Genomic DNA, 144,179 nt, shown 5'->3' on the forward strand with positions numbered 1-144,179 from the left:
GAAAGTGTGTCCAAACTTTGACTGGTACTGTATATCCATTGATTCTTGAAGAATATAACTTGTAAATGCCTCATTAGCTTAGTTCAACTGTCAGACTCAATGAGAACCCAAAATATAAACTTGTGTTTCTCCAATGATTGTAAACATTGCAAATGTAAACAAACACTGTATAGCCTCATAGCATGGTTAAAACAAGCGTCAGTCCTTGCATTAATATCTCTGTCTATTAATCTGAGAGTGGTTATATTTCTCCATGCCCATCCGGGGCGGGGTGGCCATTTTGTTATTGTTTCATCTGTGGATTTGCCCTTTAAACAGCTACATATAATCAAGATATCAAAGTGTCACCAACAAAAAGGTGAACAATAGGCCTTTAACAAATGCTGCATATTGCATTCATTTTCACATGTAAATAGCACTTTTCAGTCGTGCTCAAAGCATGCCATTCCATGAGTGTAGCTTTTATTTTTCAACGCGAATCAATGAGCTCAATCAGTCTTCCATAACAACAAAATCATAAACAACAGAGTAGGGCTGGCTAATAAATCCTCAGTTTTGGGGTTATGCTCAGGTAAAACAATTTGGCTGATCTGTACTTCCATATTTCTAATTTGGCTAATCTATACTTCCAAGTCCTATTCTTGAAGATCCAAGGGTATAACATTTATTGGAATGACTGGAATTCTGATAGACTTTGGTTTTTAATGTAAATATATCATTTAAACATATTATTATATATAGTAGAAAGCGACGGGTTAGAAGAAGCCTACATAACCAACCCATAACGTAAAATGTAACATCCATATATGGCCAGGTATGTAAACTTTAACATTGATTTATCCTGCAATAGATGTTGTTCAATTGGTAACATACATTTTTGTCTTATTCTAATGCGTCTGAAGGGGAAAGTCATCTAAAAGTAACAGAATGTAATCAGATTACGTTACTGAGTTTGGGTGTTCCAAAAGTTACGTTACTGATTACAATTTGGACAGATAACTAATAACTGTAACAGATTACATTTGTAAAGTAACCTACCCAACCCTGGTTATCACAATCACTCCATGAGTGGTTTATCATGAAACATACACCCCTGCCTTTCTTCTTCCCGGAGAGTTCTTTATTCCTGTCTGCACAATGTACTGAGAACCCAGATGGCTGAACGGACGAGGACAGTATATCCTGAGAGAGCCATGCTTCCGTGAAACAGAGTATTTTACAATCCCTGATATTTCTCTGGAAGGAGATCCTCGCCCTGAGCTTGTCTACTTTATTATCCAGAGACTGAACATTAGAAAGTAATTTACTCGGAAGCGGTGGATGGTGTGCACGCCACCTGAGTCAGACTAGAAGTCCACTCCGAATACCCTTTCTTCGCCGGCGGTGTTTTGGAGCAGCCTCTGGAATGAGTTAAATTGCCCTGGGGGGTACGAACAAAGGATCCAATTCGGGAAAGTCGTATTCCTGGTCGTAATGCTAGTGAGTTACCGCCGCTGTCACGCCCTGGCCTTAGTATTCTTTGTTTTCTTAATTATTTTAGTTAGGTCAGGGTGTGACATGGGGAATGTATGTGTTTTTGTAGTGTCTAGGGTGGTTGTAAAGTTTAGGGGGTTTATTAGAGTAGTTGGGTTTATGTTTAGTATAGAAGTCTAGCTGTGTCTATGGTTGAGTGTAGGTATCTAGGAAAGTCTATGGTTGCCTGAATTGGGTCTCAATTAGAGACAGCTGGTTATTGTTGTCTCTGATTGGGTTGGGCATGGGCTTCAGGGCTTCTGTTTGTTTCCACCACAGCCGTTATGCTTTTTTTTATATACAGTATTACTGTACTCGCATAAAAACAGTGATGAAAAATGTGGTTTCTGTTAGGTTTCTTCCCCAGTATTTCTTATTTGGCAGCCTTTGCCTCCCAGTTAGTCTCTCTCCCCACTTACCCTGAGTAGACCTCAGTAGAGAGATACTCCCTCAGTAAACACAAGGAATGAACCAAATTCATAATTCTACCCAACCTATTTCACATTGCTCACTTACCCTTCACTGTTGTGTCAGATTTTGACTTCTTAACGGTGTCTGTTTCGCAATGGATTACCTTACTTTTCTATTATGTGACGTAACAAGGTGACTAACTTCACTTCGGATGAAAGGGCGTCTCAATAGCTAACAAGTTCAAACGTTCTCTCATCATTGTAGTCCTGACAGAGCACTTGGTGCCTCTTACTGTGCTATTGTACTACCTTATACAGACAGTTAGTATATCAAATCCACTGTGAATACTGCTATATAACTGCTATGTAAGCCAAAACCTATATGCACATGTGAATACTGCTATCTAACCTAAAGCCTGTGAGCAGGGTTACCGCTGAACCAATCGTCTCAGTCTCTGCTGCACTGTCTGAGCCTTAGCCTCTTCCTTCCTTACCCCACCCTCCCTCCTTTCCTCCCTCCCTCATCCCTACCCATGTTATTTATAACTATGTGGTGATGCAACACATGGTACAACTGGAATTCTGATAGTCTTTGGTTTTTAATGTAAATATATAATTTAAACGTATTAATCATGCAGTGTGTTTTAATAATATCCAGTAATATCCAGTAATTAACACAATAATATCCAGTGAGCAGCAGGGCCAGCCAGGGCCACGTCATTGAGGGGACCCTGGGCAGCTGGGAACCATGTGGTTGGGTGGGGTGGTGGGGGGAATGCACAGGAGATTACTACTCTAGTGTGTTAGCAGTGCTGAGACAATCTGACAGCATTGCCATGCACGGGTGTCCATCCCCTCTGTCTCTCTCTATCCATTTCTCCCTGACTCTCTATTAATTTTTCTCAAACTGTCAATCTCTGTCTCTCTCTCTCTCTCCCTCGCCCTCTCTCTCAATTCAATTCAGTTCAAGGGGCTTTATTGGCATGGGAAACATATGTTAACATTGCCAAAGCAAGTGAAGTAGATAATATAATAAAAGTGAAATAAACAATCAAATGAACAGTAAACATTACACTCACAAAAGTTCCAAAAGGATAAAGACATTACAAATGTCATAAACTCAGCAAAAAAAGAAATGTCCCTTTTTCAGGACCCTGTCTTTCAAAGATAATTCGTAAAAATCCAAATGACTTCACAGATCTTCATTGTAAAGGGTTTAAACACGGTTTCCCATGCTTGTTCAATGAGCCATAAACAATTAATGAACATGCACCTGTGGAACGGTCATTAAGACACTAACAGCTTATAGACGGTAGGCAAAACTTAAAACACTAAAGAGGCCTTTCTACTGACGCTCGAAAACACCAAAAGAAAGATGCCCAGGGTCCCTGCTCATCTGCGTGAACATGCCTTAGGCATGGTGAAGGAGGCATGAGGACTGCAGATGTGACCAGGGCAATAAATTGCAATGTAAGTACTGTGAGATGCCGAAGACAGCGCTATAGGGAGACAGGACGGACAGCTGATCATCCTCGCAGTGGTAGACCATGTGTAACAACAGCTCCACAGGATCGGTACATCCAAACATCACACCTGCGGGACAGGTACAGGACAGACAGGACTTGCAAAAAGTGCCCCATTCACTGACAAGTCGTGGTTTTGTGTCACCAGGGGTGATGGTCGGATTTGCGTTTATCGTAGAAGGAATGAGCGTTACACCGAGGCCTGTACTCTGGAGTGGGATCGATTTGGAGGTGGAGGGTCCGTCATGGTCTGGGGCGGTGTGTCACAGCATCATCGGACGGAGTTTGTTGTCATTGCAGGCAATCTCAATGCTGTGCGTTACAGGGAAAACATCCTCCCTCATGTGGTACCCTTCCTGCAGGCTCAACCTGACATGACCCTCCAGCATGACAATGCCACCAGCCATACTGCTCGTTCTGTACGTGATTTCCTGCAAGACAGGAATGTCAGTGTTCTGCCATGGCCAGCGAAGAGCCCCGATCTCAATCCCATTGAGCACGTCTGGGACCTATTGGATTGGAGGGTGAGGGCTAGGGCCATTCCCCCCAGAATTCTGGTGCAGTCCAAGGAGGAGATGCACTGCAGTACGTAATCCAGCTGGTATATATCACAGCCATATATGTTCCCCCCCAAGCAAACACATCGATGGCCCTGAACGAACTTTATCTGACTTTATGTAAACTGGAAACCACACACCCTGAGGCTGCATTCATCGTAGCTGGGGGTTTTAACAAGGCTAATCTGAAAACAAAACTCCCTAAATTCTATTAGCATATCGATTGTGCTACCAGGGCTGGTAAAACCTTGGATCATTGTTATACTAACTTCCGCGACACATATAAGGCCCTCCCCCGCCCTCCTTTCGGAAAAGCTGACCACGACTCCATTTTGTTGCTTCCAGCCTACAAACAGAAACTAAAACAGCAAGCTCCCGCGCTCAGGTCTGTTCAACGCTGGTCCGACCAATCTGATTCCACGCTTCAAGACTGCTTCGATCACGTGGATTGGGATATGTTCCGCATTGCGTCCAACAACAACATTGACGAATACGCTGATTCGGTGAGCGAGTTCATTAGAAAGTGCATTGACGATGTCGTACCCACAGCAACGATTAAAACATTCCCAAACCAGAAACCGTGGATTGATGGCAGCATTCGCGTGAAACTGAAAGCGCGAACCACTGCTTTTAACCAGGGCAAGGTGACCGGAAACATGACCGAATATAAAACAGTGTAGCTATTCCCTCCGCAAGGCAATCAAACAAGCTAAGTGCCAGTATTGAGACGAAGTAGAGTCGCAATTCAACAGCTCAGACACAAGAGGTATGTGGCAGGGTCTACAGTCAATCACGGATTACAAAAAGAAAACCAGCCCCGTCGCGGACCAGGATGTCTTGCTCCCAGACAGACTAAATAACTTTTTTGCTTGCTTTGAGGACAATACAGTGCCACTGACACGGCCCGCTACCAAAACCTGTGGGCTCTCCTTCACTGCAGCCGAGGTGAGTAAAACATTTAAACGTGTTAACCCTCGCAAGGCTGCAGGCCCAGACGGCATTCCCAGCCGCGTCCTCAGAGCATGCGCAGACCAGCTGGCTGGTGTGTTTAAGGACATATTCAATCAATCCTTATCCCAGTCTGTTGTTCCCACATGCTTCAAGAGGGCCACCATTGTTCCTGTTCGCAAGAAAGCTAAGGTAACTGGGCTAAACGACTACCGCCCCGTAGCACTCACTTCCGTCATCATGAAGTGCTTTGAGAGACTAGTCAAGGATCATACCACCTCCACCCTACCTGACACCCTAGAACCACTCCAATTTGCGTACCGCCCCAATAGGTCCACAGACGACGCAATCACAATCACACTGCACACTGCCCTAACCCATCTGGACAAGAGGAATACCTATGTGAGAATGCTGTTCATCGACTACAGCTCAGCATTTAACACCATAGTACCCTCCAAACTCGTCATCAAGCTCGAGACCCTGGGTCTCGACCCCGCCCTGTGCAATTGGGTCCTGGACTTCCTGACGGGCCGCCCCCAGGTGGTGAGGGTAGGTAACAACATCTCCACCCCGCTGATCCTCAACACTGGGGCCCCACAAGGGTGCGTTCTGAGCCCTCTCCTGTATTCCCTGTTCACCCACGACTGCGTGGCCATGCACGCCTCCAACTCAATCATCAAGTTTGCGGACGACACTACAGTGGTAGGTTTGATTACCAACAATGACGAGACGGCCTACAGGGAGGAGGTGAGGGCCCTCGGAGTGTGGTGTCAGGAAAATAACCTCACACTCAACGTCAACAAAACAAAGGAGATGATTGTGGACTTCAGGAAACAGCAGAGGGAGCACCCCCCTATCCACATCGACGGGACAGTAGTGGAGAAGGTGGAAAGTTTTAAGTTCCTCAGTGTACACATCACGGACAAACTGAATTGGTCCACCCACACAGACAGCCTTGAGAAGAAGGCGCAGCAGCGCCTCTACAACCTCAGGAGGCTGAAGAAATTTGGCTTGTCACCAAAAGCACTCACAAACTTCTACAGATGCACAATCGAGAGCATCCTGTCGGGCTGTATCACCGCCTGGTACGGCAACTGCTCCGCCCACAAACGTAAGTCTCTCCAGAGGGTACTGAGGTCTGCACAACGCATCACCGGGGGCAAACTACCTGCCCTCCAGGACACCTACACCACCCGATGTCACAGGAAGGCCATAAAGATCATCAAGGACAACAACCACCCGAGCCACTGCCTGTTCACCCCGCTATCATCCAGAAGGCGAGGTCAGTACAGGTGCATCAAAGCAGGGACCGAGAGACTGAAAAACAGCTTCTATCTCAAGGCCATCAGACTGTTAAACAGCCACCACTAACATTTAGTGGCCACTGCCAACATACTGACTCAACTCCAGCCACTTTAATAATGAAATTATGTAAAAATGTATCACTAGCCACTTTAAACAATGCCACTAATATAATGTTTACATACCCTACATTACTCATCTCATATGTATATGTATATACTGTACTCTATATCATCTACTGCATCTTGCCATCTTTATGTAATACATGTATCACTAGCCACTTTAAACTATGCCACTTTATGTTTATATACCCTACATTACTCATCTCATATGTATAGACTGTACTCTATACCATCTACTGCATCTTGCCTATGCCGTTCTGTACCATCACTCATTCATATATCTTTATGTACATATTCTTTATCCCTTTACACTTGTGTGTATAATGTAGTAGTTGTGGAATTGTTAGGTTAGATTACTTGTTGGTTATTACTGCATTGTCGGAACTAGAAGCACAAGCATTTCGCTAGACTCGCATTAACATCTGCTAACCATGTGTATGTGACAAATAACATTTGATTTGATTTGATTTGGTGGCCACACCAGATACTGACTATTACTTTTGATTTTGACTCCCCCTTTGTTCAGGGACACATTATTCCATTTCTGTTAGTCACATGTCTGTGGAACTTGTTCAGTTTATGTCTCAGTTGTTGAATCCTGTTATGTTCATACAAATATTTACACATGTTAAGTTTGCTGAAAATAAACACAGTTGACAGTGAGAGGATGTTTCTTTTTTTGCTGAGTTTATTATGTATATATATACAGTGTTGTAACGATGTTCAAGTGGTTAAAGTACAAAAGGGTAAATAAATAAACCTAAATATGGGTCTGTACATAGTCAAAGCTTTCCTTAAGTTTGGGTCAGTCACAGTGGTTAGGTATTCTGCCACTGTGTACTCTCTGTTTAGGGCCAAATAGAATTCTAGTTTGCTCTGTTTTTTGTTCATTGTTTCCAATGTGTCAAGTAATTATCTTTTAGTTTTCTCATGATTTGGTTGGGTCTAATTGTGCTGCTGTTGCTCTCTCTCTCTCTCTCTCTCTACCCATTTCTCTCTGACTGACTGTCAAGCTCTCACTCGCTTGTGCCTTTTTCCATCTGTCTTTCCTTCACTCTCGCTCTTACTGGTGGGTTTAAAGGATGTACAGAGGTCGTGTCAACGCGGCTGTAAGGAGATAAGTCAGTCTCAGTGAGTTTCGTACAGAAGTATTATTTTACTCATTAAGTGCATTTTTGGAGACAGGGATGGCTAAATAAACTGATATCCTTTTGGTCCTTCATAGGAATCATAGAACAAACAGTCTTTGATTCATATTATCCAAAAAAATATGAAATTACCAATGATGTCAGTAGGCAAAGATGGGTTTTGAATAGTTCAAATAAATCAAACACATTGCATAAAAACCCTGCAAATTTGGTAAAACACGTATGTTAAAGTAAAAGCTGTGATGTGCTTCTCTCTGGTGGTGAAGAGGCACAATAACATGCTGGTACAGTACAGTATTGTCAATCATTTTTTACAGTATCTTTCGTCACTTATACATCAGCAGCAGTGGGTTTGACTTGAGGTTAACAGGCAGGGCACAAGCCCAGGGTTGGGTATAACTTGTGGTTGGACTCGGGTCAGCTTACAATAGTATATGACCAGCCACATCAATAAAATAATACTGTAATGACCCGGCTGGGTCATTAAAGAGAAAAGAGACGGACTCTAGGTGCACAGGTTAGAACACAGGTTTATTCCTAAACTGGGCTATTGTTCAGGCCACAGCCCACGCCGCTAAATGCCGAACGTACACAATTATACATGTCGAGTTAAGGTCACTCTCATAGGAACAGATCAAGGCCCGAACAGAATTTTTTTTTTTTTTTTTTATTTTACCGTTATTTTACCAGGTAAGTTGACTGAGAACACGTTCTCATTTGCAGCAACGACCTGGGGAATAGTTACAGGGGAGAGGAGGGGGATGAATGAGCCAATTGTAAACTGGGGATTATTAGGTGACCATGATGGTTTGAGGGACCGATTGGGAATTTAGCCAGGACACCGGGGTTAACACCCCTACTCTTACGATAAGTGCCATGGGATCTTTAATGACCTTAGAGAGTCAGGACACCCGTTTAACGTCCCATCCGAAAGACGGCACCCTACACAGGACAGTGTCCCCAATCACTGCCCTGGGGCATTGGGATATTTTTTAGACCAGAGGAAAGAGTGCCTCCTACTGGCCCTCCAACACCACTTCCAGCAGCATCTGGTCTCCCATCCAGGGCCTGACCGGGACCAACCCTGCTTAGCTTCAGAAGCAAGCCAGTAGTGGTATGCAGGGTGGTATGCTGCTGGCATAGAGAGAGATATGAGACACTCATCCCTCTTAATGCATTTCCAAATCCCGCGGGATTACCCATCATACCCCCCCCAACCTTTCCATCTGTCCTGACATATTTAACCCCTGCTAGTAGCCATGAGAACCATAACACACCCACAAACACAGAACACAATACCGGGTCGTTACAATACATATGATTTCTTGTTTTATATGTGTATGCAATAGTCATATAAATCAGAAACATCTCCATTTACATTTGGCGCCGGTAACTGCAAAGCGCTTTGATTAACAGTGAAAAGTGGACACACTGTTTATAAAACACAATGGGTCATTCCATGTTATTTCAGCAAGCCCATGACACACACCATCTCAGATTGTCCTGAAATCATTTCTGGAGTTCGAAACAGGTCAGATTAGCAATTCCTCAAGCATCATTTTGTGGAAATGTAATTTGATCTCTGAGAAATTAAGCTAATTGGTTGCACCCACATTGTCCCTTTTAATTGATATAGGGTTCACATAATATTCAACAAAATAGTGCCAAACATCCAATTTGCTCCAAAAAATCTCCCGATCATTGAGTAAGACATGAGGATTCCAATAAAATTGTAAAAAGCCACCCACAGACACCCCACACCACACCACACGCCTATCCCACCCCAACAACCAGTATACAGTATCAGTTCTCTTTGTTTGACAAGTAGTATGGAGCTAACCCCTAAAAAAAAGAAAGTAGTAATGGAGTTGCTGTTGGAGTAGTGCTTCATCACCCTTTGTAATGTCTTCCCTGTGAATCTGGAGATGTTTTTTCCCCGCTGTTCAGAGAAGTTACCCATTTAAGTGACTTTATTTACTATACATTACTGTGAAAGTACCAGGTTTTGCCCACTAGATGCCGCTGTTTCTGCTACTGCCACCACACCATTTGGACGCCGCTATTCCTGCTACAGCCAAGAGACCAGCAACATGGATAAAAGGGTGTGGTGGCAGTAGCAGGAACAGTGGCATCTAGTGGGCAAAATGTGGTACTTTCACATTAATTTATGGTGAATCAAATCAAATTTGATTGGTCATATGCACATGGTTAGCAGACGTTATTGCGAGTGTAGCGAAATGAAATGCTTGTGCTTCTAGCTCCGACAGTGCAGCAATATCTAATAAGTAATCTAACAATTCCACAAAACAACTACCCAATACACACAAATCTAAGTAAAGGGATGGAATATATGTACATATAAATATATGGATGGGCCATGACCGACATGCATAGACGAGATGAGGTTGATGGTATAAAATACAGTATATACATCTGGGATGAGTAGTGCAAGATATGTAAACATCATTATTAAAGTGGCATTAACAAAGTGACTAGTGATCCATTTGTTCGAATGGCTAATGATTTCAATTCTGTATGTAGGCAGCAGCCTCACTGTGTTTGTGATGGCGGTTTAACAGTCTGATGGCCTTGAGATAGAAGCAATTTTTCAGTCTCTCAGTCCCAGCTTTGATGCACCTGTACTGACCTCGCCTTCTGGATGATAGCGGGGTGAACAGGCAGTGGCTCGGGTGGTTGTTGTCCATGATGATCTTTATGGCCTTCCTGTGACATCAGGTGCTGTAGGTGTCCTGGTGGGCAGGTAGTTTGCACCCGGTGATGCGTTGTGCAGACCGCACCACCCTCTGGAGAGCCCTGCAGTTGTGTGCTGTGCAGTAAATAATGCAAGCTACTTCAATGGCTAATTTCTCTGAACAGGGGGAAAAAACATCACCAGACTGTCAAACTGGACAGTTTTATCTCAATCTCTTCATTCAAAGACTCAATCATGGACACTCTTACTGACAGTTGTGGCTGCTTTGTATGATGTATTGTTGTCTCTACCTTCTTGACCTTTGTGCTGTTGACTTTGCCCAATAATGTTTATACCATGTTTTTGTGTTGCTACCATGTTGTTGTCATGTTGTGTTGCTACCATGCTGTGTGGTCATGTGTTGCTGCCTTGTTATGTTGTTGTCTTAGGTCTCTCTTTATGTAGTGTTGTGTCTCTCTTGTTGTGACGTGTGTTTTGTCCTATGTTTATATTGTATTTATTTCTTTATTTTTTTAAATCCCAGGCCCCCGTCCCCGCAGGAGGCTTTTGGTAGGCCGTCATTGTAAATGAGAATTTGTTCTTAACTGACTTGCTTAGTTAAATAAAGGTTAAATAAAATAAAATAAAAATAAGAAAAAATATTCCAAGCAGCAGCTCCATACTACTTGTCAGACATTGAGAACAGATACTGTATACTGGTTGTTAGGGTGGGAAAGGCGTGGGGTGTCCGTGGGTGGCTTTTGATATTTTATTCTTTTGATTGTGTCTTACTCATTGTTAGGAAGAATTATCGTCCAAATCAGATGTTAGGTACTATATTTATTGAATATGATATGAATCCTATAAATTAAATGGCCAATTTGGGTGCAAACAATTAGCTTAATTTCTAATAGATCAAAAAACATTGCAACAAAGTATTGTTTCAGGAATGCTAATCTCATCTGTTTCTAACTACAGAAATAATTTCAGAACAATTTGAGATGGTGGCTGTCAAAATCCTCTTGTGCTTTTTGAGGTAAAATGACTCCAGTGGCAAATGCAGCAGCTACTAGAACACATTAAATATGTCTTGGCCAAGTGTGGCAGAAAAAAACCAGGGCAGTGTTCCAGTTCTCTAAATTACTGCCCACTAACGACGCTGACAGCCTAATTTAATAGATTTTATTAAGTGAAAGATTAGCTAGCTGAAGTAATTAGGTGTTCAGATGAATGCGAACAATTTGGGACCCGAACCACCTCCAGGGGCTGCTGCTGAGACTCATTCACCCCCTCCTCTTCCCTCCTTCTCCCTCTCCTCTTCCCCCCTTTTCCCTCTCCTCTTCCTTCCTTCTCCCTCTCCTCTTCCCTCCTTCTCCCTCTCATCTTCCCTCCTTTTCCCTCTCCTCTTCCCTCCTTTTCCCTCTCCCCTTCCCTCCTTTTCCCTCTCCTCTTCCCTCCTTCTCCCTCTCCTCTTCCTTCCTTCTCCCTCTCCTCTTCCCTCCTTCTCCCTCTCCTCTTCCCTCCTTCTCCCTCTCCTCTTCCTTCCTTCTCCCTCCTTCTCCCTCTCCTCTTCCCTCCTTCTCCCTCTCCTATTCCCTCCTTCTCCCTCTCCTCTTCCCTCCTTATTCCTCTCCTATTCCCTCCTTTTCCCTCTCCTCTTCCCTCCTTCTCCCTCTCCCCCAGTGTTACATTGTGGCCGGGGCATTCTAGGGCCTTCCACAAAACAACATGTTTGTCCCCATGTAAAATATCCCCAAGGCATTTTGTAGTTGGTTGTTGCTTCTCATTGGAGTCATTTAGCAGATGCTCTTATACAGCGTGACTTACAGGAGCAATTAGGGTTAAGTACCTTGCTGAAGGGCACATCGACAGATTTTTCTGGAAGGCCTGATGAATATGTAGCCTTGTTCTTTGTTTTTTTCTGCCTGAATGCTAGCAGGACTTTATAGCTGTAAAAACACCCCAGAGGAAAACACACACACAGACACAAAATATACTCACACACATCAAACACCAGCACACCTGATCTAAACAGAGCAAAACATCAGTAGTACTCAGTTAAACAGAGAAGCTATCATGCTTATACATTATGCGTGGTTTATTGTAGGGTACACAAGAGTTATTGGGAATATGCCATCACCAGTTATTACTACACTCTGATGAGATGGATATACAGATGGAGGGGCTGTGTTCATTGATCCTCACCATCTTATGTTAGCCAGAACTCTGAAGCAAGACATTATTTGACCTGAATTTCACATTTGAGAGCTAACTCCCAGAATGATCAAGTCTGGCAGATGTAATTGTTTTAATTAGTTTCAACAGTTTTAATTATGTAATACCCAAGATGTTACCGGGAGCTATCTCATCACAGTGAGGGAAAGTTGGAGCCCTACAAGTTTATAGTCACAGCTCAGTATACTGCGTAAAACATTAGGGAGCCTCAAGACTCTGGCTGTAACGCAAGATCCCGCCACAGAGCTAGCAGCAAAGAACGCAGAATGGATTTTCATTCACATTGCCCTTGTTTACATGAACCAGATGTTTGAAAACCAGATGTTTCTGTATGATTTGATTTGTGGACTAGATTACTTGTCCTAACTCACAGCACATATTTTCAAGGAGAAGAAATAGTGTTAGTTTTGGTCTGGATGCCACTTTTTTTTCTTCCTCCAAATACGAGTTCTGTTCAGCTAATCACTCATCTTTCCTACTTAAAATGTATCTGCTCTTCTCCTTTTGGTTCAATAGATTTGTGTGTGCGCGTACGAGCAGGGTGCATGCATGCGTGGCCGTGCATAACCACAAAAACACAACAATTTCACTGGCTCATCTTTTGTGTTTGGATGTGGTGTATATATCCATGGTTAGGATATCAGAAAGGTCACCATAGACTGCCCCAGTGTTATCAGATGCCTCCAGCTGCCATTGTTGAATTCAGGCCTGCCAAGTATTGGCTCATTTGTATACTGTGGCTCCCAAAGGGAGCAGAATAGCAGCTGAAGCATTTCCTGGTTTCACAGCCATAATCCCTATGAGGAAATATCCTGTGAATATGAGACTTGAATTTGTTGCCGGAGGGGTGCCAGCTATGATAAAATATGAATTACCCAGTTAATGTAATGTGCGGATGTGTGTGTTCCCCATTAATTGTCTGGCAGCTAACCTCATAAAAAGTGTTGCCCCAATAGCTCAACATGCCAGAGTGCTGAACAGTCAACAAATCTAATAGTGTTTTCCCCGGTCCAGCCAGGGCAGACCTATACATCACTGCTGAGCAGCTACAGGGCACTGCCAACATAATAGCAATTTCATTCCCTGCCACCTGCCCTGCCACCCCCATCTCGGAAGGCACGGACTCGACTTCAATCCACTAAAACAGGCACGGGATTATGCTCAAAAGGATTTTGTAATGATGTTGGCTATCATGATCTTGCGAAAGGCATTTTACCTCTACAATGTATGCCATGCACCTCAATGGATTGGGAAACAATGTACCACTGTTTAGATATGAAGGGCGAATCATGGTAGGCTTTGTCATATCAGCTGGTGGCTGGTGTCAGGTGCTTACAGCATTGGTATTCCCTGCTTCTTGAACGAGAATTCGTGTGATGTCTGGTTCCGCAAGACTAGTACATAAGTGAGTAATGAATCCACCCAGCCAGGCTCAGATCTGCTTCAGAGCCATGACCCATATTGAAAAGGCAGTGTTCTAAAGAGGGATTGGTGTGTTTGTTTAGTGCAACGTGAGGGTGAGCCGTGACTGACAGGATGAGTTACTCAGGGAGGCAGTTGGCAGAGCTGATTAGATAGAGGGGGAAGATGTGTGAGAGAAGGAGGGTGAGAGAGAAAGAAGGAGACAGAGAGGAAGAGAGAGAGAGATGGAGACAATAAAGAGGAAGAGAGAGAGAGGGAGAGGAGGGAGGGAGTTATCATACCACGGGGTCTGATGATATGTCATCACGGCATAATGAAGACTTTTGATGTAGGCTACTGTATCAGTGAGGTGACAGTTGTGTCAGCAGTTACTCAAGTGAACTGGTAACACTTTACTTGACACCCCCAGCATCATATCACGTTATGACACAGTCATAATATGTCATAAAAGCCAACATAACGTGTCATAACCTGTTAATGTGTCATAACACTGTCATGACACATGTATTTAGACCTGTTATGTTACCTACCACACAAGACAAAACATTCCATTACACCATAGCCTACGTGGCAACAGTATGTTTATGTTGTATTTTTTATTTACCATATTAAATTATCATTGTAATTGCACACACATTGATGTCAGACATGCACCTACCCCAATGCTCTGTTGCTGATGACTGGGATGAACGCAGGAGCAGATTTCAGGAGCAGGAGAAGACACCCTCTTTTTGACTGATAACTGATATAAGGGCATGTTTGTGATAAGCCTATCTGGCTTATATGATTATGATGGTCTTAATGCTTCTTGAAAGTGTCATAAAAGCTATTTTCTTAGTCCGAGTAAAGGGACACAGGATGGTCATAATGTTTTATGACAGTGTCATAAAGGGTGTGTTCGTAAATTCACTCTGGCTAATTACTCTGATTTCTGAGCAATCTTGTCAGAGTGTGCCAGAGCGCAGAATAACTGATGCATTTACGAACCCGCAAGAGCGATTGAATATGGCCGTGTCAGTGAACATCAGCAAAAAACGTAATTAAATTGTGGCCTGCAACACAGTTACCATCACCAACACTCTAGATAACATGAAAACAGCCTAACCAGCTCTGCTAGGGCGAGTAAAATGGTCAGAGTGAGGTGTTCTCGCATGTGTGTCTGGAAGTAGCTAGAAAGCTAGCCAACTTTAGCCAGTTAGTTTGGGTGCTTGACAACCGTTGATGCTCTGAACGCTCCCAGAATGAAACACTCTGAATTTCCCAACGGACAATCTGACAAAGCTCTGAATTTACAACGACCAGGGCGCACACCAAGGACACTCTGGCACTACAGAGTGAATTTACGAACACACCCAAAGTGTATTTTCTACAAGCTTTTAGAAATATGTTTTTTTTTAAACCTGACTGTAAACAATTCATTAAAACAACAAAGGATTTAAGAAACAAACGTTCAAACAAAGGAAACTTCTTGGCAGGGAAACATTTTTGTTGAATAAATGTGGGTTTTGACACTTACAGTTGAAGTCGGAAGTTTACATACACCTTAGCCAAATACATTTAAACTCAGTTTTTCACAATTCCTGACATTTAGTCCAAGTCAAAGTTCCCTGTCTTAGGTCAGTTAGGATCACCACTTTATTTTAAGAATGTGAAATGGCAGAATAATAGTAGAGATAGTTGAGAGAATTATTTATTTCATTTCAGCTTTTATTTCTTTCATCGCATTCCTAGTGGATCAGAAGTTCACCTACACTCAATTAGTATTTGGTAGCATGGCCTTTAAATTGTTTAACTTGGGTCAAACGTTTCGGGTAGCCTTCCACAAGCTTCCCACAATAAGTCGGGTGAATTTTGGCCCATTCCTCCTGACAGAGCTGGTGTAACTGAGTCAGGTTTGTAAGGTATCCTTGCTCTCACACGCTTTTTCAGTTATGCCCACAAATCTTCTATAGGATTGAGGTCAGGGCTTTGTGATGGCCACTCCAATACCCCAATACAAATTTAGAAGTATGCTTGGGGTCATTGTCCATTTGGAAGACCCATTTGCGACCAAGCTTTAACTTTCTGACTGATGTCTTGAGATGTTGCTTCAATATGTCCACCTGCCTCATGATGCCATCTATTTTGCCATCTATTTTGTGAAGTACACCAGTCCCTCCTGCAGCGAAGCACCCCCACAACATGATGCTGCCACCCCCGTGCTTCACGGTTGGGATGGTGTTCTTCGGCTTGCAAGCTTCCCCCTTTTTCCTCCAAACACAACAATGGTCATTATGGCCAAACAGGTCTATTTTTGTTTAATCAGACCAGAGGACATTTCTCCAAAAAGTACAATCTTTGTCCCCATGTGCAGTTGCAAACCGTAGTCTGGCTTTTTTATGGTGGTTTTGGAGCAGTGGCTTCTTCCTTGCTGAGCAGCCTTTCAGGTTATGTCGATATAGGACTCGTTTTACTGTGGATATAGATACTTTGTACCTGTTTCCTAAAGCATCTTCACACGGTCCTTTGCTGTTGTTCTGGGATTGGTTTGCACGTTTCGCACCAAAATACGTTAATCTCTAGGAGACAGAATGCGTATCCTTCCTGAGCAGTATAAAGGCTGCGTGGCCCCATTGTCAGAGTCGTGTGTAGAGGTGGCAGGGAAGTCAGGCGCTGGAGAATCAACTTAGTGGAATGGAGTTGTTTAAAACTTCTTATGGCTGCAATCCCATTAACGGGATCGATATGAGAACAGCCAGTGAAAGTGCAGGGCGCCAAATTCAAACAACAAAAATCTCATAATGAAAATTCCTCAAACATACATGTATCTTATACCATTTTAAAGGTAATCTTGTTGTTAATCCCACCAAAGTGTCCGATTTCAAATAGCCTTTTCAGCGCAAGCACCACAAACAATTATGTTAGGTCACCACCAACTCACAGAAAAATTCAGCCATTTTTCCAGCCAAAGAGAGGAGTCACAAAAAGCACAAATAGAGATAAAATTAATCACTAACCTTTGATGATCTTCATCAGATGACACTTATAGGACTTCATGTTACACAATACATATATGTCTTGTTCGATAAAGTTCATATTTATATCCAAAAACCTCAGTTTACATTGGCGCCATGTTCAGAAATGCCTCCAAAATATCCGGAGAAATTGCAGAAAGCCACTTCAAATAACAGAAATACTCATTATAAACTTTGATGAAAGACACATGTTTTACATAGAATTAAAGATACACTTATTCTTAACCTGTCTAGGATGAGGGTGCCGCTAGCGGCACTCCCCCCCCACCCCCACTGAAAAGGCAGAGCCGCGAAATTAAAAAAAAATATTTTTTTTTAATATTTAACTTTCACACATTAAAGTCCAATACAGCTAATGAAAGACACAGATCTTGTGAATCCAGCCAACATGTCCGATTTTTAAAATGTTTTACAGGGAAGACACAATATGTAAAGATGTAAATCTATTACCTAAAAACACATTAGCATAATCCACCATCTTTTATTTGTCCACCAACACCAGTAGCTATCACCAATTCTGCTAAACTAAGATATTTATAGCCCCTAACCAAGAAAAAAACTCATCAGATGACAGTCTGATAACATATTTATGGTATGGGATAGGTTTTGTTAGAAAAATGTGCATATTTCAGGTAGATGGCATAGGTTACAATTGCACCCACCGTCACAAATGGACTAGAATAACTACATAGAGCAACGTGTTTACCTACTTACTAATCATCAAACATTTCGTAAAAATACACAGCATACACTAATCGAAAGACACAGATCCTGTGAATACAGACAATATTTCAGATTTTCTAAGTGTCTTACAGCGAAAACACAATAAATCGTTATATTAGCATAGCACATAGCACATAGCAGCCCAGCATTGATTCTAGCCAAAGAGAGCGATAACGTCAACATCGCCAAAATATATTATTTTTTTCACTAACCTTCTCAGAATTCTTCAGATGACACCCCTGTAACATCACATTACAACATGCATATACAGTTTGTTCGAAAATGTGCATATTTAGCCACCAAAATCATGGTTAGACAATGTGAAATGTAGCCCAGCTGGTGAGAAAATGTCCGTGCGCCATATTAGACAGTGATCTACTCTTATACATAAATACTCATAAACGTGACTAAAAAATATAGGGTGGACAGGGATTGATAGACAATTTAATTCTTAATACAATCGCGGAATTACATTTTTTTAATTATCCTTACTTTTCATACAGTTTGCGCCAAGCGAAGCTACGTCAAAAAACATGGCGTCCTAAGCCACTAACATTTTTCGACAGAAACACGATTTATCATAATAAAAATGTCCTACTTTGAGCTGTTCTTCCATCAGTATCTTGGGCAAAGGATCCTTTCTTGGGTCTAATCGTCTTTTGGTGGAAAGCTGTCCTCTTGCCATGTGGAAATGCCAACTGCGTTCAGCATGAACTGGAAGCGTGCCCAGCAATTCACAGCGTTTCAGAAATAAATGTCCCAAAATCGCACTAAACGGATATAAATTGCTATAAAACGCTTTAAATTAACTACCTTATGATGTTTTTAACTCCTATAACGAGTCTTAACATGACCGGAGAAAGGTTACTCCCAACACTAATGCTTGGAACAGGTGCGGGTCGGTGTCTTCCACGCGCATAACGCAGCTCCAAAAGACTTACTAGCTACAGGGTTTTTTAATTTATAGTGCCTGTGAACGCGCAATCGACCCCATTCAAATCGTCATCACGTAAAGGCATCCAGGGGAAGACGTAAGCAGTGTCCGTATACTCATAGCAATAACTGTGGCCTTTTAACTGACTCCAGATCAGGGGCCAACATTTCTGAAATCTGACTCCATGTCAGGGAAATTGCTGTAGAATGGGTTCTGTTCCACTTAGAGACAAAATTTCAACTCCTATAGAAACTATAGACTGTTTTCTATCCAATAATAATAATAATATGCATATTGTACGATCAAGAATTTTGTGGGAAGCCGTTTCAAAAATTACACGATTAGCATAAATAGTGACAACAGCGCCCCCAGCCTCAACAGGTTAATGCAACCACTGTGTCAGATTTCAAAAATCTTTACGGCAAAACACAATATTCAATAATCTGAAAACAGCGTTCAGCCATAAAAGCAAGCCATACAGTTACCCTCCAAATTGTGCAGTCAACAAAACTCATAAAAAGCATTATAAATCATCACTTACCTTTGCTGATCTTCGTCGGAATGCACTCCCAGGACTCCCACTTCCACAAGAAATGATCGTTTGGTTCGGTAAAGTCCATAATTTATGTCCAAATAGCTATTTTCGTTAGCGTGTTTGGTTAACAAATCCAACGTCAGGAAGCGCGTTCACTAAAAGCTGACGAAATGTCCAAAAGTTCCGTAACAGTCCGTAGAAACATGTCAAACGATGTATTGAATCAATCTTTAACATAAATCTTGAATAACGTTCCAACCGGAGAATTACATTGACTTCAGATGAGCGATGGAACAGAGCTCCCTCTCATGTGAATGCGCACGGTGAAAGCATGGTCAGGTCATGGCAGACCTGACTAATTCCCCTCTCCTTCGGCCCAACTTCACAGTAGAGGCATCAGACAAGGTTCTACAGACTGTTGACATCTAGTGGAAGCCGTGGGAAGTGCAAACTCATCCATATCTCGCTGTGATTTCAATAGGATCTTGGTTGAAAATCGTCCAGCCTCAGAATTTCCACTTCCTGTTTGGATTTTTTCTCAGGTTTTTGCCTGCCCCATGAGTTTTGTTATACTCACAGACATAATTCAAACAGTTTTAGAAACTTCAGAGTGTTTTCTATCCAATAATAATAATATGCAACTATGACTGAGGAGCAGGCCGTTTACTCTGGGAACCTCTGTGCACCTTTCATCCAAGCTACTCAATACTGCCCCTGCAGCCATAAGAAGTTAATGACTTAAAACAAAACATAACTCCAAAACTATAAAAACAAAGGGGGTACGAGGACCCCTCGCGCACCAATACGAACAATACGAAATCTGAACAACAAACAATCTCTGACAAAGACATGAGGGGAAACAGAGGGTTAAATACATAACAGGTAATGAATGGGATTGAAACCAGGTGTGTAGGAGGACAAGACAAAACCAATGGAAAATTAAAAATGGATCAATGATGGCTAGAAGACTGTTGACGTCGACCGCCGAGCACCGCCCGAACAAGGAGAGGCATCGACTTCGGCAGAAGTCGTGACACCCATGGTGTTTATACTTGCGTATTATTGTTTGTACAGATGAACGTGGTACCTTCAGGTGTTTGGAAATTGCTCCCAAGGATGAACCAGACTTGTGGAGGTCTATTGGCCTAGAAGGCTAGTATCCCGGAGTCGCCTCTTCACTGTTGACGTTGAGACTGGTGTTTTGTGGGTACTATTTAATGAAGCTGCCAGTTGAGGACTTGTGAGGCGTCTATTTCTCAAACTAGACACTCTAATGTACTTGTCCTCTTGCTCAGTTGTGCACCGGGGCCTCCCACTCCTCTTTCTATTCTGGTTCGAGCCAGTTTCCGCTGTTCTGTGAAGGGATTAGTACACAGCGTTGTACAAGATCTTCAGTTTCTTGGCAATTTCTCGCATGGAATAGCCTTCATTTCTCAGAACAAGAGTAGACTGACGAGTTTCAGAAGAAAGTTCTTTGTTTCTGGCAATTTTGAGCCTGTAATCGAACCCACAAATGCTGATGCTCCAGATACTCAATTAGTCTAAAGAAGGACAGTTTTATTGCGTCTTTAACCTTTCACGAGTACCTACCCCGGGTCCGGGAGCACCCCCCACCCCCCCCCACACTGAGTAGCATCGCTAGCATAGCGACACAATGAAATAGTAGCATCTAAATATCATTCAATCACAAGTCCAAGACACCTAATGAAAGATACAGATCTTGTGAATAAAGGCACCATTTCAGATTTTTTAAATGTTTTACAGGGAAGACAAAATATGTAAATCTATTAGCTAACCACGTTAGCAAAATACACCTTTTTTCTTTGTCCACCATTTTCTCTCAACACCAGTAGCTATCACCAATTCGGCTAAACTAAGATATTGATAGCCACTAACCAAGAAAAAACCTCATCAGATGACAGTCTGATAACATATTTATGGTATAGGATAGGTTTTGTTAGAAAAATGTGCATATTTCAGGTAGATATCATAGTTTACAATTGCACCCACGTCACAAATCGACTAGAATAAATACATAGAGCAACGTGTATTACCTAATTACTAATCATCAAACATTTCGTAAAAATACACAGCATACACTAATCGAAAGACACAGATCCTGTGAATACAGACAATATTTCAGATTTTCTAAGTGTCTTACAGCGAAAACACAATAAATCGTTATATTAGCATACCACATGTGCAAACATTACCAGAGCATTGATTCTAGCCAAAGAGAGCGATAACGTCAACATTGCCAAAATATATACATTTTTTCACTAACCTTCTCAGAATTCTTCCGATGACACTCCTGTAACATCATATTACACAATCCATATAGAGTTTGATCGAAAATGTGCATATTTAGCGGCACAAATCGTGCTTACACAATGGAAATACTGTCCAACTACTCAAGCAATCTGCCCGGCGCCATAATGATAATACAACTATTTTTATCGAAAACTATTCATAAACTTGACTAAAAAAATACAGGTTGGCCATGAAATGAAAGATGCATTAGTTATTAATGCAACCGCAGAGTTAGATTTTTAAAATTAACGTTACTAGACATACAGTGTGCGTTACAGCCAGACTAGTGCCGCAATAACGGCGTCACTATTCACCATTATTGAGTTTACATTTTTCCACATAAAAATGGAATAACATCATAAATAGCTCTTACTTTTCGACGAGTATCCATCGGAATCTTGGCCAAGTGGTACTTTGTCCAAAAGAATTGTTGCGTGGTTGTAAAACGTTGCATTCAACTTCTGATATAGCAGCTAACTATAGCTAACAATTGCTAACATTAGCTATTTTGTCCCAACGTGTCCAAATCCTCAATACGCAATACTGAGGAAATTCCGAAAAATAGCAATATACTCGCATAATCTGATATAACTCGGTTTAAAATAGCTTCGTTATGATGTTTCTAACACCTATATCAAATTAAATTACAGACTGATATATCTAAAGTTCATTACTGAGCGTTCGAAAATGGCAGCCCGAGGTCTCTCTCTGCGTAATGTTCAGCATCGAAAAGAACGCGTACCTCACTCCTTGGTCTTTTATAACCTCTGAGAGCTACCTAGGAAGCCCATTCCACTTCTCATTGGTTACTGACATCCAGGGGAAGGCGGGTGCAGTTCGTGCCGTTCCATAGGATATACACACGCCTTTAAACTGAACTGAGATCAGAGCTTCGCTCTCAGACCTTCGCAAAACCTGTCATGGATTTCGCTGTAGAAAGAGTTCTGTTCCACTCAGAGACATAATTCAAACGGCTATAGAAACTAGAGAGTGTTTTCTATCCAATAATAACAATAATATGCATATTGTACGAGCAAGAATTGAGTACTAGGCAGTTTAATCTGTAGAGACAATTATGCTAATTTGAAACAGCACCCCCTATAGTTGCAAGAAGTTAATCAGGACAACAGTTTTCAGCTGTGCTAACATAATTGCTAAAGGGTTTTCTAATGATTAATTAGCCTTTCAAAATGATAAACTTGGATTAGCTAACACAATGTGCCCTTGGAACACAGGAGTGATGGTTGCTGATAATGGGCCTCTACATGCCTATGTAGATATTTTTTAAGAAAATCAGCCGTTTCCAGCTACAATAGTCATTTACAACATTAACAATGTCTACACTGTATTTCTGATCAATTTGATGTCATTTTACTGAACAAAATGAGCTTTTCTTTCAAAAACAAGGACATTTCTACCCCAAACTTTTGAACGGTAGTGTATGTCACAACAGGTGTACATGTATGGGTCATGACAGTGTTATGACCATATTATGACAGGTTATGGCAAGTTATGTCAGCTGTTATGACATATTATGACATGGTTATGACCGTGGCATAATGTGTTATGACACTGGGTGTCAAGGAAAGTGTTACCAGTTCATTATTAAAATAATTGAGTTGGAGAGGGGAAATGTCATCATGAGTCATGCTGAAATGCATCTTCTAAACATAGCAGTGTACTATTCACATATCCTACAGGGTATGCATTTGCAGACAAGTGCAAGTCAATATACACTGTAAACCCCAATGCATGTTTTACTCAAATACTTCTAGTAAGTTGAACTCAAAGTTAATGAAAAGTCATTTTTTACTTCAATGTTAATGTGGTACTAACTCAAAACTAAATGAGAAGTCACATCAACTCTATTTTTATGATAACAAATTAACTCTTTTCCCAGCATGTTCTACTGCAGGGAAACATTTTTGAATTGTTTTTAATATCTGTGTTTTTGCATGTACATTGAGTGATTGATTCATTAATCTTATGCTACACAAAGATAAATAACGTATCTTTTTCTGAACGAATCCAATATTTTTGTTAGATTTTTTGCACCTGTTACTGAAATGGTTGTTCCAGTTTAAATGGCGTAGGAAGTCTCCTCACACTCTTCCTAACTCTGGCAGTAATTAAGAACGCAGGTTGTGGGTGGTTTTTGTTACACTGTTGGAACGGTCTGGATACCAATAGGAATTACACAACATTTTGCAAGCCATCATAATGTGACTTGCATGCAGGGTTGAAAACAGTAACAGGGAAATGAAGCTTTCTGAAGCGTTGAGGCTTTCCAGACAATTACGTCTAAAATAGGTTCATTACTCGAGGCGTTGATCAACTAGTGGCACCTCCTGGTCAAAAGAATTTAGAGCAACCAAATTATTATTGATGACACCGTAGCAGGTGAACATTGTTGCCTTCTTATCTTCTACCGAACCAATACCAAACCAGTAAGGTGGATGTTTGACGAAATGAAGCTTCGGACATCATTGATCACGTGATTCTGATAAAGTGATACAGGCATTGGCACACTGCTTTGAAGTAAACTGCTTAGCGATTTCGACACATGCCTCGGAGCTCCCGGTATCAAACGTAACATCACTAGTTTCTGTAGTGAACAAAAATATAAACGCATTATGCAACAATTTCAAAGATTTTACTGAGTTACAGTTCATATACGGAAATGTAGGCCCTAATCTATGGATTTCACACGACTGGGAATGTAGACATGCATCTGTTGGTCACAGATACCTTAAAAAAATGTAAGGGAGTGGATCAGAAAACCTGTCAGTATCTGGTGTAATACATGTGGTATACATGTGGTCTGTGGTTGTGAGGCCAGTTTTTCGTACTGCCAAATTCTCTAAAATGACGTTGGAGGCGTGTTATGGTTGAGAAATTAACATTAAATTCTCTGGCAGCAGCTCTGGTGAACATTCCTGCAGTCAGTATGCCAATTGCATGCTCCCTCAAAACTTGAGACATCTGTGGCATTGTGTTGTGTGACAAAACTGCACATTTTATAGTGGCCTTTTATTGTCCCCAGCACAAAGTGCACCTGTGTAATGATCCTGCTATTTAATCAGCAACTTGATATGCCACACCTGTCAGGTGGCTGGATTATATTGGCAAATGAGAAATGCTTACTAACAGTAATGAAAACAAATTTGTGCACACAATTTGAGAGAAATACGTTTTTTGTGCGTGTGGAACTTTTCTGGGATCTTTTATTTCAGCCCATGAAACACTGTCACGCCCTGACCTTAGAGAGCCTTTTTATGTCTCTATTTGGTTTGGTCAGGGTGTGATTTGGGGTATAGGCATTCTATGTTTTGTTTTTCTATGATTTTGTATTTCTATGTTTGGCCGGGTATGGTTCTCAATCAGGGACAGCTGTCTATCGTTGTCTCTGATTGGGAACCATACTTAAGTAGCCGTTTTATCTCCTTTTTTGGTGGGAAGTTAACTTTGTTTTGTGGCACATAGCCTTAATTAAGCTTCACGGTTGTTTTTTGTATTGTTTATTGTTTTTGATTGCGTCATCCTAATAAAAGGAATATGTACGCTCACCACACTGCGCTTTGGTCCTCTTCATTCGACGGTCGAGACAGACCAACACTTTACATGTTGCATTTTATATTTTTCTTAAGTGTGTATATATATACAGTACCAGTCAAAAGTTAGGACACACCTACTCATTCCAGGATTTTTCTTTAATTGTACTATTTTCTACATTATAGAATAATAGTGAAAACATCAAAACTATGAAATAACAAATATGGAATCATGTACTCATTCAGGGGTTTTTCTTTATTTTTTACTATTTTATACATTGTAAAATAATAGTGAAGACATCAAAACTATGAAATAACACATATTGGATCATGTAGTAACCAAAAAAGTGTTAAACAAATCAAAATGTATTTTACATTTTAGATTCTTCAAAGTAGCCACCCTTTGTCTTGATGACAGCTTTGCACACTCTTGGCATTCTCTAAACCAGCTTCATGAGGTAGTCACCTGGAATGCATTTCAGTTAACAGGTGTTCCTTGTTAATTTGTGGAATTTCTTTCCTTAATAATGTGTTTGAGCCAATCAGATATGTTATGTCAAGGTAGGGGTGGTATACAGAAGATATCCTATTTGGTAAAAGACCAAGTCCATATTATGGCAAGAACAGCTCAAATAACCAAAGAGAAACGACAGTCCATCATTACGTTAAGGCATGAAGGTCAGTCAATGCAGAACATTTCAAGAACTTTGAACGTTTATTCAAGTGCAGTCGCAAAAACCATCAAGCACTATGATGAAACTAGCTCTCATGAGGACCGCCACAGGAAAGGAAGACCCAGAGTTACCTCTGCTGCAGAGGATAAATTCATTAGCATTAACTGCACCTCAGATTGCAGCCCAAATAAGTTGTTCACAAAGTTCAAGTGACAGACACATCTTAACATCAACTGTTCAGAGGAGACTGCCTGAATAAGGCCTTCATGGGCGAATTGCTGCAAAGAAACCGCTACTTAATAAGGATGCCAACATTAAGAAGAGACTTGCTTGGGCCAAGAAACACGAGCAATGGACATTAGACTGGTGGAAATCTGTGCTTTAGTCTGATGCGTCCAAATTTGAGATTTTTGGTTACAGCCGCCGTGTCTCTGTGAGACGCAGATGATGTGAACGGTTGAGGAAGAGGTGTGATGGTGTGAAGGTGCTTTGCTGGTGACACTGTTTGGTGATTTATTTAGAATTCAAGGCACACTTAACCAGCATGGCTACCACAGCATTCTTCAGCAATACACCATCCCATTCAGGTTGTGCTTAGTGGGACTATCATTTGTTTTTTAAAAGGACAATGACCCAACACACCTCCAGGCTGTGAAAGGGCTATTTGACCAAGAAGGAGAGTGATGGAGTGCTGCATCAGATGACCTGGCCTCCACAATCAGCCGACCTCAACCCAATTGAGAGGGTTTGGGATGAGTTGGACCGCAGAGTGAAGGAAAAGCAGCCAACAAGTGTTCAACATATGTGGGAACTCCTTCAAGACTTTTGGAAATGCATTCCAGGTGAAACTGGTTGAGAAAATGCCAAGAGTGTGCAAAGATGTCATCAAGGCAAAGGGTGGCTATTTTGATGAATCTCAAATATAAAATATATTTTGATTTGTTTCACACTTTTTTGGTTCTATATGTGTTATTTCATTGTTTTGATGTCTTCAATATTATTCTACAATGTAGAAAATAGTAAAGATAAATAAAAAACCCTGGAATGAGTAGGTGTGTCCAAACTTTTGACTGGTACTATATATATATATATATATATACATAGTGCACTGTTGGAGCTAGGAACACAAGCATTTCGCTACACCTGCAGTAACATCTGCTAAATATGTGTATGTGAACAATAAAATGTGATTTGAACATTTGATTTGGAACCAGGATTTTCTGAAAATTTGGGAATTTTGCAACCCTACTTACAGGCCTGATGTGGCATGTAAACCACGAGTTTCAGGCCACCATATTAGGTTAAAGCTAGGCCTCAAAATAAGGCCTGATGATGTATGTAAATAGATTAATTATAATGATAAAATATGCCTAGGGCTTCACTTGGTTAAAGCCACTACTGAAAATTCATGAATCCAACAACCATGTCTCTGTCACTAGCAAATACAGTCATAGGTGTGAACTCTTCAATTCACTGGAAAAAGCAAGCACAATTACAATGGAGCCGTGGTTTACTGGGGGCATTACTCAAAATGTTTACGCTTATTCAACTCAAATCTGGACCCCCGCAGTGACTCTATATGTTTGAGTAATGATACGTTATCACTTTAAGTAACTCTACTCAGATATATTATTAAGTGCAACTGTTTTTTTCAAAAGTTTTTAGTAATTACAGTACACCGAGGTTGACAGTGGTGCATGTATCCTAAGTGCATATTCCACTTAGGCCTATTATATTTATTTATATTGACTTGCCTATAATTTCGGCAATTAAATGTTAAATAATACTAGTGCAGCGTAAGTAACCAGTGCAAGCAGGTGTGATTTTGCACTTGGTAATACATGAGTAAAACCTTAACAACGCAGTTTGCAATTAATGTCACTCAGTGCAAAAAATGTAGGACAGAATTTGCAGCAAATGCTAGCTACACCGTTCTAAGTCACTCAATGGCACGCTATTCCAGAATTGCTTTGATGCAGATCGCGGCGCCGTACGTGAATGGAATCTTGTAAATAGGCTACCCTTCTTCAAAACAAATGATGGTACATAGTGTAGCTTCGTAGCATTTACTAGGAGGACTTGGGAACTGCAGTTCACTATCGCAATGTCGGTTATTTTTGTGGAGGTGTGGCAGTCGTTGCCATGACAGCATATAGTTGGCAAACTCCCTTGTTGCCATTGATTATTGGCAGTACACATTCAAACGCTGTCTTTCGCTTGTTTTGGAATGAAAAGAACTGCAGTGACACCGACCGTTTTGTTGAATGACGCATCATGTTGCTGGTGGTAATGGAAGGACGGGGAACATTCTAAAAAGTAGCCCGCACTCTTCGTGTTTGGACCACGTATTCAGGCATGTAATCTTTCCCGACTCAATACAGTGTTGCCAGGACACCAAGGGAGGGAGAGCTTTAGGCTACAGTAGGCTAAGGGCTATGAGTGTGAAACTGCACACACCCAATTCTACAAATATCCACAGTCTTGTTCAAAACTAAATACAATGGGGACATCTGGAACTGATGCAGTCGAATTCTCAGGGGAAGAGGAGGAAGAAGAGGAGGAATACTATGAATTTGAGCATCTACCTGCACTCCTTGAAGATGAGGTGAGAGTGAATCTTTATGTTTACATTATTATCATCATGAATATTATTGTTCTCTCATTGGCATATATTAACTAAGCTTGAATAATGTAGGCTACCAACAATATTGTGGACTGAGGGTCCCCAAGGGACTGACTTTATTGTCTGTGAAATATATGCACCTGGGCTATGTTACTTGTGCGGTCCCAATAGATAGGCTAACCTATACGCTCTTCACCAAGTGATTTAATGATTGAAGAAGACATGTTGTTTTATAAGGTCTAATCAAATCAACAACATGCGCTCTGTCTCAGGACACTAAGATCAGATTCATGTCTGTGATCTTTCCTTATAACTCTCATGGTGATCAAAGACCATAATTATACTGTGGGACATAGGTAATGACCCCTGCTGTGTCCCCTCATGGCTTTAAGTTGATCATCTGGAGATTCATTACAACTTTAAAATGCTACCCTGTCCTGTTTTCATCTCGCACTTTGAGTTTTAAAGTACCTGCCCAGTGAAAATCTAACTTTTAAAAGTTAATATTCTGTTAACTCATATCCAAATAATGTGGTTGACTCGTCCTATACTCATATTTGTGGCCAAAGCATAAATTGGAGAAACCCCCCCACAAAAACCCTACCTTTACCTTGTATCTCAAACCAACCGTTTAAAAAAAATGCTTGCTATTTCCTAATAGAACATGATGTCATCTCCCTGAGGAGGATGAGCTGGCCAATCAGCGGTCTACTCGCACAAATATTTTTTATGACTGATATACAGTACCAACCAGTCAAAAGTTTGGACACATCTACGCATTCCAGGGTTTTTCTTTATTTTTACTATTTTCTAAATTGTAGAATAATAGTGAAGACATCAAAACTATGAAATAACGCACATAGAATCATGTAGTAACACAAAAAGTGTTAAACAAATCAAAATATATTTTAGATTCTTCAAAGTAGCCACCCTTTGCCTTGATCACAGCTTTGCACACTCTTGGCGTTTTCTCAACCAGCTTCATGAGGTAGTCACCTGGAATGCGTTTCAATTAACAGGTGTTACTTGTTAAAAGTTCATTTGTGGAATTTCTTTCCTTCTTAATGCGTTTGAGCCAATCAGTTGTGTTGTGACAAGGTATACAGAAGGTATACAGAAGATAGCCCTATTTGGTGAAATACCAAGTCCATATTATGGCAAGAACATCTCAAATAAGAAAAGAGAAATGACAGTCCATCATTACTTTAAGACATGAACGTCAGTCAATGCGGAAAATTTCAAAAACGTTGAAAGTTTATTCAAGTGCAGTCGCAAAAACCATCAAGCACTATGATGAAACTGGCTCTCATGAGGACCACCACAGGAAAGGAAGACCCAGAGTTACCTCTGCTGCAGAGGATAAAGTTCATTAGAGTTACCAGCCTCAGAAACTGCAGCCCAAATAAGTTCTTCACAGAGTGCATGAATCAGGCCTTGATGGTCGAATTGCTGCAAAGAAACCACTACTAAAGGACACTAATAATAAGAAGAGACTTGCTTGGGCCAAGAAACACGAGCAATGGACATTAGACTGGTGGAATTATGTCCTTTAGTCTGAGGGGGTCCAAATTTAAGATTTTTGGTTCCAACCGCTGTGTCTCTGTGAGATGCAAAGTAGGTGAACAGATGATAACTGCATGTGTGGTTCCCTGGTTCCTGAAGTAATGAGGAGGAGGTGTGATAGTGTGGGGGTGCTTTGCTGGTGACACTGTCAGTGATTTATTTAGAATTAGAGTCACACTTAACCAGCATGTCTACCACAGCTTTTTGCAGCGATACGCCATCCCATCTGGTTTGCGCTTAGTGGAGCTATCATTTGTTTTTCAACAGGACAATGACCCAACACACCTCCAGGCTGTGTAAGGGTTATTTGACCAAGATGGAGAGTGATGGAGTGCTGCATCAGATGACCTGGCCTCCACAATCAGCCGACCTCAACCCAATTGAGATGGTTTGGGATGAGTTGGACTGCAGAGTAAAGGAAAAGCAGCCAACAAGTGTTCAGCATATGTGGGAGCTCCTTCAAGACTGCTGGAAAAGCATTCCAGGTGTAGCTGTTTGAGAAAATGCCAAGAATGTGTAAAGCTGTCGTCAAGGCAAATGGTGGCTACTTTGAGGAATCTAAAATGTAAAATATATTTTGATTTGTTTAACGCTTTTTTGGTTACTACATGATGCCATATGTGTTATTTCATGGTTTTGATGTCTTCACTATTATTCTACAATGTTGAAAATAGTAAAAATAAAGAAAAACCCTTGAATAGTAGGTGTGTCCAAGCTTTTGACTGGTACTGTATGTCCACACCATTCTATTGTATTTTTTTAATTTATTTAATTTTTTAACCTTTATTTAACTAGGCAATTCCGTTAAGAACAAATTCTTAATTCCAATGACGGCCTACTGGGGAATAGTGGGTTAACTGCCTTGTTCAGGGGCAGAACGACAGATTTTTACCTTGTCAGCTTGGGTATTCAATCTTGCAACCTTTCGGTTACAAGTCCAACCCTCTAACCACTGGCTACCTGCCGCCCCAGGGTTTGCATACCACATTCCAACACAGAAAAGCTACCTTTTAACATACTGAATCAGCATCTTTTGGAAGGAAAACTATTTCACTCATATTGTAAGTAATTATAGTTCCAATGTTAAACAATGTACAGTGTGCAGTGTGATTCTGTGCAGAACAGTTATTCACAGTTTTTTGCTCTGGAAGTTTTGAGCTGCAGGGGCTTTTGCAAGTGTGGCGACTCCGCAGAGAAACGGCAGAGTAATCTTGAATGGAAGGCGGTATGTGTGGGGTCAGCCTGCCAGATGCGTTCAGCTGTAGCCTACACACAAGGGGAACAAGTGTAAACTTAGTCACATTTGACCTTTGAGTACTATGGGATGAATTAAACCACTAACAACTCACCATGATTTCCCTCGATTACTTAGTCACCCACTTAGAAGCCCAACCAGAGAAAAAATCACTCACTACTTCACTCTTCTTTTCTTTCCCTCTTATGCTATCTCCTTCTCTAAACCTTGGAGGAGTTCCACCAGTGCGGATTTGGTCTCATTTAGAGCTCTTGGAGTGAGAGGGAAAGTTACGTAGACCTGCACATTTAACTCGAGGAGAGAGGGAGAGACTCAATGTTTCTCTGTGCTGTTCTCAAGGGAAACAGTCTATTTATGGCCTTTTGCTGCTGCTTAAAGTGACAGTTTTCTGCCCTATTATTGTGCCATATTCTACAGCATTGTAGGTGCGCTTTATTCACCTTCCGAAACAAATATTTTGTAACTGACAGGCAACCATCTTTTAGATCTCTCTCAGATCAATTGAAGAGGTACTTTAAAGAGGAATATTCTGTCTTCACCCCACTTCCATCTTTTTAAATGTTAGAAAAAAAGGCTTCCAAAAAAAGGCTTCTTCGGCTGTACCATAGGAGAACCCTTTTTGGTTCCATGTAGAACCATTTTGGGTTCCGTGTAAAACACTCTGTGGAAGGGGTTATACATGGAACCCAAAAGGGTTCTACCTGGGGACAGCTGAAGAACCCTTTTACGTTCTAGATAGCACTTTTTTTCTAAGTGTTTAAAATTACAACAACTGAATGCCCATGTTCCATGAGACTTCCATGAGACTTTTGAGAAAAGATATTGGTCTGTTCCACTGTTCAGTCACATGCATGTAATGGAAATGCAGAGTACTGGAAACATCATCACAATGGAGTCACTCTATCTCATTGCCATCAAAGACTGGCTTTTGTGCTCATGTGCAGAGCCAACAAAAGATCCTCTCTTCTTCACACAGAAGTCCAGCACTGAAAATGTCAAACATGCCATGAGTTATTTCGTATTCATTGATGTAATAAGGCTTCTTTATAAGACAAAATGTGCCCGCTTGGCTTTGCACAGTTTGCAGCATGACATACGAGGGTGTGGGTGTAAGTGTGTGTATTGCTGCATGACACATATCGTATTAATTGTGCCTGTGTGTGCATGTGTGTTACTCTTGTGTGTGTGTGCATATATCTGTGTGTGTGTGTGCGTGCATGCGTGTGCCTACAGGAGAACGTGTCCCTGGCAGATATCCTGTCGTTGCGGGACACCTGTCTGACGGAGCAGGAGGTGTGGGCGGTGTGTGTGGAGTGTGTCCTGGCCTTGCAGAGTATCGCCCCATCGCCCCTCTTCCACACCCTGTGCATCACACCCGACACCCTGGCGTTCAACGCCCATGGCAATGTGTGCTTTATGGAGCAACTCAGTGGTGAGTCAACACAGCCCTCTCTACCTCAGAGATGATCCAGTCTCCCTGTCCATTCAGGGTCATGTTCATTAGGGCACACAAAAACGTTTAAAAACTTTTTTTAACAAAACAAAAAATAGTTATCCTTTTTGCAAGTAGTCCAAGTACTCCCTCCCTGCTTCACTTTATTTTCTTCCATTTAGTGCATATTGAACACAACCTAGGTCTATCAGTTATTCGGTGGATTCTATGGTGTTTCGTTTCAGTTACAGTGCATCTGTTAGTCAGTGCTGTCTGCTATTGTAAAGGACTGAGGCAGCACTCTCTCCACTGATCAATCAGTCTGATCTGAAAAACCATGGCATCCTGAGGTCACAGGTCAATCTGTCCTCCCTATCGGAAGTCAAAGGGTCATGAAGATCAGGACCCATATTCAGGTCCCCCCTTCAATTTATTATGACTTCAAAGGTCAAACTGATCTTAGATCAGCACTCCCACTCTGAGATGCTTGATGAATAGGGTTTCAGATTCTCCCCATGAAAAGTTTGTTTACAAACCTCATCATATTCTCTTTTGGTCAGCAGTATACGTTTCAAACTAGAAAGTTCCACCTGTTCCCAAAATAATTAAAATGCAAAATGGCTGCTTTTGCAAAAGAGGGATGTCTCTTAAAATGTTGAGCTATTGTGTGATTCCATCTGTGCGATGTGATTTTGCAGTCGTCTGCAGCTCCTCATCTCATTTGGATGGAAAGGGTCGGTGAAACAGACACATCCTTCATGTTCAGGATACTATGCCTCTGACTCACCTTGTCCCTCAGACATACTGAGAAATCCTCTCTGCCAACAGGCTAGCTTCTTCTCCTCTCAGGGAACTGCAATCATCTGTCTTTTACCGAACAAGGTTGCGTCACCGCCTGTCACACTCACCCCTGTTGTCCCTTCCACACAAACATACACAGGCAGGTAGGCAGGCACGCCAACACACACACACACGTATGCATGGATCCACAGACGTATATGCACACCGGACGCTCACACACATACGCACGCAGACACAACAGTTCAGGGATAGCCTCCCATTTTCTCCCTGGCAACATCAGTAATTGATAAGCATTGATGAGATCAACAGTTTCTGTGTTGCCAAGGGGATTGTTTCCCTGGTAACCGATATTCTGGCGGTCAGCTGGCTATCAGTGCCTTTGACTCACCCTGGATTCACATTAGAAGACACAATACGATGTGCTGTCACATGTTCTTTGTTGTGCACATATTGGAATACTATCCAGCACTGATACCCCAATGCTACTTTTCTCCCCTGCACTGATTAGGTTTAATCATGCTGTTTTTTGAATACTGATGTGTGTGGGCCATCATCACGTGTTCCCTTAGGAATTGAGCATTCAGAGTGACCTTACGTGACCAATTAATGCTCAGTATGGAGCAGTGTTATTACTCATGTGGCAGTATCCATTCAAATCAAATTTTATTTGTCACGTGCGCCGAATACAACAGGTGTAGTAGACCTTACCGTGAAATGCTTACTTACAAGCCCTTAACCAACAATGCAGTTAAAGACATAGAGTTAAGAAAATATTTGCTAAATAAACTAGTCAAATGTTTTATAAAAAAGTAACACAATAAGATGACATAACAATAACCAGGCTATATACAGGGGATACCGGTACAGAGTCAATGTGCGAGGGTACAGGTTAGTCAGGATAATTTCTACATGTAGGTAGGGTTAAAGTGACTATGCGTAGATAATAAATAGTGAATAGCAGCAGTGTAAAAACAAAGGGGGGGGGCAATTCAAATTGTCCGGGTGGCCATTTGATTAATTGTTAAGCAGTCTTCTGGCTTGAGGGTAGAAAGTGTTAAGGAGCCTTTTGGACCTAGACTTGGCACTCCGGTACCGCTTGCCGTGCGGTAGCAGAGAGAACAGTCTATGACTTTGGTGACTGGAGTCTTTGACAATTTTTTGGGCCTTCATCTGACACCACTTAGTATATAGGTCCTGGATGGCAGGAAGCTTGGCCCCAGTCGGTCGGATGATCTTTTCAGTCTCCTCATTCTCCTGAGGGGGAACATGTGTTGTTGTGCTCTCTTCACGATTGTCTTGGTGTGTTTAGACCATGATAGTTTGTTGGTGATGTAGACACCAAGGAACTTGAATCTCTCGACCTGCTCCACTACAGCCCCGTCGAAGTTAACTTCTTCTGGCTGCAAGCCCGAGGCCGGCCACAATATGACAACAGCCACTTCAAGTACAGGGCGCGAAATTCAAAATATAGTTTTTAGAAATATTTAACTTTCACACATTAACAAGTCCAATACAGCAAATGAAAGGTACACATCTTGTGAATCCAGCCAACATGTCCGATTTTTAAAATGTTTTACAGCGAAAACAGCACGTATATTTATGTTAGCTCACCACCAAATACAAAAATGGACAGACATTTTTCACAGCACAGGTAGCATGCACAAAGCCAACCTAACTAACCAAGAACCAACCAAACTAACCAACAAACAACTTCATCAGATGACAGTCTTATAACATGTTATTCAATAAATCTATGTTTTGTTCGAAAAATGTGCATATTTCAGGTATAAATCATAGTTTACATTGCAGCTACAATCAGAAATTGCACCGAAAGCAACCTAACCAAATAGAGAAATAAAAAGGCTCTCTAAGGTCAGGGCGTGATACTAAGGGCATAGCGGGATTTCTTATAAGCTTCTGGATTAGTGTCCCGCTCCTTGAAAGCGGAAGCGGAAGCTGTAGCCTTTAGCTCGGTGCAGATGTTGCCTGTAATCCATGGCTTCTGGTTGGGATATGTACTTACGGTCACTGTGGGGGCGATGTTGTCCATTCACTTATTGATGAAGCCGGTGACTGAGGTGGTATACTCCTTAATGCCATTGGATGAATCCCGGGAACATATTCCAGTCTGTGTTAGCAAAACAGTCCTGTAGCGTAGCATCCGCGTCATCTGACCAATTCCGTATTGAGTGAGTCACTGGTACTTTTCTGCTTTAGGTTTTGCTATTAAGCAGGAATCAGGAGGATAGAATTATGGTCAGATTTGGTAGAAAATGGCATTACACAATGTAATAATTTTTTTTATTAGCTCTCTCCAGTCCCATCTGAGAGAATATGAGAGCCTTAAAGTAGGTTGTTTTTTGCAATTATATTGTTAGCAGGGAGTACATTCCTTCACTCATTGAGTTCACTGTAGTCTCCTTCCTACAATATGTATGTGTTTGCCTCTCTTGTTATATTATAGACCGAGCTAACTTGTGATCTGGCCTTACCTTGTAGCTGTTGATGCACCTGGAATAGAGTAAAGTGCTATATTCAGATTGAGTGAATTTGTAATTGCCATTATTCAATAAAACATTTTGCATAACCAAATAATTAAGAGCACTTTATACAGGTATTTCCCTCTTTTCTTATGGATTGCTCGTTTTGCAGTAGTACAATCCACTCATATTTCCCTTCCTTCCTTCCTTCCTTCCTTCCTTCCTTCCTTCCTTCCTTCCTTCCTTCCTTCCTTCCTTCCTTCCTTCCTTCCTTCCTTCCTTCCTTCCTCACTCACCATTTCCCTTTCTCATCCTTTTCCCCTCTTTCTTTCTCTACACAATTCCATCCCGAACCTCTCCTCTCTTCTCTTCCCTCTGTCTTTGTCTCTACCCAGTAGTGTTCACTTCTCCTTGGCCGTTCGTTCTTACCCTCTGTAGTGTCTCTGGTTTGCCCTCCACCTGGGTTGGGAGCACCGCAGTCATAACTCCAGTGGTCAGAGATGGCACTCTGACGATTGGCCTATGTCCTCCATCACATCACATAGCCTAAAGTCTTGCCTGACCATGTACTGTATACACACATGATAGAAATCAAGCTATTATGAGAAGTACATTTATTTATTGTAATAATGTGGGGTAGTCATGTCATCCGATGTCTTGATTATTGATCACCTGTGAAAGGAAAGGAACATGTTTAGAGTTGGTGGTCGAAAATCTTTTGCTGTTCCGTCTCCAGTGAATATAGCCTAACTCTTTCTGTTCAAGTGTGCATCATTTATTCAGGAGTATGGGTAATGCAGAGGTTGCTAATTCCCGGGGGGGAGGTCATCTTTGAAGCCCTATGTTATATTTATGCATTAAGCCTGGTTTAGCACTTTGATTGAGTTCTCTGCTTATGATATGTATGATCTGAACATGTCTTTTGTATTTCATTCCTTATGAATGCTAGTTTTCATGATGTGAAATGATGTCTTGTTCTCATTGGTCAGAGGCATGATGGGTAGTCCTATTTAAACCCTGTCCTTTCATTGTTTGAGAGAGAGAGACGGGGTAAGGTCGGCATGTTGCCGTTGACAGGCGTCATTGAGCCCGGGTTTTCTTTGATATACTGATTCAGTTCAGTTTGGCTTTGATCAACCACCAGTTTGTCATTTTTGTTTGTAAATACAGTGGCAAGAAAAAGTATGTGAACCCTTTGGAATGACCTAGATTTCTGCATAAATCGGTCATAAAATTTGATCGGATCTTCGTCTAAGTCACAACAATAGACAAACGTAGTGTGCTTAAACTAATAACACACAAATTATTGTATTTTTATTGTCTATATTGAATACATCATTTAAATATTCACAGTGTAGGTTGTAAAAAGTATGAGAACCCCTAGGCTAGTGACTTCTCCAAAAGCTAATTGGAGTCAGGAGTCAGCTAACCTGGTGTCCAATCAATGAGACGAGATTGGAGATGTTGGTTAGAGCTGCCCTGCCCTATAAAAAACACTCACCAAGTTTGAGTTTGCTATTTACAAGAATCATTTTCTGATGTGAACCATGCCTCCAACAAAAGAGATCTCAGAAGACCTAAGATTAAGAATTGTTGACTTGCATAAAGCTGGAAAGGGTTACAAAAGTATCTCTGAAAGCCTTGATGTTCATCAGTCCACGGTAAGACAAATTGTCTGTAAATGGAGAACAGTTCAGCACTGTTGCTACTCTCCATAGGGGTGGCCATCCTGCAAAGATGACTGCAGGAGCACAGTGCAGAATGCTTAATGAGGTTACGAAGAATCCTAGAGTGTCAGCTAAAGACTTACAGAAATCTCTGGAACATACTAACATCTCTGTTGACGAGTCTACGATGCGTAAAACTCTAAACACGAATGGTGTTCATGGGAGGACACCACGGAAGATGCCACTGCTCTCCAAAAAAACATTGCTGCACGTCTGAAGCACGTCTGAAGTTTGCAAAAGTGCACCTGGATGTTCCACTGGGCTACTGGCAAAATATTCTGTGGACAGATGAAACTACAGCTGAGTTGTTTGGAAGGAACACACAACACTATGTGTGGAGAAAAAAAGGTACAGCACACCAACATCAAAACCTCACCCCAACTGTAAAGTTTGGTGTAGGGAGAATCGTGGTATGGGGCTGCTTTTCTGCCTCAGGGTCTGGACAGCTTGCTATCATCAACGGAAAAATGAATTCCCAAGTTTTTCAAGACATTTTGCAGGAGAATGTTAGGCTATCTGTCTGCCAATTGAAGCTCAGGTCAATGACCCAAAACACAGAAGTAAATCAACAGAATGGCTTCAACAGAAGAAAATACGCCTTCTGGAGTGGCCCAGTCAGAGTCCTGACCTCAACCCGATTGAGATGCTGTGGCATGACCTCAAGAGAGCAGTTTACACCAGAAATCCCAAGAATATTGCTGAACTGAAACAGTTTTGTAAGGACCGCTGTGCCAGTCTGATCCGCAACTACAGAAAACGTTTGGTTGAGGTCATTGCTGCCAAAGGAACATCAACCGGTTATTAAATCCACGGGTTCACATACTTTTTTCCACCCTGCACTGTGAATGTTTACACTGTGTGTTCAATAAAGACATGAAAACGTGGAATTGTTTGTGTTATTAGTTTAAGCAGACTGTGTTTGCCTATTGTTGTGACGTAGATGAAGATCAGATCAAATTTTACGACCAATTTTATGCAGAAATCCAGGTATTTCCAAAGGGTTCACATACTTTTTCTTGTCACTGTACTTGTACAGTATCGTCAGCTATGCTAAGTCTAATCCTCACTTTGCTAATAGAAAGTCTCACTCTGGGCATGAAGAACCAGATCTGCATTGTTGCCTCCTCACTGTTAAAATCGAACCGCATGGTCAACTTCACAAGCCCCAAATCTAGACCTGACCTACTAAACAGTCTCTAGCTGTGGGAAGAGGCATTATCCTTACTTTCAACCCAGCACAAACAATGGCCTACTTAAGACTGAAAAGGCTCTGCATCGTGACACCAAGGCTCTGATCAGGAGATAGCTGCAGTCTCATTAGTCTGGGTTTGTCTCTGAGCTATTGAATAATATAAGCTCAGCAATAAAAGAAGCGTCCCTTTTTCAAGACCCTGTCTTTCGAAGAGAATTTGTAAAAATCCAAATAACTTCACAGATCTTCATTGTAAAGGGTTCAAACACTGTTTCCCATGCTTGTTCGATGAACCATAAACAATTAATGAACCTTGCACATGTGTAACGGTCGTTAAGACACTAACAGCTTACAGACTGTAGGCAATTAAGGTCACAGTTATGAAAACTTAGGACATGAAAGAGGCCTTTCTACTGACTCTGAAAAACACCAAAATAAAGATGCCCAGGGTCCCTGCTCATCTGCGTGAACGTGCCTTAGGCATGCTGCAAGGAGGCATGAGGACTGCAGATGTGGCCAGGGCAATAAATTGCAATGTCCGTACTGTGAGACGTCTAAGACAGCGCTACAGGGAGACAGGACGGACAGCTGATCGTCCTCGCAGTGGCAGACGACGTGTAACAATACCTGCACAGGATCGGTACATTCGAACATCACACCTGCGGGACAGGTTAAGGATGGCAACAACAACTGCCCGAGTTACACCAGGAATGCACAATATCTCCATCAGAGCTCAGACTGTCCACAATAGGCTGAGAGAGGCTGGACTGAGGGCTTATAGGCCTGTTGTAAGGCTGGTCCTCACCAGACATCACCGGCAACAACGTCGCTTATGGGCACAAACCCACCGTCGCTGGACCAGACAGGACTGGCAAAAAGTGCTCTTCACTGACGAGTCGCGGTTTTGTCTCTCCAGGGGTGATGGTTGGATTCGCGTTTATCGTAGAAGGAATGAGCGTTACACCGAGGTCTGTACTCTGGAGCGGGATCGATTTGGAGGTGGAGGGTCCGTCATGGTCTGGGGCGGTGTGTCACAGGATCATCGGACTGAGCTTGTTGTCATTGCAGGCAATCTCAACGCTGTGCATTACAGGGAAAACATCCTCCCTCATGTAGTACCCTTCCTGCAGGCTCATCCTGACATGACCCTCCAGCATGATAATGCCACCAGCCATACTTCTCATTCTGTGCGTGATTTCCTGCAAGACAGGAATGTCAGGGTTCTGCCATTGCCAGCGAAGAGCTCGGATCTCAATCCCATTGAGCACGTCTGGGACCTGTTGGATCGGCGGGTGAGGGCTAGGGCCATTCCCCCCAGAAATTCCCCCCAGAACTTGCAGGTGCCTTGGTGGAAGAGTGGGGTAACATCTCATTGCAGAAATGGCAAATCTGGTGCAGTCCATGTGGAGGAGATTCACTGCAGTACTTAATGCAGCTGGTGGCCTCACCAGATACTGACTGTTACTTTTGATTTTGACCCCCCCCCCCCTTTGTTCAGGGGCACATTATTAAATTTCTGTTAGTCACATGTCTGTGGAACTTGTTAAGTTTATGTCTCAGTTGTTGCATCTTGTTATGTTCATACAAATATTTACACATGTTAAGTTTTCTGAAAATAAACGCAGTTGACGGTGAGACTTGCCTAATTATAAAGAAAAATTAGATATACTTTTGTATGTTTGTCTTGTAGATGATCCTGAGGGATCGTTTATACCTCCAGAGTTTGACAAGACTGGCAGTACCTTTGAGGTAAGTGGATTATTTCACTATGAATGGCTACTTGGCAGTCTGTATTGCCTCTCACTATAGCAGATGCTCAAAACAAACATGGGAGAAATCAAAGAAATCGAAATCCTCTCTATGTTTAGCAGCAAATACAGAAGATAACAATATGTCTCACTAAGAAAGGATTTCACTCTCTTTTATTATCGCTCTCATTCTGTCTCATTAACTCGTTACATTTACTTTTACATTTGAGTCATTTCGCAGACGCTCTTATCCAGAGCGACTTACAGTTTGTGTATTCATCTTAAGATAGCTAGGTGGGACAACCACATATCGCAATCATAGTAAGTACATTTTTTCCCGCAATAAAGTACTGTAGCTATAAGCAAAGTCAGAGCTAATAAGGGGGAAAATAAATAAATAAATATCTCTTTCTCTTCTCTCTCTTGTCTCACGTTCACTTATTCTAATTCAGATCTCCCTCACTCCCTCTCTGTAATTTCTCCCTCTGCGTTGTCACTCATTGTAACCATGTAGCCCTATAAATTGATTTCCTGCCTAGACTACATTAATCAGTTGATCAAATGCAGCTTTAATGTGTGTGTCATTGAGTACTAAATCAACCATTGTGTGTCTATGTTTGTCTAATTGATCTGGTCTTCCAATGTATGTGCTCCAAGTGGAGCAGCTGAGGCCATAGATATGTCATTAATTATAGTAATTCTATTTCTATCGCTGGGACCTGCTTGTACACACAACAGGAACTAAACATGTCCTTACCGCAGCTGGTGGATTTAACATGTTGGCTCTGTTTATGCGAGACAGACATTTTGACTTAGAGAGCCTTCAGCTAACTATTTTTGCTATGTCTCACACTTTGAGATCTGGATCTTCTGCCTTTCCCATATCCAACACATGAGTACGGGTCGCATTCCTTTTAATTGTTTGGAATCTTGTGTCTTGTCTGAGATTTGGCCTAAAAAACACCTAGTTCAGATTCTTTCAGGAGCCAATAAGTAAGCCATAATTGCAACAAAGAGCTCCCTTCCCCCAAGTAAAGCACAAGAAGAGGGAACTCTCACGGCGTACAAAGAGACAGGCTCTGGTGAAATTCCCATTTACGTGCTGTAATTCCATCTCCACTGACTCCTGGTATTGCAGCCTTTCATCCAATGAGATGAGATCCAAGGCAATATAGAGGGATGATTATGTGTTAGATAAAGCCCCAGAATACATTGCCTGCCAGACATGATTCATCTGAGGGTGGTCAAATGAGGGAGCAACTTGGCCCTGGTCTTGGCCTGGCCTGCTGCAGCTTTATTTACTTCTTATTAATGGCCTGATGAATTACTTCCTCAACCAACAGCATGCCAACTAGGCTCGGTTTCCAGTAAGACCACACAGAGTTGCCCAAAGGACTTGTGCTACATATACTAATAATTTGAGGTTACAGTGATCACGGGATACAGTAGTGCTTTAAGGGTGTTTGTTTGTTACACAATGTGCTGACATGAGATCATAAATGGCACATATTTTATGTTCTAAATCCCAAATGGTTGAAGGCTAACATGTCCAAGCAGTGTCTAGTCGATATATTTTATGATAAACAATTGCATGTGTCTGGTTCTAGGGGTCAGTTTAAGGTCAATGACTCTCTGTGTCTCCTCCAGGGACACGTGTACTCTCTAGGTTCCACCCTCTCTGCTGCGCTAGACTTTGTCATTGAGCCAGAACTGGAGGCAGAGCTGGGGGAGGAGATTCAGAGACTGCTGGAGCAGATGCAGGAGGAGGGGCCGGAGGACAGGCCACACCCCCAGGTAAGGTCACAATCATGGATGACCTTTAATGGAGTGCTGCCTTTACACTCTTATTATATAAATTATTACAGGTAATATGGTGTAAGAAATATCAGAATGGATTTTCTCTCAAGTAGTAATGATAGCACTATCAATAGTAGTAGCAGTATGAATAGTAATAGGCCTACTATAGACCCTTTGGCAAACAGATACAAGAGACATGACAAACTGATATGCAACTGTAATACTGTAGATGTGCACAGACAGTGAACATGAGCACCACCGTGTGGAAGAGCAATGACAGTGCAATGCAGATAGGGAAAAGCATAAAAAATGGATGATGTCACAGTCATGCATGAAACCAGAATTCTACACAGGGGATACAACTTGAACATAAAGTGTACACCAGTTAGAGGATGTATTTTCTTTTGGGAAACAAATTAAACCGTTTCAACACTGAGTCCTCAACATTGAAGCGTCAACGATGAAATGAAACGTAATAAAGTCACGTTGCATCATAGACATCATCATCATATGTTTGTGTTAGCTAATATAGCTACAATATTATATGTATCTCGCCCTCAGGACGTCCTATCCCTTGCAGAGGAAAAGCTAGAACATACCTCTTCCACAGTCCTGTGCCGGAAACTCTCTTCTATAGGAAGAAGAGTCCTGTCAATCGAATCCGTTGCAACATTTCAAGGTTTGCCTTTAGGCGTGAGATATCTTTGTGTATTTCTATTCAAACGTCAATTTCTATTGTAGTCCGCTGTGGCCATAACCATACTAACTGTGTATCCATCCACCATCCACAGATGGGTGGGATGGCTCTTGGGAGGCTCGATGGCAGCAGCCCAAACCCAACTGGCAGCTCCACAAGAGCATCAGCTCTGAGGACAGTAGCTTCAAAGACCAGTGCATTGTCTCAGACACCACGGCTGAGAATCCAGACCCAAACGATCCCAATGTAACTCTCCGGCATCACGTATGTGGGGCCTGGGACTCCACCCTGTGGGCTGATGGTATGGGGGATGTGGAAGAGGATGGATGTGTCATAGAGGAGGACATGTTTGGTTCGCAATTGGATAGCAGATCTCAGAACAGTTCCCCTGTACGCAGGAGGGCTCAGGAGAGGGCTGGGAGGGTAAGGGGGGTACTGAATCGTTCCTGCTCTGTCCCAGACTCCAATAATCCCCCCACACTCCCGCCAACGCCCCACGAGGATATCAGTGTCAATGTATCGGACCTCACGGAGATAGGAGCTGAGGAATGCATGGGGCACGGGTCTGTTTGGAGCAAGAGAGGGAATGGAGAGACAGCCCCTTATGAGTGCAGTGACTCTAAGCAATGGGGCTCAGTAAGAGACAATGAGATGTCAGAAGGGGACAGACCTTCTCACATGCCCACATGTGGTGGTAAAACAGATTCAGACGGTCAAAGTGGAACACGTGATGATCCCACTTTGGCCCGCCCAGCTCAAGACCCAGAAGTGTCGGTTGACTCTGCCTGCAACGTGGCTTTAAACTCAAACCTTTACACTCCAAATAATCACATGACTAAAAGCATGCTGTGCCTCAATGAAGAATCACAAGATGAGGTGAGTTCAAGTCTAAATTACACAAAAATATTTAATTGATCTGCTTTGAACATCTACAGTGCATTCGGAAAGTATTCAGACTCCTTGACTATTTCCACATTTTGTTATGTTACTGCCTTATTCTAAAATGTATTTAATAAAAAAAAATCCTCATCAATCTAAACAGGTTTTTAGATGTTTTTTGTAAATGTATTAAAAATGTAAAACATAAATACCTTATTTACATAGATATTCAGACCCTTCGCTACGAGACTCGAAATTGAGCTCAGGTGCACCCTGTTTCCATTGATCATCCTTGAGATGTTTCTACAACTTCATTGCAGTCCACCTGTGGCAAATTCAATTAATTGGACATGATTTGGAAAGGCACACACCTGTCTATATAAGGTCCCACAGTTGACAGTGCATGTCAGTGCAAAAACCAAGCCATGAGGTTGAAGGAATTGTCCGTAGAGCTCCGAGACAGGATTGTGGCGAAGCACAGATCTGGGGAAACTGAGCAATCAGGGGAGAAGGGGCTTGGTCAGGCAGGTGAACAAGATCCCGATGGTCATTCTAATAGAGCACCAGAGTTCCTCTGTAGAGGTGGGAGAACCTTCTAGAAGGACAACCATCTCTGCAGTACTCCACCATTCAGGCCTTTATGGTAGTGTGGCCAGACGGAAGCCACTCCTCAGTAAAAGGCACATGACAGACCGCTTGGAGTTTGCCAAAAGAGGAAACCTGGCACCATCCCTACGGTGGTGGCAGCATCATGCTGTGGGGATGTTTTTCAGCAGCAGGGACTGGGAGACTAGTCAGGATCTAGGCAAAGATTAACTGAGCAAAGTACAGAGAGATCCTTGTTGAAAACCTGCTCTAGAGCACTCAGGACCTCAGACTGGGGTGAAGGTTCACCTTCCAACAGGACAACGGCCCTAAGCACATAACCAAGACAACGCAGGAGTGGCTTCGGGACAAGTCTCTGAATGTCCTTGAGTGGCCCAGCCAGAGCCCAAACTTGAACCCGATCAAACATCTCTGGAGAGACCTGAAAATAGCTGTGCAGCGATACTCCCCATCCGACCTGACAGAGTTTGAGAGGATCTACAGAGAAGAATTAGAGAAATTCCCCAAATACAGGTTTGCCAACCTTCTAGTGTCATACCCAAGAAGGATCGAGGCTGTAATCGCTGCCAAAGGTGCTTCAACAAAGTACTGAGTAAAGGGTCTGAATACTTATGTAAATGTAGTATTTACGTTTTTTTTTAAATAATACATTTGCAAAAATGTCTAAAAACCTGTTTTTGCTTTGTCATTATGGGGTATTGTGTGTAGATTGATGAGGGATATTTTAGAATAAGGCTGTAAGGTAACAAAATGTGGAAAAAGTAAAGGGGTCTGAATAAAGTCTGAATATACTGTACATAGATTTACATGCCTTAGTTTCAGAAAATGCCTTGTTTCAACTCTTCAGGCTGATTTTCCCAGCCCAGATTAATCCTATTTCTGGACTAAAAAGCACTTTCAGTGGTGATTTTCCATTGAGCATGCTTTTTAGTCCAGGAATAGGCTTAATCTGGGTCAAGGAAACTGGCACTTGTTTTTCTACTGTAGTGTGCCCTTTGGGAGGGAGATGTTAACAGCGTTTGTGATTGATTGTGACATAGTGGATCTCTCTGAGGGATCTACTCACACGGAGTGGGCAGAGATTGTCTGTGAATGAGCTATGGGCCCTGTGTCATACCTGCCTCTCCACACTACAGACGTACATAGACTACCCAGGTTAGTGACACATGTCTACCCGCCACTGATACTCTGCTCTGTGTAAACCAATTACATGATTTACTAAGCCGTAAGCATCCAATCCCTCACTTTCTCTGGTCTCTGTGAACCACTTCTCTGTTGATTCAATTATTGTGAGAAGCGTCAATATGGCAGTGGCAATAAATCATCCAGAACTTTGTTTAGTTTGACATACATTTGACAACTGTATTAACCTCTAAGGCCTACTGTTCTTTCTTCTTCTTTTTATTTCCTCTCTGAAAGCATACTTATGTTTGGACACAATGTACGTGGGTTGTGAGGGAGAGGTTCTCTTTTTGAAACCTAAAAACACAGGTATGGCTATTTTTTCTTATCCACAGTAGTCAGCAATTGTCTTTGTCTGGAGTGATAAAGTTACTTCAGCACTTTCCATACGTTCTTTGTCTCTGTTTATTTGCAACTGTTTTGACGTAAAATATTCAAAAGTGCTCTTGAGCAAAGTGTCTGAGGCAATATTTCTTTGAAATGCTATCACGTTCAATAATTCACCATGAATGTTGTTGTAGGATCCTGCGATGCATTTTATCTGGCCCCTGAATTCCAGGAGCATGGAATCGTAACTGAAAAGGTTTGCCTCAACTTCTGACTTTCATTTTTTAAATAAATGTTTTTTTCTCCATTAAGTAGATGTTTCTGAATACTGATTTAAGTGGATTTCATCTGTCTGTATGTTCAGGCCTGTGTCTATGGGGTGGCTGCCATCCTATGGGCCACAGCCAAGTTCAATCTGTCAGCCAACCAAAAACTGGCTATGCCCAGGAAGTTGAAGAGGCTGCTGCTGGAGATGGCCAAGAAGACGCCCTTCGAGAGACCATCCATTGTCATAGCGAAAAAGGTATTAATAGTTTCAGCTGTCAACCACTCTATTGAAAAGCACATCTATCTATTCTTCTTTTGATCAATGTGTTAGTAACACTATTTACGTATGTAACATCTTTGCATTTTAATAGACAGCAATACTGACAAAAATATTGTACTGTTCACCTTTTAATTTGTAAAAGTGATCGTATTGAAACTACTAATAATTCAATTATCTCACTTTGAAATGAAAGTATTTGTAGGAAAGCAGTGGCAATTGTTACTGAATGGACTATCCTGGTGTATGAAATAAAGTGAATGAATGAACAAATTAGCATAATGTCTTCACTGTTAAGTGTGTTGCGATTTTAAATGCACTTTAAATAAAGTTTGATTTGATGAACAAAGGTATTCATGAATTAATAAGTAAGCGAATGAATGAATGAAGTAGCTCAGGTGCTGAGGGAACAGATGTTCATGTGTTTCATTATGTTTCTGCTGTTACAGAGCTGTCGTGATTATCTATCATGCCAAGGAACGAACGCTGAGACAGTGTGGACGAAGCTGATCAACAGAGTCCACCCGGTACCATTCCATTGTACTACCCCAGATAGCACATAATGTTCTGAGAACCACATTTTTCTTAGAGCATGGTGAGAGTGTGGTTGTACTATGGTTATTTTGCATACAACCTTCCCACAACGTTCAGGGAATGTTTCAGGATAGTTGCTTGGATTTGGAACTTTCTCAGCACATTTAAGGAACTTGACAAAACAATGTTATTTTATTGGTATTTCGTTACTTTAACAGAACGTTTCCTAAAAGTTCAAACCTGGTTACATTTAATAAAACATTTTGGTAATGTTCTAGGAATGTTCTCCAACTGGTTTGACACTGGGAAAGTCTCACATTTACATTTAAGTCATTTAGCAGACGCTCTCATCCAGAGCGACTTACAAATTGGAAAGTTCATACATATTCATCCTGGTCCCCCCGTGGGGAATGAACCCACAACCCTGGCGTTGCAAGCGCCATGCTCTACCAACTGAGCCACACGGGACCACGTGTCAAATAGTTTAGAGAACGTTAACAAACAACATTCTTCTGTGGGAATTTCAGTACTTCAGAATAATGTTTCCTACATGTTTCCTCATGGTTCTATTTAAAGTCATGTTCTCGGAACATTAAGAAAACTTTCCATAAAAACCGCAAGAAAACATTACTAACATTCAAAGGACATACTCCTTTCCTGGGAACAGGCCCAAATCCCCTTCATTAGTGTGAAGAGAAGACAGAGAAAAAGAGGCTGCCTTCTGAGAATTCTTAGGCGATAAATCCCCACTGCCTTCCATTCTACGAGCTAACATGCAATCATTGGAAAATAAAGTCGATGACATACGAGGAAGATTAAACTACCAACGGGACATTAAAAACTGTAATACCTTATGCTTCACGGAGTCATAGCTGAACGACGACATTATCAACATACAGCTGGCTGGATAGAACAGCAACGTCTGTTAAGACAAGGGGGGCGGACTAAGTATATTTGTAAACAACAGCTGGTGCACAATATCTAAGGAAGTCTCGATGTTTTGCTCGCCTGAGGTAGAGTATCTCATGATAAGCTGTAGACCACACTATCTACCTAGAGAGATTTCATCTGTATTTTTCGTAGCTGTCTACATACCACCACAGACCGATGCTGGCACTAAGACAGCACTCAATGAGCTGTATTCCGCATAAGCAAACAGGAAAACGCTCATCCAGAGGCGGCGCTCCTAGTGGCCGGGGACTTTAATGCAGGGAAATTTAAATCTGTTTTACCTCATTTCTATCAGCGTGTTAAATGTGCAACCAGAGGAAAAAAAATCTTTACTCCACACACAGAGATGGGTACAAACCTCTCCCTCGCCCTCCATTTGGCAAATCTGACCATAATTCTATCATCCTGATTCCTTACAAGCAAAAATGAAAGCAGGAAGCACCAGTGACTAGATCAATAAAAAAGTGGTCAGATGAAGCAGATGCTAAGCTACAGGACTGTTTTGCTAGCACAAACATGGAATATATTCTGGGATTCCTCCGACGGCATTGAGGAGTACACTACATCATTCATTGGCTTAATCAATAAGTGCATCGATGATGTCGTCCCCAGTGACTGTATGGAAGAGGGACCATGTACTCCTCTTTTACAAAGGTGGTGACCCTTGTGACCTACACTACCGTTCAAAAGTTTGGGGTCACTTAGAAATGTCCTTGTTTTTTAAAGAAAAGCACATTTTTTGCCCGTTAAAATAACACCAAATTGATCAGAAATACAGCGTAGACATTGTTAATGTTGTAAATGACTATTGTAGCTGGAAACGGCTGATTTTTTATGGAATATCTACGTAGGCATACAGAGGCCCATTATCAGCAACCATCACTCCTGTGTTCCAATGGCACGTTGTGTTAGCTAATCCAAGTTTATCATTTTAAAAGGCTAGTTGATCGTTAGAAAACCCTTTTGCAATTATGTTAGCAGAGCTGAAAACTGTTGTTCTGATTAAAGACGCAATAAAACTGGTCTTCCTTAGACTTATTCATTATCTGGGGCATCAGCATTTGACGGTTCGATTACAGGCTCAAAATGGCCAGAAACAAAGAACTTTCTTCTGAAACTCGTTAGTCTATTCTTGTTCTGAGAAATGAAAGCTATTCCATGCGAGAAATTGCCAATAAACTGAAGATATCATACAATGCTGTGTACTACTCCCTTCACAGAACAGCTCAAACTGTCTCTAACCAGAATAGAAAGAGGAGTGGGAGGCTCCGGTGCACAACTGAGCAAGAGGACAAGTACATTAGAGTGTCTAGTTTGAGAAACAGATGCCTCACAAGTCCTCAACTGGTAGCTTCATTAAATAGTACCTGCAAAACACCAGTCTCAACGTCAACAGTGAAGAGGCGACTCCGGGATGCTGGCCTTCTAGGCAGAGTTGCAAATAAAAAGCCATATCTCAGACTGGCCAATAAAAAGAAAAGATTAAGATGGGCAAAAGAACACAGACACTGGACAGAGGAAGTCTGCCTCTTCACTGTTCACGTTGAGACTGGTCAGGAAACGTTTTACCTGTCAGGAAACTTATGGCTTCGTTCCCCGAACCAAAAATGTACATTCCCACAACTTCCAATGAATACAATGTGCTAGTTGGGACTGTAGCTACTGATTGAAAGGGGTAGTGAGACACATACTGCCCATTGAAAGTGAAAGGGAGGACACATTGCTATTCCATTCTTGTCTGTGTCGAGGATAACTCCCTTCCTTACCTTTCAGCCACTCACAAAGGACATTGACGCAGAGGATCAGAATGGATTGGACAGTAGAGGAAGCTCAAGTCAGGAATCAACACACATCATGAGTGGTATGATTCATTCATCTTTTCAGACATTATCCTCAAGTGATTTTGTTGACCTTACTATCAGTACATCTACATACAGATTTGTGATCAAATTGTATTGATGTTTTAACTGTGGTTGTTGTAACTGTGTGTAGGGTTTGTGCCCATGGCTACTGAGAGCCGATTGGCTCCTGTTCCTGGCCCTGTTCCCCATTGCTATCCAATCAGTGGAGCCCCCCAGCTTCCAGAGGCCTTCACCTCCCCTGCCACACACTTCACCCCCATCGTCCTGACCAGGGAGGGGAACACTGAAGAAGAAACTTCCCTGTCTGCTTCAGACATTGAGGGGTAAGCAGTTTGCTTCCTTTCTATGGAGATAAGGTACCAGTCATGGCATTATTTCAAGCACCACTGATGTCTTTGAAAGGTGGATCCAACCATAGTTTATTTATTGATTATTGAAATGTCATTCCATTCGTTCACTGATTTCAAGAATGTATTTTTAATTATCACATGTTGTGTTGCAGGACTAGAGGCAGTGAGATCCAGCCTGTGCAAGAGGCCAAGCACCCAGAAACACCCTTACACCTTGAAGACCTACCCCTACCTCAGTCAGATAGAGACCTACAGGGCAACGGACAGGACAGCCCTGTCAATCAAAAGAACGTGGTCACACGTCACTCCTCCTCCACTGCCTCCAGCAGCAGGACATTGGTCAACTCTCCACCTCCCACCTCCCCCGAACTGACCACCCAATTGTCTGTGTCTTCCTCTTGCCAATTGTCATCCTGCTCTCATCTGACTGGTGGTGGTGTTTTCAACAACTTCCTCTTGCGACATGACCCACTAACAGGGGACCTAACCCTGGTGCCGGTGCAGATAACAGTCGCTGAGTCCCTCCATGGACTGGAGCTCAATCTGCCCCTGACCTCAAGCTCCAGCTTCTTCCAGGGTCAACCTACACATCCAGGGGGCCATAGAGACCATCTGACCCCTGGTCAGGGAGCTGAACCCTTGCTGTCTTGCCTTAATGGAAGCGCTTGCAGCAGAGCCTTGGACTCCTCAGTGTCAATATCCCAGCCCCATAATGGAGAGGAAGGTCCAAGGACAAGAGAACGTGAGGATGAACCCCTATCAGAGTCCCATGGATCTCCTCGGGGAGACTCCCATCTGAATCACCCTTCCCTACAGGAAGTTATTGGCCTGCTCAGGGCAGAGTTTGCCTTTGATGGCTACCTGGAGAATGGTTTGGAGGATCTAACAATGGGTAAGTAACATAGAGATGAATATTCACTCTCTAACATCACATTTAGCCTATGGTCCCAGATCTGCTTAGGCTGTTTTGCCAATTCCTACGGTTCTTGTCACGCCAGTTGGTAAGACGGAACAAACAGATATGGCATCAGGCTAGGAGCCTACTATCTCTGTTTTTCCCCCTGGTGGATTTGGTTCGGTTAATTGGTTCGTAGAGAGATACTACAGTTGTGTCATGAAATGTATGATCACTGCTGTGAAACGTGTATGACACGCTTTCTGTCTCTCATGTTTATGTGTTCAAAGGGGAGCATATCCTGTCTCTGAAGGACCTACAGTACCAGACGTTCTGCAATGTTGTGAAAGAGAAGTTCTGTGACCTTTACTGGGATGAGGACTTATTGGGAGTGCTACACTGTGCGGTCAACCACAGCCAATTCTCTCTGTGAGTATGTCGACGATTGCCTGGTTTTATTGGTGATACAAACACAGGTCTTCTCTCAGTAACAGAAGCCTAACAAGATAAACGATACAAGTGAAAAAGAAAGGCACACTTTTTCATTTATATAGACAGAAAGCATTAGCAACCAACTGATCCTGTTGTTATGGACAACACTTTAACGTTACACTCTTGGTTAAACAAACACTAATGCCTGTGTTATAAAACTGTCTTTAGCTGACTGTCAATAGTATCAGAAGGATGTTGCTCTCCTCAAAAGTATTCTCTGTCAACAAGCTTATCCAGTCAACAAGCTTAGTTTGTCTCTATGAGCAGGGGAGAAGCCCAAAATTGGCGGTGTTTGTGTTTAGAATTGTAATTTCTCTCATGTGAGTCCTCAACAACAATAAACCATTTAGATTCTACCACCCCTCCTCCCCTCTCACACACACGCGCACGCGCGCGCGCACGCACGCACGCACGCACGCACGCACGCACGCACGCACGCACGCACGCACACACACACACACACACACACACACACACACACACACACACACACACACACACACACACACACACACACACACACACACACACACACACACACACACACACCCAGACACTCCACTCATAATCAGCATTCACAGAAGATTCACTTCAGACACACTTCCGGTCGCTCCTTTTTTTTTTCAGCAAGAAGGGTCCCTATGGTAATAGCTCATCTCGTGTTTTTTGTTTGTCTCAAGAATATTGGCTTGGCACCATTGATGAGCTACTTATGGTTCTTCTTGCCTTGTCTTTGAAACGATCCTCAAGATCCTGGAGGAGTGTACCTAAATGAAGGAAAAGGGGAAATAAGGACTTGCCCCTTTTTTGTTAATTCATCTGTAGACAAAGACAGATGGAGGGGCACATGAGTGTGTTGAGGAGATGTGCAGCTTGTCCCATGGTTGCCATGCTCTTAACACATGGGGCAGTGTGTTGAGAGAACCTTTAATCTTCTGTGGTAATGAGACAGACAGACAGACAGGCATCACAGCCTTGGACAGACAGACGAATAGACAGATACTCTCCTCTGAGTGGGACGTCTAGACTGTAAGCTGGAGAAGACTTTCATCACTAGGGTAGCTCATTGGAGAAGTCCTGATGCTGCTGGAACACTCTGCTTTGGATACAAACAGTTTTGGACAACTCAACCTCAGTTGTCAGGAAGCTGCTAAAGGAGACACTAAGGATTGATTTGTTTGTTTTGATAGCTAATTATTGATTGGTTTGTTTTGATTCATTCATATGTGTTGGCCTTATTAACTATTTTGATTATGCCTGTGAGGAGTGTGCTAGTCTCAATTGTATGTCTAGATTTCTGATAATATGATTATTTGTCTGTGTTGTTATTCTCACTATTTTGTCTGCATTGTTTATGTTGTGTCTAATTACTGTCTGTGATGTTTCAATAGCTTTTCCGTCTGAGCTCTTGTAGTCTGCATTTTGTTTTATTGAATTAGTGTGTTTTGTCTAAGAAAGTTGTCTGTGCTTGTCTGAGTTGTCTGTTCTTTGTGTTTGTTATGTGTCTGTCTAGTTGTCTGTGTGTGGCTGTGATGGTTGTGGCTAGCTGTGACTGGCTCACTGTTGTGTTGTGATCTCTGTCTCCCTCTCTTTCTCTCTCTGGCTCTCTCTCTTTCTCTCTCTGATGTGCCACATGCAGAGGCTCTAACGAAGAGTCACCATCAAAGCCTTGGCAAAGGGCATCCACCTCACCCCTGAGCGCTGCTGGCTGTAGAGGGGAGGAGAGGGACGCACCCCGGCATGGTCATGTCGACCTGAATGGCAACCTGCACCACAGTGGACCTGTAGCTTCAGATGCATGGGAGAAATTTCAGAGAGACCAGAGGCCCATGTCTACATACAGAGTAACAAAGACTAGACCTGAACATAGAGATACCATATCAGAGGAAGGTCAACATAATGGCTGCCCAGGTAGGAAAGAAAATACATTAACTTCACAACTGGCATCACTGTTACCTTTCTGTCATCACTCCCAGCAAGCACATTTGGTTCCTTGGAAGTTGTGGCAACGTACCTTTTTGGTTTCCCATTGGTTCTGGGAACAAAGCCATACGTTTCTTGACTGGTAAAACACAGCCCTTCTTACGTCAGCTGATGTCACAAAGTACTGTAGAGAAACCCAGTCTTTAAACTTCAAACAGCAAGCAATGCAGGTGTAGAATCATGGTGGCTAGGAAAAACTCTCTAGAAAGGCCGTCACCTAGGAAGAAACTTAGAGAGGAACCAGGCTATGAGGGGTGGCCAGTCCTCTTCTGGCTGTGCCGGGTGGAGATTATAACAGAACATAGCCAAGATGTTCAAATGTTCATAGATGACCAGCAGGGTCAAATAATAATAATCACAGTGGTTGTAGAGGGTGCAACATGTCAGCACCACAGGAGTAAATATCAGTTGGCTTTTCATAGCCGATCATTCAGAGTATCTCTACCGCTCCTGCTGTCTCTAGAGAGTTGAAAACAGCAGGTCTGGGACAGGTAGCACGTCCGGTGAACAGGTCAGGGTTCCATAGCCGCAGGAAGAACAGTTGAAACTGGAGCAGCAGCACGAGCAGGTAGACTGGGGACAGCAAGGAGTCGTCAGGCCAGGTAGTCCTGAGGCATGGTCCTAGGGCTCAGGTCCTCCGAGAGAAAGAAAGAAAGAGAGAGAAATATAGAGAAAAATAGAGAGAGAATTAGAGAGAGCATACTTAAATTCACACATGACACCGGATAAGACAGGAGAAATACTCCAGATATAACAGACTGACCCTAGCCCCTCGACACATAAACTATTGCGGCATAAATACTGGAGGCTGAGACAGGAGGGGTCGGGAGACACTGTGTCCCTGTAGGACGATACCCCTGGACAGGGCCAAACAGGCAGGATATAACCCCACCCACTTTGCCAAAGCACAGCCCCACACCACTAGAGGGATATCTTCAACCACCAACTTAATATCCTGAGACATGACCGAGTATAGCCCACAAAGATCTCCCCACGGCACGAACCCAAGGGGAGGGTGCCAACCCGGACAGGAAGATCACGTCAGTGACTCAACCCACTCAAGTGACGCACCCCTCCTAGGGACGGCATGGAAGAGCACCAGTAAGCCAGTGACTCAGCCCCTGTAATAGGGTTTGAGAATCCCAGTGGAGAGAGGGGAACCGGCCAGGCAGAGACAGCAAGGGCGGTTCATTGCACCAGTGCCTTTCCGTTCACCTTCACACTCCTGGGCCAGTCTAAACTCAGTAAGGAGGCCTGCGTCTTGTGATAGCGTACGTGTAGGTATGTGCGGCAGGACCAAATCGGAAAGTTAGGTAGGGGCAAGCCCATGTAATGCTTTTTAGGTTAGCAGTAAAACCTTGAAATCAGCCCTAGCCTTAACAGGAAGCCAGTGTAGCGAGGCTAGCACTGGAGTAATATGATCAAACGTTTTGGTTCTAGTCAAGATTCTAGCAGCCGTGTTTAGCACTAACTGAAATTTATTAAGTGCTTTCTCTGGGTGCTTTCTCCGGAAAGTAGAGCATTGCAGTAGCCTAGAAGTAACAAAAGCATGGATTCATTTTTCTGCATTATTTTTGGACAGAACGTTTCTGATTTTTGCAATGTTACGCAGATGGAAAAAAGCTGTCCTTGAAACAGTCTTGATTTGTTCGTCAAAAGAGTGATCAGGGTCCAGAGTAACGCCGAGGTCCTTCACAGTTTTATTTGAGACGACTGTACAACCATCAGGATTAATTGTCAGATTCAACGGAAGATCTCTTTGTTTCTTGGGACCTAGAACTAGCATCTCTGTTCTGTCTGAGTTTAAAAGTAGAAAATTTAGCCTGTTCTGGGAACATTAATATTTAGTTTGAAGGTAATTAAATAACATTCTGAATTTTTTTTCAATAAGGCTTTTAATAACACTGATAGCTTAGTTTGTGTTTACTGTCATTTGCTTAGGCATTAATCATGCAAACACTTTTTTTTTTTTTGGCACGGCTTCAGTGAGATTCAAACCTAGGATCTTCTGTTTTCCATCCATGGAATTAGTCCATTGCGCCACCAAGATGGAGCTAGCTTGCCATGTTTTTTTAACTAATAAAAAGCTGTTAATTTTAGTCGATTCAAACAGACACTGTTTCAAAGGAAACAAACACTCATTAAGATCAAGTGTGACCAATTAGTAGGCACGGCAAACACACCTGAACACATTTAAAGAAAATATTCACCTATTTTGAATGTTATTGTTTTTTTTGCATCTCTGAGTGATGTTCTATTGATTCCCTGGTTCATTTAATGTTTTTTAATGTACAATACCAGTCAAAAGTTTGGATACGCCTACTCATTCAAGGATTTTTCTTTATTTTTGACTATTATCTACATTATAGAATAATAGTGAAGACATCAAAACTATGAAATTGAACATATGGAATCATGGAATAACAGTCTTGAAGGAGTTCCCACATATGCTGAGCACTTGTTGGCTGCTTTTCCTTCATTCTGCGGTCCAACTCATCCCAAACCAATTGGGTTGAGGTCGGGTGATTGTGGAGGCCAGGTCATCTGATGCAGCATTCCATCACTCTCCTTCCCGTCAAATAGCCCTTACACAGCCTGGAGGTGTTATGTTTCATTGTCCTGTTGGGGAAAAAAATGATAATCCCACTAAGTGCAAACCAGATAGGATGGTGTATCACTGCAGAATGCTGTGGTAGCCATGCTGGTTAAGTGTGCCTTGTATTCTAAGTAAATCACAAACAGTGTCACTAGCAAAGCACCATCACACCTCCTCCATGCTTCATGGTGGGAACCACACATGGGGAGATCATCCATTCACCTACTTTGCGTCTCACAAAGACATGGCGGTTGGAACCAAAAATCTCACCTTTTGGACTCATCAGACCAAACTACAGATTTCCACCGGTCTAATGTCCATCGCTCGTGTTTCTTGGACCAAGCAAGTCTCTTCTTATTGGTGTCCTTTAGTATTGGTTTCTTTGCAGCAATTCGACCATGAAGGCCTGGTTCACGCAGTCTCCACAACAGTTGATGTTGAGATGTGTCTGTTACTTGAACTCTGAAACTGCAATCTGAGGCTGGTAACTCTAATGAACTTATCCTCTGCAGCAGAGGAAACTCTGGGTCTTCTTTTCCTGTGGCGGTCCTCATGAGAGCCAGTTTCATCATAGTGCTTGATGGTTTTTGCGACTGCACATGAAGAAAATGTCTAACTTCTTGACATTTTCCACATTGACTGACCTTCATGTCTTAAAGTAATGATGGACTGTCATTTCTCTTTGCTTATTTGAGCTGTTCTTACCATGATATGGATGTGGTCTTTTACCAAATAGGGCTATCTTCTGTATACCACCCCTACATGTTACGTCCGTTAATAGAAGGATCAGACCAAGGTGCAACGTTGTAGGCGTACATCTTTCTTTTATTTGATGACACCGAAAAAACAACAAATACAAAACGAAATGCACAGTTCTGTAGGGCTGGAAAGCAACAGTACAAAAACAAGATCCCACAAACTAAGGTGGAAAAAAGGCTGCCTAAGTATGATCCCCAATCAGAGACAACGATAGACAGCTGCCTCTGATTGGGAACCATACTCGGCCAACAAAGAAATAGAAAAACTAGAATGCCCACCCTAATCACACCCTAACCTAACCAAATAGAGGAATAAAAAGTCTCTCTAAGGTCAGGGCGTGACACTACATTATCACAACACAACTGATTGGCTCAAACGTATTAAGAAGGAAAGGAATTCCACAATTAACTTTTAACAAGGCAGACCTGTTAATTATAATGCATTCCAGGTGACTACCTCATGGTACTACATGATTCCATATGTGTTATTTCATAGTTTTGATGTCTTCATGTCTTCACTACTTATTCTACAATGTAGAAAATAGTAAAAAATAAATAAAAACCCCGGAAAGAGTATTTGTGTCCAAATCTTTGACTGGTACTGTATATCTGAGCTATTGCCATTCGAGCAGGTAGAAATTTGGCCGAGATGACGTAGATTTGCGATAAAGCTGCTCTCACTACTGGAAGTTAATAAGAATATGACTTTTAGATCGCAAAAACATCTGTCATACATGTCAGATTTCAGTACTGGCTGATGTCATAACGCGAGAGGTTGCCTTCTCTCTCGAATGAGCCATTAATAATATTTTTTTGCGATATTCCTACTTCGAGAAATGTCTAATTTAACGGAGGGTCTAACACATTTCTCCTATTTGTCTGCCTCTTCAGTCCAGGGTGCATTGCATGGTGCCTTTGCGAATGTCACACACTGTGAGGCACATCGATCTGCAGGTTGAACATGGTGAAATTGTAGACTGCTAAATTTATTGTGCAGTTTGTTTAGGCGATTTTACAGCTAACTAGCTACTTCACATACTGATATTGACTTTGGTATTATTGTGTGTAGCTATGTTTGGTAGCTAGCTTCCTTTTGTAGTCAACTTGAGCTGCAACAGATTTCAACAATGATTTTCACATTTTGCCACCAACCTTATTATAACGCAAAAAGGAAAAACGTGTTACATTTTTTTTTGCCCCACATGTTAGTGTTATGCAATACTGTAAATTATAGGAATGATTGGTTTTAGGTGGATTTTTTCTTTAACAATAGAGAGAGTTTTATTGACGCTGAGAACGGAATGTATGTTTTTAAATAACATTCTTAGAACGTTATTTGAACGTTACTAATGTATTCTTGTGGTTTTTATGGAAGGTTTTCTTAATGTTCAGAGAACATGACTTTAAATAGAACCATGACGAAACCTGCAGAAAACATTATGCTGAAGTACTCAAATTCCCACAGAAGACCGTTGTTTCTTAACGTACTCTGAAAGTTCTGAGAACATGACTAAATAGAACCATGAGAAAACCTGTAGAAAACGTTATGCCGAAGTACTGAAATTCCCACTGAAGAACGTTGTTTCTTAATGTTTTCAGAAGAATTTGAGATCATTACTTTAAATAGAACGATGAGGAAACCTGTAGGAAACATTATGCTGAAGTACTGAAATTCCCACAGAAGAAACATATGGTTCTCAGAACGTTATGTGCTAGCTGGGTATCCTGCAGCATTCCCAGAATATTGTTCGAAGGTTGCATGCAAAATAACCATAGGACAATCATGCTCTTACCAAGCTCTAAGAAACATATTGTTGTCAGAACGTTATGTGCTAGCTGGGCTGTTAGCATTACTTCACAACTGTCATCACTTTTACCGTTATCATGATAAACGCCTGCGAGATGACAGAGTTAGATGAAGTTGTATAGGCCTACTGTAGCGAGATGTTATGACAAATCCAGCTTTGAATGGCAGTTGGATCAAGTTGTTAGAGAAATGACTGGCTGTTGGATTAAATTGTTAAGAGCACCGTTTATTCAAGACAGCCCAAATCGTGTTGCGATGTCACAATGATCTCCTCAGCTGGAAAGGGTTGTTGTGGAAACAGTTACTTCCTCTCCATCTACACACACCAATACATTCACTTAGCATAATACCCACTCACACCAACGACACATTGGTAACAAACACTGCACACTCACATACACACAAACATACCTCTTCAGTTTCACACAAAAGACGTTATGTTTTATATGATTAGTCAGACCAAAAATAGGCTGCTCACATTGGTAGGTGGAGTACGCCTGTGATGCAGAATCTAACAAATTAGCAAGATTAACATTTAACTGCTTGCCAACAAACAAATTTAAAAGAGCCTTTTAATGAAAGAAAACTTCAGCCTTGAGAGAATTTTACCCCTCAAAATCTCTGCACACACACACACACACACACACACACACACACACACACACACACACACACACACACACACAGAGACACACAGAGACACACACACACACACACACACAGAGACACACACACACACACACAGAGACACACAGAGACATACACACACACACACACACACACACACACACACACACACACACACACACACACACACACACACACACACACACACACACACACACACACACACACACTGCCTGACCCATCCCTTTTTCTCTCTCTCTTCCTGATCTGCCTGTTTCCTGGTCCAGGATTGAGAGCTGCTGAGTGTTTGGGTAAGGGGGCCATGGAGAGTGCCGCGCATCCAGTGGGGGTCAGTGATGAAAGCCTCCCTGAAGCTGACTCTCTGTGTGGGATGGACGAGCCACTGAGGGTGGGCCACCTAGGCCAAATGAGCTGCTCCAAGGACATGGAGGACACAGAATCGCTGGTGTTTGAGCGTCTCCTCTCCCCCTGCTCTGGAGCAGAGGTGTCTAGCCACAGCCTCAGCCCAGCCTGGGGCCTGGCCTTCTATGGAGAAGACTGTTTTAGTCATGACGTGGTGGAATATGCTATAACCCTGGGACAGCACTGTGAGTCACCGTGCCTGGAGCTGAAAACACAGGTGGGTAAACTAGGAGGAAAAGCTATTGAGATGAAATAGAATAGACCAGCTGTTAGTCATGACTGGCCATATAGTATACCATGGTCTCAATGTTTGGAATAGTGCTTTATTGTAAATGTGTTTATATTATACTCTCATTTTAGCTCATTTTAGAAGACATATGGCAACACTGAATACTATCTGATGCTTCAAAGATTACAACATAATTCGTTACTACTTTCTACCAAATGGTATGTAATGAAAGAGGTACATAATGATGTTTGATTACATTCATTTGACATAAATGAGAAGTACGTATTATGTAATTACCTTGTAAGTCTATATACATACAAGAAAACAAGCAGACTAAAGTAAAGCATAATCATGATTGTCTTAGTTTTTTTTTTTTTTTTTTTACAATCGCTTGGTCCAATTTTTCAATATTTAGGTCACTTTTTCAAAACTCTTCACATTGTTCTCCTAACCAACTTTCAGCCTGGCACAGCAGTTAATTTCACATCCAAAATGCACTAAAACTACCAAAACACTTCATACATGTCTCAAATCAACACATTCTTCCATAACACTGGCAAAGGTTGTCACCAAACAAGCACACTTTGTCACTCATAAAACAATGACCTAAAAAACACTAACAACAGGTAGTGTAGAAGACAGGTAGAAAACAGGTAGAAAACACAATGTTTTCTTTTGTCACATTTCTTCACCAAACAAGAATGACACCTCTCTACTGTTTAGAATTCACTGTACTAAATGTTACAGGAATGAATCAGACATGATGCAATATGCTTCAATATGTTTTATGTCATTTTTTGGCATTGAGTGATTCCAAAATACAGGAATTTGTATATACACCATCTACCGATACAGATACAGTAGCAATGCTAGTCAACCCTGTCTTCTGCATTTGGCCACAGGTTCTCTTCCACATCACATGTCATCTTGGGCAATACACCTAGGAAATAATCTTTTGGCATGCCTGGTCCTTCCCTGGCAATCTTCTGCAGATATGTCCAGGCATCCAGCATTCACTGCATCCAGGAGGGACATTTGATCATGTGGATGGTGGTCATACACTTTCCACCTCCATGAGGATATGTGACACCATTCTGGGATGGGCTGCATACCGCCCTGTGACTGTACGGGAGTGGTGAAATGCCACATTGTCCCATACAATTACAAACGTTGTCTGATTTCGCCTCAGAGCAACCCTTTCCTCACCTGGCACAACCCTTCCATAAAGGTCGTCCAGGAATGTAATGAGACACCTGGTGTTGTATGGCCCAATTAGCGGTTTGTGTAACAGCAATCCATCAGAGGATATTGCTGCACACATTGTGATGTTGGCACCCCTCTAGGCCCGGGACATCCACTGTGGCTCTTTTCCCAATCACATTCATTCCTCGCCACCATGTTGAAACCAGCCTCATCCACAAAGATGAATATGTGGGGTGTTTGCCTGGCTTCAATCTCCATGACTCTCTAAAATAAAATCCACAAGGCAACATAAAAGTTAGGCTATTATAGTAGTTTGCATTATACCTAAAACATGCCATTGTGTGTCTCTGCCCTGTTTGGTTTTGTTCAAAACCAGTTCTGTATTTTATAGTCATCTTACCTGGACATATTGGTTCCTTAGTTGCTTGACTCGTTCAGAGTTCCTCTCAATGGGGACAGTGTACAACTGCTTCATTCTGACTTGATGTTGTTTCTGGACTCTAGAAATAGTTGTTATGCTTACATTGTGAATATTTCCAAATGTAATGTTGTCTGTCATCACTCTGTCCCGAATCTCTGAGTTTTATGCCATTGTTTCTGAGACCATACCAACGATTGCAGTTTCTTGCACAGCAGTGAAAATCCTACCTCTCCCGCCTATGGGAGGTAACCGTTGGGTCCTAAGCCGAAATGCAAAAACAATTACACACAAGTGGGTTTGGTGGCTTTGGTCAATTTACTTCTGTAATGTGCAGTTCAGTCAGATGCCCTTGCAAAATGCACATCTTACCTGTTGTTTTGCCAGAAATTTCTCACAATAGATGCCACTGTTGAGCGTTACAGATTTGGATTGCACTTTCAGACCAGCCTCTCTCATTGATAGACCATGATTTATTACATGATCATTTATAGTAGGCCTAATCTCACCTGAGACTACAGCTCTTGATCTTCCTCCCAGTCTTCTTCCACCACGGATACGTACTCCTCTCCCTCTCCCAGCCACTCTTCTTCCTCTGTCAGCCACTTCTCTATCTCTGGCTGGGTCCATGTTTACATTACAGTACAGCATTATCCCTAAGACGTCCCCTTTTGTATAGATGGTAATGAAATTGAAAGACTAACACCTGGGTAGGTGTTCAGCTACAATGGGAATCATCCGAAGAGGAGGAGCATGGATTGAACCAAAACGCAGCTTCTGAAGTTGACATATTTATTTACAGAAAAGACGAAAACACGAACTTCACTATAACCTAACAAAACAACAAAACGGAGTAGACAAACCTGGACATGCGAACTCACATACAACGCAGAACTCACGAACAGGAAAATAGACTACACAAAAGAACGATGTACAAAACAAACCGAACAGTCCCGTATGGTGCGACAAACACTGACACAGGAGACAACCACCCACAACGAACACTGTGAAACAACCTACCTAAATATGACTCTCAATTAGAGGAACGCCTCTAATTAAGAGCCATACCAGGCAACCCTTAAACCAACATAGAAACAGAAAACATAGAATGCCCACCCAAACTCACATCCTGACCAACTAACACATACAACAAACTAACAGAAATAGGTCAGGAACGTGACATTGATAGTATTTCATTTTTTGATTTGGAATATATTTCAAAATGGGTTTACTGTAGAAATGTAGCAGATTGTAGTCTTATTCAATTTTGTGTTATTTTAGGTTTTGAACTTAAGTGTAACAGTTTTGAAAAGAGTATGTAAACATGTGCAGATTGGCATGTAGGTACATATAGTTTTGGGGCGGTTGCCTTCAGATCCGCAGCCTCGGCCTTCATTTAAAATGATTGGATTGAGTAATGGCCTATAATAGAGAATGTACCACTGCCTTGCAACTCCTTCCGTTTGAGTTATGTTATAATATAATTTTTTGGTTGTCAGCATGCACCAAATAACATTGTTTAAAAAAATTACTATACATACATGATTATATAGTTATTACACTTTCAGTCAAACTGGATAAGTGCATGGATTTCATGAAAAGTCTACGGGATGATTTGTTTAAAACCAAGCAAAACGACATTAATAGCTGTAGCAAACCAATGGTATGATCACGATTTGAGGTGGATAGGAAGAAAGGAGTTGGGGGTTTTAGGGTAATTGACACATTATGTTCTCCAAACTGTTATTGAATATTAATGTGATATATTTCCGAACTTTGACAGAAAGGTCATTATCATGTGTAATAGAATAACAACGAGCTGTCTTTGTCTGTGTATGCTTTGATGGTAATGATGTGGGCTTTTATCTGCTCCTTCACTGGTACAGTCTGACCGCCCCACTCTCACACATTAAGAGCCATGGCTCCATATCGGTATTAGATGTGCCCCGTTTCTCACTTCAAAAGATCTATTGATTTCTGTTACCATAGTGAGGGATGCAAGCAGAGAGCCAGCCCTGTACATACATTGGAGACACTAATAGGCTCTTTGTGTACTGCATCTACACCCTAATGGGTTCTTCGGCTATCCCTACTAGGACAACATTTCACCCAACAAAAAACGCTTAAAGAACCCTTTGGTGAAAAGGTTCTACCTGGAACCAAAAATATATTTTTTTGATGTATCACTTATGGGATTAAGAGCAGCGATCCACAATGTTAGAAACCAATCACACAGTGTCTGTCGGAGACAGGTCGAGTGGTGAATAGGGCGTCACTTGCCCATCGACTAGTCATTCGCGCTGTCTTCCTTGCAAAGAGTCACTATGCTCCTGAAGCTCTCCTCAGCACGACCTGAACCTGTCTTCCTGCTAAACAGTTCCTAGTCGAACTGTGAGGTTAACACTGTTGAACGTTCGACCTCAGCCCTGTTATTTTGTGTTGAAAGACTGACTGTAAGGAAAGTTATTTTGCTTCATGTATAATTCTCAGATTTTTCTACTCACTATGTCTCCACTGGTAGCTATTGTCACACGGCTAGTTGCTGAAACCAGAAGGCTTGGCTAACCTAGCTAGCTTGCTGGAAAGCTTGCTATACCTCTACAACTGGCTTTTCTCCTGGCGAGGTAGAATCGCTAGCTCTCCTCTCTCTCGTTTAGTTCGACCCATGTCCCCTTGTGTCGTGTTGACTAGACTGTCCGTCCTTAACTTCACAGCTTGACAAACGAGAGAAACGCTTTGTTCATCGAGAGACAAAGAGAGCATGAGCTTTCTCCGGCTAGCATTGTGCTAACTAGCTAGAATATTAGCTCATGAGGTGAACGCTAGCTAGCTTTGCACGAGAACTATGGCAAAAGTTAATCTCGTAGCCATGGAGCCTTCTACTACGAGCAGGACTCCTGCCCCAGCACCGGCACGCCTGTGTCCATGCAAGGCTACTATTTCCGGCAAGGATACACACTCTTTGTGTGTCGCCTGCATGGGGCTTGAGGACGCAGAAGCATCTCTCGCTATCCCAGAGTCATGTGTGCATTTTAGGGCACAGCCTGCGAGGGTCCTCAAATGGCGAGTGCGCAGAGCAGCCCCTAAACCAGACTCGTCGCCAGTACAGCCTCCGGGCTTGGATGCTACCCAGCCCTCCTGGGACGAGGTTTTGGACTATCTCTGTCCTCTGTTTCAGACAGAAGCAGCGTAGCGGGGGTCTTGGATATTCGCAATGGAGGAGGAATACGAACTCCTCAAAGCTAGCGAGGAAAAATAGGAATCCCAACCCCATAGCACAAGGCCCTCTTCCTCACCCAGCGCAGCATCTGCATTCGATGAAAATATTTGGGATTGTCAGCGTCCAGGCTCGGTATTGACTGGCCCCCAACCGTGGGGGGTGGCAGCACATAGAGGGATTGGATCGACGGGAGGAAGCTCCCCTCTCGCACCATCCTGGGGAAGCAACTACTCCCAGCGGTCCCAGCTTGGACAAGCCCCTGTCCAGTAAAGTCCTAACCTGACACTTTGTGAGCACGGCACTACTCTCCCTAAGAAGATGGAGCGCTTCACCTCCTCCTTATTCCAGAAGGTCTTAGTGTCTGCGGCACATTCAGTAAAGGCCTTTAAATGTAACATCCCTGCTGCTGGCTTACCAGGCTGATTTGCTACAAGAGATGTGCAAACTCTTGGTCAAAAACACAGCCGGCCACAGACTTTGGGATGAGATCTGTGTGGTTACAGATCTCAACCTCCAGAAGTGCCATTCAAGGCTGTGTGCACTCCAGGAGCCTTGGTGTGGTAGGATAGAGAGCCCTTTGGCGCAACTTGTCCAGCTTGTCAGACAAGGAGAAAACAGACTTCCTGCAATTCCTGCCAAGTCCTTGCCCTGGAGGGAACAACGGGCGCCCGACATAGGAGTAAGTCCCCAGCAGCAGAGATGGACAGTGCACAGCTCACACGATGTCCTGGCCTGTCCTCTCTCTGGTGGAGAGAGAGAGGCACATATGTGCTCCTAAAATCCGACCCCTTGTGCAGCAACTCATTCCTATGCGTACGGAGGGGGCTCACTCTTCTTCCAAGTGCCCTCCGTGTCACAGCTCTCCCTTTGGCTCTTCTCTAAGTAGCTGAGGCAGGAAGACAATTTGTCAGTCGCCACCAAGCAGTGTCTCCAATCCCAGCGTCTAGCCAAGGGAGAAAAAAAACGTAACAAAAGGGCAGCACTAGTGAGTGAGAGTCATTTAACTTGTGTGCAACTTGCCGCAAGAGCAGGGCACTGACACGCATGCACAGTCCAGCCCTGAGCATTGACCACAGTTATAAAGGGGCACAGACGACTGCAGCTGGCCATAAACCCATCCATTTAAAAAAAATATGTTTACCCCTTTTTCTCCCCAATTTTCGTGGTATTCAATTTGTAGTTAGAGTCTTGTCCCATCGCTGCAACTCCCGTACGGACTTGGGAGAGGCGAAGGTTGAGAGCCACGTGTTCTCCAAAACACAACCCAGCCAAGCCGCACTGCTTCTTGACACAATACCCGCTTAACTTGGAAGCCAGCCGCACCAATGTGTCAGAGGAAACACTATACACCTGGCGACCATGTCAGCGTGCATGGCGCCCGGCCCGCCACAGGAGTCGCTAGTGCGCAACGGGACAAGAACATCCCTGCTGACCAAACCCTCCCTTAACCCGGACAACGCTGGGCCAACTTGGATTAGCTAACACAACGTGCCATTGCAACACAGGAGTGATGGTTGCTGATAATGGGCCTCTGTACGCCAATGTAGATATTCCATTAAAAAATCTGTCGTTTCCAGCTACAATAGTCATTTACAACATTAACAATGTCTACACTGTATTTCTGATCAATTTGATGTTATTTTAATCTACAAAAAAATTGCTATTCTTTCAAAAACAAGGAAATGTATAAGTGACCCCAAACATTTGAACGGTAGTGTACATATGAGATGAGTAATGCAAGATATGTAAACATTAATAAAGTGACATTATTAAAGTGACTAGTGTTCCATTTATTAAAGTGGCCAAGGATTTCTGTGTATATAGGCAGTAACCTCTCTGTGCTAGTGATGGCTATTTAACAGTCTGATGGCCTAAAGATAGAAACTGTTTTTCAGTCTTACAGTCCCAGCTTTGATGCACTTGTGCTGACCTTTCCTTCTGGATGATAGTGGGGTGAACAGGCAGTGGCTCGGGTGGTTGTTGTCCTTGATGATCTTTTTGGCCTTCCTGTGACATCGGGTGCTGTAGGTGTCCTGAGGGCAGGTAGTAACCCCGGTGATGTGTTGTGCACCACCCTCTGGAGAGCCCTGCGGTTGTGGACAGTGCAGTTGCTGTACCAGGCGGTGATACAGCCCGACAGGATGCGGTCAATTGTGCATCTGTAAAAGTTTGTGAGGGTTTTAGGTTACAAGACAAATTTATTCAGCCTCCTGAGGTTGAAGAGGCGCTGTTGCGCATTCTTCACCACACTGTCTGTGTGGGTGGACCATTTCAGTTTGTCAGTGATATGTATGCCAAGGAACTTAAAACCTTACACCTTCTCTGCTGTTTCCTGTAGTCCACAATCAGCTCCTTTGTTTTGTTGTAAGATATGTAAACGTTATGTGTCTGAAAATAACTTGTTTAGCTTGTCTGGAAGCACGACGACAGTGTCCACGACATGGCTGGTTTTCCTTTTGTAGTCGTGGATTTTCTGTAGAACCTGCCACTTACGTCTTGTGTCTGAGCCATTGAATTGCGACTCCACTTTGTCTCTATACTGACGTTTTGCCTGTTTGATTGCCTTGTGGAGGGAATGACTACTCTCTTTGTATTCTGCCATATTCCCAGCAACCGCTGGAAAGCGTGGAGATGAAATATATTTTGTATAAACTGCTTTACTGATTGCCCTTACGTTGCAAAGCGGAATTGTCCCGCCTTAGAGCTTGTGGTTTTCCACCCGTCATCCTTCACACCGTTTGTGTCCAGTACACACGTTGTGCATTTACTTGGATAGATTTAGAGCACTACTCAAGAGCGACCAGCTCTTTGTTTCCTGGGAGCCCCCCTCAAGGGTCAATGACTATCCCATTGGATAGTGGATGCTATTATATTGGCTTATAATAGCAAAGGTTTACAGCCCCCGGAGGGCCTGAGTGCTCATTCCACCAGAGGCATGGCTACCTCTTGTGCACTGTTTAAAGGCATTTGTGAAATGGCTTGTTGGGCTACCCCTCATACTTTTATTAAGTTTTACCGACTGGATGTCCCTGCACCTTTGTTGGTGCATAATGTCCTCAGTGTCAGAGTCTCTGAGGGAGGAATGTTTTGGATGACTACCTGTGTTTGAAAGGCATGTCTATGATACGAGATTTGGCTTTATACCATAAGTGATACATCTCAACAAATATTTGAAATAGAACTCAAGGTTAATTTCTTAACCCCGGTTATATGATAATATGTTACTCACCACTTGGATTCGGTCTTAGATAGCAAAATTTGAAATTGTGTTTTATACATTGGATAAAAGTAGAGACTCAGAGCTACAAAATGGTATATCATACACTGCATTTTTGAGGAACAATGGGAAAGTAATTCTGCCTTGAAAGTTGATAAACTTGTAAACTCACTTTTGAGAAAATGGTCTTTGAATGTTTTGGTATCTAGTGAGGAGCTCTTTGTCTAAACCCATTCAACATTGTTCACACCCTCTTAAGCTTTAGCCCCACCCATCTCGTTTTGCTTTCAGAGCGTTCAGAGCGCACACTTGACGCTCTGGCCGATGATTTGTTTACCTATGGACAACCTGAAAACAGCCTAACCAGCTCTGTTGGCAACAATTTAATTATGCTTTTTTTGCAGACATTTACTGACACCGGCCATATTCAATTCGTGTTGTACACTTTAGCTTAAGACATGTAGCTAGCTAGCTAAACAATGAACCTAGCTAGGTAAACATTGTGTAAGATCACACACGTTGCGTAACGTTAGCTAACGAGCCATCCAGCTAACATTGGCTAGTTAAACAACAATGAATACAGTGCCAAATCATGTCGTTACTACCCTGCATGAATATGGTGGGAGCTAACCAACCAGGTTCAATGTTAGCTAGCTAACATTATGCTCTAACTAGAAAAGCAAATGGCTCTAGGATACAAATAATAGCGTCAGCTAGGAACCCAGCCAGCTAACGTTAGCTAGCTAGCTAACAGTACACATTAGCTACAAATGAAACCACTTTCTGTCAAAATTAGAAATGTGTAATATCTAAAAATGTAGCTAACTAACAATAGACTATCTTATCTGTATACATCATCATGCATGATGGACGCGTCTCCTTGCCACGAATGCCATGCCACGGTTGCCCATAGTTTGAAGATGAAATCCGGAGACAGGTGTTTTCTCCATCTCTTTAGCTATCATACCCTAATTCCACTGATTTCAAAACTTGATCTTCCAGAAAGTGGAGAGCATCACTTATGCAGCTCCACTACACAATACATTCGACAGATTACCAACACAGACTGACCAGCTCAAATAGACAGAAGCCTTCTATATGGCAGACCAATCCGTACTTGGCTAGTGGGAAGGTTGCTGACTTTTTCTGTGGCTAAACCAACAAGGCTCGTAATTGAATGATTTTATTCATATTTACAGATGGCATACATGATTGTTATTAAGGCACATGAAAGTTCACATGTTCGAGAAGGTATTTCTGCCAAAAAACGCATTTAGATAAACGAAAATCTTTTTTACATTCAAACGGCTCTCCTGTGAAGTCGTGACCTGCGACATACACCTAGTTTCCTTAATCGGGTCATATATGAGTGAGACAGTGGTGGGCCGTCAGGGCCAGCAAGGCCTTCTCTGCTGGCCTAAACATCATCAGAAGAAATCTTTTTTTTGAATATATTTTCCCACAAATATGTATTAAATTATTCCCCAGTGTAAGAGTTATACTCTTCATTTCATAGCTTTCCTCTTGGTTGCACTGCTTCCAGCCCCAGGTTGAGATTTGGAGGGCTGGTCTTTATGTTAGATCTTTTATCCAATCATATTCAGCCATCATGTGTTGCCAGGGGTCTAAAATCTGCCCTCAGGCCTTCAGAATCAACAGTGCGGGCGCTTGTAGCTTAAAGTGAATGGAAATGAACATTTAGTGTCAACCAATCAGCTTTAGAGTTGGCTATTGTACGCCTGCTGGCTGGCTCCAGTGTTACACAGGAGCCAGCTAGCAGGCGTAGTGTGTGCACGTCTTTTGATTGGATTACCAATATTGAGAGGCAGGTCCTATGGGCAGGTCTATGCAGAACCTCAGAACTAGGAAACTGAATTTGATAAACAAATTAATTTGCGTACAACTAAGCTGTTTTTTCAACCCACAATGGCGGAAGGAGGAGAAGATATCGATTTGGTCGAGGATATAATTATAACGCCATTCTCAAGACGAACTTTTCAAGAAAAGTTAGACATTGTAAGGAGAGGTCGCCCGACGCCGACGCTACAAAGCCTGTCACAGGCGGGAAAGTTCCAACTACGAGCACTATCAAGGGCTCACAGGCCCCGAGAAGCACTGCAAACTGTACTGCTGGGAATGCCTATTATTTGCAAGTGATCGATTTGGTGTTTGGAGCCACACTGGCTTTGCAAACTTGAGTTGTCTAACCATGGCAGCAACGAGACACCAAAGTACGGCTGGGCACTTACAAGCAATGGTGCTTTTGAAAACTTTTGGGGATACCCGAGTGGATCTACAGCTCAATGAACAAGCGCGCAGGGCAACGGAGCTGCACAATGAAAAGGTGAAGAAAAATAGGGAAATATTGAAAAGACTCATTGATTGTGTCATGTCTTTGGGTAAACACTTAAAATTTCAAGGTGACGCAACGCCTGGTTATACTGCGTTTCTGTCTAAATGTATAGTGTCTAGAGCCATGACATCATAATGATGGTAATAAGAGGTGGATTAATTCGGGTGGGACCGTGTAGGACCTCACTGAAGGCCCAGGCCCCAGGCCCACGGCACGCCACTGGAGTGAGATGTATCACCACATTTCCCTTCTCGCAGTGCGCAAGGACGAGAGACATGTTTTGTGAATGACTAGTGGGCGGGCGAGTAGCGCCTTATAGAGTGTGTGATCTGAATGGCTTGGTGTCTACTTTATATTTCATGTATTGCATTTTCTCCTTGTAGGAGCTTCAACAGCAGCGCATGATCGAGATGAAGAATCTGAAAAAGACCCGGAATTTCTACCAAAAGCTGCTCCACCAAGAGAGAAGAAATAAAGGTACTAATCAATCCCTCATCACTTTTATAATTCCCAATGTCTACTATTGGTTGATAAATAGAGAAAGAAATGCAATATTTCTATGTGTTTTTCTTCTGAAGGTTCGGAGGCTAGATTGATGCTGTCCAAACTCAAGGTCCAGCTTGAGGAGTTGAGGTCCAAAGTGGAGTTCCTAGACTGTGTAAAGAAATATCTTGAGGTGCGCACAGGTTGAACAGATGATTTCTTAATCCGGCCCTGTGTCTTGTGAAAGACTTATGTATGGCCAACTCCTAATTAAAAATAAATATGTTTAAAAATCAACCTACAACCATGAAAAAATTGCAAATCTCCAATGTGAAGCCTAATTTTTTTTTTTTTTACCTGGCCAAATTATTAGATGGCCTGCAAAAAAAAGAAACGCACTAAAACAATCTACGTGGACCAGATTGATCTGCTCTCCCCACTATTTATTGTTTTGCAGTGAGGATTCACTCTCTTTAGAGAATTACTTTGTAACTTATCTGGAGAAAAATGTTGTTTTAAGCTATAAAAACGGTAGTAGCAGTATACAAATCAGGGAGCGAATGACCCATCATTAGATTCAACTTGTTAATAAACACAATAATAAAACCTATGGAATTTTAACAGTATAATATGGCTATTAAACAAGAATAAAAAAACATGTATGGTTCTACAAAGAACCTTTGAGATTGAGAGAGGTTCTTTATAGAACCATTCTCCCTTAAATGTTTATAAAGTAGCATATAAAAGGATTCTATATAGCCCCAAAAAGGCTTGTGACCATAGCGGAGTATAGAACCTTTTTTATGGTTCTTTATAGAACCTTAGGAAAGTGTTCTTTATAGCAACATACAGGTTCCATTTATAACCTTATGAGCATGGTTCTTTATAGAACGTTTAAAAAAGTTCCATATAGCACTAAAAGGTATGCCGCTATGGTTGCAAGCCAAATAACCCTTATTTGGCACTATATGGAACCATTTGTTTTTAGTGTGCATCTCTGCCTGGTTGTTTTGGTTAGGTTCTGAGTGTGGATCAGTGGGGTATGGATATGTCCCTCCTCCCCTCCCTGGCAGCATCTGGTCCAGGGAGCCCTCTGGATCTCCAGCCCTCAGAGGATCCTGCCGTGCTGGGATTGGTGTCTTTATCTGGGGCAGAGAGAGGGAAGAGCAGCCTGCAGGCCGCCACACCCCTGGGTCTCATGTCGTACCTCTATGCCAGGTAACATTAATACACTATATATTAGCTTACAGTAACACGTTTAGGTTACAGTAAAACATGAACTATTAAACCCATGAGTGTGATTAACAGTGTATCAGCACGTATGGTTTAAATAGTGTCCCTCTAGTGGACAATGTGTTATTAAACTGAGCACCACATTTTACTGTCCACCATCATGCCTATGATTGCTGAGAACATTTTACATTATATCCTACATATGACCCAAATAGACATTTCTGTTTATTTAGATTTGTGCCCAAACGTGTTTCATTGTGATTTGTCCTAATTCTTCTAGACATGTTGTGTAGTGAGATGACATTCAACAGCTACCAAACTAAACTCGGTGTTCTATCTCCTCTGACAGAAATGCTCCATTGGAGGGCTACATCCAACAGTTCCTGTACACATACCGCTATTTCTGCACCCCTCAAGAACTCCTTCAGTTCCTGATGGAAAAATTCACCAGTGCTGTAGCAGCAGGGTATGTAGGCTACTGTAGCAGAAGTAAAAGACAGACAGACATAAAACACAAATTAATTTCATGCTCTTTGGATGGTGTCCGTTCTAGTCATTCTATTTCTATGGTTATTTGATTCTGTGGAATTAGAATGTCTGGTCATGTAATTCTGGTTCTATGGTAAAATGTTAATTGAGATAATATAAATTAGCATTTGTCAGAAACAATAAGAAAATGAATGGCTACTTGTATAAAAAGAAGAAAAAAAGAAGGAAAAAAAAGCCAAAATGACAGTACTATTATGACTGTCAAGTAAGAAAACAAAAACATGGGCCTGTATAAATGAGGATCACATTTTTGTTCACATAAAATTATATTGGCATGGATTGGGTCATACAATTAAACTAGCCATTCAGCTGGATCCAGAATTTCAACAAAACTCTATACTGTTTGATGATTACATCATCATTAAAATCCAATAAAATAAAACTGTATTTATATAGGATAGGTCCCATTTGGAATGAAGTACAACTTACAGTATAAGCACTACATAAATGCTTCACAAATCATCTATAAGTGTATGTCATACTCTATAAATGGTGTTTAAACATACAGTAGATTTGTTGAATTTCTTTCCTTAATACGTTTGGGCCGATCAGTTGTGTTGTGTTAAGGTAGTGGTGGTATACAGAAGATAGCCATATTTGGTCAAAGACCACGTCCATATTATGGCAAGAACAGCTCAAATAAGCAAAGAGAAACATCAGTCCAGCATTACTTTAAGACAGACAATCCGGAAAATGTCAAAACTTTGAAAGTTTCTTCAAGTGCAGTCGCAAAAACCATCAAGCACTGTGATGAAACTGGCTCTCATGAGGACCGCCACAGGAAAGGAAGACCCAGAGTTACCTCTGCTGCAGAGGATAAGTTCATTAGAGTTACCAGCCTCACAAATTGCAGCCCAAATTAATGCTTCAGAGTTCAAGTAACAGACACATCTCAACATCAACTGTTCAGTGGAGACTGCATGAATCAGTTCTTCATTGTCAAATTGCTGCAAAAAAAAATACTAAAGGACACCAATAATAAGAAAAGACTTGATTGGGCCAAGAAACATGAGCAATGGACATTAGACCGGTGGAAATCTGTCCTTTGGTCTGACGAGTCCAAATTTGCGATTTTTGGTTCCATCCGCTGTGTCTTTGTGAGAAGCAGAGCAGGTGAACAGATGATCTCCGCATGTGTGGTTCCCACCGTGAAGCATGGAGGAGGTGGTGTGGTGGTGCTTTGCTGGTGACACTCAGTGATTTATTTAGAATTCAAGGCACACTTAATTAACCAGCATGGCTACCACACATTCTGCAGTGATACGCCATCCCATCTGGTTTGTGCTTAGTGGGAACCACACATGGAGGGAGTCTATTCTACATAGTTTTAAATCCGGAAACGGACAATAGCGACGCCAGCTAGATGGGGTTCTGGTCTGGAATAGATAAGAACAAAAAATGTGCACCCCTTGGAATGGATTGAGAAACGCTGCTCTACAGGAAGTTGGGTTCTGGGCTGGATGGATGGCTGGAGAGAGAGTTGCAGGCTCATGTCTAGCACAGAGAGGGAGAGAGATAGGCTACAGGCACAAACTTATTTCTTACTACAGTAGCGTTGGTCTCCAAAGATGCAATGATGTCAAATAATCCAAGCCCAGGCCCAAATCAGTTCTCAGAATATCAGGCCTGACCCGGGCTGGAAATCAAAAATCAAAACTTCCAGGGGAGTTCTGAAAAATAGCTGTCCTGAATTTATTTTACTCTTTTGTAATAATGACAGCTTTTTTAATCTCTCAAAAAGCACAACTGAGCTATGTCCGAGAGAGTGAAAGTATGCCAAAGATTTAAATATATGAGGCTCGAATATAGCTCATTTTCATATTTCACCTCATAATCTGTGTAATTAGAATGTCGGGTCTAGTAATTATATTTCTGTGGTTATTTGTGGTTATCCTTTTTCTACCAGAGGTGGTCCAAATGTGTCAGGGGACCGTGCTAAGGTGTACCATCGGAGTCTGGATGTGCTGCAAACCTGGCTGACTGACTGCAGACTGGTGGACTTCACCCCCAAGTCCATCCTGCTGATCACACTGGAAAACTTCCTCACCAATGAAGTAATTAAAGATCGATCATCAATTAAATGACAAAGCAATCGAATGATAAAACCAATCACTCAAGCAAGTCAATTCATCATGAAATGAATGTCTCAACTAATCAGCTAAATCTGAAGCAGTATCGTTGTTGTTTTTGTTGACGTTATTGTGGTTGCTTTTGTTGTCGATTTTTCAGAGTATTTATAAATACAATACTCTTAAACAATGTTTTTGTAATGACCTGGTTCTTATTTAGGTGTCACCAGTAGACAGCAGAGGAGAGAGGCTTCTGACCACTCTTCAGAGCTATCCCAGGAGGAGGTGGAGCCAAAGCTGTGGGAGCCCAATCAGCATGCAGGAAGAAGATGATGCATTGTCTTCTCATACCAGATGCAGAAAATCCCATGTTGAGGACTCTGGAAAGAAGGTCCATATAAGGATTATCATATGTGTACTGTTATGTTGGTGATGTTGTTTGTCTTACCTGAACCCAAAAGCATCTGATTGGTCCAAAGTACTGGACGTTTGTCTGGCTCAAAAGGAACCCATTTACACTGATATATATTTCAACTGATGGAGACCTTTAGAGCTGTGTCGTATGCTTTACATGAATGAAGACGTTACATTAACACCAAACATTAGCACCAAACGGAAGAAATCAGACTTGAATCCAGGAGAGACTACCTGCCTTGTCCAATAAGAACCACTTTTTGTTATAATTTTTAGTATAGTCGGACCTAATGAGTACGACAATGGTGTATACAGTGGCGGGGGGTTGAAGAGTTTTTCTGTCTGTAATAAAGCCCTTTTGTGGGGGGGGAACACATTCTGATTGAGTGGGCCCATGGCTCCACCCTTGCCCAGTTATGTGAAATCCATAGATTAGGGCCTAATGAATTTATTTCAATTGACTGATTTCCTTATATGAACTGTAACTCAGCGAAATCGTTTAAATTGTTGCATATTGCGTTCATATTTTAGTTCAGTATACGTATTCATAGATGGAACCTTTCTAAGTTGATTTATCTCCGTAGAGTTTCCAGTGGAGAATATCCAGGGTGGTGGAGCCCCAGGCGACCCAGACCAAAGACCAGGCCTACTCATTAGCAGCAGCCCTGCCGCGGCCCTGCTACACCTCCCTTATGGATGACATCTCCAGTGCCTGCCTCAGAAGCGAGGAAAGACACCCTTTTAGTCAGAGTGAACACAGCGCCCAACACACGGCACAGCAACTCACTCTACTGCAGCAGGTAAACACATGTGCACGCACGAATGTGCATACACACACTGACATGCACACACACGCACACAAACATACACACATGGACATGCACGCACACACAGCCCACCAAATCATCCTGCAGCAACAGATAAACAGACTTGCACAATTTCTCCCTCTCTCATGCATTCACACTCACTCACAAACAAATTGTTATTTACTAACACTGGGGGGAGACAAATCACTACTTTATGAACTGAAAACAAATTCACAGACCTACAGTTGAAGTCGGAAGTTTACATACACCTTAGCCAAATACATTTAAACCCAGTTTTTCACAATTCCTGACATTTAATCCTAGTAAAAATTCCCTGTCATAGGTCAGTTAGGATCACCACTTTATTTTTAGAATGTGAAATGTCAGAATAATAGAGAGAATGATTTATTTCAGCTTTTATTTATTTCATCACATTCCCAACGGGTCAGAAGTTTACATACACTCAATTCGTATTTGGTAGCATTGCCTTTAAATTGTTTAACTTGGGTCAAACATTTCGGGTAGCCTTCCACAAGCTTCCCACAATAAGTTGGGTGAATTTTGGCTCATTCCTCCTGACAGAGCTGGTGTACCTGAGTCAGGTTTGTATGCCTCCTTGCTCGCTCACGCTTTTTCAGTTTTGCCCACAAATGTTCTATAGGATTGAGGTCGAGGCTTTGTGATGGCCACTCCAATACCTTGACTTTGTTGTCCTTAAGCCATTTTGCCACAACTTTGGAAGTATGCTTGGGGTCATTGTCCATTTTGGAAGACCCATTTGCGACAAAGCCTTAACTTCCTGACTGATGTCTTGAGATGTTGCGTCAATATATCCACATGGTTTTCCTACCTCATGATGCCATCTATTTTGTGAAGTGCACCAGTCCCTCCTGCAGCAAAGCACCACCACAACATGATGTTGCCACCCCCGTGCTTCACTGTTGGTATGGTGTTCTTCGGCTTGCAAGCCACCCCCTTTTTCCTCCTAACATAACGATGGTCATTATGGCCAAATAGTTCTATTTTTGTTTCATCAGACCAGAGGACATTTCTCCTAAAAGTACAAGCTTTGTCCCCATGTGCAGTTGCAAACCGGAGTCTGGCTTTTTTATGGCGGTTTTGGAGCAGTGGCTTCTTCCTTGCTGAGCAGCCTTTCAGGTTTTGTCGATATAGGACTAATTTTACTGTGGATATAGATACTTTTGTACCTGTTTCCTCCAGCATCTTCACAAGGTCCTTTGCTGTTGTTCTGTGATTGATTTGCACTTTTCGCACCGAAGTATGTTCATCTTTACTGCCCTTCCAAGCAAAAAAGGCAGTAACTGCTCATTTGGTCATTTTTGTTACATTAAATGCATGCTTAATCATGTGGACAAGTATCCTGCCTCTATTGTATTGTGTTTTGAAGAAAATTATTATATTATATTAGCAGTAACTGCAAAAAGTTACTGTGAAACCAAAGTAAATGGCAGTAACTGAACTTACTGCCTTTTAGCTTGGTTTCAACCTGCCCTTGGCTGCAGTTACTGCGTTTTACCTTGGTTTCATATCATTTTATTCTGATAGTGATGCAATCGAACCTGCATGACACTGACTGACAGCTACACACACATACATTGCTAATCTAGGGATACAACACCATGGCACAGCATTCCCGGGGGAAAATGATGGTTGAACTTGCTCTGAAACGCCAACATCTAGACACGGGTAAGAACTAGCTAGCTAAGTAGATCTGAGATCAAAATTAGCTAGCTAACTACCTAGCGAGCATAGACTAACAATGCTACCTGCTCTCATAGGAGGAGATCTGCAATTGATACTAACTTCAATCTATTAGCCATATAATGAACTATTTTCTGAAATTTCATCTGATGGTTTCTTTGAATCAGTACACCATACACACGATTTCTAGCCAGTGACAGCCACCTAGCTAAAACTGACGTGCCCCTACCAAAACGTCAAAATCTACCTAGCTAGCATTAGCATGAAGCAATTGATTTGTGCTACATTGTCCCATAATAGACGACCAGCAGTTTATACTAGCTTCAATCTATTATACCTGGAATTAATATAATCCCTAGTTGTATTCTGACATTCCATGGGTTATTTGAATCCGTAACGTTACACCACACACACGATCTCTAGCCAGCTGGCGGTCAGTTGGACGTGCGCCCCATACTGAATTGTCAAATGCCACGCACACTCGTTTTCCGGATGAGCACACACACACAGCATTGCTAGCTCATTAATAATATATCTACTCACATGTACAGGGTTTCCGGTTTTCTTTTATATTCCAGTATTGCGTGACTGTCCCGGTCAGGAAGTTAAAATCCCAAATTTTATCCACCACCTTTGTTGGTGGAATATGTAATTAGTACAACAAGCTTTGACATGCCAAATGTGTGCTCAATGTGTCTGCTTCAGTGTCATCATTACATGAATGCAGAAAAAAAACAGTTTTGCATGACTTCCACCAATACCTGTGGTCTAGATGATTAGTATCTATGCGGATCAAAATTGTCATGTGAGGGTGTATTAGGACAGTACAACCACGCCAATACTAGGTTTTATTCCTGTCAATGTCCATCCATGCAATTTCTTTGTCTTTGTAAATAAAGATGAAAATTGAAGATCCTTTTTGGGAGCAGGTATGAAATTAATAGATGAACTGAGTTATGACAGTGAAAATTATTATGATAATGTTTGCACAAGATAAAATCAACATTGATTATATCCTATATTATAGAATAACTGAAAAGCATTATGATCACATGTTTGCACACCACCAAAATGTCAGTATTAATTATTATCATCCATGACAGAAATTAATCATTAGGATGCATGTCCCTGATTATTTGCTCTATTTATTTCAGTTGAGTTTGAGGGCCACATTCCAACAAAGATTGATTTGAATAGATTTGAAGAAATAGAGAACCAGTGGGTGGTCTCTGACTCATTAGACAGGCTGATTGTCACGACTTGATGGGCAAGTCAATCACCAACAAACTGATTCCACCAATGGATCAGAGGGGAAAGAAAGCTTCAGCGAGCAAATTGAACATGAATCCAATCCTATAACACATCGAGTCCTTCCATCCCCAAATCAGCCACTACAAACGAGAGCATGCCCCATATCGGCTCTACCTCCCGAGTGACGTCAATATTCGGTTCATGCATAATGACTACAAGGAGAAGAACAAAGATGCCAGCTGCGGTTATGAAACCTATCGCAAGGCGGTAAAGGGAAGGAACATCAGCTTTGTGAAGCTTGGAGAGGAGGAGTGCGAGCTCTGTTTGGTGCAGGGTCATCATCTGAAGATGGAGCACAGGGAGAATGAGGCCATGGAAACCCAAGCCTGCCAAGACAACAGCCATGCAGCTCCTGAATTCACCATCCCCAACCCTGACTGCATGCAATGTAGGAAATATGAGGAACATAAGAAGTCTGCAGGGCAGAGCAGAAGCCATTACCAGGCTGATGCACAGAAAGATTGGCCTGAGGACTGGTCTGTGAGGAGCGTTGATATGCAAAAAGACATCATGCTCCCTCGCATGCCAGGTGTGAAAACAGCATCGTTCACAAGAAGAATTGTTGAATATCGCGAGACATTCGCCACCATTGAAAAGAAGTCTCAAAAGAAGAAGAAAACAATCTCAGTGGTATGGCATGAAGGAACAGCTGGTCGGAGGGCAGAGGAGATTACTTCATCTTACGTAACAGCACTGGAGAGGGAGAGAGATGTCAAGCATGCAGTGTATTGGGTGGGTAACTGCACTTCTCAAAACAAAAACTGGTGCCTCCTAACATCACTGGTGAGTGTTGTCAATGCTGACTCAACTTTGATGGAGAACATCACCCTCAAGTTCTTCGAGCCAGGACACACCTTCATGAGTGCAGACAGTTTCCACCGTGGCGTGGAACAGGAAATGAAAGCTCGACCTGGAGGTGTGGTGTACGACTTCGGGGACTTCCTCCATGTGGTCGCCACTTCCAATGCAGGCATGGTGGAGGTGGTCGAAATGAAAAAGGAAAACATCCTGGCATGGAAAGCTGGCCATTCCAGCGTCAGGCTGAAGAAGTCAGCAGCACCAAAGCTGGCAGAGATGGCTGAGATCCAGTTGAGGCGTGGATCCAGGAGCCTCTTCTACAAAGTCTTCCACGAAGAAAAGGACTTCACAGAGCTTGACTTCATCATGACGAAAGTCACTCTAGAGACACCCTCGACACTACGTCCACATGATAGAGGGATAGAAGAGTCCAAGAAGATGGACATAATCACCAAGCTGTGTCCTCCGATGCCTGCAAATCGAAGGCAGTTCTGGAATGCCTTGGCTGTGAACAGCTTTGCTGAGGATGAGGACTGATATGGAAGAGCACTGAAGAAGTTTTACTTAAAAATTAAATGTTACTTGAAAATGAAATGTAACTATTCAGCATTTTATCAATTTTAGCTAAATGTCATTTGGGTACTCTTATGAATATGAACATGTAAATATGTTTAAAATGTATTCTTAATGCTGTTATTTATTCATTCATTCAAAAGTGTCATTTGAAAAAATACAAAAAATGTTTCTATTAGCAATCTCATGGTCATTTTTTATAATTTGTATTACCCTACGTCATACTTCTATCATGTTCCATCATTGTATATTACAAGACAGGTTCAAACAATTCAAACAATTCCAGTGCTGCTTTTCACATTTATTCTTATAACAAGACATGGGCTACTTGTCACACACAGTATGTAATGTGACTGACGCAGAACCTACATCTCTATGTAAATACAACTGGTATCTTAGTGGAAGACACACAAAGGATGCAGCTTCAACTCTGCTCTTGTATTAATAGCATAAATGACAAGTATAGTAAACTAACAAAGGAAAATGGCAGATACTGCTCTTTGCTTTGGTATTACCTTGCAATTTATAACATATCATGCCAAGGAAGAAAGCAGTAACTGCCGTTTAAGGGTCAAAGGTCACGTCAGAGGTCAGGGTCAACATGAATAAAAAAATACACTTATAGTAAGGCAACAGATCATTACATCACCAATGATCTCCCTAGAATTCATTTGGCTGGACAATTAAAAAACTTTGACGCCATTTTTCTCAGTTCCACTCTATGAGCAGTTACTGCTTTTTCGCTTGGGAGGGCAGTTTAGGAGAGAACGCGTCTCCTTCCTGAGTGGCTGTGTGTTTAGGTGTTTATACTTGGTGTTTATACTTGTGTACTATTGTTTGTACGGATGATCGTGGTACATTCAGGTGTTTGGAAATTGCTCCCAATGATAAACCAGACTTGTGGAGGTCTAAAAAAAAATATTCTGATGCCTTGGCTGATTTCTTTTGATTTCGCCATGATGTCAAGCAAAGAGGCACTGAGTTTGAAGGTAGGCCTTGAAATACATCACAGGTACACCTCCAATTGATGTCAATTAGCCTATCAGAAGCTTCTAAAGCCATGACATCATTTTCTGGAATTTTCCAAGCTGCACTGCGCCCGGCCCGCCACAGGAGTTGCTGGTGCGTGATGAGACAAGGATATCCCTACCGGCCAAACCCTCCCTAACCCAGACGACGCTAGGCCAATTGTGCGTCGCGTCGCGGACCTACCGGTCGCGGCCTGGGCGCGAACCCAGAGTCTATGGTGGCACAGCTAGCTCTGCGATGCAGTGCCCTAGACCACTGCGCCACCCGGGAGGCCCCAAAAACTATAGTTTGTTAACAAGAAATTTGTGGAGTGGTTGAAAAATGAGTTTAATGACTCCAACCTAAGTGTATGTAAACTTCCGACTTCAACTGTATATATAAATGTGAAAAATAAGCTCTTGTTTTTTTTTAAATGCAGGAAATGTTTCAAGGCTGCCACCCCAATAATTTCCTCAACTCTAGAGCTCAAGGAGTCGGGGACAAAGCTTTTGGTGTCACCAAGTGAGCAAATATTTCAGTGGCATTCTCGTCAAATGTGTTTAAAGTACCAAATGAGTATACCAGAATGCATAATCTGAAACAAACATCACTTGCTAGATTATGAGATTTATGTGACAGTCAGCCATTGCATCCTTGACAATCTCTGACATAAAATCAACCGTTCATTCACAGCTCAATCTCCAGTCTAATTGCCTCTCTCTTATCCCACAGACATGTGTTATACTCTATACCTCCAGTAGAGGGCAGTAGTTTATTTGTTAATGAGGAGATGCCACAGGACAGCCACCTCCAACAGCTACTGAGATATGCTGACAGCGTCTCCAACTGGGTCTCTGCTGAAATTGTCATCTGTGATTCGATAAAGGTGAGATCTGCTAGTAATGGGGATACAACTATGTTGGACATTGCTGTTTGATCTCTATATCTGTATGTATGTAATTTATTCCACACACACACACACACACACACACACACACACACAAAAGACAGCCCCAGAGAGGAAGGCAGACGTTTTACGTGTCCCCAACCTATTGTGTTTTTTTTAATAATTTGGCCGCTACCGTCTCTTATGACCGAAAATAACTTCTAGACATCAGGACTGCAATTACTCACCACGGACTAGCAGAATCATTTTTTTCCTTTCACGACTCTGACGTGCCCGACGCGAAGGATATACTGCTTTCTCAGAAACAGGCCCAGATCCCCATGATTTGCGTGAAGAGGAGGCAGAGAAAAAGGGGCCAAAGGGCGGGCTGCCTTCTGAGAATTCGTAGGCGATCGAATAAACCCCCACTTCCCTCCATTCTGCTAGCAAACGTGCAATCTTTGGAGAATAAAATCGGCGGGCTACGCCAAAGATTAAACTACCAACGGGACATTCAATATTGTAACATCTTATGCTTCACGGAGTCGTGGCTGAACGACGACACTATCAACATTCAGCTGGCTGGTTACACGCTATACCGGCAGAATAGAACAGCGGCGTCTAGTAAGACAAGGAGGCGGCGGACTGTGTATTTTTGTAAATAATAGCTGGTGCACAATATCTCAGGAAGTCTCAAGCTATTGCTCGCCTGAGGTAGAGTATCTCATGATAAGCTGTAGACCACACTATCTACCTAGAGAGTTTTCATTTGTATTTTTCATAGCTGTTTACAAACAACCACAGTCAGAGGCTGGCACTAAGACAGCATTGAATGAGCTGTATTCCGCCATAAGCAAACAAGAAAATGCTCACCCAGAGGTGGCGCTCTGACTAGCCGGTGATTTTAATGCAGGGAAACTTAAATCCGTTGTACATTTTAAATGTGCAACCAGAGGGAAAAAACTCTGGACCACCTATACTTCACACACAGAGACGCATACAAAGCTCTCCCTCGCCCTCCATTTGGCAAATCTGACCGTAATTCTATCCTCCTGTTTACAAGCAAAAATTAAAGCAGGAAGCACCAGTGACTAGATCAATAAATAAGTGGTCAGATGAAGCAGATGCTAAGCTACAGGACTGTTTTGCTAGCACAGACATGGAATATGTTCTGGGATTCCTCCGACGGCATTGAGGAGTACACATCATTCATTGGCTCAATCAATAAGTGCATCGATGATGTCGTCCCCACAATGATTGTATGTAAACTACCGTTCAAAAGTTTGGGGTCACTTAGAAATGGCCTTGTTTTTGAACCATCAAACAGGCAAAGCATCAATACAGGTCTAAGATCGAATCGTAATACACCGGCTCTGGTGCTCGTCGGATGTGGCAGGGCTTGCATACCATTACAGACTACAAAGGGAAGCACAGCCGAGAGCTGCCCAGTGACACGAGCCTACCAGACGAGCTAAACTACTTCTATGCTCGCTTCGAGGCAAATAACACTGAAACATGCATGAGAGCACCAGCTGTTCAAGAAGACTGTGTGATCACGATCACCGCAGCCGATGTGAGTAAGACCTTTAAATAGGTCAACATTCACAAGGCCGCAGGGCCAGACGGATTACCAGGACATATACTGCGAGCATGCGTTGACCAACTGGCAAGTGTCTTCACTGACATTTTCAACCTCTCCCTGTCCGAGTCTGCAATACCAACATGTTTTAAGCACACCCCCATAGTGCCTGTGCCCAAGAACAGAAAGAAGTCTTGCATAAATGAGTACCGTCCCATAGCACTCATGTCTGTAGCCAAAGACTGGTCATGGCTCACATCAACACCATTATCCCAGAAACCCTAGACCCACTCCAATTTGCATACCGCCCCAACAGATCCATAGATGATGCAATCTCTATTGCACTCCACACTGCCCTTACCCACCTGGACTAAGCAAACACCTATGTGAGAATGCTATTCATTGACTACAGCTCAGCGTTCAACACCATAGTGCCCTCAAAGTTTATAAATAAGCTAAGGACCCTGGGACTAAACACCTCCCTCTGTAACTGGATCCTGGATTTCCTGACGGGCCGCCCCCAGGTGGAAAGGGTGGGTAACAACACATCCGCCATGCTGATCTTCAACACAGGGCCCCCTCAGGGATGCATGCTCAGTCCCGTCCTGTACTCCCTGTTCACTCATTACTGCATGGCCAGGCACAGCTCCAACACCATCATTAAGTTTGCGAATGACACAACAGTGGTAGGCCTGATCAACGACAACGACAAGACAGCCTATAGGGAGGAGGTCAAAGGAGATGATTGTGTACTACAGGAAAAAGAGGACCGAGCACGCCCCCATTCTCATCAACGGGGCTGCAGTGGAGCAAGTCGGGAGCTTCAAGTTCCTTGGTGTCCACATCACCAACAAACGAACATGGTCCAAGCACACCAAGACAGTCGTGAAGAGGGCACGACAAAACCTATTCCCCCTCAGGAGACTAAGAAGATTTGCCATGGGCCCTCAGATCGTCAAAAGGTTCTACAGCTGCACCATCGAGAGCATCCTGACTGGTTGCATCGCTGCCTGGAATGGCAACTGCTTGGCCTCCGACCGCAAGGTGCTACAGTAGGTAGTGCGAACGACCCAGTACATCACTGGGGCCAAGCTTCCTGCCATCCAGGACCTCTATACCAGGCGGTGTCAGAGGAAGGCCCTAAAAATTGTCAAAGACTTCAGCCACCCTTGTCATATACTTTTCTCTCTGCTATTGCACTGCAAGCGGTAAAAAGGCTTCTAAACAGATTCTACCCCCAAGCTATAAGACTCCTGAACATCTAATCAAATGGCTACCCAGACTATTTGCATTGCCCCACCCCTCTTTACACCGCTGCTACTCTCTGTTTTTGCCATCTATGCAGAGTCACTTCAATAACTCTACCTACATTTACATACTACCTCAACTAACCGGTACCTCCCTGTATATAGTCTCGCTATTGTTGTTTTACTGCTGCTTTTTAGTTACTTGCTACTTTTGATCTTTTATTCTTGTCTGTATTTTTTTTTAAACTGCATTGTTGTTTGGGGGCTCGTAAGTAAGCATTTCACTATTAAGTCTACACCTGTTGTATTCGGCACATGTGACTAATGAAATTTAATTAGATTTGAAAACACTAATATTCATTTATTTTCAAAGTCAGTCATTGTCCATTAAATCTAATTACATGATAGCCATCAGATGCACTTCTATGATGTTTTAATTGATTTCTACAATGATTTGTGTGAATGCTTGACCATACAATCTCTCGTCTTCTTTTCTTGCTGCAGATCCAAGCGGCTTTGCTCACCAAGTTTCTGTTAATTGCCAAACACTGCTATGAATCGAGAGACTTCGCCACAGCCATGCAGGTCCTTGGAGGTCTGGAGAATGTTTTTGTCAGGCAATTACCCGTAAGTCTGCATGCCTGCATCTGAAATGGCACCCTATTCCCTATATACTGTAGTGCACTACTTTTGACCAGAGTAATGTAGGGAGCACCCATTAAATAAATAGCATACTCTTAGGCCCTTAAGTGAAATGTCTTGTTTATGCTGCTGTTATGGCAACCAGTGGATATTTGATTCTTTTCTGAGTTAGATGAACATCCGAATTTGTGTTCAAATCAAATTTAGGAGGACGTAACAGCACCTAAAATGGGTGCTTACCTTATGAAGTGCCATAAAGTGTAACAACTGAAATGATGTATTATTGTTGTTTGTCCATGTTCTAATAATACTTTTCCTGTTCTTGTCATTACTGAACTTAGAGTTTTTTTTAATATCGCTTTGGTACTATTTTAACAAGTATGTGGGGAATTTTCTAAACTATTAGTACAAAACTCCAAACTGGTAACACTTGTTAAGGCGTTTGCATGCTTCTCAGTCAAAACAGTTTGGTATAGCTCGTTATGTGACATGTTATGTGATGTTATGTGACATTGTGATATTTTTGTTCTTTTTGGACTTCGGTGAGGGGTTTTTGGACTGTTCGGGCACAAGAAGTTCGGAGCCGAAGTCTATGCCCCTTTGTCAGTGATTGGTCAACAGTAGGGATTCTTCAATAAATTATTTGTTTTAATTCAACGAGAGACTGCACCAAACATCTTACTAAAATTGTGAGACGAAGATCTCTTCTGCACAAACGTCAAAATTAATGACAGATATATTGAGTCATCTATTTCTTGAGATTAGTATATACTGGCTACGGCGTCTCAAAATGGACAAACAGTAATATTGCTGCTATTTTCTCGTTTTTAAAGCGAAGGTCTTTTAAAGGAATATGCCAGTCTTACATTAAAAACTATTCATTGTGCGTTCATTGTGAAATATAATGAGTAGATTGGTTTAATCACCAAAACACAACTTAAATGATATCTTCTCAATTTAGTAATTTTAAAACCAGTTAATTCAATAGCAAAAAATGTAAGATACATGTTTCAAAATTGCCCCTTGAATGTAGCATGCTACCGTACTGTAAATTACAGTATATTACACTGTTTTCACATGAGGCAGTATTAAATCAAATGTTATTAGTCACATAGACCTTACAGTGAAATGCTTACTTATTAGCCCCTAAACAACAATGCAGTTTAAAAAAATACGGATAAGAATAAGAAATAAAAGTAACAAATAATTAAAGAACAATAGCGAGACTATATACAGCGGGGTACCGGTACAGAATCAATGTGCGGGGGCACTGGTTAGTTGAGGTAATATGTAAATGTAGGTAGAGTTATTAAAGTGAATATGACTACTTTGATTAGCTGTTCAGGAGTCTTATGGCTTGGGGGTAGAAGCTGTTTATAAGCCTCTTGGACATAGACTTGGCTCTCTGGTACCGCTTGCCGTGCGATAGCAGAGAGAACAGTCTATGACTAGGGTGGCTGTAGTCTTTGACAATTTTTAGGGCCTTCCTCTGATACCGCCTGGCATAGAAGTCCTGGATGGCAGGAAGCTTGGCCCCAGTGATGTACTGGGCCGGTCGCACGACCCTCTGTAGTGCCTTGCGGTAGGAGGCTGAGCAGTTGCCATACCAGACAGTGATTCAACCAGTCAGGATGCTCTCGATGGTGCAGCTGTAGAACCTTTTGAGGATCTGAGGACCCATGTCAAATCTTTTCAGTGGGAATAGGTTTGGTCGTGCCCACTTCACAACTGTCTTGGTGTGCTTGGACCATGATAGTTTGTTGGTGCTGTGGACACCAAGGAACTTGAAGCTCTCAACCTGGTCCTCTGCAGCCCCATTGATGAGAATGGGGGCGTGCTCGGTCCTCTTTTTCCTGTAGTCCACAATCATCTCCTTTGACTTGATCACGTTGAGGGAGAGTGTCACGCCCTGACCTTAGAGAGACATTTTTATTTCTCTATTTGGTTAGGTCAGGGTGTGATTTGGGGTGGGCATTCTATGTTGTCTATTTCTTTGTTTTTGTCCGAGTATGGTTCCCAATCAGAGGTAGCTGTCTATCGCTGTCTCTGATTGGGGATCATACTTAGGCAGCCCGTTTTCCCACTTTCTGTTGTGGGATCTTGTCTTTGTTTGTTGCATGGGTTGCACTCCTAAGCTTTTCATTCGTTGAGTTGTTTATAGTTTTTTTGGTGGAACATTTTATTAAAGAAAATGTACGCCTACAACGCTGCACCTTGGTCTTCATTTAACGACGGACGTTTACAGAGAGGTTGTTGTTCTGGCACCACACGGCCAGGTCTCTGACCTCCTCCCTATAGGAAGTCTCGTCATTGTCGGTGATCAGGTCTTCCACTGTTTTGTCATTGGCAAACTTAATGATTGTGTTGGAATCACGCCTGGCCGTGCAGTAATGAGTGAACAGGGAGTACAGGACGGGACTGAGCCTCTCCCTCAAGTGCGCCTTCCCAGTCAGGTACGTCCTGTGCCTCCTCCCCGCACTCGCCCTGAGGTGCGTGTCATCAGCCCGGTGCCAACTGTACCGGTCCCACGCATCAGGACTCCAGTGCGCCTCCACAGTCCAGTACGTCCTATGCCTCCTCCCTGCACTCGCCCTGAGGTCCGTGTCATCAGCCCGGTGCCACCAGTACCGGTCCCACGCATCAGGCCTCCAGTGCGCCTCCACAGTCCAGTACGTCTGGTGCCTGCTCCTCACGCTCGTCCTGAGGTGCGTATCACCAGCCCGGTACCACCAGTGCCGGCCCCACACACAGAGCTTCCGGCGACAGTTCCCAGTCCAGAGCTTCCGGCGACAGTTCCCAGTCCAGAGCTTCCGGCGACAGTTCCCAGTCCAGAGCTTCCGGTGACAGTTCCCAGTCCAGAGCTTCCGGCGACAGTTCCCAGTCCAGAGCTTCCGGCGACAGTGCCCAGTCCAGAGCTTCCGGCGACGTTTCACAGTCCGGAACCTCCAACGACGGTCCACAGTCCGGAACCTCCTGAGACGGTCCACAGTCCGGAACCTCCTGAGACGGTCCACAGTCTGGAACCTCCTGAGACGGTCCACAGTCTGGAACCTCCTGAGACGGTCCACGGTCTGGAACCCCCTGAGACGGTCCACAGTCTGGAACCCCCTGAGACGGTCCACGGTCTGGAACCCCCTGAGACGGTCCACGGTCTGGAACCCCCTGAGACGGTCCACGGTCTGGAACCCCCTGAGACGGTCCACGGTCTGGAACCCCCTGAGACGGTCCACGGTCTGGAACCCCCTGAGACGGTCCATGGTCCGGAACCTCCAGCGATGGTCCGGAGCCTCCAGCGATGGTCTGCAGTCCGGAGCATCCAACGGGGATTCTCAGTCCAGAGCCTCCTGCGAGGGTTCCCAGTCCGGTTCCTCCGGCGACTATCCACGGTCCGGTGCCTCCGGCGACGATCCACGGTCTGGAGTCCCCGGCGACGATCTACGGTCCGGTTCCTCCGGCGACGATCCGGAGCCCCTGGCGACGATCCACGGTCAGGAGCATCCGGAGCCGCCCCCGATGGTAGATGCCCACCCGGACCCTCCCCTATTGAGCCAGGTTTTGCGGTCAGAGTCCGCCCCTTTGACCATAGAGAGTCTGTTATTCTCTATGTTGGTTAGGTCGAGGTGTGACTAGGGTGGGTCATCTAGGTATTTATATATCTATGTTGGCCTGGTATGAATCCCAATCAGAGGCAGCTGTTTATCATTGTCTCTGATTGGGGATCATATTTAGGCAGCCATTTCCCCTTTGTGCTTTGTGGGATCTTGTCTAGTTATAGTTGCCTTTGAGCACTACTCTGAGCTTCACGTTTCGTTTGTTCGCTTTATTGTTTTTGTTATTTGAGTTCTCTTCCTAATATAAAGGATGGAAACATACCACGCTGCATTTTGGTCCACTCCTTATGACGATCGTGACACATTCTGTCTCCTATTAAAACTTTTTTAACCTTTGATGAAAGAGACAAGAATGTAGTCAAGACGAATAGCTTGATTAAGTCTCCTGCATGTATATCTCACTAGGTCGGGGCTTTTTAGTCTCCAAATATCCACTATTCGTAATGTGTCAATAATATTTGTGATTTCCTTAAGGGCACGGTGATGATAGTTTGTAGAGTGATTATCTTTACGGTTCATTGTAACGGCTGTCTAATTCCTCCTCCTCGGATGAGGAGAAGGAGTAGGGATTGGACCAAAACGCAGCGTATTGTGAAGAGATGATGAATATTTATTAAAGCAAAGACGAATACGAAAACCACTTGGAAAATTACAAAACAACAAAACGACGTAGACAGACCTGAACATGTGAACTTATATAAACACGAAGAACGCACAACAGGAACAGACTAACCAAACGAACGAAAACGAAAGTCCCGTGTGGTGCGACAGACACAGACACAGGAAAAATCACCCCCAAACAAACAGTGTGAACAACCTACCTTAATATGGTTCTCAATCAGAGGAAACGTCAAACACTTGCCCCTAATTGAGAACCATATCAGGAAACACATTGAACCCAACATAGAAACACATAACATAGACTACCCACCCAGCTCACGTCCTGACCAACTAAACAAAGTTAAGTCATTAATATGGTCGAATCCGGAAACTATCATCTCGAAAACAAAACATTTATTCTTTCAGTGAAATACGGAACCGTTCCGAATTTTATCTAACGGGTGGCATCCATCAGTCTAAATATTCCTGTTACATTGCACAACCTTCAATGTTATTTCATAATTACGTAAAATTCTGGCAAATTATTCCGCAATGAGCCAGGCGGCCCAAACTGTTGCATATATCCTGACTCTGCGTGCAATGAACGCAAGAGAAGTGACACAATTTCACCTGGTTAATATTGCCTGCTAACCTGGATTTCTTTTAGCTAAATATGCAGGTTTAAAAATATATACTTCTGTGTATTGATTTTAAGAAAGGCATTGATGTTTATGGTTAGGTACACGTTGGAGCAACGACAGTCCTTTTTCACGAATGCTCACTGCATCGATTATATGCAACGCAGGACACGCTAGATAAACTAGTAATATCATCAACCATATGTAGTTATAACTAGTGATTATGATTGATTTATTGTTTTTTATAAGATAAGTTTAATGATAGCTAGCAACTTACCTTGGCTTCTTACTGCATTCACGTAACAGGCGGGCTCCTCGTGAGGCAGGCGGTTAGAGCGTTGGACTAGTTAACCGTAAGGTTGCAAGATTGAATCCCTGAGCTGACAAGGTAAAAATCTGTCGTTCTGCCCCTGATCAAGGCAGTTAACCCACCGTTCCTAGGCCGTCATTGAAAATAAGAATGTGTTCTTAACTGACTTGCCTAATTAAATAAAGGTGTAAAAAAAAAAAAAAATTAATCGGCAAAATCGGCATCCAAAATTACCATACCGATGAATCGGTCGACCTCTAGTCCAAATAAATAATAACTCTGCCAATTTGCATGGTTGAGAGTCTTTGTGTGTAACATGTAGTGCGTATAGGCTTAATATTCATGATGATAATTGTATCCATATGGTATCACCGTCAAAGTTGCATCATAATTACATTATTGAAAAAACACATCCCAGCATTTCCATAGCAATTGATGTTTCACATGATCATGAAAGAGGCCTTGCATTACTTTAGAGACGGCTTCACTACAGTACAAATGTATTCCGTACAATATGTTATTATTCCCCAATGCCCCTATTCTGATATCTTCCCCTTGCTTGTTGTAAACATATATAAACTTCTAGACAAATGCATAAAAAAAGATAGACAAACAAGAAACATATTAAATTATAAAACATTTCTCGACAATAGAGGGAGAGAAGAGAAGAGAGGGAGAGAGAGTGAGTGAGAGAATATAGCGAGATTAGGTGTGTGTGTGTGTATGTATAAATCCATATGTGTAAGCGAGCATGTAATTGAGTATGTGTGTGTTCATATCCACTTCATAGTGTTCAGATATTTTTACAGTTCCCATATTTTCTTAACCTGAAGTCCCTGTAGAATTTAGTACAGCCATGGTGATATGGAGCTGTCTCGGAATAGCTGTCCATCTATAAAGAGTTTGTCCACAATGTGAAAGGTACGCTTACCCTTCTCCCTCTGTTGCCTCTGTACCGGATACACTCTTACGACTCTATCTTATTTGTTTATCTCCCTTGGAAATTGGTCATTGAGACCGAATTTGGTCCCTTTTAGTTCCGTTCCCCTGCTTTTGATCAGCTACTTTTGTTGGTAGTGTTCAAATCTTGCCATGATCAGTTGGGGACCCTTGGTCTTGTCGCTCTGAGCTCCAAGTCTGTGTACTCAGTGGAAAGCCACCTTGTTTACAGTCTCTATAGGGCGTTTCAAGGCAGATTGCATGAATTCTCTGATCGCGCCCTCTGGATTATTGGATGCGTCCTCAGGAATCTTAGAAAAAAATAGATTTTCACCCATGCTACGACTTTGTATGTCTAGTAGCAACTCCTTCATCACCCTGTTTTCCCTGAGTAGACAATCCATGTTGGAATCGTGGATCTTAACCTTGGCTGTGAGTGCCTCGTTCTCGCCTTGGAGCGTGAGAATTTCACTCTGGCTACACTCCAAACTCCCCCTCAGCCCTGCTACCTCCTCACACAACTTTTCCAGTGTTGCATGTATTCCAGCCAGAGCACTAGCCTCTACTTCAACGGTAAGTAAATCGTCCGTGTCTGTAGATGAATCTGTTTTTCTTTTTTTGGGGGGGGTTAAAGTTATTTTGTGAGGTAGTCGGATCTTTCCATGATGGAATATGTTGTTCCTCTATAGCGTAAAGCTGTTGGTACTTGTCGATTTCCCTCAGGATCTCCTTAGTATCCAGTTTGGCTCTTTACTGCAACCAGTTGTTTTACAAAAAGATAACAATGAGTCTTTCCCAGGACGACGACAGGTGTCTGTATTACAGCCAGCTAGCACTCGCGGAATCCACGCAAAAATTTGTTTGGTATTTTTACATAAATTGTTATGGCTGTATTGTTGTTAAAAACCCAATAATGTTGTGGGTCCATCAGACCCGCAAACACTGGATGAATAACAAAAACATGAACACCACACAAGGGTTAAAAATGTGCTTAGAGTTTTGAAACAGCTGCATTTTTTATCTGTTTTGAGTTGTGTACTAAGAGCTTTAAAAATGTACCGCGTCCTCGTGAAAGCTGCACCAAAGTGATACAAAAAAAATCTTAATGGGAGTAAAGCTTCCGTAAGCGTGAGACGGATGTATTGGTTCTTGCTAAATTAAACACCTCCTCTCTTGCCGATAGGCTTGGAAACATCTGTCTACCAAGGTGTGTGAGGTCCTAGAGGAGCTGCGAGCTGTGCAGGTAAGGTGTGTGTGTGTGTGTGAGTGCCTTCTGCTGTACCAGAGACACATGTGGGGCTTCAGGCAAATATGCCAAAAGAAAAACACCTTCAAGCAGCACATCTGTGTGTGAAATTCTGTGACACACTCACATCTGGCCAGCATTTTGTTATATGCTTTTTTAAATTATGCTACCAGGCATCACACCGTATTCTCTTTTGAGAACGGCTGGAGGCTATATAAAGTTGAAGTCGGAAGTTTACATACACTTAGGTTGGAGTCTTTAAAACTCGTTTTTCAACCACTCCACAAATTTCTGGTTCACAAACTATAGTTTTGGCAAGTCGGTTAGGACATCTACTTTGTGCATGACTCAAGTCATTTTTCCAACAATTGTTTACAGACAGATTATTTCACTTATAAGTTTACATACACTAAGTTGACTGTGCCTTTAAACAGCTTGGAAAATTCCAGAAAATGATGTCATTGCTTTAGAAGACTCTGAGAGGCTAATTGACATCGTTTCAGTCAGTTGGAGGTGTACCTATGGATGTATTTCAAGGCCTACCTTCAAACTGTGCCTCTTTGCTTGACATCATGGGAAAATCTAAAGAAATCAGCCAAGACCGCAGAAACTTAAATTGTAGACCTCCACAAGTCTGGTTCATCATTGGGAGCAATTTCCAAACGCCTGAAGGTACCACATTCATCTGTACAAACAATAGTACGCAAGTATAAACACCATGGGACCACGCAGCCGTCATACCGCTCAGAAAGGAGATGCGTTCTGTCTCCTAGAGATGAACATACTTTGGTGTGAAAAGTGCAAATCAATCCCAGAACAACAGCAAAGGACCTTGTGAAGATGCTGGAGGAAACAGGTACAAAAGTATCTATATCCACAGTAAAACGAGTCCTATATCAACATAACCTGAAAGGCCGCTCAGCAAGGAAGAAGCCACTACTCCAAAACCGCCATAAAAAAGCCAGACAACGGTTTGCAACTGCACATGGGGACAAAGATCGTAGTTTTTGGAGAAATGTCCTCTGGTCTGATGAAACAAAAATAGAGCTGTTTGGCCATAATGACCATCGTTATGTTTTGAGGAAAAAGGGGGATCTTGCAAGCCGAAGAACACCATCCCAACTGTGAAGCACGGGGGTGGCAGCATCATGTTGTGAGGGTGCTTTGTTGCAGGAGGGACTGGTGCACTTCACAAAATAGATGGCATCATGAGGTAGGAAAGTTATGTGGATATATTGAAGCAGCATCTCAAGACATCAGTCAGAAAGTTAAAGCTTTGTCGCAAATGGGTCTTCCAAATAGACAATAACCCCAAGCATACTTCCAAAGTTGTGGCAAAATGGCTTAAGGTAAAGAAAGTCAAGGTATTGGAGTGGCCATCACAAAGCCTTGACCTCAATCCTATAGAAAATGTGTGGGCAGAACTGAAAAAGCGTGTGCGAGCAAGGAGACCTAGAAACCTGACTCAGTTACACCAGCTCTGTCAGGAGGAATGGGCCAAAATTCACCCAACTTATTGTGGGAAGCTTGTGGAAGACTACCTGAAACATTTGACTGAAGTTTAACAATTTAAAGGCAAGGCTACCAAATACTAATTGAGTGTATGTAAACTTCTGACCCACTGGGAATGTGTTGAAAGAAATAAAAGCTGAAATAAATCATTCTCTCTACTATTATTCTGACATTTCACATTCTTAAAATAAAGTGGTGATCCTAACTGACCTAAAACAGGGCATTTTTACTAGGATTAAATGTCAGGAATTTTTAAAAACTGAGTTTAAATGTATTTGGGTAAGGTGTATGTAAACTTCTGACTTCAACTGTAGAACCAAACTTGATGCAATATATTCTCAAAGAACACACATGCCGACTTTGCAAAGATGAGGAAAAGTAATGTGCCAAACTTCATAGCTTGTTTTTTCATGAAAAGTTCAAGATGTTATAAATCAAGGGAAGAGTAAGACATCTCTCTATCTCTCCCCCACTTTCTCTTTCTATCCCTCTTTTTTTTATCTCTCACCTCTCCCTCCCTCTGTCAGGTCTTTCTGAAGAGTGATAACCTGTGTCTGATGGGAGGGGATCATGTGAGGAGGAGACCCACCCTCCCTGCTGCCCACATCCTGGCCATGCACATCCAGCAGCTGGAGATAGGAGCCTTCACTCTGACCAGCGGTGCCTATAAGTGGCCAAAACTTAGGTGAATGAGCGTAATGCAACATCTCAGGGCCAGTTTTCTGTAAAGAGATTAGGTCTAGTCCTGGAGTCAAAAGGATATTCTATGGAGAATCTGAATGGAGAATTGTACGTGGTTTAAGTCCAGGACTAGGCTTATTCAGAGTTCACGGAAACCAGCACATAAAGTCCTGGGCCTGTATTCACAAACCATCTCAGAGTAGGAGTGGTAATCTAGTATAAATTTAGCCTTTTAGATCATAATGAATAATATAAAAAAATGTGACTTACACTATATATTCAAAAGTATGTGGACAACCTTTCAAATTAGTGGATTTGGCTTTTTCAGCCACACCCATTGCTGACAGGTGTATAAAATCGAGCACACCGCCATGTAATCTCCATTGACAAACATTGGCAGTAGAATGGTCTTACTGGTGAGCTCAATGACTTTCAATGTGGCACCGTCATAGGATGCCACCTTTCCAACAAGTCAGTCAGTTCGTAAAATTTCTGCACTGCTAGAGCTGTCCCGGTCAACTGTAAGTGGAAACGCATAGGAGCAACAATGGCTCAGCCGCGAAGTGGTAGGCTACACACGTTTACAGAACGGGACCACCGAGTGCTGAAGCACGTAGAGCGTAACAATTGTCTGTCCTCGGTTGCAACACTCACTACCGAGTTCCAAACTGCCTCTGGAAGCAACGTCAGCACAATAATTGTTCGTCGGGTGCTTCATGAAATGGGTTTCCGTGGCCGAGCAGCCGCACACAAGACTTCGGCTGGAGTGGTGTAAAGCTCGCCGCCATTAGACTCTGGAGCGGTGGGAATACGTTCTCTGGAGTGGTGAATCACGCTTCACCATCTGGCAGTCCACCGTTCAAATCTGGGTTTGACGGATGCCTGGAGAATGTTTGCTGCCCCAATGCATAGTGCCAGCTGTAAAGTTGGCACTATGGTGGAGGAGGAAAAATTGGTCTGGGGGTGTTTTTCATTGTTCGGGCTAGGCCCCTTAGTTCTTAACTCTACAGCATACATTCTAGACGATTCTGAGCTTCCAACTTTGTGGCAACAGTTTGGTTAAGGCCCTTTCCTGTTTCAGCAATGCTATGCTGAAACAAAGCAAGATCCATACAGAAATTGTTTGTCAAGATCAGTGTGGAAGAACTTAACTGACCTGCACAGAGCCCTGACCTCAACCCCATTGAACACAGTTGGGATGAATTGGAACACCGACTGCGAGCCAGCCCTATTCACCCAATCAGTGCTCGACCTCACTTTTATTTATTTTGTATTTATTTAATTAGTTAAGTCAGATAAGAACAAATTCTTATTTTTTTACATTTATTTAACTAGGCAAGTCAGTTAAGATTTTTATTTTATTTTTTATGACAGCCTAGGAACAGTGGGTTAGATGCCTTGTTCAGGGGCAGAATAACAGATTTTTACCTTGTCCGCTCGGGGATTTGATCTTGCAACCTTTCGGTTACTAGTCCAACGCTCTAACCACTAGGCTACCTGCCGCCACTTATTTACAATGACACTGTGCCAATTTTGCGGCTGGTTGTGAGCCTGGAATCAAACCAGGGTCTGTAGTGACGCCTCTAGCACTGAGATGCAGTGCCTTAGACCGCTGCGCCTCTCGGGAGCCTTAATGCTCTTGTGGCTGAATGGAAGCAAGTCCCCATAGAAATGCTCCAACATCTAGTGGAAAGCCTTCCCAGAAGAGTGGAGGCTGTTATAGCAGCAAAGGGGGGACCAACTCCATATTAATGCCCATAATTTTGGAATGAGATGTTGAACGAGCAAGTGTCCACATACTTTTGGTCATGTAGTATATATAGCTCTTTTCAATGAACCAAAGTCAATTATATGGACAGAGAGAACCTGATCCTAGATCAGCACTCCTACTCTGAGATGCGTTGTGATCTGGGTCTGGAAAATCATATAGCCTACACTAGGCCTATACACTCATCCATCTACTGGCCTATAGCATTCATTTGCACTTATCTGCAAGTGAGATTAATGAATCTACTCTGGTCGCCTTTTGCAATGACATGGATATCATCCTGACACTCATTCTTTAATGTTGTAAACTTGATATTAACTTTCTCCCTTGATGTAATGAAGTGGGCCAAGTTGCCACCAAACGAGATTCCCTGTGTCCTTCTACCCACTCAAATATGGCGGACAGATGCTGGGTTCACCGAAAGTTGTGGCAGACGGTAATGACACAGCTGCCCATTCCATGGCAGTCGTGTAGGATTTGGGTTCCTCTACGAAAGCTAGCACACAGCCAGATGGTGTATCGGGATGGTGTGTGATTTTGGGAGATGTGGCACGCCAGGTGTTCTGAGATGCATTGATGTTGACAGATGCTGGGGTCATAAAGGGTCATGGTGAGAGGCAGCGTCACAGCTGGTTATGACAGACCCTACGTTCCCCCACTACTGTGCAAATCAGGTCACTTATTGTACTGTATATGATGCAAGTGTTTAGTAACGTGGTGCCAAATTATGAGTATGTTCCTGCCGCAGATTAACAATAGCAAACTCCTATTTCTCCTTTTCACTCTCTCTGTCTTGTCCTCCAACTCCATGGTGGCTGCAACTTCAATCTCTGCTTTTGTCCTAATTTTATGTACTTTCTTGTCTCCCTTCTTTACCGCTCTATCTGCTCTCCCCCCTATATCTTTATCTCTCTCCTGCTCTCTCCTTCCTCACTCTCCAGGACCATAGCGAAGGTGGTGAGTCAGGTGCATGCGTTCCAGGAGACAGTGTACTCCTTCACTCCTGACCTGGAGCTGCAGGCCTACCTAAGACTACGCATCGACCACCTCAGCGGCTGTGACATCCCCCTGCTGGCTGCCGACAACGAGGCCAACTTCCACCACACCCCCACTGAACGACACACCCGCAGGATCCAGGACACACTAAAGAGGGTGAAGGCCACCTTCCAATGAACTACAGCCTTGCCTGATCTAGGATCAGATTTTCCTTTTAGATCATAATGAATATGATGATATGGACAGAGGGGACCTGGTCCTAGATCAGTACTCATAATGCTTTATGAAATTGGGCCCTGGTCAGACAACTACTCAACAGACCCCAAACCCCCCATGCCCCACTGAGTTACTTTGGTAGCAGAGACTGGGTGGGTGTCTCTATTTATTGGTAATAACTTTGATTAGACATTATGAGGACGGTCTTATTTGAACACAATGACAGAGCCACATGAAGGCATTCAAGGTGGATCATTTTGACTTCACTCTGATTGTATACAGTGAGCAGTCCAGCTCAATCCCCCACATTGCACCCCATGGCATGACAACCCACTGCACACCTCTAACTCCTTGATTATCTCCAAAGTAGAGTACAAAGTCATCTGAAAAATATAATTGTTTCTTTTGATATTAGAGTAGAGAAGAGGAGAAAACAGTATTGGACTTTTTAAGGGGAAGAACGATTGGTTCTGTTGGTTGGTTCTGTTGGTCTGACAGATATGCTTTTTTACCTGTGAAAATGTTCAACAACAAACAGAATGATTTTGAATTTTTCACAACAACATTTCACAACATCTTTATCTAGCACTGGTGGAGGCATATGGATCACATTTCTCTCTCATGTACACCATTTTGATTGCTAGTCTCTAAGACAACACAATAATGATAATGTTTCATAAAGAGATGACATCATGTCTTTAATTCACTGAGCGTTATGTATTATAGCTCAATTAGATTTGAAAAGTGAGATATTTTGATATAACCACAGATAGGTAATTACCATATTCAACTCTCCAGATCACCATCTGAATGCATTGCCAATAGCTACTTGACTTGATAATTACAGTATTTCAAGATACTAAAAATGGATTAAACTCATGATGTAATTTGCTATTACGGCTAAATCAGGGATGGGCAAACTGGAGGGTCGCGTGCCGCACCCCTTTTGTAGTCCCGGGGATCAATTTCTAAATATAAATACAGTACCAGTCAAACATTTGGACACACCAACTCATTCAAGGGTGTGCAAAGCTGTCATCAAGGCAAAGGGTGGCTTCTTTGAAGAATCTAAAATCTAAAATATATGTTGATTTGTTTAACACTTTTTTGGTTACTGCTTGATTCTATATGTGTTATTTCATAGTGTTGATGTCTTCACTGTTATTCTACAATGTAGAAAATAGTAAAAAGAAAGAAAAACCCTGGAATACTGTCTATATTGGAACTCAATCGGGGTCTCTGCTTACTGTTGCGAGGTAGGATAGTAGAATAGATAAGTTCAATTTCAAAAATTGGTTGTGCATCAGCAGTTTTTCTCAGTCACTGAAAGTCACTCAATTAACCCATGTCAGCCACCAAAATATTTAATTGGTAAATTAGTCGAGTGGCCAGCTATTGATTTTTGAATTCACTCTAACTGAAATATATTAAAAAACTGCAAACATTTCTCTCCACCCTATAGCAAAACGTGTAGAAGACAGCTAAAGACAGCTCCGACTACATGTGTGGGTATGGATGTGGGTGCTCAAGCCACTGAGGCCCCTCATGAGTTCAGATTATTTGTGGCCCCCACCCCCATCAAAGTTGCCCATCCCTGGACTAAATGAATGCAAATGCCTGAATAGTTGCTATATTTTTTTCTAAAACGAACTGTGTTCATGTTGGAATGAAACTACAGTATAAGCTACAAACTGCTGCATAGGCACGCTTGCAAAGATGACATTTGTGTGATTTGTAAACAAATTGAAATGAATCGTCTGAAACATCAAAGATTACAAGGTAGCTTACTTTGAATTTTTTAAATCCTTGACATTGTGCAAGGAGGCATGCATTTGTAACTACTGCACTTACTTAATTACCATATAGGTTAAATACATCATTTTAATGGCAATTAATATAACTTAATAGGATGTCAATGTGTTAAATATGTTCGTATGATTATGCCTATTTGTTGTATTTTACCACATATGTTCATATATTTTCTGACGTAAACATTTCTTTCACGATGTTATATCAATAATCAACCAAGGACACGGATGTGGCCTACCATGCTCAAAATGTGTAGCAAACTCAATCTATTAAAAGTATGTATTATAGAAGTGTTGTACTTATATTGTTGTATGCATTTATAGAAATACAGCATTATAAATATACCTGATCACTGAAGATCAGAGAGGAGAGCTTATCACAGTGGCAGACTCACTGTGCGCGTGTGTTGGTGTGTGAAAATTGGGCTTCCGAATTGTCTCGGACTATAAATAGGGCCTTGCCACAGAGGCGAGGAAACGCTTTGTATGGAGGGGACTTCCCCGGCGGCATCCCGTGAGGACCAGACAGCTTCCGTTGTTATCTGACGGGACCAGGGCGCATCTTCAAAGCACACGAGATAAAGGGTCGTAATTGGGAGGCCAAGCCTTCACACGAACAGTCAGATCATTGACAAAGGAGACATTCAACATATCCTTATCTGCATTGTCATAGCTAAGCGATCCTTTTTAGGGTTATTGTCCGACAGATGCTGGGGGAATTACCATCTGAAGAGGCTGAAACACTTGAAAGGTTTCACGTACAGAGAAAGGACACCCGGCAACATTGGCCTGGTTGGATCATTTGGGTTGACCAACTTTCGTCAACGTCCCATTTCCTGATTTTTTTGGGGCACATTCTTTTTCCAGAACATGCCATTTTGGATAGGCATGTTTGGGGATGCTTTACTCAGTAGTATGCATCACCAAAAATGTAGCAATTCTAGACGTTTTTCAGACTTATTTACAGCTTGCGCTCCACGATTTACATTTCAACTGGCAGACAATTGTGTTGCTGCTGTAATACCTTTGATCTGTAATGTTTCAACCGACTGAGCCAAATGCGGGTTGTTGGACCAGCATTTGGCCCCAGTGCTCACCGGGGTATCAAAGATGTTAATATTAAACCATAAGAGCAGTTTTGTACTTGCCTTTATTTTACATTTGATTTTAGTGTCGGGCAAAGGGCTGACATTTAGGAAGGCATTATGCAGATGATCAGACTCCCATACAATGGGGTTATACAAGTTTGGCAATGTTGATTATTATATCCGAATGGTCAGCTATAATAAAATAGTATTCCCTTCCAATCCTAAATCAGAGGTAAATAGAGGCCACAGACAGTCATTGCCTGGAAATTAAGTTTAGGCCAATTATCACAAGGAACACTCTTGGAAAAAATGGTTTCAAAAGGGTTATTTGGCTGTCCCCATAGGAGAACCCTATTTGGTTCAAAGTAGAACCCTTTTTGTTTCCAGGTAGAACCCCCTGTGAAAGGGGTTCTACATGGTACACAAAGTTTTTTTTCCTGGAAACAAAATGGTTCTACCTTGAACCAAAAAGGTTTCTTCAAAGGGTTCTCCTATTGGCACAGCCTAAGAACCGTTTTAGGTTCTAGGTAGCACCTTTTTTTCCTAAGAGTGTACAGATCTAGACACTGACATGTTGCAGCATGATGTTACAAGTTTAGTCATATTTAGGTTTCTGTTTTAGTAGGTCTGTGGCAAACGCCTGTTATCTTGATTAGAACGTGGTTTTAATTGGTCTGCTGTTTTCAGTGTGATCTTCTCCGTTATGGAATAGGCTACAAATTAAACGTCAAGTCGTTGTAGGCCTATATGCCTCTACATATCATAACCTAAGAACTCTGAAGCAGAGGTGGACTCTCAATGTGATGTTTCTGTATATTTTCAGCTGGGGTGAACAAATGTAACCCATCTGGGCAAAAACTGGTTGAATCAACGTTGTTTTACTAGTTGATTTCACAGTAGTTGACTACTCAACCAAATGTAAATCAAAACTAGTCGTTGAACTGATGTCTTCGCCCAGTGAGATGAGCTCTACTGGTTCTCACAGACTTGCTGGCGCCAGGCTTTCACACACTCACAGTATGTGAAGACTTCAATAAGGACCCATTAGGACCTAATCATTGAGAATCGATCAGGTGTTAATGCGCTTTTGCAAATGCAAATCTTGGAGAGGGCCAGGTCTATATATGGCGGGCCATCTCACAATATTCTCTGACCATCCTCGGATAGTTTGCTGAGCTCATGGAAGCAAACATATTCAATAACTTCACTTTAGACTGGTTGGCGAAGAGCCATCACGACACCATCAAGAAAGAAGGACCTGTGGACACTGGACCTGTGGATACTATGCTAACCCACTCCAAACCCCATGTCCCATGCATGGTCCAGCCTCGACCGCCAACCTCTTATAACAAGGTCTACCTCCAGCCAAAGCCAAAGATCACAAGGTTTGAAATCACGAATTCCACTGAAAAACCCACAAATCTAGAATCCAAACAGTCTGTAGCCTGTTTCTGACCGTTTGAGCAGACACATGCACATTTGTGGCCTGCTGGAGGTCATTTTGCAGGGCTCTGGCATTGCACCTCCTTGCACAAAGGCGGAGGTAGCGGTCCTGCTGCTGGGTTGTTGCCCTCCTACGGCCTCCTCCACGTCTCCTGATGTACTGGCCTGTCTCCTGGTAGTGCCTCCATGCTCTGGACACTACGCTGACAGACACAGCAAACCTTTTGCCACAGCTCGCATTGATGTGCCATCCTGGATGAACTGCACTACCTGAGCCACTTGTGTGGGTTGTAGACTCCGGAATCACTCCATTTTTGGGGGTGTCTTGCTAATTGCCTATAATTTCCACCTTTTGTCTATTCCATTTGCACAACAGCATGTGGAATTTATTGTCAATCAGTGTTGCTTCCTAAGTGGACAGTTTGATTTCACAGAAGTGTGATTGACTTGGAGTTACATTGTGTTGTTTAAGTGTTCCCTTTATTTTTTTGAGCAGTGTAATACACGTATAATCCAAAAAGTAAAAAGAAAGAAATGAAGACATTTCAGAAGCAATCCAATTAACAACACAAATAGCACTATAACAGTAATCCAAATGCAATCTATGCGTAGCTACACCGGATGAACTTACACATGATATACTAAGAATGATATGTACAGCAGTAGATTAATGAAATCAAACCAAATCCAAATGTATTGGTCACATGCCGCCCAATACAAAAGTCAAATGCTTACTTATGAGCCCATTTCCAACAAAAAAAGTGAAATAAAAAAGGAAATAGTAACACAAGAAAATAACAGTAACGAGGCTATATACAATGAGTACCAGTGCCAAGTCGACATTGCAGGGGTAGGAGGTAGTTCAGGTAATTGAGGTAATATTGTATGTACATGTTGGTAGGGGTAAAAATTACTAGGCAATCAGGATATAATAATAAACAAGTAGCAGTAGCATATGTGAAGAGTGTGTGTGTGTGTGGCATCAATATGCATGTGTGAGTGTGTATTGTGTGTTTGAGCGTATGTAGTGTATGTTGGAGTGCCAGTGTAGTATGTGTGAGTGTGTGGGTAGAGTAGTGAGTGTGCATAGAGCCAGTGCAAGAGCGATTAGAGTGAGCTATGTCAACAATCCCGTATATAAATATATATGCTGTGTGTACAAAAACAGTTGAACTAAAATACAATCTAAAGTAGTAGAAATACACTGAACAAATTTCAATGCAACATGTAAAGTGTTGGTCCCATGTTTCATGAGCTGAAATAAAAGATCCCAGAAATGTTCCATACACAGAAAAATATAATTTCTCTCAAATTTTGTGCACAAATGTGTTTACATCTCCGTTAGTGATCATTTCTCATTTGCCAAGATAATCCATCCACCTGACAGGTGTGGCATATAATGAAGCTGATTAAACAGTCATGATCATTACACAGGTGTGTTGGGGATAATAAAAGGCCCCTCTAAAATGTGCAGTTTTATCACTCAACACAATGCTAAAATGTCTCAAATTTTGAAGGAGTGTGCAATTGGCATGCTGACTGCAGGAATGTCTACCAGAGCTGTTTCCAGACACTTTAATGTTAATTTGTCTACCATAAGCCGCCGTCGTTTTTAGAGAATTTGGCAGTACATCCAAGCGGCCTCACAACCGCAGACCATGTGTAACCACACCACATCCGGCTTCTTCACCTACGGGATCGTGTAAGACCAGCCACCTGGACAGTTGATGAAACTGTGGGTTTGCACAACTGAAACATTTCCGCAGAAACCGTTTCAGGGAAAGCTGCATGCTCAACAGGGTCTTAACCTAAATGCAGTTTGTCGTTGTAACCGACTTCAGTGGGCAAATGCGCACCTTCGATGGCCACTAGCACGCATCTGTGAAGTGTGGCCACTAGCACACATCTGTGAAGTGTGCTCTTCACAGATGTATCCCGGTTTCAACTGTACCGGGCAGGTGGCAGACAGCGTGTATGGCGTCATGTGGGAGAGTGGTTTGCTGATGTCAATGTTGTGAATAGACTGCCCCCTGGCCATGCTGCTGCTCCAGTTTCAACTGTTCTGCCTGCGGCTATGGAACCCTAACCTGTTCACCGGACGTGTTACCTGTCCCAGACCTGCTGTTTTCAACTCTCTAGAGACAGCAGGAGCGGTAGAGATACTCTCAATGATCGGCTATGAAAAGCCAACTGATATTTACTCCTGAGGTGCTGACCTGTTGCACCCTCGACAACTACTGTGATTATTATTATTTGACCATGCTGGTCATTTATGAACATTTGAACATCTTGGCCATGTTCTGTTATAATCTCCACCCGGCACAGCCAGAAGAGGACTGGCCACCCCTCATAGCCTGGTTCCTCTCTAAGTTTTTTCCTAGGTTATGGCCTTTCTAGGGAGTTTTTCTTAGCCACCGTGCTTCTACACCTGCATTGCTTGCTGTTTTGGATTTTAGGCTGGGTTTCTGTACAGCACTTTGAGATATCAGCTGATGTAAGAAGGGCTATATAAATACATTTGATATGATTTGATTTTGGTGGAGGTGGGGTTATGGTATGGGCAGACATAAGCTATGGACAACGAACACAATTGCATTTTATTGATGGCAATTTGAATGCACAGAGATACCGTGACGAGATCCTGAGGTCCATTGTCATGCCATTCATCCGCCATCATCATTTTATGATAATGTACGGCCCCATGTCACACGGATCTGTTCATAATTCCTGGAGGCTGAAAATGTCCCAGTTCTTCCATGGCCTGCATACTCACCAGACATGTCACCCATTGAGCATGTTTGGGATGCTCTGGATCGATGTCTATGACAGCGTGTTCCAGTTCCCGCAAATATCCAGCAATTTCGCACAGCCATTGAAGAGGAGTGGGACAAACATTCTACAAGCCAAATTTAACAGCCTGACGAATTCTATGGAAGGAGATGTGTCGCGCTGCATGAGACAAATGGTGGTCACACCAGATACCGACTGGTTTTCTGATCCACGCCCCTACCTTTGTTTTAAGGTATCAGTTGCATATCTGTACTCCCAGTCATGTGACATTTGACTTAATTCCCTCATAACTCCACCACCACCTTTAGACACGGAGGAACCATGAATAAGGTCATGCAGACATGCCTGTTCTAAGTGGGAAAAGCATCTATTTGATTTTTTTCTGATAGAAATAATTAGCATTCTTCATGAACTGTAAATGATATGTTGATAAGAACTATTGATAAGACCAAGGTAAATGAGTAATCCATTTGGAGGAGGCGTTTCTAACTACACATAGCAACTGTTTTAGATACTTTTTCCTTATGATCCCCGGTGAGGAACGTGAAACCAGCCATATGGACGCAAACTGAAAATCATATATCAACGTGATATGTAAATGCTGCCCATTTTACACAGTGAAGTAGGCTATAAATAGTCGTGCCATTATTCAGAATATTAATTGTGTACCCTGATCATTTGCGTTGATGAAAATTGGAGACCCAAGCTGTAGGCTTCTTTAGAGCTGAACCTGCCAAATTGATGTTTGTGCTTCAGAGCGTTTTAATTATACGCAGGGGCTTTTTTGCCATTTGTATCATGTTCAGTATTAGCCACTATCGGGAACCACCGTCAGTAGTACCCACATACATTTATAGCTGTCTTTAGTGCTAGTATTTTTCCATTTGTAGCTTACATTCGGCATCATTCCATTCCGTTAACCTTTCTTTCCTCTGTCAAGTCTGTGTAGTTGTTCCTGAGGGTTGCTAGCATTAGTGGATCATATTAGGCTAATGTTGCGCAATAATTTGTAGCCTATTTGAATCATGGAACTCAGACCGTATGTAGCACGTTTAGTGATGACTGGACCTTTGTCATACAACTAAGGATTAGAAAGGATTAGGGTAGATTTATAGGACAATTGTTCAAATTTTATTGTACACTTTCTTCCATGTTCCAATAGTTCATGCATGGAACTTGAATGTGACAACTTTCAGGATAAATCAAACCACTGTAGTTTTGATTCCTCAATATATTTATTGTGTAAAGACTCTTCAAACCATTTTTTCCTTATGATTTATACATACTTTCCTAACCCAAAAAGGTGCCTAAATAATAATATACAACATCCAAGTCTTTTTAAATCTACCAGTTGGTGCTGAAACGGAGATGAATATGCATATATTTAGATAGCTTTATATCATTGATCCCTACATTCTGAACCCCTTCTCTCAATGTATTCTAGTGAGTCTGTTGACAAAATTCTAATTAAAAGGTGGACCATATTTAAAAGGATGGCTTAAGATAAATGTACTGAAAACCCTACTGAATGAAAACTCCACGAGATAATCTGTTGGCCAACAAGTGGGAGGGTTTTCAACTGTTGAATTAATTAAACTATTAAGTGCGCTCAAGGGAACCATGCCTGCAAAGCGCCTGCAAAGCCCTATTAAGCACCAAAGCAGAGCTTTGCAAGCTTCCGACCAACCTCAATTCACTGTTAATTTTTTAAAACATGAGACACCAAACGCGTTCACTGGGACGGAACTCGAGGTTCCACTAGTACAGTACATAGCAATCTAGTTGATCGGCCTTCAGTTTTAGTGCCGCCCCCATTTTTGGAATAGCCTACAAAACTCCCTACATCTTGACTCGCTGGTGCCTTTAGGGCAGTTTAGTACTCAAATGTTGAATTCATTGAATGAGAATCGCAAATGTTTGGATTGAATGTAAATAATTGTATTTGTGGTGTTTGAAGCTGTATGATTGAATCTGTAATTTGTAGTTTATTTTATTTGTATTGATAATTTAGATTTTGTTTGCATTGTTCTCCTCATGGCACCATTTTAAATGAGACCCTGGTCTCAATAGGTTTCCCTAAATTAATAAAAGTGAAATAAAAAAATCCCACTTGTGAGATTGTAACGTGGCTCATCAAATTAATTCAAATTTTATAAATCACATACACGTGATTAGCAGATGTTATTGCGGGTGTAGCGAAATGCTTGTGCTTCTAGCTCCAACAGTGCAGTAATATCTAGAAGTAATATCTAGCAAATTACACAACATATACCCAATACACACTAAGATACAGTAGAATAGTAATGCAAGATATGTCAACATTATTAAGTGAATGAGATACCGTAGAATAGTATAGAAAACAGTATATACATAAACTCAGCAAAAAAAAGAAACATCCTTTTTTCAGGACCCTATCTTTCAAAGATAACTCGTAAAAATCCAAATAACTTCTCATATCTTCATTGTAAATGGTTTAAACACTGTTTCCCATGCTTCAATGAGCCATAAACAACTAATGCACATGCACCTGTGGAACGGTTGTTAACACACTAACAGCTTAGGTAGGCAATTATGGTTACAGTTATGAAAACTTAGGACACTAAAGAGGCCTTTCTACTGACTCTGAAAAACACCAAAAGAAAGATGCCCAGGGTCCCTGCTCATCTGCGTGAACGTGCCTTAGGCATGCTGCAAGGAGGCATGAGGACTGCAGATGTAGCCAGGGAAATAAATGGTCTGGGTCGATGTGTCACAGCATCATCGGATTGAGCTTGTTGTCATTGCAGGCAATCTCAACACTGTGCATTACAGGGAAGACATACTCCTCCCTCATGTGGTACCCTTCCTGCAGGCTCATCCTGACATGAACCTCAAGCATGACAATGCCACCAGCCATACTGCTCGTTCTATGCATGATTTCCTGCAAGACAGGAATGTCAGTGTTCTGCCATGGCCAGCAAAGAGCCCAGAGCTCAATCCCATTAAGCACGTCTAGGACCCGTTGGATCGGAGGGTGAGGGCTAGGGCCATTCCCCCAGAGATGTCCGGGAACTTGCAGGTGCCTTGGTGGAAGAGTAGGGTAGCATCTCACGGCAAGAACTGGCAAATCTGGTGCAGTCCATGAGGAGGAGATGCACTGCAGTACTTAATGCAGATGGTGGCCACACCAGATACTGACTGTTACTTCTGATTTTGACCCATCCCTGTCTCTTTGTTCAGGGACACATTATTCCATTTCTGTTTGTCACATATCTGTGGAACTTGTTCAGTTTATGTTTCAGTTGTTGAATCTTGTTATGGTCATACAAATATTTACACATGTTAAGTTTGCTGAAAATAAACGCAGTTGACAGTGAGAGGTTTGTGAGCTGAGTTTTGCTGAGTTTATGAGATGAGTAATGTCAGATATGTAAATATTAAGTGACTAGGATACCGTAGAGTAGCATAGAATACAGTATATACATATGAGATGAGTAATGCGAGATATGTAAACATTATTAAAGTGACAAATACAGTGAGGATCGTTACAATAGGCTTTACATACATTTATTCTATACCCTATATCGTGAGCAATCATTCACAATCCAATGCAATAGCCCAGGGATGTAAGCACCCAATTATATATGCTACATGTGTCTCTTCCTGACACACGCGCGGACAGACCCCCAGAAAATCCACTGGATGTGGGTGCGTGCACGTCACCTCCCTCTTGTCCACCACAGCAGTGGCACCATACTGTGCTTTAATGTGCATGTCTGTTTGTCTCCAATGCGGTACTTCAAAGGTTAGCTAATGGGAAGATCATGCTCAACAATTAGTTGTAATTGTCCATAGAGTCTGGGGTTTTGTGTGCTGGAGAGCCAGATCTCAGGTTTGATGTTCAGCCTGAGGACACACTTTGATGATGTGATATGATTGCTGAGCCCCTGTGCCTTGAGATGGGGAATTGATAGGACACCTTTGTCTTTGTAAATAAATGTGAAAACCAGTCATTGTCTAGTTGACCATGAACGGATCAATTAAAGTGCGTTCATTTTAAGGAGGTAGACTAGGATCACAAAACCACCCATACAGATAAATACTGACTTATAGCTAAAATGTGGAGGGCAAATACAGTAGGCTATATCATGCAATTATGAAACATTATAGTGATTTTGATCTCCTGATGAGACCAGCGATGAATTCAATTTAGGAACTGCATTAAAACCTGCTATGAAACATGGTCACCAGTTTCACAATGCGCCAGGGGCTTATAGCAAATGCCTATTCAAATTCACAAGTAAACAGAGATCAAATGTGGTTCTCTCACTTTCCGTTTAGGCGTGCTGCTAGCAATCACACCCACTTTAACAGACAGCCAATTGGTCTTCATCGGCAATCAGCCTCACGTTGGCGAGCATACCGCTGGGCGCTTCTGTCTACATCTGACTGCAATCCTAAAGACTGATTCTTATAATTGAACTTCTGTTTTATTATTGAACTTCTGTTTCATTATTTGAGTCACATCTGGTTGATTCCCATTGGGGGAATTCGTATCTAGAATCTAGATGTGTTTCCATCATTGTCCTTTTTGAGAAGATTTTAGGCATTTTTATTAATTGCAAAGAACTAAGTTATATTTATATAATTATCAATATATGTAAACATTTGGAAATTTCGTTTTTCACAAATAAAAATGCGCATTTTTACTATCTTGCTGTTTTTTGCTTGTTTTCGCCATTATGCATGTACTATTCCACATTAGCATCGGCTCAGTCCTTGAAATAGCCTAATTGTATTTTTACCAAGCAGATACTTCTCAATTATCTCCTTAAACAAAAAAAAAGAAGCTTGCCTGCATCTTGGATTGGTCGTATGAAAGAACACAATGCATTAGTCTTAAAAAAAAGCTGTCATTACCGCAATTAATAAGGTCAAGCAACAAACCGTATAATGTCAGCAAACTTTACTTATGGCAGTTACATATTATATGCTAATTTTGTATCGCCCCTGGCATCTATAGGTTTAGCAAATATCATGTCCAGCTGGCATGAGGTGCCTCCTCAAAGGGAAGAATGAAGGGGGTGGCGGGTGTAAGTGGTTTCTTTCTTCAACTCATCTCTTTATGGACACATCATGAGCATAATTATCCTCAATGGTAAGAGAGGACGTATCAATAACGGATTATATTGATGGATATTTTTTTTTATGTATTGTTTTCGTAACAAATTATGTGATGTCTTTTAGGAACACAAACAAAAACACTAAATAATTGCAATTTCACTGCTCAAGAAAATAGCAATTTGTTACATGATCTAATACCGACATTAAGGGTGGTCTTCAACGTTTGATATAAGGCAGTAGGCGGTATAGTTCATTCCGTCTGTCTAGAGCAGCATGTAACGTCATTTGGATGCGTCTGTTTGTCTAATGATGTAGGCAAATATTTCCCGACGACGTCGGGTGTTGTGGCTCCAAGCCTTGACTGCATCTTCAGAGAGGCTGAAAGAGACATCAAAGAGGAGGTAACAAGATCATTGAGCTCTATTGTCTCTCAATCGGAAGATGCACACTTACTCGAGAGGTGCCAGGGAACAGCTCCCTAAAGTCTGCAAGAGGTATAGGCCTATATTGCCTCACCCCAATGTCATTAGTTGATACCAGCTAAATAGGTGGCTGATTGTGTCATTCAGTCATAAACAATTCTGGAGTTATTTGATTGTCCAAACCATTTACCAATGGGAAAATGCATGTTGAAACAGGTCTCATTAAGTGACCTCTTATCGGATGATGCTTAATGTATCTCAACCAGTTCTGAGTGGAGTTGTTTTAAAACACCCAAAAATCTTACACTACACTCAAGGCACGCAGTGCATCTGAGGCCAAACATGACCAGATAGGAATCAGGGCCTACCCAGATAGGAATTAGGGCCAGGGGCTATGTTTAAGGCATGCCTAGATACAGTCCATTCGGAAGGTATTCAGACCCCTTGTCTTTTTACAGCCTTATTCTAAAAATGGATTAAATAAAACCATTTCCTCAGCAAATCTACACACAAAACCACATAATGACAATGCGAAAACAGGCTAGAAATGTTTACAAATGTATTAAAAACAAAAAACAGAAATACCTTATTTACAATATGGAAAAAGTCAAGGGGCCTGAAAACTTTACATTGATTTTGGAAAGGACTCAGACCCCTTGACATTTTCCACATTTTGTTAGCTTACAGCCTTATTCTAAAACTAATTAAATTGTTTCCCCCCACATCAATCTACACACAATACCTCAACGACAAAGCAAAAACAGGTTTTAGAAATGTTTGCAAAAAAAAAAAGAAAATGAAATTATTACATTTACACTTACAATTTCCGCCTAAAATTTAGGAGAATATAACACATTAGATCTGGTAAAAGATAATACAAACAAAACAACATGCGGATTACATTTTTGGGGGGTTCCATCATCTTTGAAATGCAAGAGAAAGGTCATACATTGAGATAGGATTATAGGTGTAATTTAGATGTTGTCCACAAGATGGCAGTTAATGTGTGTGCAAAGTTTCAGACTGATCCAGTGAAGAATAACATTACTACACAATATTTTGTATCAAGTCTGCCAGGAGTTTGCCCAAATGTGCCGAATTGGTCAATTTATACATTTTCAAGTACATAACTATAGAGAACATACAACAATGCTATGGTAATAAAAAAAGGAAGTTTACACACTCCCAGGAATATCATACATGATGGATCAAATCCATTTTTTTTGTCACATTCGCAAACACAACAGGTCCCCTTACAGTGAAATGCTTACTTACGAGCCCCTAACCAACAATGCAGATAAACATTTTAAAAAATCAAAATAAGAAATAAAAGTAACAAGTTTTTAAAGAGCAGCAGTTAAATAACAATAGCTAGACTTTATACAGGGGGGTACCGGTACAGAGTCAATGTGTGGGGGCACCGGTTAGTTGAGGTAATATGTACATGTAGGTAGAGTTATTAAAGTGACTGTGCATGATTACAACAGAGAGTAGCAGCGGTGTACATGGGGGGGGGGGGGGGGGTGCAAATAGTCTGGGTGGCTGTTTGATTAGAAGTACAGGAGTCTGATGGCTTTGGTGTAGAAGCTGTTTTGAAGCCTCTTGGATATAGATTTGGCGCTCCGGTACCGCTTGCCGTGCGGTACCAGAGAGAACAGTCTATGACTAGGGTGGCTGGAGTCTTTGACAATTTTTAGGGCCTTCCTCTGACATCGCCTGGTGGCAGGAAGCTTGGCCCCAGTCATGTACTGGGCCGTACGCACCACCCTCTGTAGTGCCGAGCAGTTGCCATACCAGGCAGTGATGCAACCAGTCAGGATGCTCTCGATGGTGCAGCTGTAGAACCTTTTGAGGATCTGAGGACCCATGCCATATCTTTTCAGTCTCCTGAGGGGGAAGAGGTTTTGTCGTGCCCTCTTCATGACTCTTCATGGTGACTGTCTTGGACCATGTTAGTTTGTTGGTGCTGTGGACACCAAGGAACTTGAAGCTCTCAACCTGCTCCACTACAATCGATGATAATGGGGGCGTGCTCGGTCCACTTTTTCCTGTAGTCCACAATCATCCCCTTTGTCTTGGTCACGTTGAGAGAGAGGTTGTAATCCTGGCACCACACGGCCAGGTCTCTGACCTCCTCCCTATAGGCTGTCTCATCATTGTCGGTGATCAGGCCTACCACGGCTGTGTCATCGGCAAACTTAATGATGGTGTTGGAGTCGTGCCTGGTCGTGCAGTAATGAGTGAACAGGGAGTACAAGAGGGGACTGAGCACGCACCCCTGAGGGGCCCCTGTGTTGAGGACTGGCGTGGCGGATGTGTTGTAACCTACCTTTACCACCTGGGGGCGGCCCGTCCAGTCCAGGATCCAGTTGCAGAGGGAGGTGTTTAGTCCCAAGGTCCTTAGCATATTGATGAGCTTTGAGGACCCTATGATGTTGAACGCTGAGCTGTAGTCAATGAATAGCATTCTCGTGTTCATAGGTGTTCCTTTTGTCCATACGGGAAAGGGAAGTGTTAGGGCGGTATGCAAATTGGAGTGGGTCTAGGGTTTCTGGGATAATGGGGTTGATATGATCCATGGCCAGCCTTTCAAAGCACTTCATGGCTACAGACGTGAGTGCTACGGGACGGCAGTCATTTAGGCAGGTTACCTTAGTGTTCTTGGGCACAGGGACTATGGTGGTCTGCTTAAAACTTGTTGGTATTACAGACACGGACAGGGAGAGGTTGAACATTTCAGTTAAGACACTTGCCAGTTGGTCAGCGCATGCTCGCAGTACACTTCCTGGTAATCCGTCTGGCCCTGCGGCCTTATGAATGTTGACCTGTTTAAATGTCTTTGTCACGGATCTCCCCGATACTGATGCTCATTCTGTTCACCAGTTCCGGAGGTCTATGTCACCGGTTTTCTAAGCTTCACTGAACGGGATTCATTGTCATCAACCCCGGACTGTCTTGTATGATTACACACACCTGGTTCCCATTTCCTCTGATCAGTACATTATATTTGTGCCCTCTGTCTTTGTCAGTTATTGTTCCCATGTCCATTGGTGGTGTGAGTACCTATGCGTTGGCGCAGCAGTTATGCTGCGTGCTATATATATTGTGTGTTATGTGTATCATCCCGTGTCGGTTTACCCTCGCTTTTTTGTTTGGGTACAGCCCAGTGTTTTTGTATAGATGTTGGTTTTGGGTGTCATAAATCTTCTTCTGGCTGCAAGGGAAAGTGTTGAGTAGCCAGTGAAATCGTGCCCATTTCAAACGGCCTCCTACTCAATTCTTGCTCGTACAATATGGATATTATTATTAATATTGGATAGAAAACACTCTCTAGTTTCTAAAACCGTTGGAATTATTTCTCTGAGTGAAACAGAATTCATTTGGCAGCACTTTCCCTGACCAGGAAGTGAAATGTCAGAAATATGTGTTCTGTTCAACTTGATGCCTATATATGGTCATGACACTTAGGAGTCTACTTACACTCCATACGTCTTCCTCTTGGTCTCAAGAGGATGTGAGAGAAGAAATTTTGTGTTCATCTTGGTCAGGGGTGGAATAAAAGCTATTTCTTTGACGTGACCGTCCACTTCCGGTTCTCTGAAACGCGCGACAAGGAAGTGCCATTGCCTTCTGTTTTGCTGCCGTAATAGACGAAAATTATCCCTGGCTCGGAATTTTTTTGATACATGTGAACATATCATCGTAATGTATGTTTTTTCAATATAGTTTAATCAGATTATTGAAATTTTTTCGGGAGTTTTGCCGTGTTCCGTCCTCTGACTGTGTTTACGTCGGAGAGATTTGTGCCACTCGGCTAGTGCCAATGCTAAGTGAAGAGGGAAATTTGCCATTCTGAATCCAAACAACGACTCATCTGGACAGAGGACACCTTGTTCAACATTCTGATGAAAGATCAGCAAAAGTAAGAGCCAATTTATGATGTTATTTCATATGTCTGTCGTGCATGTTGACTGGTCGTGGGCGCCCAAGTTTTTCTGTCTATTGCTGCTATGCTAATATCACGCTACATTTTGTTTGCGCTGTAAAACATTTAATAAATCGGAAATATTGTCTAGAATCACAAGATGCCTGTCTTTCAATTGCTGTACACTATGTATTTTTCAGAAATGTTTTATGATGAGTAATTAGGTATTTGACGTTGGTGTCTGTAAATATTATGGCTGCATTCGGTGCAATTTCTGATTGTAGCTGAAATGTAAACTATGAATTATACCTGAAATATGCAAATTTTTTGAAAAAAACATATGCTATACAATAAATATGTTATCAGATTGTCATCTGATGAGGTTGTTTCTTGGTTAGTGGCTATTTTTATCTTTATTTGGCCGAATTTGTGATAGCTACTGATGGAGTAAAAAACTGATGGAGTAAGAAAAGTGGTGTCTTTTGCTAACGTGGTTAGCTAATAGATTTACACATTGTGTCTTCCCTGTAAAACATTTAAAAAATCGGACATGTTGGCTTGATTCACAAGATGTGCACCTTTCATCTGGTGTCTTGGACTTGTTAACTTTTACTGCCTCAGAAACCCGGATCCGGGATCAAAAAAATACAGGTTGGACATGAAATGAAAGATGCATTAGTTATTAATGCAACCGCAGAGTTAGATTTTTAAAATTAACGTTACTAGACATACAGTGTGCGTTACAGCCAGACTAGTGCCGCAATAACGGCGTGACTATTCACCATTATTGAGTTTACATTTTTCCACATAAAAACGGAATAACATCATAAATAGCTCTTACTTTTCGACGAGCTTCCATCAGAATCTTGCCATGGTGGTTCTTTGTCCAAAAGAATCGTTGCTTGGTTGTAAAACGTTGCATTTAACTTCTGATATATTAGCTAACAGTAGCTAACCATAGCTATTTTGCCCCAACGTGTCCAAATCCTCAAGGCGCAATACTGAGGAAATTCCGAAAAATAGCAATATACTCGCATAATCTGATATAACTCGGTTTAAAATAGCTTCGTTATGATGCTTCTAACACCTATGTCTAATTAAATTACAGATGGATACATCTAATGTTTAAAATTGAGCGTTTGAAAATGGCATCCTGAGGTCCACTTCGCGCAATGTTCAGCTTCGAAAGGAAGACTCCTCTCGCTCCTTGGCCTTTTATAACCTCTAAGAGCTACGCAGCAAGCCCATTCCACTTCTCATTGGTTACTGACATCCAGGGGAAGGCGGGTGCAGTTCATGTCGTTCCATAGGAAAAACACAGACTTTTAAAATTGATCTGAAATCAGAGCTTCGCTCTCAGACCATCGCAGTACCTGTCATGGATTTCGCTGTAGAAAGAGTTCTGGGTCACCCACAGACAAAATTCCAACGGCTATAGAAACTAGAGAGTGTTTTCTATCCAATAGAATTAATAATATGCATATTGTACGATCAAGAATTGAGCACGAGGCAGTTTAATTTGGCGACACCCAGAAATAAAAAATGCTAATTGCGCCACCTATTGGCAAAAGGTTAATGTGTGAAAGTTAAATATTTGAAAAAAAAATATCTTTTGAATTTCGCGCCCTGCACTTTGAGCTGGATGTTGTCATAAGTGTACCGGTGTCGGGCTGCCTGTCTCCAAAATCCTTTATACCAGCGTGACAGAATAACCAATGCGAAAATGGAGACAGCAGGAAAGACCGAGCTGACGACTATTGTAGGGACAGTACAGCACCATGAGGACTGTCTGTCCAGACTCGGTATCGGACAGTGTGCTGGCAACCATCCTGCGCTTGGAGGGGAGTGTGCAATCCCTCCAGTCTCCAGCACCGATTCTGGTACCAGCTCCCACACCACGACCTATCTCCGTTCCATCGGAGCCAGTCCGTATAATACCCTTGTCCCTCCCGGAGTGATTCGACGGCACACCAGCAAGATGAAAGCGGTTCCTTCTACAATGTGACCTGTACCTCGCTCGCTACACCGGGGCTGTTTCCAGAAGAGACAGGGTTGCCACAGTCATCTCGGCACTGACCGGACGGGCCCTGGACTGGGGTGCCCCGGTCTGGGAGACGGGCAGACACGAGGTCGAGTCCTACGAGCGCTTCACCCTCCTCTTCCACTCGGTGTTTGATCATCCTGTGGAGATCCGAGAGGAGGGTGAGCGTCTACTCCGACTACGCCAGGGATCTAGGACCGCATCAGTGTTGACCCTGGAGTTCCGGACCATCGCAGCCTCCACCGGATGGAACGAGTTGGCTCTGGTTACCGTTATCCGCAACGGACTGAGGGAGGAGGTACAGCTGGAGTTAGCCTGCCGTAATGACAACCTCTCATTCGACCAGCTCATCAGCATGGCGATCCGGTTGGACAACCTCCTGCGGTCCCGAAGAAGACCTGTGTGGAATTCAGAACCCATGGCTACCCCTGCTCCGTGGCCAGAGCTGATGGAGATGAGCTTGGCACATTTGCCCGAGACAGAGCATAGGAGAAGGAGGAATCTGCGCTTCTGCTTCTATTGTGGAGAAAAGGGGTCATTTCTCCACGACCTGCTCACTATCCACTAGGAAGCGAGGAGGTGACAAGCCAGGGAATTTTCCTGCACCAACCCAGGTAGAAGGCAAGGTTTCCTCTCCTTGTCTGTCAAATCGACCAGTGTGTTTTCCTGTTAAATTCCTGAGTACCCTAGCCCTTCACTCCCGTTAGCTCTGATTGATTCCGGAGCTACCTGGAATCTCTTAGATAGCGCACTGGCCACTGCATTATGCATACCTTTGGTTCCCCTACAGTTACCCATTCCAGTTCGAGCCCTGGATAATCATCCAATAGGGACAGGGCTCGTGCATCACATTACTGTTCCTGTTTCTTTGCTGACCCATGACTATCCTTCAGAACAGATCACTTTCTTGATTATAAACACTCCCACGTACCCCATTGTTTTAGGTCTCCCCTGGTTGAGTTCGCATAACCCGGTTATTTCCTGCTCCGAGAGGAGACTGCTGGGTTGGTCGCAGGAGTGTCAGGGGAGGTGTCTCGCAGAGTCTGTCAACACCACTATGGTGGAAAGTCCAGACTGTGCTCCTCAAGTGGATTTACCAGAGGAGTACCAGGATCTGCACCGGGTTTTCTCAAAGACCCAGGCTACACGAATGCCTCCCCATTGCTCCTGGGACTGTGCCATTAAACTGTTGTCTGACGCAGCCCTCCCGAGAGGACATGTCTATCCCCTCTCCTATGCGGAGACCGAGCCATGGAGAACTATCACCAGCCTCCTCAAGCTTCTTTTTTGTCAAGAAGAAAGATGGGGGACTGCGCCCCTGCATTGATTATCGAACACTGAACAAGGCCATCGTCAACTTCAGCTATCCTTTACCCCTCATCCCAAACATCATCGAAGAAATGCACGGGCGCAGTACTTCACGAAGCTGGAATTGAGGAGCGCCTACAATCTGGTGCGCATTCGTACAGGTAATGAATGGAAGACTGCTTTTCCCACGACCACGGGTCATTATGAGTAACTCATAATGCCCTTTGGTCTGTCTAATGCTCTTTCAGTCTTCGAGGCCTTCATCAACGAAGTGTTTCGGGACATGCTGGGACTGGGCGTAGTGGTCTATATAGACAACATTTTGGTCTATTCTGCTGACCGCATCAAGCATGTCTCGTTAGTCAGGTCTGTGAATACTGTTGGAGCATGATCTATATGTTAAACAGGAGAAATTTTTGTTTTGGGTGTATTAAAAACTCCTATTGTGTATTCCGGCGCCTGTCTCCAAAATCCTTTATACCAGCGTGACAGTCTTACTCACATGGGCTGCGAAGAGCGTGATCACACAGTCTTAGAAGCACAAGCATTTCGCTACACTCGCATTAACTTCTGCTAACCACGTGTATGTGACCAATAACATTTTATTTTATTTGACATTTAACATGTTGATAGAAATTTGGTAAAACAGATCTAAGTTTCCATGTATTTAATTCCCCGATTACTAGAAGCGCTGCCTCTGCGTGAGCATTTTCTTGTTTGCTTATAGCATAATACAGCTCATTCAGTGTGGTCTTAGTGCCAGCATCAGTCTGTGGTGGTATGTAGACAGCTACGAAATATACAGATGAAAACTCTCTAGGTAGATAGTGTGGTCTACAGCTTATCATGAGATATTCTACCTCAGGTCGAGCAAAACCTCGAGACTTCCTTAGATATTGTGCACCAGCTGTTAACCTCTCTGGGATCGCGGGACGCTTGCGTCCCAACAGCCTGTTAAAATGTAGAGCGCCAGATTCAAAAAAATTATATAAAATTAAACTTGATTAAATCACACATATAAGATACCAAATTAAAGCTACACTCGTTGTGAATCCAGCCAACATGTCAGATTTCAAAAAGGCTTTTCGGCGAAAGCATAAGATGCTATTATCTGATGATAGCCCAATGTAAACAAGAGAGTGTAGCCTATTTCAACCATGCTGGAGCTACTCAAAACGCAGAAATAAAATATAAAACATGCATTACCTTTGACGAGATTCTTTTGTTGGCACTCCAATATGACCCATAAACAACACAAATGGTCCTTTTGTTCGATTAATTCCGTCCATATATATCCAAATTGTCAATTTATTTGGCGCCGTTGTACCAGAAAAAGCATCGTCCAATTTGCACAGTCACGACAAAATATCTAAAAAAAATTACCTCTAAACTTTGCCAAAACATTTCAAAGTACTTTTGTAATACAACTGTAGGTATTTGAATCCAAGAATCCAAGAATCCAAGATGGCGTAGCAGTCAGATGACCTTTGTCCTCGTCCTGTCCCGTGTATATATATTTTATATATTTTTCTTCGCATTTCTTTTTATATATATTTTTTTCTTCTTAAAAACTCAACTTCAAAACACTCTCCTGCAACCCACCTCACCAAATGTGGTGCGGATCTGTTTTTTTTCCTCAAAGGTATTATTCACCTCGTATCCGAAATCAACAACAGAAGCTAGCCAGAAGTTAGCCAGCTCACAAGCTAACGTTAGTAGTTCAGCTAACCACAGCTAGCGCTCATCAGCTATCCTTTAGCTCGGAAAACTATTGCCAGTTTTGTACAACGCGACTCAGACCAGAGCATACCAGACCTTTTTTCTCTCCATATCCCCGGATTTTTACCGCAAGTTCTGGACATTTACACCTGGATCTTGCAGCTAACCAGCTGCTATCCGAGTGACTATTGGCTAACATCAATTCCGGAGCAAACACCAATTATCCCGGAGCTAGCCAGCTGAAGAGTTCCATCAGCCACTCCTGGGCTACAATCACCTATCCGGACCCGTTTACTGCCGATGCGGAGCCCCACCGGGCCTTCACGACTGGGATACCGACGTTATCTGCCCGAGGGAGTTATTCAACTGACCCCTCCATCGCGACGTAACCTGAACGCCCATATGCTAACTGCGGCACGCTAATCGTTAGCTGTCTTGAGCATATCGGCTGCTATCTGAACAGACAACCTCTCTTTCGCCATCGCCATCCGGCTTGGATTCTCTGTCGACACGACCACGTCTGGTCTGCAGACGAATAGCCCATCCGCTGTGCCCTCAACCGGCCTCCGTCTGAGCAGACCCCCTCCATCTGAGCAGACCTCCCCCCGGGCTACTAACTTTAAACGCCGCGGGCTAGTTTAGTGAAGGCCTCACTGCCCCATCTACGGCTGCCCCCTGGACACTATGATCACTTGGCTACATAGCTGATGCCTGCTTGACTGTCCATTAATTCACGGTACTCCATTCCGTTTATTTGTGTTTTATCTGTCGGCTCTGTGCTTTAACTCAGGATCTGTGTGTAGTTAATCGGACCCTCTCTGCCTAGCCGTCGCCATTTTTACCTACTGTTGCTGTGTTAGCTGACTAGCTGCTGTTATATCACCTGTTGTTTTAGCTAGCTCTGACTAGCTGCTGTTATATCACCTGTTGTTTTAGCTAGCTCTCCCAATCAAGACCTGCAATCACTTTACGCCTTACTGCATGTCTCCCTCAAATATCAATATGCCTTGCATACTGTTGTTCAGGCTAGTTATCATTGTTTTGGTTTGCAATGGACCCCGTAGTTCCACTCTCCGTACCTCTGATACCTCCTTTGTCCCACCCCCCACACATGCGGTGACCTCACCCATTGAGACCAGCATGTCCAGAGATACAACCTCTCTTATCATCACCCAGTGCCTGGGCTTGCCTCCGCTGTACCCGTGCCCCACCATACCCTGGTCTGCACATTATGCCCAGAATCTATTCTACCACGCCCATAAATCTGCTCCTTTTATTCCTTGTCCCCAACGCTCTAGGCGACCAGTTTTGATAGCCTTTAGCCGCACCCTCATCCTGCTACTCCTCTGTTCCTCGGGTGATGTGGAGGTAAACCCAGGCCCTGCATGTCCCCAGTCACCCTCATTTGTTGACTTCTGTGATCGAAAAAGCTTTGGCCTCATGCATGTCAACATCAGAAGCCTCCTCCCTAAGTTTGCCTTACTCACCGCTTTAGCACACTCTGCCAACCCTGATGTCCTCGCCGTGTCCGAATCCTGGCTTAGGAAGGCCACCAAAAATTCTGAGATTTCCATACCCAACTATAACACTTTCCGTCAAGATAGAACTGCCAAAGGGGGAGGAGTTGCAATCTACTGCAGAGATAGCCTGCAAAGTTCTGTCATACTTTCCAGGTCTATGCCCAAACAGTTCGAACTTCTAATTTTAAAAATTAATCTCTCCAAAAATAAGTCTCTCACTGTTGCCGCCTGCTACCGACCCCCCTCAGCTCCCAGCTGTGCCCTGGACACCATCTGTGAATTGATCGCTCCCCATCTAGCTTCAGAGTTTGTTCTGTTAGGTGACCTAAACTGGGATATGCTTAACACCCCGGCAGTCCTACAATCTAAGCTTGATGCCCTCAATCTCACACAAATCATCAAGGAACCCACCAGGTACAACCCTAAATCCGTAAACATGGGCACCCTAATAGACATTATCCTGACCAACTTGCCCTCCAAATACACCTCTGCTGTCTTCAATCAAGATCTCAGCGATCACTGCCTCATTGCCTGTATCCGCCACGGGTCCGCGGCCAAACGACCACCCCTCATCACTGTCAAACGCTCCCTAAAACACTTCTGCGAGCAGGCCTTTCTAATCGACCTGGCCCGGGTACCCTGGAAGGATATTGACCTCATCCCGTCAGTTGAGGATGCCTGGTCATTCTTTAAAAGTTACTTCCTCACCATATTAGACAAGCATGCTCCGTTCAAAAAATGCAGAACCAAGAACAGATATAGCCCTTGGTTCACTCCAGACCTGACTGCCCTCGACCAGCACAAAAACATCCTGTGGCGAACTGCAATAGCATCGAAGAGCCCCCGCGATATGCAACTGTTCAGGGAAGTCAGGAACCAATACACGCAGTCAGTCAGGAAAGCAAAGGCCAGCTTTTTCAAGCAGAAATTTGCATCCTGTAGCTCTAACTCCAAAAAGTTCTGGGATACTGTAAAGTCCATGGAAAACAAGAGCACCTCCTCCCAGCTGCCCACTTCACTGAGGCTAGGTAACACGGTCACCACTGATAAGTCCATGATAATCGAAAACTTCAACAAACATTTCTCAATGGCTGGCCATGCCTTCCTCCTGGCGACTCCAACCTTGGCCAACAGCCCCTACCCCCCCGCTGCTACTCGCCCAAGCCTCCCCAGCTTCTCCTTTACCCATATCCAGATAGCAGATGTTCTGAAAGAGCTGCAAAATCTGGATCCATACAAATCAGCTGGGCTTGACAATCTGGACCCCCTATTTCTGAAACTGTCCGCCGCCATTGTCGCACCCCCTACTACCAGCCTGTTCAACCTCTCCTTCGTATCATCTGAGATCCCCAAGGATTGGAAAGCTGCCGCGGTCATCCCCCTCTTCAAAGGGGGAGACACCCTGGACCCAAACTGTTACAGACCTATATCCATCCTGCCCTGCCTATCTAAGGTCTTCGAAAGCCAAGTGAACAAACAGATCACTGACCATCTCGAATCCCACCGTACCTTCTCCGCTGTGCAATCCGGTTTCCGAGCCGGTCACGGGTGCACCTCAGCCACGCTCAAGGTACTAAACGATGTCATAACCGCCATCGATAAAAGACATTACTGTGCAGCCGTCTTCATCGACCTGGCCAAGGCTTTCGACTCTGTCAATCACCATATTCTTATCGGCAGACTCAGTAGCCTCGGTTTTTCTAATGACTGCCTTGCCTGGTTCACCAACTACTTTGCAGACAGAGTTCAGTGTGTCAAATCGGAGGGCATGTTGTCCGGTCCTCTGGCAGTCTCTATGGGGGTACCACAGGGTTCAATTCTCGGGCCGACTCTTTTCTCTGTATACATCAATGATGTTGCTCTTGCTGCGGGCGATTCCCTGATCCACCTCTATGCAGACGACACCATTCTGTACACTTCCGGCCCTTCCTTGGACACTGTGCTATCTAACCTCCAAACGAGCTTCAATGCCATACAACACTCCTTCCGTGGCCTCCAACTGCTCTTAAACGCTAGTAAAACCAAATGCATGCTTTTCAACCGTTCGCTGCCTGCACCCGCACGCCCGACTAGCATCACCACCCTGGACGGTTCCGACCTAGAATATGTGGACATCTATAAGTACCTAGGTGTCTGGCTAGACTGCAAACTCTCCTTCCAGACTCATATCAAACATCTCCAATCCAAAATCATATCTAGAGTCGGCTTTCTATTCCGCAACAAAGCCTCCTTCACTCACGCCGCCAAACTTACCCTAGTAAAACTGACTATCCTACCGATCCTCGACTTCGGCGATGTCATCTACAAAATAGCTTCCAATACTCTACTCAGCAAACTGGATGCAGTCTATCACAGTGCCATCCGTTTTGTTACTAAAGCACCTTATACGACCCACCACTGCGACCTGTAGGCCCTAGTCGGCTGGCCCTCGCTACATGTTCGTCGTCAGACCCACTGGCTCCAGGTCATCTACAAGGCTATGCTAGGTAAAGTGCCGCCTTATCTCAGTTCACTGGTCACGATGGCTACACCCACCCGTAGCACGCGCTCCAGCAGGTGTATCTCACTGATCATCCCTAAAGCCAAAACCTGATTTGGACGCCTTTCCTTCCAGTTCTCTGCTGCCTGCGACTGGAACGAATTGCAAAAATCTCTGAAGTTGGAGACTTTTATCTCCCTCAACAACTTTAAAAATCTGCTATCCGAGCAGCTAACCGATCGCTGCAGCTGTACATAGTCCATCTGTAAACTACCCACCCAATTTACCTACCTCATCCCCCATACTGCTTTTATTTATTTACTTTTCTGCTCTTTTGCACACCAGTATCTCTTCTTGCACATGATCATCTGATGATTTATCACTCCAGTGTTAATCTGCTAAATTGTAATTACTCGATTTATTGCCTACCTCATGCCTTTTGCACACATTGTATATAGATTCTCTTTTTTCTACCATGTTATTGACTTGTTTTTTGTTTACTCCATGTGTAACTCTGTGTTGTTGTCTGTTCACACTGCTATGCTTTATCTTGGCCAGGTCGCAGTTGCAAATGAGAACTTGTTCTCAACTAGCCTACCTGGTTAAATAAAGGTGAAATAAAATAAAAATAAAAATAAAATAAAAAATTTGTAAACGTTAATAATCGATCAAATTGAAGACGGGTCAATCTGTTTTCAATACAGGATATCAACAAGCTCACGGTACTTTTCAAGTCTTGCTCAACTCTCAAACATAAATACAAGACGTCACTCCACTTCCGGGTCAATATCTTTCTCAGTTCTCTAATGAAAAACCTTAACCTTTTTCCATACAATGGCGACATCCAGTGGAAGCAGTAGAAACTGCGTGGATAGTGATTAGAATTCTGGTTTGCCCATGAGAACCCATTGAACACACAATGACTTAAAAAAAAAAGGTTGGTCCTCAGGGTTTTGACTGCTATATAAGTTCTGTTATACTTACAGATATGATTCCAACACTTTTAGAAACTTCAGAGTGTTTTCTATCCAAATCTAGTAATAATATGCATATCTTATATTCTGGGGATGAGTAGAACGAAGTTGAAATTGTGCACGCTATTTTTCCATATGTGAAAACTCTGCACCCTATCCCCAAGAAGTTAATTACAAAAATACATAGTCCCCCGCCCCTTGTCTACCAGATGCCGCTGTTCTATTCTGCCGATACAGCGTATAACCAGCCAGCTGTATGTTGATAATGTCGTCGTTCAGCCATGACTCTGTGAAGCATAATATAATACAGTTGATTGTCCCGTTGGTAGTTTAATCTTCTGTGTAGGTCATCGATTTTATTTTCCAAAGATTGCACGTTTGCTAGCAGAATGGAAGGAAGTGTTTTTTTTTTTGATCGCCTACGAATTCTCAGAAGGCAGGCCTTTTTCTCTGCCTTCTCTTCACGCAAATGACGGGGATCTGGTCCTGTTCCCGAGAGAGCAGTAAATCATTCAAGTCCGGCTCGTCGGACTTGTCAAAGGAAAAAAAGGATTCTTCCTGTCCGTGGTGAGTAATCACAATTCTGATGTCCAGAAGTGATTTATGGTCATAAGAGACGGTAGCAGCAACATTATGTACAAAATAAGTTTTAAAAAGTTACAAACAACGCAAAGAAATGCACAAAAAAAACACAATTGGTTAGGAATACGCAAAATGTCAACCTTGTTCTCCAATGCCATCTTGCATACATCTGGGCTGTCTTGAAGAGATAGCTTCATTAGCTTCCCCACAGAAAAGCCACTAACCTTCACACATCTAGATGGCCGTGCGGGATGGGTGTGGAGCCAGAGACAGCAGTGGGGTCAAACTGTAGAACCCAGTTCCTACATTTGAATATACAAATGGATTTTTTCAAACAAAACTACAATACATTTTATCACTGGGGCCATCTGTCATGCCCTGATCTGTTTCACCTGTCCTTGTGATTGTCTCCACCACCTCCAGGTGTCACTTATTTTCCCCAGTGTTTTTGATCCCTGTGTTTCCTGTCTCTCTGTGCCAGTTTGTCTTGTATGTTTCCGTCAACCCGCTTTTTTCCCTTTCTCCTAATTTTTGCATTCTCTTTTTTCTAGTCCTCCCGGTTTTGACCCTTGCCTGTTTCTGGACTTTGTACCCGTTGCCTGACCATTCTGCCTGTCTTGACCACGAGCCTGACCATGACCATTCTCTTGCCTACCCCTTTGGATTAATAAACATTGTAAGACTCCAACCATCTGCCTCCTGTGTCTGCATTTGGGACTCGCCTTGTGCCTTGATACCCTCAGAGCAAGATTACTGAACGTAAGTAGATTATTTACCTTCCGAGGTGAATGTATCAAACCAGTTGATGCTACAAGCTTGGCACACATGTATTTGGGGAGTTTATCCCATTATTCTCTGCAGATCCACTCAAGCTTTGTCAGGTTGGTTGGGGAGCGTAGCTGCACAGCTATTTTCAGGTCTCTCCAGAGATGTTCGATTGGATTCAAGTCTGACTATGGCTGGGCCACTCAAGGACAATGATACTTGTCCTGAAGCCACTCATGCATTGTCTTGGCTGTGTGCTGAGGGTTGTTGTCCTGTTGGGAGGTGAACCTTTGCCCCGGTCTGAGGTCCAGGGCGTTCTGTAGCAGGTTTTCATCAAGGATCTATCTCACTTTGCTCCGTTCATCGTTCACTCGATCCTTACTAGTCTCCCAGTACCTGGCGCTGAAAAACATCCCCACAGCATTATGCTGCCACCACCATGCCTCACTGTAGGGATGGTGCCAGGTTTCCTTCAGACGTGACGGTTGGCATTCAGGCCAAGCAGTTCATTCTTGGTTTCATCAGACCAAAGAATCTTGTTTCTCATGGTCTGAGAGTCATTTAGTTGCCTTTTGGCAAACTCCAAGCAAGCTGTCATGTGCCTTTTACTAGCAGTGGCTTCCGTCTGGCCACTCTACCATAAAGGTCTGATTGGTGGAGTGCTGCATAGATGGTTGTCCTTCTGGAAGGTTCTCTCATCTCCACAGAGGAACTCTGGTGCTCTGTCAGAGTGACCATTGGGTTCTTGGTCACCTGCCTGACCAAGGCCTTCTCCCCTGATTGCTAAATTTGGCCGGGTGGCCAGCTCTAGGAAGAGTCTTGGTGGTTCCAAACTTCTTCCATTTAAGAATGATGGAGGCCACAGCGCTCTTGGAGACTTTTAATGCTGCAGACATTAGACAGGTGTGTGCCTTTCCAAATCATGTCCCATCAATTTAATTTACCACAGGTGGACTCCAATCAAGTTGTAGAAACATCATAAGGATGATCACTGGAAATTGGATGCACCTGAGTTCAATATCGAGTCTTACAACAAAGTTTATGTAAATAATATATTTCTGTTTTTTTATTTGTAATAAATGTGCAAACATTTCTAAAAATCTGTTTTCGCTTTGACGTTAACCTGGTATTGTGTGTAGATTGATGACGATTTAAAAATATATATATTTTAGAATAAGGCTGTAATGTGGCGAAATGTGGAAAAAAGGAAGGGGTAGAATACTTTCCGAATGCACTGTACATATTGTAGCCTACATATGATGGTGTGGGCAGTCCTGCAAAATCCCAGCTCTGGTATTGAGTCCCTGACTGTGCACTCAGTTAAACAAAGACATGTTGAGTTTCATGTTTCCAAACAATAGGCCTAAATGATATTTTTTTGCATAAACCATTGATGGATCTGAGGGATACTGACACCTATTGCTGTTGGATATTGGGCCATTAAAGACAAGACTGGTATTGGGCTCTGCAAAGAAATCTCAAACAGTTTTCTATAGTTCAGCTTCTTGCATTCGTTTGGATTGGCACAGATAACAACCAATGAGTGATCTGCAGATGAGAGTGGTGTTGCTGCACTCAAGGAAAACTGGCTAGCTACTGAAAGTAACTTTGATTGACATTCATTCTCAGCCATAACATATGATAGTATTGTATAGGCTAAATGTAAAGCGTAGGCCTTTATGTTAAAATAAAAGTGACTGTATTTGTATTGTTAGTTTTGATAAAATTGTTTTGATAAAATTGTGTTACGCACACACGCAGGGTTGGGTAGGTTACTTTCTAAATGTAATTCGTTACAGTTACTAGTTACCTGTCAAATTGCATTCAGTAATATAACTTTCGGATTACCCAAACTCAGTTACGTAATCTGATTATTCAGTTACTTTTAGATTACTTCACCCTTAAGAGGCATTAGAAGACAAATGTATGTTACCAATTGACCGACATCTATTGCAGGATAAATCAATGTACCCCTTGATCTTCAAGAATAGGACATGGAAATTAGGGATTCGATCCTGCAACTTTTCGGTTATTGCCCCAACACCACTGTGCTACCTCCCGCCCCAAAATGTAACCACTCTCAGATTAATAGAGTGGTCAGAGCGGCAGGTACCCTAGTGGTTAGAGTGTTGGACTAGTAACCGAAAGGTTGCAAGATCGAATCCCTTAGCTGACAAGGTTCAAATCTGCCGTTCTGCCCCTGAACAAGGTAGTTAACCCACTGTTCCTAGGCTGTCATTGAAAATAAGAATTTGTTCTTAACTGACTTGTCTAGTTAAAGAAAGGTAAAATAAAAAAAATAGCTATGGATGCAAGGACTGACCATCCATGATATCAAAATTATTGTTTTAATCATGTTATGTGGCTATACAGTGTTCTTTACATTTACAACGTTTACAAACGTTGGAGAAAAACAAACGTATTTTTGGGGTTTTCATGGAGTGTGACAGTTGAACTAAGCTCATGAGGAATTGATTATAAAGTTATATTCTTCAAGAATAAATGGATATATATTTATAGTGTAAGTCGGAAGTTTACATACACTTAGGTTGGAGTCATTAAAACTTGTTTTTCAACCACTCCACACATTTCTTGTTCTCAAACTATAGTCTTGGCGAGTCGGTTAGGACATCTACTTTGTACATGACACAAGTAATCTTTCCAACAATTGTTTACAGACAGATTGTTTCACTTATAATTCACTGTATCACAATTCCAGTGGGTCAGAAGTTTACATACACTAAGTTGACTGTGCCTTTAAACAGCTTGGAAAATTCTAGAAAATGATGTCATGGCTTTAGAAGCTTCTGATAGGCTAATTGACATCTTTTGAGTCAATTGGACCTGTGGATGTATTTCAAGGCCTACCTTCAAACTCAGTGCCTCTTTGCTTGACATCATGGGAAAATCAAAAGAAATCAGCTCCACAGTTCTGGTTCATCATTGGGAGCAATTTCCAAACGCCTGAAGGTACCACGTTCATCTGTACAAACAATAGTACGCAAGGATAAACACCACGGGACCACGCAGTCGTCATACCGTTCAGGAAGGAGATGCATTCTGTCTCCTAGAGATGAATGTACTTTGTTGTGGAAAGTGCAAATCAATCCCAGAACAACAGCAAAGGACCTTGTGAAGATGCTGGAGGAAACAGGTACAAAAGTATCTATATCCACAGTAAAACGAGTCCTATATCAACATAACCTGAAAGGCCAGACTACGGTTTGCAACTGCACAAGGGGACAAAGATTGTACTTTTTGGAGAAATGTCCTCTGGTCTGATGAAACAAAAACAGAGCTGTTTGGCCATAATGACCATCGTTATGTTTGGAGGAAAAAGGTGGAGGCTTGCAAGCCGAAGAACACCATCCCAACCGTGAAGCACGGGGGTGGCAGCATCATGTTGTGGGTGTGCTTTGCTGCGGTTGGGACTGGTGCACTTCACAAAATAGATGGCATCATGAGGTAGGAAAACCATGTGGATATATTGAAGCAACATCTCAAGACATCAGTCAGGAAGTTAAAGCTTGGTCTCAAATGGGTCTTCCAAATGGACAATGACCCCAAGCATACTTACAAAGTTGTGGCAAAATGGGTTAAGGACAACAAAGTCAAGGTATTGGAGTTGCATCACAAAGCCCTAACCTCAATCCTATAGAAAATGTGTGGGTATTACTGAAAAAGCATGTGCGAGCAAGGAGGCCTATAAAACCTGACTCAGTTACACCAGCTCTCTCAGGAGGAATGGGCCAAAATTCACCCAACTTATTGTGGGAAGCTTGTGGAAGGCTACCCGAAACATTTGACCCACGTTAAACAATTTAAAGGCAATGCTACCAAATACTAATTGAGTGTATGTAAACTTTTGACCCACTGGGAATGTAATGAAAGAAATAAAAGCTGAAGTAAATCACACTCTCTACTGTTATTCTGACATTTCACATTCTTAAAATAAAGTGGGGATCCTAACTGACCTTAAACAGGGAATTTTTACTAGGATTAAATGTCAGGAATTGTGAAAAACTTTGTTTAAATGTATTCAGCTAAGGTGTATGTAAACCTCCGACATCAACTCCAAATATATAACGTATAAATCCAATAATGGACTTATAATTGCAGATTGACCCTTTTAAGTCTATCAAAAGTGTGTGAGTTTGAGCATCTGTCCATTAGGCCTATGGATAATTATTTTTTTTATCAGCATTAATTAGATTGAGCAATAAAATCCTCACTTTTAATCCATATGCTGGGATCCGCACTATGCAGCTGTTGCAAGAGCGCATTTTTCACTGGCTGTCCACTGGTTTCAAAAACAATGATTGATAGGCAGCCTAAACTACTTGAATTCAACCATCATTGGTTTCAAATACACATTAAGAGTTGTGAATAGCCATCCACAACAACCACAATCCTTAAAGTGCAAATAGCTAAATGAGAGAGCAGCAGTGTGATTCACATCAATGCGCTATGTTGACATTAATAATAAGTTAAAGCCGTATCGCTGTAGACCACACCGCTGCTGTCATCCTTACCTCCCAGCGTTAATTCAAGGTGGATAATATTTGAAGGCCGACAGCAGTCGCACCATTGGAAGACATAGCTTGGACTGTACCCTACAAAAGCCTGTTCCTGCTCTTTTCCCGTGATCCATCAAACACATTTGGTGTGTCATCATAGTGGTCTCTGACTTGTGGTAAGACTCGCTCAGGTGGAACTAATGTAAACTTCTGGCTTTTTTTCAATGCTGATTTGAATGTCACTGAGAAGACAGAGAAGTGTCAAAGATTTTTCCCCCCCAAACATCCTTTCTGAATTTAAAAGTAATCCTCAAAATAATCAAGTTTTTCTAAAGTATCTGTAATCTGATTACAACATTATGATGGTAATTTAATGGATACAGTTACCGTTTTTTTCTATCAATCAAATTTATTTATAAAGGCCTTTTTACATCAGCCAATGTCACAAAGTGCTGTACAGACACCTAACCTAAAACAGCAAGCAATGCAGATGTAGAAGCACATTGGCTAGGAAAAACTCCCCAGAAAGGCCAGAACCTAGGAAGAAACCTAGAGAGGAACCAGGCTATGAGGGGTGGCCAGTCCTCTTCTGGCTGTGCCGGGTAGAGATTATAACAGAACATGGCCAAGATGTTCAAACTTTCATAGATGACCAGCAGGGTCAAATAATAATAATCACAGTAGTTGTAGAGGGTGCAACAGGTCAGCACCTCAGGAGTAAATGTCAGTTTGCTTTTCATAGCCGATCATTCAGAGTTTACAGACAGCAGGTGCGGTAGAGAGAGAGAGAGTCTAAAACAGCAGGTCCGGGACAAGGTAGCACATCCAGTGAACAGGTCAGGGTTCCACAGTCTCAGTTGAAACTGGAGCAGCAGCAGCATGACCAGGTGGACTGGGGACAGCAAGGAGTCATCAGGCCAAGTAGTCCTGAGGCATGGTCCTAGGGCTCAGGTCCTCCGAGAGAAAGAGAGAGAGAATGCGAATGAGAAAATTAGAGGGAGCATACTTAAATTCACACAGGACACCGGATAAGACTGGAGAAATACTCCAGATATAACAGAATGACTCTAGCCCCCCGACACAAACTATTGCAGCATAAATAATTCCTTACACGTAATCCGTTACTCCCCAACCCTGCACACACGTTACAATATAGTGAAGTAAATTACAGATACTACAAACTGCCCTCCACCCTCCCAAGCAAGGACATGAGGACCACAATTTTACATAACTCATTGACAGATTAGCGCACAGCCATACACTGAATAAAATATATGGTAGTCCGTACTTCCCATCCACATGTATGAAGGCATACATTGGGCATGTTTGAATAACAACTGTTTCAGTGATCCACAGTTAGGGAGTAATCAGACGATACATTGTAGTTAAAATACCACCATACCACCTTGTACTTAAAGCATGCAGAAATAACCTTAAGGTTTTTAACATTATTTAAGATTTTGAGGAATGGCAAGCCTTTTAAGGTCAAGGGCTTTGCAAAAAAAATGGTATAGATCCCAGTAAAGTCCCCCAGTTGTTGTTCAAACATGCCTAATGCACGCCTTCATACACGTGGACGGGAATTGGGATTACTGTACATTTTTATTCAGTGAACGGCATGTGAGTGGCAATCAGGTGAGGATGTGCTAACTGCCCTGCTAAGAGCTCTGTGGCTGAGTGGCTGCAGACAGAGTGGAGCTGACAGGCTGAGAGGGGGGGGGGGGGGGAATAATAGGCCCAATGGCTGTTTGCTGCATAATGTGCACTTTTGTCCTTTTCCCATCATTCACTCTTCCATCTTATCCTAGGCTATAGATGCTCTGATACAGGAGACATTCTTCAAGTACAATCAACTAGTGTCATCAAAAGGCAAGATTCTTAGAACCTCGCATAGTTCTTAGAACCTCGCATAGTTCTTAGAACTTCACATCATTTTGGCAAATCACTGAAATTCCTGTTTTGTGGGAAATGTGACTGATAAGATCAGAACCACACTATTTCAAACGTTTCTGTTTACCATGACCTCTTTATGTGGATATGCTTCCTAAAATCTCATAGGATTGAGGAAAAATGACTGTCTAATTATTCAAGTGTAACCTTTCCATAGCTAAGCTAATGGGGGACTTTACTGGGATCTAAACATCTTTTGCAAAGCCGTTGACCTAAAAAGGGTTGCCATTCTTTGAAATCTTGTCCGGTAAAATGTTCTGTTAAAAACCTTACATCGTAATTCCTGCATGCTTTAAATACAAGGTTGTATGGTGGTATTTCTTTTTAAGTCCTAGAATAACTACAATGTAAATCTTTAAAAAATGTATTATCAATAACTATTCATGGTCATTCAGTTTAAGGGATACATTTGTCCTATAATAGAAAATAAGACAAACATTTGAAGATCATTAATGTTTGTTTTTTAAATATTTTTACTCACTTTGTTACTGAACAACAACAGGCAGACAATTCCACCCACTAGGTGGACAACAAACACTGCAAAACATTAATCAATGTAGAAAAGTCAGCAATACAGCAACAGCTTGGTCAGCTACGAAATGTACTACAGCATTATCATCATAAATAAAGGAGCCATCCGATGACAACAGAATGTTTCAGGACATTGTAAAAACCAGTCTCTCCTTACGAGGTATGGTCTCTCCACTGACTTCAGGGTGTGGTCTTGTTGCGGTCTTTTTTATTCTGGAGTCCTCTAGATCAGGTCCAAAATGGGGAAACAGGGAGAACTCAGGGCTGTGGTAGTTGAACAACCAGGGGTAGTTTGGTCGGTGAAATACCTCTGCAGCCCCATTTTCCCATGCCCTATGCCTCTTTAAAGCTAGATCTCAAAGCGGTATATGCATAGGAAAAAGGAACAGCGAGTGCAGATACCCCTCTCGAATCCACTGCTGTGTGGACCTGGACGGGAGAGACACAGACAATCTCACAGAATGAACACTTTGAATATTAAACCTTACACAAAGGTATTTAAAGAAAAACATAAAAATAAGCAATTCCTATTTTATCATGTACAGCTGATTTTGCACAAGTAACTTATACTTTAGAATACGCAAAACAATATTTTCAGGACTTCAATCATTTGGATAAGACGATAACGGCAATTGACAAATTCTTACTTAAAAAAATATTTGCTGGACAGCAAATGTGAAAAACGTTAAAGAGACTTTACATTCTGCGTGAGCCTGTTTGAGGTTTTAGTTCTATAAAATGTATCAGGTGAAGATCCTATAAAAAAAGCGGACTTACCCTGTACAGCTCCCGAGCTGTCTCCCTAAAGCAAACACCTCCTCAGGGGCATTTATTCCTCCCCAGAGACCTTGAAGATGTTTGAGAAAGATAGAGTAGCTGTTTTTTGTTCTCTGTCAGCACTCAGGCCACCTCCTTGGTTTCAGGCCATGGCATAACATGCACTTGCAGAGGCCAGCGCAACCCTCTTAAAAAAAAAAAAAAAAAAACACATTATAAAGTAACAAGCAACAAGCATGACAAAGCCTCAGTGTCTCGGCTAAGGTTGATTGGCTGTCGCTGCTCACCACTGTAGCGTAGGGTGATCTTGCTACATAATAAGCTGCTATCTTCTTCTCAGATGTCAGCAGCACAGCGAGGAAAGAGGGAAAAAGTTAGAACACCTAGTTCCTACCGCTGACAAGTTTCTTATCAGTTCAGGGTCTCTTTCTCTCCCTCTCCCAGGAGGGGCCCCATGCTTTAGCCTCCTCAAGGTCTTCAGACAAGGACTCTCAGGGTGTGCTGAAGTGAGACATTCACACACACGAGTGTGTGTTCACGCACCAACTTAGTACACACAAGCATACACAGACACACACAGACAAATGTACACTCAAGCACACACAGACACACATGCATTGCACGCGCACGGAGGCTTCTCACCCTCACACACTGCAAAAGTGGGATGTTCTGGCAGGTCAAGGCCAGAGGCCAGTACGAACCCTCTTACCAGCTAGAAATTAAACTGTGGGAAACCACACTCTTCTTCTGATGTTGCACTAAGGGAGGTGGTCATGTATCATAGGAGTTAGTAAAGGAAGTCCTGTCATACATGACCATACCCTTACATGACCATACCCTTGCCTAACCAGTCCAGTAAAGTATGTGCAAGCTTAGCTTCTGAATCGCAGTGTGGGGAACTCTTTAGAATTAACTCTGTCAGACTAAGAACATGGTTTAAACAGTTATGGGCATACCATGACTTGGAGTCAATATATTAAGGCCTATTGTAGTGATGTGTAGATTTATTCGATTTTACGGTGGACATTTGTGTGTATCATGACAAGCTGGGAAAATATCCCCATATAGAATAATACACCTAACATTGTAACTGAATACCTTTTTCAGATATGAATGTGCCAGTGTACTCAGGCTCTTAATAAGACCCTTGATGAGACACATATACCATGTTGTGAAAACCACTGGGCTGAACTCCATCTCCACCATCCACAATGTTCAACCTTTGACACAGCTTTCCATGATCACCACTGGGGGGCAGCAGTTTCAAGCCCTGGATAACAGCATTGCTCTTATGCAGAGTGTTAAATTCTCTGGAAAAATTGCAGCGTTCCATTTTTTTGTTTAGAATCGCTAGGACCCATTTCTCTATACTTAGGTCACTTTTTCAAAATTCTTCACAGAGCGAGCACCACAGCAGTCTATCTGGGCTAAACTGTGGATACCTTTTCATTGCTTTGCACAAAATGCATTCAATGACTACATCTTTCAAATTTCATGAATTCTTCTCTCACTCAGACACAACCACCACCAAAACTCTATGTACCAACATGCCAATTTGCACATGTTTACATACTCTTTTCAAAACTGTTAGACTTAAGTTTAAAACCTAACATAACACAAAATTGAATAAGACTACAATCTGCTACATTTCTACAGTAAACCCATTTTGAAATATATTCCAAATCAAAAAATGAAATACTATCAAAACAATTAGACGGCTGATTCCCATTGTAGCTGAACACCTACCCAGGTGTTAGTCTTTAAATTTCATTACCATCTATACAAAGGGGGACATCTTAGGAATAATGCTGTACTGTAATGTAAACATGGACCCAGCCAGAGATAGAGAAGTGGCTGACAGAGGAAGAAGAGTGGCTGAGAGAGGGAGAGGAGTACGTATCCGTGGTGGAAGAAGACTGAGAGGAAAATCAAGAGCTGTAGTCTCAGGTGAGATTAGGGCCACTATAATTGATCATGTAATAAATCATGGTCTATCAATGAGAGAGGCTGGTCTGAGAGTGCAATCCAAATCTGTAACGCTCAACAGTGGCATCTATTGTGAGACATTTCCAGCAAAACAACAGGTAAGATGTGCATTTTGCAAGGGCATCTGACTGAACTGCACATTACAGAAGTAAATTGAGCAAAGCCACCAAACCCACTTGTGTGTAATTGTTTTTGAATTTCGACTTAGTACCCAACGGTTACCTCCCATAGGCGGGAGAGGTAGCATTTTCACTGCTGTGCAGGAAACTGCAATCGTTGGTATGGTCATCAGAAACAGTGGCATAAAACTCAGAGATTCGGGACAGAGTGATGGCAGACAACATTACATTTGGAAATATTCACAATGTAAGCATAACAACTATTTCTAGAGTCCAGAAACAACATCAAGTCAGGATGAAGCAGTTGTACACTGTCCCCTTTGACAGGAACTCTTTACGAGTCAAGAAACTCAGGAACCAATATGTCCAGGTAAGATGACTATAAAATACAGAACTGGTTTTGAACAAAACCAAACAGGGCAGAGACACACAATGGCATGTTTTAGGTATAATGTAAACTACTATAATAGCCTAACTCTTATGTTGCCTTGTGGATTTTATTTTAGAGAGTCATGGAGTTTGAAGCCAGGCAAACACCCCACATATTCATCTTTGTGGATGAGGCTGGTTTCAACATGGTGGCGAGGAATGAATGTGATTGGGAAAAGAGCCACAGTGGATGTCCCGGGCCTAGAGGGGTGCCAACATCACAATATGTGCAGCAATATCCTCTGATGGATTGCTGTTACACAAACTGCTAATTGGGCCATTCAACACCGAGCGTCTCATTTCATTCCTGGATGACCTTTATGGAAGGGTTGTGCCAGGTGAGGAAAGGGTTGCTCTGAGGCGAAATCAGACAACGTTTGTAATTGTATGGGACAATGTGGCATTTCACCACTCCCGTACAGTCACAGGGCGGTATGCAGCCCATCCCAGAATGGTGTCACATATCCTCATGGAGGTGGAAAGTGTATGACCACCATCCACATGATCAAATGTCCCTCCTGGATGCAGTGAATGCTGGATGCCTGGACATATCTGCAGAAGATTGCCAGGGAAGGACCAGGCATGCCAAAAGATTATTTCCTAGGTGTATTGCCCAAGATGACATGTGGATGAGAACCTGTGGCCAACTACAGAAGACAGGGTTGACTAGCATTGCTACTGTATCTGTATCGGTAGATGGTGTATATACAAATTCTTGTATTTTGGAATCACTCAATGCCAAAAAATGACATAAAACGTATTGAAGCATATTGCATCATGTCTGATTCATTCCTGTAACATATAGTACAGTGAATTCTAAACAGTAGAGAGGTGCCATTCTTGATATGTAAAGAAATTTGACAAAAGAAAACATTGTGTAATGCTACCTGTTGTTAGTGTTTTTTTAGGTCATTGTTTTATGAGTGACAAAGTGTGCCTGTTGGGTGACAACCTTTGCCAGTGTTATGGAAGACTGTGTTGATTTGAGACATGTATGAAGTGTTTTGGTAGTTTTAGTGCATTTTGGATGTGAAATTAACTGCTGTGCCAGGCTGAAAGTTGGTTAGGAGAACAGTGTGAAGAGTTTTGAAAAAGTGACCTAAGTATTGAGAAATGGGTCCTAGCGATTGTAAAATATTGTAATAGAAACTGTCTCCCATCTCAGAAGCATGCAACAAAAGCTGCTTGTTCATCGAAATAGACCTGCCATGTATCATTAACTATTTGTGGCAAAAAAAGAGACATATTTTGAAGGAAGTAACAGTTTGAGATCATTAGGTTGGAGACATTACCTTACTTGCTACACAGCGTAAACAAGTTTCTCTGCATTTGTATAGCCCTTTCGAAGTGTTCGCTGTGGTCAAATGAACGATGATTAGAAAAGTGTTTTTCTGCCTGGTACACGTCTTTTGACTGGAGCACAGACAATATATCTGCCATTTCTTCAACTTATGTTGACTTTGGGCTTTACAAATAATTTGGTTTATGGCTGACACTTTGACACGTTTTCTTGGTTGCATTGGGTTTTTACACCGTTTACATTTTCCAATTCCAATGTGAACTATTTCTCCTCTAATTCCTAACAGCAAATGATACCGCAAACAATGACTCGGGCAAGCCCAAGGCCATGTCGGCTGAAGAATACAATTCATCTGTGATATTGGAGATATACCACAATGTTTGTAAGAGTTTATTGGTTTATAATCTCAGAGTGTTGCTGCGCTCTTCTATAGCACACACACCTCTCCTGTATCCCTGTGAGAGCATCTTCCCCTCTTCCTGCCTCTCTTCACCAGGTTGTATGTGTTTTAAATTCTCCCTCTGCTTCCTCCCGTCTGACAGCTGATGATGGCCAGGATGGGGTGGGGGGCAGGAGAAGAGGTACACACCTTACCCTGCCTGCTCTGGGGAGTGAGCCACCAGGTAGGCCCCCCAGTGGGTGGGGGGGGGGGCAAGGAGCCACCTGCAGTAATGCTTAGAGGGAAAAGTTGAGTGGACAGAGCCTAGGGTGCCTGAGTCAAACCTGGTAAAACATTGTTATTCTTGAAGTCTTGTTCAGAGAGAGAGAAATTGTACTTAGGTGAAAGATCAATAGGAGAACTTGTCAACCTCTAACTTTAGCCTACGCTTCAGTGATTAAGCTGAAACTCATGACCTCATGGAATTAAGTAAATGTGGGGTGGTAATGGGTTATAGTACAGTGTTCTCATAGCTCGGCCTTTCGAGTGAACCGTTCTTAAACTCATTATAGAGTCTGATGAATGGGTCACTGACTTGATACGTTAATGTAGCTGCTTTCTTATAAATACTTGTCCTTTTTCATGTCCCTCCTCCGTTGGCCTCATTGTAGTTCATTGAATTTATGCTGCTAGCAGAAGCTTTTATCCAAAGCTACTTCCCAGGAAAGTACATTTTTATTTTGTTTTGTGATCCCTGTGGGAATTGAACCGACAACCTTGCTAGGCCATGCTCTTACCAACTGAGCCACATTAGTTCACTTCATGTTGAAGTCGAAATGAGATAATGTCTAACCCCTGGCTGTGTTCATGATATCAGCAACACTGTGATACTGTATACTCCCCTTGCTAACATTGCAGACAAGACTATCTTTCTCCCTGGCTGAGTTATTGTTACTACTTCTCGCCCACAATACCCCTATTCCTCTTTTACTTCTCCTCCTCCGGTCCTCTCTTTCCTTAGATAACAAAACATTGTTACCCAAGGCTGCAAGACACATTACATGCAATATTAATTTAACCAAAGGCCTTGCCTGAGGGCAAAATATTTGCAGGCCCTCATATGGATAGGTCATGGTCAAGTTTGGTTTCTGGCTCATTCACTTGACCTTTGTCCTCACCACCACTACCAGACTAAACCAATTCCCTGTCTGTAGCCTATCGGTCCAACTGTGTTCAATTTGGTGGAGGATGTTGTGATTTGTGAAAGCAGCTCGGCGGCTTGCCTTTCTCATACTTCCTGCCCAAAGGTGGTTCAGACAGACAACACTTGTCAGTCACCAGTCAGACATTTTAATTTAGCCTCCTCCCTCCCGGGCAAATTATTTCTTCAAAAGGCAGTGTGTCCCCAGGTGTCACCTGGAGCACAATGCTCGGTACACTGTCTATCTCCTCCCACTGTTCAACAATGCTGAGAAGTGCCTTGGCACCCCTGTGGCACATCTGTCGGTCCCCATCCAAAACAAAAGACTCTCAGATGGAAACAGGAGCACACCGAATTATTCTGTATGAATTGAATAACATCTCAATTGTACTGTACCGCATGGAATACCTCTGACGTTTTACAGCAAGAAATATACATGTGGAGACAATATGAATAGTCAACATCTGTATTATGTGATTGATAGCGGTGATTGCTGTATAAAAGTCACATGTGAGGTTTTAGCCTCTAATCTAATGTATTATTCAATCAAAACCTGTAACCAGATTTCTGGAAGAAATAGCATCGTCCTTCCTGTGCAGTGAGAAAGAATATTTTTTTAAATTACATGACAGTCTTTGCTTCACACAGTAGACGTATTTTTGAGGAGATAAATTCCAACATGCCTTTTTGCGATTGATCAAGAGCCTCCTATGCTATGGTGTGAGAGATGGGAACAACCTTGCCATGAGTGGAGTGAAGTGCGAACATGTGACTACTTGGTGTAAAATGATAGACGGTAGCCGTTCTACACCATCCCTTGGTTTACACAAGAGCAAAGGGAAGCTCCAAAATGCTTATACATTTTTATTTAACTAGGCAAGTCAGTTAAAAACAAATTCCTATTTATAATGACGGTCTACCCCGGCCAAACCTGGACGACGCTGGGCCAATTGTGCGCCGCCCTATGGAACTCCCAATCACAGCCGGATGTGATACAGCCTTGATGCTAATGCTAATCCATAAGGTTCCCAACACAGGCCTACCAAATGAATGAGAACACAAAAATACAACAACAAAAAAAGCTTTTATTTGGGATGTAACTGATGAGCAATAGTAAGCTGATTATATTTGATTAGTTCATCTTTTTAAAATGACAACTTTATGTTTCAGTACTAAAAACAGTGGATGGCATTTCACTTCTAAAATAAATTACAACAAAACAAAGACATTTGACCATTGACACCATTCAAGCTCGCAAATGTTTTGTAAGAACTATTTGATAGTTACAAAATACATTTTTGTTTTGTTTTTTACAGTTACACCAGTCACAAGATATGTCTTAATAACACCTAGGAAAGGACAAATTAAATGCATTTCCTTTACCCTCTCTATAATATAAATTCATCTGTGGAAAATTGTAAGCCTACCTTCAAGAAGACACATTCATTCAACAAACAATTCTGGCACATGGCACCACAGGAGGCTACTTCCACTTCCCTTATAAAGGCCAATACCTGAAACAGTGCCACCGCTGGTAGACCTCTCATGGTTCAACATGCTACATTGGCTATGTAACTGAACCATAGATAGTTTATGAAGGTTTCCTATTACATCAGATTCACCATGACACCTGTGCTGCCTGTGTTCCGTTCCTGTTCAACTAGCTGAAATGGTTTGATCTTTGCTAATAGCACTGTAACGCTACAATTAAAGATAAAACACTGATTAATGAAATATTAAGTGTTCACAAATCCTACAGTCTAGCTTGCTCTTGCCTGTAAGCCTTTGCCTAAGTGACATTGTATTGCAGACACCCCTCTCCTTTGATCGCTCATTTCCCTCTCCCTAAGCAACATCATTTAATGGTACATTATTTAAATGTATTCCGTTTCAGATGTGTTCAGTGCACTAAAGATATGTGAATGAAGACATCAACAGAACAATCAAGTGGTTGTTGGAAATATTTCTCTCTCTGCACGTATCCCTCTCTCTTCCCTCGTGTGCTGGGGTTGAAGAGGGGAGATGTGAAGGTCGCTGGCTGTTTTGACCTCTTTCTCTCTCTCTCTCTCGCTCTCAAAATGCTGGAGTATAGAGTAAAATTGTAATGTTAACTTCATTGTCCAAATACATATGGCGAGGACTGTAGAAATGAAAATGCTTCCATTGGTGGGAACCTGGAGGTGGCAGAGATAAGGTGATGCGGGTGGGTGGTCTCCAGGGAACAGGACATCCTGGGACTCTGATACTGGTGGTGCTTAGAGGTAGGCAGGCCCGGATGGGTGGTGACACCATTCCCACGTGTGTGTGTGTGTGTGTGTGTGTATGTCTGTGTCTATGCGTGTGGGTACATAACATTATCAGGACTGTTTCACAAAATAAAAGAGAATAAAAGTTCCCTCCGCTTTCTTCGGAGCTGCACAGTCTTGACATTGCCCATCAAATCTGCTTTTGGATTGAGAAACGCAGTCCCATATCCTTGAAAATACACAACTGGCAACAACTTGTGAACTTACATAACCAATCAAGGCTAGTCAAAGCATAGGTCAGGATGACCCTGCACAGAGCAACCTCTCGAGGTCGGCCTCAGTGTGATGTTCTCTTGTCGTCTTTCCCAATAGCCTCGTTTATACCTGGCACTAACATGTGTACTGTGTCTTGATCTTGTCCACATTCTGATTTTGCAAATGATTTGACAGATATTCTTTCAAAATAATATTTATTGATTCTAAGACACATATTGATGCCATAAGTCAGTAGTGCTACCTGTCAATGATTTTGTAGGACGGGATAAAATGGTTTCACTGTCCAAATCCATAAGATATCCAGACACAATGGCTGCATTTACACAGGCAGCCCAATTCAGTTTTTTTGCCCAATCATTGGCAAAAGAGCTGATCTGATTGGTCAAAAAAACTATTGACGGAAAAAGATCTGAATTTAATTGTCTACACCTGTCTAAATATTTGGGCACAATTAGATTGTGGACAAAACCAGGACAAAGGATGCATGTTTAGTCCTTCCCTGTGTACCACCTGTAAGGCATCTGAAAACCTGTCAAAAAACATTACTTTGATTTCAGATGCTTTCTCCCTTTCCAATGTTGTTATTAATGAGCAGTCAAATTACCAAGTTTGATCCACAGGCTACAGTTTCAGGGATGTGTGTGTTATTGCTCTACTACAGGGATAATCTAGTAAATTGAGCCGCGTGCTGATTTTGTCTTCAGCGGATTGTCAGGGGGGCGAAACATAATTACAAATAATTAGTTGACTGCAAATTCACCCCAAGAAGACCAAAACGATTTAATATCCGACTGAAACATAATGATTTCAAACCTTGCTTACATTTGTATATGGTCACATATGTCTACCAAAACCTGCAACTAAAATGACTTCTGGCTTTGTTCACGAAAACCAACAAATGTGTGTCTGTCTGTTTGGTTGATCTCGTATATCATATTCACAGTGGTGGTGGGAGGTGGGAGGCATTCACAGTGTAGGTGGGAGGCATTCACAGTGTTGGTGAAAGGCTTGGTGGAATTAACACCCTCTGTTGGAGGCTCCCTCTCTCTGAAACATCCTCTCATTATTACATACAAGGCCTCCTGCTGGGGAGGCCAGGTGTTACTGGGGCTGTCACAGAGACACATCAAACAGAGGTACCTTTATCACACACACGCACACACGCACACACGCACACACGCACACACGCACACACGCACACACGCACACACGCACACACGCACACACGCACACACGCACACACGCACACACGCACACACGCACACACGCACACACGCACACACGCACACACGCACACACGCACACAGTAATAGCATGAGGTGCTGGTAAGGACAGCTGCCATATCTTACTTATTCCATCAGTTCCTTTGCCTAAAAGGTTGAATTGCAAGATCTTGGTTGGAAAAAAATGCAGTCTTCAACCAGCACATCCTAAAATAGGACCACAGACAATACTATTTCTCTGTGTGTGCATGCAAGTGCGTGTTTTTGTGAGCGTGCGTGTTTTTGTGAGCGTGCATGCATGTGCACATGCAGACATGCACATACGTGTGTGTGTGTGGCTGGATCAGGTTGAGGAGTCAGCAGCCTGCCAAGCGTATCTATTAAATCAGAGGAGAGTAAAACAGAGGCTAACTTCGAACTCCCTGGCTGTCAGATGGGATAGGGCCCTGGATCAGTGGTGTGATAAACAAAATGCTCTCCTCTTCTCATAAAGAAGGGGAACAGCCTGCTTAACCACAGCTCAGCAATAAACAGTAAAGTCAGGCAGTGAGTTGTTTTTCTGTCTGAGCTCTCTTTTCTGGATTTTGATAATTAGCGGGTATCGTATTCTCGCACTCTCTTGTTAACGCGGAAAAGGGAAAATAAATCAACATGAATATGGGTTGTATTTACAATGGTGTTTGTTCTTCACTGTTTGCACATTTTCTTGTGGCAACAGGTCACACATCTTGCTGCTGTGATTGCACACTGATATTTCACCTAAATGATATGGGAGTTTGTCAAAATTGGAATTGTTTTCCTGAATTCTTTGTGGGTCTGTGTAATCTGAGGGAAATATTTTGTCTCTAATATGGTCATACATTTGGCAGGAGGTTAGTAAGTGCAGCTCAGTTTCCACCTCATTTTGTGGGCAGTGTGCATATAGCTTGTCCTCTCTTGAGAGCCAGGTCTGCCTACAGCAGCCTTTCTCAATAGCAAGGCTATGCTCACTGAGTCGTACATAGTCAAAGCTTTCCTTAATTTTTGGTCAGTCATAGTGTTTAGGGCCAAATAGCATT

At 42.5% G+C, this 144,179-nt stretch overlaps 1 protein-coding gene and 1 long non-coding RNA gene across 2 annotated transcripts; one reads left to right on the forward strand and one right to left on the reverse strand.

Annotated features, from left to right (window-relative positions):
* The first annotated feature begins 27,485 nt into the window (after positions 1–27,485).
* On the forward strand, positions 27,486–101,166 carry LOC129853154 (kinase non-catalytic C-lobe domain-containing protein 1-like). Its single transcript, XM_055918891.1, has 30 exons — positions 27,486–28,217; positions 32,287–32,485; positions 40,376–40,434; positions 42,081–42,227; positions 42,792–42,909; positions 43,022–43,803; positions 45,453–45,567; positions 45,832–45,903; positions 46,116–46,177; positions 46,286–46,444; positions 46,915–46,992; positions 49,724–49,811; positions 49,943–50,135; positions 50,315–51,054; positions 51,348–51,486; positions 53,189–53,460; positions 59,608–59,960; positions 70,767–70,860; positions 70,962–71,059; positions 71,885–72,084; positions 72,449–72,565; positions 74,555–74,702; positions 74,938–75,108; positions 75,716–75,931; positions 81,789–81,871; positions 82,082–82,235; positions 85,566–85,688; positions 92,985–93,044; positions 95,087–95,244; positions 97,950–101,166. Exons 1-30 carry the CDS (start codon positions 28,113–28,115, stop codon positions 98,179–98,181), a joined length of 5,535 nt encoding a protein of 1,844 aa, XP_055774866.1. The 5' UTR covers positions 27,486–28,112; the 3' UTR covers positions 98,182–101,166.
* Positions 101,167–131,062: 29,896 nt separating this feature from the next.
* LOC129853161 (uncharacterized) lies at positions 131,063–134,032 on the reverse strand. Its single transcript, XR_008759089.1, has 3 exons — positions 133,963–134,032; positions 133,136–133,614; positions 131,063–131,658 (listed from the first exon to the last, which is right to left on the reverse strand). It is a non-coding gene; the product is annotated as an uncharacterized LOC129853161 (long non-coding RNA).
* Positions 134,033–144,179: the final 10,147 nt, after the last annotated feature.

This window comes from Salvelinus fontinalis, chromosome 1, assembly GCF_029448725.1.
Source record: "Salvelinus fontinalis isolate EN_2023a chromosome 1, ASM2944872v1, whole genome shotgun sequence".
Lineage (NCBI taxonomy): Eukaryota > Metazoa > Chordata > Actinopteri > Salmoniformes > Salmonidae > Salvelinus > Salvelinus fontinalis.

Bases quoted from the DNA above. Each gene is read 5' to 3' on its own strand.
- LOC129853154 (XM_055918891.1), top strand. From the start codon at position 28,113: ATGGGGACATCTGGAACTGATGCAGTCGAATTCTCAGGGGAAGAGGAG. The intron at 40,435-42,080 runs GTAAGTGGATTA...TGTCTCCTCCAG, and splicing joins AGACTGGCAGTACCTTTGAG to GGACACGTGTACTCTCTAGG. The intron at 59,961-70,766 runs GTGGGTAAACTA...TTCTCCTTGTAG, and splicing joins GCCTGGAGCTGAAAACACAG to GAGCTTCAACAGCAGCGCAT.